Below are 144,179 nucleotides of genomic sequence, written 5' to 3' on the forward strand. Positions count from 1 at the left end.
ATGCAGCTGCTTGCTTGCCACCCCTGCCCCCAAATGGGATGGGGGAGAGAACTGAAAACTGTGTGGGGTAAAACTCTCATGGGTTAAGAATAGTTTAGTAGAACAGTAAAGGAAGAGAAAATAATAATAGAATATACAAAAGCAGTGATACACAACGCATTTGCTTACCACCTGTAGCACTGATAAACTGTTTGGCCCTGAGCAGTGATATTTGCCCCCTGACCAACTCCAGTTTATATACTGAGCATCATCTCATGTGGTGAGGAACACCCCTTTGGCCAGCTCGGGTCAGCTGTCCTGGCTGTACTCCCTCTCAGCTTCTTGTGCATCTGGTAGAGCATGGGAAGCTGAAAAAAATGTCCTTGACTACCCAGCAACAAGGAAAACATCAGTGTGTTGTCCCTATTCTTCTCACATTAAATCCAAAATGTGGCTACTAGAAAGAAAATTAACTTTATCCTAGCCAAAACCAGGACATCCCTATAAATGGCTGCTTGGAGCGTATTAAGGGGAAAAGGCTTCCTTCAATAAATCTGCATACTTTCAGAAATAATAATGTGAACTCTTGTTGCTAGATGTATTGGAAAACAAGGTGTCAGGTCCATGATAGCTGATTCAGTTGCCTTGTAGTGTATTAGAGCTGCTTTCTTGTTTCTTATTTTTTATTCCGCTTGTAGTTTTTTATTTGTCTCTTATATTCACTTTCTGATTCCTGAGAGTTTGCTTGTGTCATCTTTGCAAGATAACCTCTGAAATGGTGGTTTAGAAACTTTTTTTAATGAAAGGTGAGATTTTCATGTCGGTTTTGGTTTTAGTAAATGGGATCTAAAGAAATTTATGAACAGTAATAAGATTAATGATAAAAGAAAACCATTTTAATGTTCTTGACTTCATAGGAGCATAGATGGAGACTTACTGGTTTGCCTAAACCAATCTCTGTTTCTGAATTTGAGTGTCATAAAACCTTTTCGCAAATGTGTAAAGTGACATATCTAAACTATTTAGATGTTTCTTCCCAGGTCTTCTTGCTACACACCTGTTTATATTGTTGCTCTTCCAGTGACTGAACACATTCTTCTCAACATGAACATTTTTTGTTGCAGAATTACTACTGATTTGCTGAAACTCAGGTATATTGCTCACTTTTATAAAATAAAAGGAATGGGTTTGTTTCTGCTGTATACATGAAATTTCTGGTGTTTAACCATTTGGAAAACCTGGTATCTGGTCTACACAGTGCAATAAAAACAATATCAAGTCACTGTGGAAGACAAATACAGGACAGTTATGCATGGCAAGTTGTGAAAGGGGGTAATAACTTGTAAATACTAAATGAAAGGTTTTCAAACCCAGGAAATGGGTACCCGCCAGCAGAGAGGAGGGAAGAGATGATGCATCTTCAAAAATATTATCTCCATATTCCCCCTTTCATTATAAAATTAATGGTGGGGGGCAATATAGTTTAATTATGTTGGTTATATTTTAACTATGCTATTTGCATAGGTTTGTGAGAAGCATTCTATATGCTTTTTGCCAATTTCACACTGCTGAATCTGGGTCTTCTCACGCCAACTGTGAGGGGAAAAAAGAACCAAAGGCACCTCAAGAAATGTTCTTTCAGCTGTATGTATGTAGTGAAGTTAGGTTTCACTAAAATCTAAGATGGTTATTTTTTTTTTTTCCAGAAACTTTTCTGTATTTAAACATTCATATTAGCCAGCGTTTCTTTCCTGGCCATGCTGAAGACTTCTGACCACTCTTGCTTGTGTCTCCTAGTTTTTCCCTGCTTTGTCCCCTTCTGAGTGCTGCATTTCAGGAAAGGTATGGTTCAGCCTTATGGTTGAGATCTAGATGCTGAGCAGAGTGGCAGAACCTTTCCATGTGTCTTATGAACTGGACTCTCACATGGAAGTCTGAGTATAAGGATTATTGTGCTGTAGCAGAGTAGGAAATGCTGAATTATGCTTTGTGATCCACCCTGTAGTCTCCAAATTATTTCTTGCAGAATTTTTGCCTCACCTCCTGTTTTCCACACTGTATCTGTGCAACCAGGTATCCCAGTAAGTTGCAGGTTTACTACTGAATTAATTTTTTTCCCCACTTCTCCAGGTTTACCAAAACTCTCTCTTTTTTCTAATGCTATCATTCAACATACACCTGAAAACTACTCCAAGGGATTACAGACAAACATAAAAGGAGGTGTTGATGTATTCTATGCTTGCCAGGCAGCACTAATGACTTTGAGAGACATGACAGTCATTGCTTCCTATCTAGAAGGCCTGCAATTATGTTCTAGATGAGAATTTAATTTGGTTGGGCAAGATATATTGTTGGTAGATCTAAAGGAACTTCTGTTATTCTCTTAATTTCCTTCCCCGGCAGATTAATTATTTACCATATAATTTTTCTATTGATCTAAATCATGTCTAGAAACCTATATGTTGTTTGACATATCCTTTGCCACCCTACCTCCTCCCTTTTTAGAGGCAGCCACTAAGTTTGCGTCTTCCAGGTTTCTGGTACAGCAACCATTCCCTGTTAGCTCTCGAAGAATAACCATTTGAGCTTCTGATTTTAGTTTAGCCCAGTCTTTAAGTGTCCTATGACAAAGACAAGGCGAGAGTATTTAACTTAAGTATTCTCTTACTAATTCTGCCTCTGTTCTACAAGATAGGTAATCCCTGTCACTGGTGTCACTGTACCAGCAGCCTGCTCACAGCTGACTTTTGTCAAATGCTGATGCAAAGATGGTGTTAAACGCTTTGGCCTCCTTGGCACGAGATCAGTCAGCTGATTCATAATTTGAAGTCATCACTCATGTTTTTCTTAATCCTAGTCAGACTTTTTTAAGCACATGTTGCTAGGTGCTCAAAAAGCTCCTGCAGAGAGCTGCAGTAAGGAAGATGCCCAGGCAGGCAGAACTAATGACTGATGCAGGTCAAGCTGTCAATGACAGAGAACTTGCAAAGAAAAAAAGGAAATGAAAATGGAAGGGTTCATTGGTTGAGCCATGAATGGTAGAGCCTATGCTGAAAGGGATTTAAAAGTAGGAGTGAAGAAAATGTTATTAGTTTACTGAAATGTAAAAACAGAAGAATGAGCAGTGATGCCAAAAGGCTGAGCATTTAGATTTGTGTACTGTATTTGAGAGAAGTCCAGTGACACAGAAATTGCAGGATGAAATCAAAAGTGTTTCAGTATGGCTCATAACAAACGGGGATACTAATTAGGAGTTTCTTAACTTGCGCATTGACCAGCTGAAATGACTTGCATTTGAGAGTTTTAGAAGAGCTGGCTGAATGAGTCTCTGGCATACTGATTTCTTCCCCAAATAGCTATTGGAAACTGTGGAACGGATTAAGAGATTTGAGTTAAAACGTAACACTGGAGCAGCGTTTTTAGAAAGATAAGTTGTAGTCAGATTCTGGGAAAGATACTGGAACAATGAATATGAAACCTGGTAAAGATTAACTCAGAGCCACACAACAGTGCAATAGTGTAAAATACATCCCACTAAACAAAAACTTTCTGGGAGGTGTGCTTCCTGTAAAATATCTCAATTATGTCATAAGCTGTTTAAATTAGAAATTAGAATGACTCAGTTTAGCAGAAGATACTGAGTGTATTAAAACTACATGACTGACAGGGCTCAAAACGTAATTGTGATAGGGACAGAGTTTCTAGAAAAGTTTGGAAAAGTTTAGTTCTTCACCCAACTCTGATTACTTTTAACAGCACCCTTGGAGTAAGCAAAAACTAGCCAACAAACTTACTGAACCTCAGTATCTGCTATGTCTGTAACTCTAAAGGCTAATGTCATCCTTAAATTTCTGAACTGAAGAATTTCAGGCAGTATCAACAAAACCTATGCTTGCTCTGTGTTTCACACAGGAGATGCTTTTATGGCACTTTCCAGTTAGTCCAATACAGAAACTGCAGGAGATCCATCTGGGAATAATTAAGAGAGCAGAAAACTGCTTGTAGTGGGACACAGGGAGACAAACCCTTCCTGAAGAGTCAAACAGAAGGATGAGAGCTGACTAGACTGCAGCTCATGAGTATCTCCCAGGTAAAAGGAAATGAGGTTGAAAAAAACTTCTTACTGATTTTGAAAAGCATTTAACTTGTTATAGGTAGTAGAAGCCAGGCCATTTCAACTGGGAGGATAAAACAAGAGAGCACTTACAAATAGTTGTGACAGATTCTTGCCAAGAATTATCTAAAAGGCACTAGAAAACTCACCTGTGATAGGATGTTTTATTGGCTTCTATCTATGGATTTATGACAACTGTATCTATTAAGACTTTTTAAACGGAGCGTTTTCAGTGAAAGTGAACTGTCAGTTTGAGAAAAGGATGAAGAGTGACATGGGGAGAAAGCTTGAAGGGAGAGCCTGGGATGGCTCTGTGGGAGAAGGGAAGAGGACAGGTGAAGGATTTAAAGGATGGTAAAGAGCTGGCACTTTATCAGCAGACTCCTGCCGGACAAAAACTGGTTAGGGAACAATACCTGTGTTGTCAGAAGGCAGACAAAAACATGGGAGCCCTTCTGTTTCACTGAAGGGGAGGGAGCCCCGTGGCAATGCCTGGAGAGCTCTGTGCTTCCTCCCTGCTTGGGTACAACCCCAAACTGCTGGAAATCCCACTTGCTTCTCTGGGACTCCAGAAGAGACATGTTAAAGACTCCCCAGAATGGCAGAACTAACTCTTTTGAAAGATACTTTTAGGGACATCTTCTAAAACATGAAGATTAAAATTAACTCAGCTTCCATAGGGAAAAAACCAAAGATAAATTCCAAGAGAAAAATAACCTGAAACCAATTTACAAGGCATGGAATATTTTGATCACTTGGAACAGTACTTCATGGTTCTCTCTTTCTTTTTTCTTGTTCTCCATCTTCTTCCTCTTTGTGACATTTCCACATCACAAAAGGGGTATTTCACATACCCTTTTCTGTTTGAAGCTAATAGGAACTAAACAGCTTTGTTGTTTATGGACAAAAAATCTCAGCTAGAAAGTGAAAGTCATCCCACGTAAGTGTGAGACAAGAACATGTGTTAGCCTCTGAGCTTGGTACTAGTCCCGCTTTGATTCTGATATTGCCAGTAACACTGCGTGCTTCATGCCAGGAGTCGAGCAGTACAACTTCCAACCTCCGTACTTTCATCTCAATACTTCATAATCTCTGTTATTTTTTAAAGAAATTTAGGAATTTTGACGTAAATTACTTATTTATTAATCTCTTGGGAGATTAATTCTCTCATTTATTTGCCAGGTTTCCTGGAAAAAGAATTGAAAATTCCCATGCAGAATAGATAGTTCAGAGTTGCCTTTCTGTTTTCATTATTTTAGGTTAGATGGCAGGGATATTGGGTGTTCTCTTGTAAAAATCAGTTTAAGAAAATATTCAGCATTTTTAATGTGAACTACCTTTTAATTTGAATATAACCTCCTGTTTAAGTTGCATGCATTCAGACTGCAAAGATTACTATTTCCATCAAAAAGCATCTGTTCACAGGCATCTTCTCTTCTGGAACATTTTTAGGAGACAAAACTACAGAACATAAACAGAGAAATGAAAAGTAAATTAAAAATGTAAACAATAATATTTAGGTACAAGGTAAAAGCCATGTTAATAATGCGAACACTGAGTTAATTCAGCTTGTTGGAGAACTCTGCTGCAGTCATTTATGTGCCTGTAACTATGGAAATAAGCCAGCACCCTGCATTAAGCCGAATCATGAGTATCCAGTCAATGAGGGACCTAAAAACTTAGGTTCTTTACTGTGTTCAGGGCAAATCATGGTTTATTTAAGTAGGACACTGACTCCCAGTTGTTGTCTTGCCTTTAATGTTGCTACAAACTATGAATGTCCTTTAATTTTTCTGACAATGCACTGATTTTCTCTAATGTTTTTCTGAGGCTCAGATGCATTACACAACACAGCTTGAAAGACTTTTAATAAAGCATACGTCTGGACAACCAGAAGAAGCTCCATGCAATCAGTGTTTCGAAATGTGGAGGTTTCAGGAAAAGCTTTGACATTCATGCTGGTTTTGAGCTGAATTGTAGTGATAACAGCAATTGGTGCTGTGATTTCAAAATCTTGCTGGTTTTATTGAAAACTGGTGTCAGTTGGGACTTGGGAAAATCCCACTAGTGATCATTTAGTACAATGAAAATAAACTTTGCTGATGGTGGAAAGTGTCTGACACTGACTGACGTAGAAGCCTTTAATGTTAATTGGGAAGGGGCAGGAGGTCCTGTTTTCAGTTTCATGATTTGCACAGATGTCCTGTAGGACTCTCACAGCAAAACTTCCACTTGGGTCTTTGACAACTTGAGCGCAGTGTTCACCTCAACATGCTTGTTGTTCGCTTCTGATGTAAGGCACGTCTGGGACTCTGCTGTCCTTGTCTCAGAGTTGGTGACACAATTCAGGGAGAAAACCTGCTGAGCCTGTCAGGCTGGCCAAGATTTTGGGCCGTACTGGCCTAACATGCTCCGCTATTTGAAAAATGTAATTGGAGGTTTTAGCTGCATTCCCAAAGCCTCTCTGTCTGAAAAGACAAACAGTTTTTAACGTTGTTCTTTCCTTTGGCTGCTGCACTTACGTTGTCTGTAGAACATATCATATAAAATTAATATGTCAACAACTCCCATAGCTTGAGAAAACACTTTTGCTGCAACTGCTCTGAAGCACAGGGTAGATGTAGATCTCTAATAAACTTGCTGGAGACAGAGATGCAGAGGTTTTAGCACTTTTTGAACTTTGAATTTTAATACTGTTGAAAGATAACGTGGGTCTTTGGAGCAGCTCCTTTGTCACTAGTACGGAAAACAGAAAAACTACTTACAAGTGTCTCAGATTCCATATTGCTAAATGGCATTTTCAGGTATTTGAAATCTATAGCAATGTAAATTAAGAGTAACTTGGAATCAGTGACTATGTAAGGGTATTTATGTAGTCCCTAGTCTTGGCTTTGTGAAAAATTTAAGTACCCACCCTGGTTAGTGGTGATGCTGCTCAATATTAATTTTGTGCATGCAGACGTGGGGTGCTGAACTCTTTGAATGTGTGTATTGTGATCAAACTCCCTGCTAGTTTAAATTATCTCGGGTTCCTCATTACTGTTAATTTGCACCAAGATGGAATAGTCCTTCTTGTTTTAATTCTGATGGCTACTGAAACCTGAGGGTTAAGAGTCTGGAGAAGGTTAAAGCATTTTCTTACCAAAGCAACCTGCAATTAAATTAAATCTATTTCTCCACAGAAGTAAATGACTTGGAATATAGTAGTTGCAGTTTTCTCCTATTTTTTTTCCTCAGTTAAATGATGCGTGTTATAACAAATTATACACTACAGTGTAATGAAGAGAAATGTCCCTTAATATGGACAGACAAGGTCATTATGGAGAACAGGTACTTCATGCAAAGTATGCAGCACATAGACACGGAAGAAAAAGACCAAGCACAGAGATGGCTTTGGGGGAAAAGGGGGATGACTATCCAACTCCTTGTCTGTATGTGAATCACTTGTACTGCTACAATACCTCATACTGAACAATATCTCTATTTACGAGCCTATAAGTATTTCCAGGAGCAGATCTACTTGAGAAGCGAATGTTAGGCCCCATGCCAAATTGGTCTTGGAGCGGTTCCCCGAAACAAAATAAATTTCAAGGCAAAGGGGAAAAAGGTGAACTTCACCAGCACTTTCAATGGGTTGCTGTAATCTCATGGCTGTTGAGGAGGCAACTCGTGAGCAGCTCAGTGGTCTGGGCAGTGGGGGTGTGGTGGGTAGGTGGAGGCTGTCCCAGATGTCTCCAAGACCTGAGTTGTTCCATGTCACACTCTCATGGAACTTATGATCCATCCCTGACTTGGAGGGAGCTAAGGGAGACTTGGTTATGGTTGTGCACTGGCAATATTGATGATGGCCTTGGGTTGGTTAAGGTTTTAGAGTACCTAGTCGTATAGTAGTATCTCTGGGACTGGGATTTCAATTGCCAAGAAATTGTAATTACCCACTAAAAATTGAAAGCTCCAGCAATACTGCACGATTCTTTTAAAGGATGCAATGATCAATAACTTATCTATTTATCAAAGTTTTCTGCTCCCAGAAAAGGTCATTTTTTTCAGCAAGAGTTTGGCATTTAATATTGCAGCAACTGAAGAACTTTGGATTTTTGCAGTTTTACAATGATTTGTCACCTTCTTTTAAGTGACAAGTGTCCACAGGGTTAATGGGTGCAGTGGCTTTGTTAAAAATCAGGAATTTAAGAATAACTGGTTTAAAACAAACACTTTTCAAGATCTTCATTAAAGTAAATTAGTCTTTGGTGAATAAAAACAAAGCCCAAATCTATTTGCCTGGGTAAGGGTTAAATCAACATTTAGTGCTGGTATTAGAAGAGAGTTCATTGCTTTGGTTTTATTCTAACCTAAGTTTTCATTTAGACTCTGTTAGGAGGAAATTCACTGCTATACAGAAAGCCAGTACAGCCTTGAGCATCACCCACGCAAACCCTCTAGAAGTAGCTGCCAGAGATTAAGAGATTTCGGAGCTGCATCTCCATTGGCGTTTTTGTTCCTAAAATTGAAAAACAAAACAAAACATCCCTTGGCTCTTTTTAAAACTCAAAGTTCTGCAGTGGGCATGTTACACTGTCTCTAAATAAATATTTGTGGAGTGACTGAATGTTAACTACGAGGCATTTAGGCATTGGTATCAGCTTCAGTATTGCAAAAATCTTCAATCACAGCTTCCCATCTCTCTGGCCATTCATCCAGCACACAGTGCTTTTGCTCATGTTTGTGTTGCTGCTCTTCCTCCTCTGTGACAATAACTGTTTCTTGGGGACAGGATGTAATGAGCATTAAAAACATCACCACAAAATTTGTTTTTTAAAATCTACCCAGGGGAACAATTTCCCTTCCCATCTAGTACATGTTACTGTTGGTTTTGCTAGCTTTGGGTAAAACACACCTCTGGTGATCCTGCACCCATGTTTCCTTCTAAGAGATTCTATCAAGGAGCAGAAAGAGGCTGCAGACATCTTCTGCCCAACACTAGCACTGACAGCTGGTCTGAGTAATGTGGAGGGTGAAGTAAACAGGTTAAAATGTAATAGGAGGTAATAATTAATATTATATCCGTATGGTGCCAAACTTCCAGAAACATTGCAAAAGAATTTCTCAAAATTAAGGGAAGGCCAGATCTGCTTCACATTAAATTGGACTATTATTGCATTATATAACCAAAAAATCATACAGCAACAGACTACATTCCTAGATTTAGATCACTCCTGTTCAGTAGTTTTTTAAATACACTGGAGTCTCACGTGTGCCCTAAGTCTTTAAGCTTCCGAGTTGTTGCCCTGGCTGCCCAGCAGTTGTTTGCATTCTAGATGATGAATCGGGGTACTGCTTAGCAAACGTGTTCAGCCTTTATTCTTCAGGGGGCAGTTTAACAAAAAACAAAACAAAGAAAGAAAAAAACCCAAACCAAACCAAAAGTAACTGTGAAACATACTATTTCTAAATAATAAGCTATTGAAGACCCAGGGAATAACCCAGAACAAAAGCCATCTTCATTTAACAATCTGGTTTGCATCTGCTTTCTCCTCGGTTTCTTGGTTGAACTTTCCCAAAATTTCAAAATGATAGTTCCCAGTATCATCACAGGAGTGTTTCTGTGTACTTACTCATCATTGGTTTTCTTTCTAAACCCATTCTATTGCAACACATTGCTATGGTAATTAGACTTTCTTTGTTTTACCACCTTTTTATCCTTGGGTTAGGCCTAAGACATCCTCAGTATGTAATTTTGAAAAAGGTTAAAAGATAAGCTGAGTAATTTTAAGCCTTTTAATATTTACAGGTACATTCCCAAGATTTTGGCCATCCTGTGGGGTTTTTTTTACCATTGGAGTGTGATGTCTGAAACGTCTGGAATGTGTCTGTAAGTAATCAATGCCTCAAAACGCCAGAGCTTATCTGTGAGCCTTGCTCAAAGGTGTGCACTCAGTATTTGGAAGCTCTCAAAGACATATTAAGGTATTCCCTCAAAATGACATTTTGAACTGGCTGGTCCAGTATTGCCTATAGAGTGTGTATTGCTTCTGCCTAGGGTAACGGGAGGAGTGCTGTTGTAAGTTGTTCTTAATACCTGTTCTTGTATAAGAGAATATACAGAATATATAGTACGTGACATATATTCTTGTATAAGAATTCTCTCTCTAGCATGAAATTGGAGCACTAGGCAAAGGAACCCTAAAGACTCCATGGGTATGCTAGCTGAGGTGCTGTTCCTTGCCCTGGCAAGCGGTTGCTGCCCCTGTGGGGAAAGGGCATAGCTACTGCTTTTTCAGAAAGTACAGTTATGCTAAGACACAGACCCACCCCTGTAATTATGAAAGAAGGTGTGAGCGTGAGTGACTGGTTGCATAGGAACAGTACTACTTTTTTTTTTTCCTAATTGCACCACAGTTCAGGCATTTTTGTTACATCTCCACCTTGAGTAGTCCACACTTTCTCCCATGGGCCTTTTGTGTTTTATCCAGCTTATACATGTCACTTTTTCCCTGCTAACAAATAAACCAAAAGTTTGATATTTTTCTGTCTTCTATCACATGTGATAAAAGTTCTGTGGCTGTAACTTACTTATTCTGGTGTAAATAAGTGAAGAATCCTGCCTCTTTCCTTCAAAGGATCGGCTGTGTTGCAGTAACAAGGCTGTCCTTTCTCCCTTTCCCATAATGTCATTATTTGTTATTACAAGCATAGACTTTTTTCTGTCATACTTTTTGCAGTATTGAGGGTCTGGAAAATGAAACCAAATAGGGATTATTAATGACTCTGAAACACTTAATCCTGTCAACAATCTGTTTTTACTAGCTGCTTTTAATATTAATAATAATGCCTTTGCAAGCGATGCAGTATCCATGTATTCTTCTGACTACTCCAGAGCAGTAATTGCTGAACAGTGTTGAACTTCTGTGTGTTTTACCAACATTCTTCAATCAGTGCAGGCCAGCAGCACACACACATAAACCAGGCTACAAGAATCGCTTTCACTTTGCCCCTCAATAGCTATGCCCATCAAACTGGTGTGAGTGCTGATTTGGATGGTTGATTACATAGATACGCATATTCTGAGAAAACAGTAGTAGCCTAACTGGTCTGAAATCAGAGGTGTGTTTCAGATTTCAGAACAAATGGCAGCAATCGGGAGCTTGCCCGCTGCTTCTCTGGGTGATGGGGTGTTCCTGCCTGGCAGCATCAGAAGGGTGAACTGAGCACCAGGCGCCCAGTTGCCTAATTTCTCAATGTAGTTTAAACTTGAGGGTGAGTTGAAAAAATTGCTCACATCCTACCATTTTATTTTTGTAAGTCTTCTGTTGGTTGACTTATTTTTTCCTTTTTTACCCTAGAGCCTAGTCCAAACTCAGTTAACATAAACTGTAGGCTTGAAGGGCCCTTCAAGAACCCATCTGCTATCCCAGCAGACATTAATGACTCTTTTCAAGTATCTCACCTGAAGGTTGCTTTTAGGATATCAAAAACTTTCTGTTCCTGTAACATCTCTAGAATAATTCACATAGGAGCAATGTGGGTCATCTCCTGTAATTTCCAGAACAGAGTGGATGACAAAACCACTTATGTTTTCTATGACCACTAGAAGTAGGGAAGCCTATTATATTGACTTGGCTGGAAACTTTGCAGGTGGATAGCAACAGAAGCAAACCCCTTCTAAAGTCAGCTCCTGAAGTTTCACAAGTACTTTTCCCCTTCCATGAGCTTTTTTCCTTGAATTATACCTACTAAACTACGTGTAATACATAGAAAATGAGTAATATGAGAATATGAAACAGAAAGAGCCCTTATGATGGTGATAGTAATTAAGAGGACAAACTGTGCTTACTGTCAGTTCGAGGTTTTTCTTGGCTTTCCTGGCAGTTGCCATCTCCTGCAGATTAAATAATGCATGTTTGTAGAGCAAATGCATTCATGCTGTGGCTCCTATCAAACCTGAGTAGTCCAAGATTAGAGAAAGTCCACTTTAGGGTGGATACTGCCATTAATAAATATTGACTGAACATAAAGGAGATCAAAGCAGTAATGAGGTGCATTTGAGAAAAAAATTGTGTGATTCTCTCTACTGTTCTCCATCAAGGAAAAAAGCTTTCTGCATCCTTGTAGGTGCCATGGGGTCCCTTATTGTCGCAGAATATGTCAAGTAGAACGATGGCGCTGTTAAAGATATATTTGATCTTTCTCTCCCTGAATAATCATGGTAAAGAGGGGTAACAACTCAAGTAAGCTCCAGAAGACAGGCCATTTGTTTTCCTCAGGGTCAAGATGGGGAGCTCGGTTGCCAGAAATAATAGTATAGACAACTTCAGGAGGAAGCTGTCAGAATCATTCTGTCTTGCTTCACCTTACTGATGCAGCAGCGAGATTTGCTGGGCACTGATCTGCGTTGAAGGCCCACCAGTCTGTCGCCACAGAGAAGGACAGGTGGTGGTTCTTCAGTGGCACTTAGATGTGAATTCTCCTGTTGTGAAAGCATCTTCAGGCCTCATTGGTCAAGAGAGCAAGAGGTTTTGATTGTTTATCAACTACACTATATCGATGGAGGCAGAGCCAACAAGTTAGGCCAATGGGCTAGACCTAAAGTATTTGAAATTTACTGAGTGGTTTAGATTTAGCCGATTTGAATGCTTTTCTTGTCTGATTTCTGAAGGCAAGTTGTTTATCCAAGTGAAGTGCTTTAAGATACAGCAAGGAGCATTGACATCAGCAGAGATCAATGAAGGACGAAGAGGTCTATTTAATCTAGGAAATGAGTGACTTGGCTCTTTGATCCTATTGCATTCTCTTATTCCCAGAAGGTTAAATTTAGTCCTGCATACACAAATTCCCTTTGACTAAGTTTACTTAGGTTTTAAATGTTTGTGGGTTTCTTTTGTTTAGGTTCTCTGATATAACAAGAAAAATCCCCAACTGTTACCACATAATTAGGCTGTTGCTGTGTAAGCATGTGTAGCTCTTTCTAGATTTGAGAGCAGAATGTACAAATTCAAACACAAATGCATTTCTTTAAACATTCCTACTTTATAAAAGAAAAAATCTTCTGACCCATTGTACACAAACCAGCCTACAACACAGTACAGGGAAATTGCTCAGATTTGAATAACCAAGAAATAAATCTAGTTTGGCTCATTCTGCCTGCAGTACTTCAATTTTCCACAAGTAAAGGAAACCCGGTGCAGTTTAATGCAAAGGTGTATGTTTTGGTTTGAGAATGTAAAAATGTAAAGTAAGCCTTAGAAAACATAAGAATAAGACTGCAGTTTCTACTGTGATGAAAGACAATCTGAGAAAAAGTCTTGTAATCCCTTGTCTAGCAAGATTAGTTGCTTTGGTGTAAAATACATAAAAATCAAAGGCAGGGTTTTTTTGTGTGTTTGTTCTGTTTGTTTTATTACTGCCATCGATCTTATCTGGAGCAAACCATCGAAGGTGCTAGCATACGATGAACGTTGGCGCTTCTTGCCATGCTTCACTGTGTGTCGACAACCAGGAGGTTTAAAAGTGCATGAGCTGAAATACACAGAAGGATGTAGAAAATAAAATTGAAAAACCAGGGCGAGGAAGAAAATCCCATCAGGGACTCAGAATTGCAGTCCCTCTGCTCTTTTCCACGTCCCGCTAACTCTGACCGCTACTGCCCTCCCTTCCCTCGGTCCCTCGGCACTGAAACCCGCAGGGGACAGCTGCAACGCATACTCCCAAAGCCAGTACTGTCGTTACTGTGAGCGCCTGTCGTGCAAGACGTTTGCTTAGTATTATTTTCACATTTTTAATGTATTTTTTAAAACAACCCTCCCCTGCCTCGGGCTGCGTTGGGTACCCCAAGCAGCCACAGGCAGGGCCGCCTCCCTGGTTTCTGAGCAGGGAGCTACAGGGAGGCGCTCCGGGTCCGCGGGTGCTACCGCGATCGCTCCGCGGCCGCGGGGCAGGTGCCGCGGCGCCCCCCACCCCTAAGCCCGCACCGGCCAGGCGCGCTCGGGGTTACCGGGATAAAAACACCTTGTGGGAAAAACAGAAATAAGTTGAACAACTAACAGGAACAGCAAATCGGCGGCGGGAGGAGGGCGAGGAGTCCCGGTGTCCGCGGGTGTGTGCCCCCGCCGGAGCCGGCGCGGTGCCGGTGGGGCGGGGGCGGCCGCGCTGACCCCCCGCGACTCGGCCGGGCAGGCCGGTGCCGGGGGCGGGGAGGCCGGGGCGCGGCGGCGGCGCCCCGTCGGCCCCCATTGGCGGGCGCAGCGGTGGTGGCGGGGCCGGGCCGTGCCGGGCCGGGTCCAGGGCGGAGGGGCCGGCCCTGCCCCCGCGGCCGTCGGCGGCCCAAGGTTTAAAGTGAGAACTTTCTGCGGGCGGCGCCGAGCCGCACAGCCCGCCGCCGCGCCGCTCCTGCCCCGCACCGCAGCAGTCGCCGCCACCTCCCCCGGGCGGGCCGTACAATCCTCGGCAGTGTCCTGAGACTGTACGCCCGCCTCGGGGGCGACCCGGCAGAACCGGACTCCGACCCCCGGCCGCCCGCTCGCCGCCCGCGGAGCCGCCGCGTCCCGCGGGCAGGTGCTGAGCCCGCCCCAGCCCGCTCGGCCCGAGAGGCGGCGCAGGAGCCGGCAGCCGCCGCGATGACAGCTGACAAGGAGAAGAAAAGGTGAGGGGGCCTCGGGCGAGGCTCCGGGCTGCTCGGGACGCTTCGTCCTCCTCCGGCTCTCCCCTTTCACCGCAGCAGCGGTGTCCCGCGTGGGGCCGCGGCGGGACGCCCCGCGGGCAGCGGTCGGGGACAGCACTGCTGGCGGGACGGCGCGGCCTCGCCTCCCACCGCCCTGCTCCTTTGCGAGGGCTCCGGACCCGGAGCCTTTGCGGGTGCCAGCAGCGGCTGCGACGAGAGTTACTTAGCCCAGCCCAGGCTGGAGCTGGCGGGGAGAGGGGCCGGGGAGCAGCGCTGGGCTCCTCCGGGGCAGCCCCCGCTCCTCCGCCGGGGGCAGAGCGACGTCCCGGCTGAGCCGAGCCGGGGAGCGCCTGCCCGGGGAGCTGCCCCCGCCGGGCGTCACCGCTGCGGGAACCGGCCCCTGCTCCGGCCGACACGTCCCGAGCGGCCGCCGCCAGCCGGAGCGAAGGCGGCCGCCCGGCTCCGGCTGTGGCTGTGCCCGGCGGGGGCTGCAGGCGGGCGGGCAGGTGCACCTGGCGGGCACGGCCGGGGCGGGCGGCTTGGTCCGCCGCTCCTGCAGGGTGGCTTTAATGCACCCGTGGCAGGCTCGTTCTCTTGCTATCAATTAGGAGCTAGTTATTAGGAAATTATTTTTTAGTTGAGGACGGGGTTTTTAAAGGACGCACTCCTAGCAAAACATGTTTCACAATTAAAGTGGTCTGGACGTAATTGACAGGCCATGTAAGCACTTACTAATTGTTTAAAACTAACATATTTCGACACATCCTCGCTCCAGCCCAAGCACCTGGCCGCATTATGCGTGGGGACTTGCATCCGTGAAGTTCCTCAACTGACAGCAAGTTTTCCTGGAGGCTGAGAGCTTGAGGAGCGCCTCACAGAGCACTGCTGTTTGAGGAGGATGTAAAGCTAGACATTTCCATATTGCCGTAATGAACCTTCCAAAGGGAATAAAAGTAACTTACTGATTTTTTTTTCTGTAGTTGCATCGAAGAGTTTATTTTTGTGTTGGTTCTTGAGATTGAACGGCAGAATAAAACTCATGGTCCCTAACACAGGGGTTACAGGTGGAGATTAGGAAAATAAGTATCTAGCCATGGCTTCAAGCCTATACAATTCCTGTGGGTGAGTGAGGGGGCTGACATGGTGAAGGCTGAGCAAGTGAGTAAAGGTCCACGAAGACTCCTAACAGTGTGTTTTATACAGCAGGCAGTCACAAGGTTGAGTCTATTATTGGCTCAGGTTGCTGTTCTGACTATAGATTGTGTTCATAAATGGTGTGATTTACAGACTAAGAATTTTATCTTGTTATTTGCCATGTATACTTTCCAATTGATGATGCACTGAACTTTAAACACTGGGTTTTGGTGTGTATAATAGCTCCTTTTTTATTGAGTCACTCTGTGACGATGTAGTAGGGGAAGTATTGTAGTATAAACCCTACTTTTTACATGGAGCTAGCCTCAGTTTATCAAGCATTAATATATTAAGATTAAACAATTACCTCAAGTGTATTTTGTTCTAGGTATCATTCTTCTGTGCAGGGTATAAAATATGGGTACTTTTGGTGTCCTTGTGTGTTGAACAAGAGAGTAAAAAATCATAGTACTATACAAGGTAGTTATAAAATTCTGTTATAGTGGTTTATAGAGATGAGAATGAAATAGTGTACAATTGAAAATACACTGCATTCATTGTATAACCTCTTTTTAATGAGGCACTCTTAATTTCTCCAGTTTTAACACAGTGAGGGATTAAGCACTGTCTAATGTTGGAGGACAGCACGCTGAAGTGCTTTGTGGAAATACTTTTCAGATACAACATAGAAACTTCACAGGACTAAAGTTTCAATGCTAATCCCAACTCTGTCACTGATTTTATGTAAATATTGTGACAATTTTCTGTCTCTCTCAAAAGGAGGCTAATTGTTATCTGGCTCATGGGATTGATCAGTAAATTAATGTTTGTGGAGGAACCGGGACAGTATCAGCTGAGGGATTTAAGGCGGCTTGTTTGCGCCTCCCTGTTTGTGTGCATATGTATGTCCCTACTGGGGATGTAGGCTACTTAGCCTATTGAAGCAAGGCTTTTTTGTTTGTGTTTTTTGTTTTCCTTTTCGAATTTTCCATTACTGCTATAGAACAGATTTATTGCCCTGAGTTCAACAGTTGTTGTATTATTTGCTTGATCTCCATCCAGATATGCAGCTAGGAACTCTAACCTGACTTACTAATAGCATTTATAAATCAATTTCAGGGAGAAAAGGTGGTGGGGGAAATCTGGTTTACCAGATTTGCAGGCAGCTCTGGAACATATGTTTAGAGAAGCAGTTCTCTTACTGTCAAACAGATGCTCTATGGAAGATAATCTTTGATTCTTTTAATGGTCCATTTAAGTTGAAGAGCATCCTCAGGTTCTCATTTGAAGCTCTCTCTGTCAATAGAAAAGAGCAGTTACTTCCTTTGGAACAAACATTCTAGCACTTTCAATAGGCTGATTTCCCACATTTGAAGTTAGTCCAAGATACTGAGTTGAGATTACTGTCATTATTATTTTAACTTAATTTAGAAAATAAATCTTAATTATCTACAGAGTCTTAAATATGAAGTGTGATGTTTCCTAGAATGCCAGTAATTAGTAATTGCAAAAAGGAGAAGTAAAAGGGTAGAACGCATTTTAGAAAAATAATAAAAGCTAAGGAAAAAATATCTGTGATCATTGTGCAGTGTGATGACAATTAGCAGACAGGCCTCAGGTTAATTAGGACAGTCTTGTAGAATATCTCTGTGTGTTTTTTAATTATTTAGTCATGTGGTTTTGAATTACTTGAGGGACATATTTTATTAAGAATGGATGTTGTGTTAAATGGACTGTCCTGGATGGACGACATGTATTTGAGAAAATTTGAAACCAGACTCAGGACAAATCAGGTACCGCTGAGTGGGATGCATCATTTGGCTTCTTCTTTTCAGTTGTGTTGTTCTGGGATTTTTGTGTTTGTTTTCCAGTTGTATGAAAAATAAACCAATTTTGCAGCTCAGGGAGATTCTGTACTAGTTGTCCCTCTATATTTACGTGGTACTGTTTTGTGATCCTAGGGGTGTAATGCTATATAAATCTGTTTAACTTTGTCTGATGCAGATACTAAACGAACAGTATTCCTCCCAGTTATTGACTAGATAACTAACTGCTTTCAAATGCCCTTTCACTGTGGGCTTTATTAATGCCTCTAATGAGGCAATTTGTGCCTCAATTTTCACTGACCTTTACTTCAGGAGAGTGATTCTGCCAAGCTGAGGTCACTCCTGGCTGCTCCTCCTCTGGATGAGGAAATGGTCCTGACAGCACCGCTCTCCAGAGCTCAGGTAGTCACTGGCTCTTAATGGATGTAATTCGGATGCCAGGAAATGTGAGCATTTCGATGTGCCAAGGTGTTAAACTGCAGGTTTCAGGAAACATACAGGCTCTGTTTTGTTCTACCCAGTATGCTTTCTGTGTTGAGGTATGTCACTGTTGTCAGGTGTTCTACCTTGTGCCTGTTGTTCTGTGATGGTGGTGAGTCCATCCACTTGCCAACATAGGTTGTTCTTTATATTCTTGGAAACCTCATTTTTTTGTACTTCAGCTGATGGAGCTTTGAATACTTTCCTTCACAGACTAATAAAAAAATTGTTCAAGTTTTGTTATTGCTTAACATCTCCCTCTGTACAGACCATGTGTTTAATTTACTACTGTTTGCTTCTATGTTAACATCTGCCCTTTTATTTTTCTTATGTAGAGTTATCAAAAGGAAATGTAGTCTCCTGAATTCATGATGAACAATCTGTTGAAATAGCCTCTTTGGCACATGTTTATGGTACGTTAACTTAGGTTTCAGCACCAGAAACGCAGGCACTTCATAGCCTGCAAGTCTTACTGAGTGACTCTGGCCAGTCCTACTCATCATACTTTGATTTCTCCTTGTCTGGCTCCTGCATTCACCTTGCTGTATTTCTACAGGTGTGGAAAGGATTTTCCTACCAGAGGGTGGCCCAAGGGCACACGAATGAGGAATGACAGGCTGTACACATGCCTCCATGTGTCCCTTTGCCTGCAGTGGCACGTAGCAGAGGTTGGGCTGAGCTCTGACTTGGCATCCTGGCCTACTTGGGAAAGATTTGACTTCTGCTGCCCAACTGCTATGGGTTCACCTCTATAGACCCAAAGCGTTTGTGCAGAATGAGGGCTGCATGGGTTTTGCCGTGGGAGCAGTGTGTGATGTGAGGGCTTCCCCGTGTGGCGTGTACCACCCTCTTGAAGGGATCTGGGCTTCTGGGGGTTTGTGCTTTGCAGCAATGCCGTGAGGGCTGGCTCTGCTCGTCCTTAGTGCTTAGCCCAAGAGCAAGTTAGAGATCTAACACCCCTTGGCCTACAGCACCTTTCTGTGTCACATTCTTTTCACTTAATCCTCTGATGTCAGTTGTCTTCTGTCACGTTTTGTCCTGCATAGGTCATTGGGAACGTCTTGCATATTGGAGGTACTCTGCTAGTAGCAGTTTTGGGACTATGCTGCTAATTTAGGAGACCCATAATGAGTATCAAAAATTGATCTATCTGCCTTTCTATAATGCTTTTTATTATAGTGGATTCATAAACATTGAGTATTGTTGGTTTTAGGTTCCAAGTAGGAGCCACTGTTAGGTGTGGTGAGGGCAGAATTCTTGAAGTATTGAATGTTTTGCTATTATTTTCAAATGGATAACATTCTTAAAACTGAGAATTAGGATAACCATTAGAGTAAGGAAATGAGCAATACAAAGGCAGTTTGTATTTTAAACTAATTTTGATATACAGAATGGTTTTATTCCTCTAAAGCTATTTGAGAAATGCTGTTCTGTTAATCACTCCAATATTCATTGTGTCATGTGTATCTTAGAGATTATAAATACTTTTACTCCTAGTAAATGGCACGAAGTTCACTGAACCCTTTTCCTAAATTAAGAGAAAGTGCAAGTATGGTTATTATGCAGCTGCCAATTTTTTTTTTTCATTTATCATTCTTGTGCTCCATTTGCTTAAAAGGCAATATAATAAAGTAGTTATCGGCTGAGGATGAGATCTTGGGTGTTTGTATAAGAAAAAATAACTACTTTCTTAAATTTAAAAGGCTGCTTTTTATGGGGACTCTTTCTGAATTATGTAAAATGGAAAACTGTATTTTACTGTGCATTTGGAAAGTCAATTAATGAAGTACAGTAGGCCAACTGGCTGATAAATAACTAATGATGCAAAGTAACTCTCATTTAATTATGCTTTTTGCTTCTTGAGCTCAAATCTAATGATGATTTTGGTTCTTTACTCTGTAACTTTATTTAGGTCTAGAAAATTTAGCTGAAACAAAATCTGCCATAATAAGTCTTGATTAAATGAGCATATTTAGGTCTTAAAACAGTTAGAATTGTAATTTAATTTACTTGACTGTTATTCCAAAGAGTTTGGAAGTTGGATATCTATTGTGCTTCTCTGTCCATTGCCTTACACGACACAGCAAATATTCAATATTTAATTCTATAGAAATTCATCAAATGTTTTGCCAGACAACAAGTAAATTTTCTTTAGTTGAATTTCTATGTCTGGCCTACAGTCAAAGAGGTGCCCTGGTCTTGACCCTTCCTCTGTGTGCGAGTATCTGGAATCAGCGGTTTTCTTTGATTACGGGAATGTTTAGGGTGTTCCCTCCAAAAAGATTGACTGAAAAATTCAGAAACTTTACAAATGCTTTATGTTAGCTTGTGGGTGTGCGATTAATACTGGCTTATTGCAGCTTTATGAACAAGTTCTGTGCATCTTCAGCAGGAGGAAAAAACTACTTTCTTATTTTGCTTCTGCTCTCAAGTGGGACAAAACCAGGATAATACAGCTCCCAAGCATTTTTCATTCGTAATGCACATATGTTGAAACATCCCCTGTGTCACAAATACTTCTTCATTCTGCAGTGTATGTATTCATACAGTGATCTGCTTTCAAGCAAACGTTAAGTAACATGTTTTAATTTCAAGTATTTGTGGAGTATCTGTAGAACCAAACTGACTGTTTTCCAAAAAGTTCTCAACAACTTGTTTGTGTTTCCAACAAGATACAGGGGAATAAACACCTCTAAAAATGTGTCTTGCCCATGCCTGGCTCCTCCTCCAGCCCCTAGTTCTGGAGGCCTGCCCCCAAATCCCAGCTGTAACCTATGTGAGTAAAAACCCCAGGCCAGGTTGCAGGCAGGCTGTAAAGCAGGACTGTGATGAAGAGAACAACTGGGCTGTGGCCACTTACAGGATTTGGCTCAGATTTTTTTTTTTTATTTTTTTTATTTTTATAATAACATCAGTAAGCTTAAAGAGTTATTGCCTCACTGTGATCTTAAGATAATTCACAGCGACTAATACATCTCAACTATTTTTTGCCAACTAGGTGTAGTGGTGATTAGGTCACCTTTTGCTCTATGAACACAGTGCTCATTTGGCAGTGTACCAGGATGGAAGGTGAGGTGAACAGAATGATGACTCCCCAACGAGTATCTGCTTCGATCCTTCAGATCTGTAAAATGAAGGATGTATTTGTGAAATAGGTGGTGGGCAGGTGATGCTATTTCTTATTAATCTGGACTGGTGTCACACTCACCTTAAGTTTCTTTGAATTGGAAAAAAAAAAAAAAGAAAAAACCAAAAAAGAAAAAAAAGCTGGGCACTCAGACGCACTTTTCCACTGTGGGGAGGTTGCACCAATGATCAAGATATCCTGAGAGATGCTGTTTCTCACCTTCCCCACTGCCGTACCCACCACCAGTTTAACATCTTAGCTGTCTTGTTGCTTTTGCGTGGAGGCTGCCCCTGGAAGCCAGAGCCGTAGTGGTTGGGGACATGGAGTGATGGTGCATGTCTGGCTTTGGGTCCCATGCTTTAGTGGGTTACCCTACTCTTTTATATATATATTTTTTTAATATCTATATATATATATATATTTTTTTTTTTTTTTGACAGAAAAGCTGTGAGTACTGAGTCCTACATAGGCTGTGTTGTCTGCCTCAACTTTTTTTTTTTCCACAAATCACTCCTTCCATGTTGCTTTTGCCTCCTTCTTTGTGGCCTTGGCAGAACAGAAAGCTGGAGCACTGCAGCATCCCTTTATATTTGGATATGAATAATCACATGCATTCAACTACTTTTACAAATGATGTTTTGGAGTTGGAGAGTGTGAGCAGTCTGACCCTCTCTTTTTGTTTCAGGAAACTGTGTTATCTAAGGAGAGGCTAAAATCAGAAGGCATATGGGGAGGGTCGTGTGTTTGTTGCTCGGGGTTTTTTGTGTGCGCCTTTTTTATTTATTTATTTTTTTTTAGATCGAGCAACTCTCCTAATGGATGAATCATTTGGGTGTAACTTATGGCACTTGATAGCAAGCAGTCTGTCTGAAGGTATATGTGTAATGAGATTACCAGGATCATTTAGAAATTATTTGGATCTACTGAAACGTGAAGTTAATCTATTGTAAATATTTGTTACTCATTATCTAATATATCAAAATACATTTGGTTATAGTTGGGCAAATTAAGGTAAGATATAAGGTACAAGTTTTGAACAATGAGTTACTGAGCACTGGAGGAGATGCGGATGCAGTTGGTGGAGTGGATCTTTTCTATAAAAATTAATATTTTCTTAGACAATAATTTTCCAGCACAAGGGAAACAAGAGCTGGTGAATGAAAAGGTGGGACTGAGAAGTTGGCAAAACATTTGGAGAGTGCTGAAACATTTTAGATTTGCCTTCATTTTAATAAAATTTCTGAATTCCTGTGTTGCACTATATTGTGAGTCTAAACCTGGATGTTTTAAATTTCATTTGAATGACACTTAAGTAATCTTTAATCTGCTTTTAATTTCAAGATTCTTTCTTTTTCTTTTTCTGATGTTTGACTCAGTTGTTTTGGTTTTGTTGGGGTTTTGTGTGTGTGTGTTTTGTTGTTGTTGTTTTTTTGGTTGATTGGTTGGTTTTTTGTTAGTTTGGGATTTTTTTTTTTTTTTCTTCCAGATATTCTTTGTTTTATTGAAAACCATGAGACACATACATGAATCTGGTTTAGTGGCTTGACCTGAATCAAGTTCCTGTCTTCCCTTCAGGAAGAGTCTTTATCTGCTAAACCAAAACATTAGGTATTCCTTTTACACTACTCGTGAAGCCTTCATCACTTGAACAGTCCTAGTCTTTCAAAAACTGCAATTGCTTAAACAAGTTACCCAGCCTGCCTAGAATACTTGGTTGGTTTTGGATTGGGTTAGGCAGGAATTGTGACTCGTGATGACAAAGGTCTTTGCTGGCTATTGTTATATGAACAGCTTTTTAAAGACAGTAGTATAATTGAAAACATAGCATTAAAGGCCCTCTCCACCCCCTGGCCCACGTTACTGGCTCCTGGTATGACAAACAAGAAAGTCGAAATGTGAGAGAGATTAAAACAGCATGTTGCAGAACTTCTAACTTTGTTGTTCTTGAAGTACTGATAATTTCAGAGTTGTGTTCTTGAAAACCTGCCTACATATGATGAGAGATAGAAATGTTTGCCTTTCCCAAGAAAGCTATTGCTTTAAGAAACAGATATAAGAATATCTTGAAATATAGTCATCCCAGGTGATATCCACCTTTGGCCTAGTACATGTGTTTTCTTTAGGTAGTCATCTTCTGAGTCCCTTAGTATATAATATTTAATACACATAAGGTGATTTCCTTAATGGGTTCAGTTTAAGAAGCCAATACAATGGCCTGAATAAGTTGCATGAAATCTAAAATATCTGCCCTATCGCTCTTCTTTTATTGAAAGGGAAAGCTATTGCCAATTTGTAGTTTCAGAGGCCTAATGAACTTTAAAAATCTTAGCACTGGAAAAAATCCACCAAGACCTGAAATTTTTAGTGCTAATCATCTAATAGCGTTCAAAAATTACTGTATAGTATTTTTCCTTTAAGATATATTCACAAGCTTGTAAGATAAATATTTGCTCAAGTAATAAGCTGAAGGAAGTATGAAGTGGGATGGTTATTAGGCCGTTTGTATAAAGGTAGTGGAAATCGCTTTAGAGAACATTCCTTGTATTTTGTTTCAGCTATTAGCATATCTAAGGTCTTTACTGCCATAAAAAGGTACTTAAACTCGTGGTATCACAGTTGTCGTTCGCACTTGCATTTGTATGATAAACTACAAAGCAACCCTATTTAGTCATTGTGTTTGGGACATTCTCCTGGCCGGTGTTGGTCTTTCAGCCCTGTCCATTCATTCACAATTGTATCACCCTCTCTGCCAGTAAATTCTTGGTGTTATTGAGTACTTGCTGTCACAATACTTCAAAGATCTTTGTGACTTTTACAAACACTCAAAAGAAAAAAAAAAAGAAACACCTCTCTCTGTATTTCTACATTTGTAAGTGGGGAATATTGCTAGGAATGTGCCAAACTTTCAGCTGTCATGCAATTTGTATGCAAAATTTTTGCAAATACCAGAATATCTTCTGAGATTGCATGTGTCGTTGTGCCTGGTTAGAGTTTTATATGCCATTATGATGAAATAATATACTCGTCAGCTGATGGCAATGACAGTATCTTCAGACTCTTAGGCAGTTATGGAGAGTATTGACTTAAAGCCAATATGAAGCTTGCTTAAAACAAAAATGTTTTTTGAATGATCTATGGATTGGCAGTATCATACATTCATGTGTGAAAATAAATTCAACCTTCAGTGGCTTTATCATGCCACGACTCCTGAGGCAGTATTGCTCTGGAATACAAGCCCAGTGACCAATTATAGCTTTACTCCACTCCAGGATTTTTAGTTAGAACTCAGTTGCCTCCAAGTGTATTTCATAACCTGTGAGAGAAGACTGGAAATTGGTGGAAACCCATCTGGTAGTTTTCCTGTAGAGCTTTTACCAGGGGATTCTTCTGGGAAATCTTTTGCTCAGTTCTCTGAAGAGGAAAGCCTTTGGGAAGGGGTGAACCTTTGGAAATGGCCTCTGCTTGTTGCCCTCAGCAGGAGGGAAGAACTGTTTTTGGAGGAGCAGTGGGGCTTTGCTTACTGCTGGCTCTAGCTGTCCCTGGATTTTTCCATCCCTCCTTACAGGGAACTTCTGTCACAAAGGAAATCCATGACGAATTTAGCTCTTGGTTTACTTCTTCCAGTGTATCCCCATATTGACCCAGGCAACCTGTTTCCCATCACCCTGTAAGCTGACTCATGTGCATCGGGGAATGCAGAGAGTTGGAATTGCCCAACTTCTGCATGAGATGGGTGACGTTCGCTGGCAGAAGAGGAGACCAATAATACCCCATCTAGCCAAGATGCCTGGTCTTAACACATTAGCATTACTAACATTTTTAAGAAAAGGTAGATATTGGGGGGCAGGGGGGCAGCGGTGATCCCCTTTACTGCTTAACACAGCACTTTTACATGTGTGATTGGGAGGCAGATTTCTCATTTGAATGATGGAATGTAGCGTGGTTCAGCTGTGGGTGGGCTGTTTATGTGTGACAGCTGTAAGATTATCAGTTACTGTTAATAATTCCAGTTCTTGGTTTTTCCCCTGAAAATTATTTGAAGGATGTGTTTATTGCCATTACTAATCAGAGGGATGTTTTTGTGGGAACATCCTTTCTGTGCTCAAGTTGTCTTAACACTGCTACTGGCTTTTACATAACAGCAAAGCCGTATTTGTGTTCCCAATGATTCACAAAAGGGGACTATCCCGTTCACTTAGGCATGTGCTGGCTTGAAAATGGAATAGAAGCAAGTGCAGATATCTTGAGGGAAACTTAATGCTGGTGTTTCGAAACACCCATTATGTCCCACTTAAGAAAAACAAATCCCCCAACTCTACTTTTGTTTGTTAATCGCGCGACTGGCCTGAACAAAGCCTCTTTGGCATGGGGACCTGGGCCAAAGTGCAGTGAGGCTGAATAAACCCATTTCTTGGATTCTGTCTCTTGAGCTTGTTCGCCGCTCTCAGCAGAGCTGGCTGCGAAAGCCGCGTCTGGCTGCTGACCTGGCTGCTGAAGAGCAGCTTCAGCAAGTGGCTCTGGCCTCAGAAGCTGTGTCTCCCATCGCCTTTCCCCTCCACGCCCTCTCCGAAGGCTCTGCTCACCCGGCCCCCGCTCTTTGTCCTGCTGGGGACCGGGGATATTGGGTTGGTAGTGTAGCCTGGGCAGGGCAGCTGATCTCCATCATTATCCTCTCTCCCTGGGCTGGAAAACTGGGATGGTAGTATATCCTTCCTTCCACCCTTTGTGTGTCCTATTTATTTAGACTGTAAACTTTTTAAAGCAGGGACTTTCCTATTTGTATGCCCAACACAATGCTGTAGTGATGTTGGCAAGAAGCTTGTGTGATAAACCTAACTTGAAAATGCTTAAACAGGGGTTTGTCAAATGGAAGGAGTTTGGTTCTCTCTCGCTCTTCCTACATCGCCTGGTTAGTTGCTTTCTTTACTGCACCATTCCATATAATCCCTCAATATGTAGGTTACACCCACATGCTGACGGGTGGACCTAACAGCTTCATTTCCTTCGCCTTTGAATTTGGCCTTCCTGTTGTATAAGATCCATATGCAATTTGGAAGCTTCAAGCAATTGAGGAGATAGGGCAGTGGTGGCAAGGGATTGCAATGCCCAGAAGGTGTCTGGGAGATGGCAAACCCTTTATTCTTTCAGACTTCATCACAAAGCAGCCAAGTGAGCAACCTGTCGGGCAACAAGAGTGAAAAAGGAGGGTTTGACCATCACACCAAAACCAGTCCTTTCTGCAGATGGGGAGTTCAGTCATGTTTCAGCCAGCAATCGTTTGCTCTGGGTTTCTTTGAGCTGAGAGCTGTGAGAAAGGAAAGCCGTGCTGAATTACAGGGTTAATCTGACGTGGGTTTCGAGGTTAGGTTGTTAAAGCTCCTTCATATAGACCACATGGACTGAAGCCTGTGGGTCTTCATTCGTGTTAAGGTTTCTCCTGCATATGGGAGGCAGGGCAGGCCTGAAGAGGGAGCAGGCATATTCTCCAGTGTAAAGAAAAGATACCGAGAAAAGCCTGACATTTTATACAGGCTTTTATTGGCAGCTTTGCATACTGTATACACAGGCCCTGAAGGAGATAATGCGAGCAGCTGTGTTATCTGTATAGCACTGCTCCTTTCCCTTTGCCTGCCAAATCTTAAGACAACATTCCCCACCCCCCAAACCTAAACGCCACCATAAACATGGTGTAACTAAACCGAATTCCAGCTTCTCTAGAGGCAAGCATGAAGCAATGAACCAGCACTATTGCTTACTGACTGTTTTAAAAACTTATTTTAAAGAAGGTGGATGACAGCAAATAGCGTTTATTCAAAAAAGCAGTGACTTTTCAGTGCTCTTGCAGCCCAGGGAATAAAATGAGCAGGGAGCAAAGTCTGCATTGCAGGTCACAGGAAGGATTTCAGGTTCAGTGGTGGCTGATGTAGAGCAGAGGTCCACCTGAAGACAGAGCTGAAAGAGGAAGGGTGTCTGCAGCCTGACCTGTTAAAACCTTTAAGAGCTAATTATCTCAACATGAAGTCATTCTAGAGCATTCTTTTGGAGGGAGTCGATATGACGAATGCAGTGCGAGCATAAAATGATTTTGTTATATTGCATTTTGAGTAGGTTACAGCCGTGGAGTGAGCCTAGTGAGTCATTTGTACATTGACCTCTGTGCTCTTGTTGGTCAGGTTTCTTAGTTTCAGTTTGTACCTTACTTAACAGATTGAGTGCTCAGGCTTTTGTACCAAAATAAATTCAGCTCCAACACCTTTGAAGTCTGATAATATGTCTAGAACTTCGCTTAAAATGAAGCTCAGTTCCTGCCTGAGACCTCTGGGTACTGCTTTGTGAAAATACCTTTGAAGAAATTGTGATATAAACTGTGTGTAGTGTGAACCTTCATTCCTCTAAAAGGGAATTTAATGATGATTCCACTTGGGCTCTACTTCTGCTAGCTGGTGGATTAAGCAAATAAAATTGTCAGATAATTAGTATGAGGAAAGCAGAGCAAGCATCTGTTCTTATACCGTTCTTTGTCTAGGAAGTCAGTTCTGATTTACAAAGTTGTAAGAAGGAAATATTTGGTGGGCAAATCTGTTTCAGTACATTTCATTTTGAGGGTATTTCATTTGCTTACATACCAGGAGATGTTGTAGAACATAAGGTGAAGCTGTGGAATGTGAAAGTACTCTACTGAAGGAAAATAAAGTGAAGACCTCAACCTAGAGATATACTGGCTATTAAGAGTCAGAACATCTCCTCTTCCACCCAGAGAAAGGGAATGCTGTTTTGCTTGTGGTGGTAGGTGTATTAGGTGTATTATAGTTTTTGCAGCTGACTGTGAGTTGCATACAGGATGTTCAGAGAAGGATTTTGTCTGGGTGAGTGTTGCCTTTAAACTACTGGGAAATGCAGTCATCAAAAGAAATGTTAATGGAAGAGGTACTTACAACAGAAGATGAGGCGATGATTAGAAGAGCTGTCATCTTTTAGCTTGTTTTCTTAAAGAGTTAAGGTTTACACTGTTAGGGTATGTCTTTGTCTACATTCCTGACAGAGCCATAAAGATCTCAGGGATATTAAATGCCTGGGAATAGGTGTTCAGAAACAGTGCTGTGATGGCTTCGGGGAAAGGCTGCAGCACAAACGCATTCCCCTGTAGAGACCAGAGACTTTGTAACTGGGAGATATTTGCCTTGATATTTGGTAGAAATAAATAGAGATAAAAATCTTTTCTTTACTCTGGGCATTTCTGAGTGTTTTCGTGTGGTTAAACCTTACAGGTTTTGGATAGGAATTGCTGTCTTCAACTAGAGAAACAACTGGACTTCTAACCAGCTAGAACTCTAGATCCAGATGTAGAAAGGTCTGTTTTGGTTGGAGAGGTCCAACTGCGTGTGCATTTGGTGTTGGTTGTCAGGTTCATGATTAATTTTGGGTATTGTTATGCCGTTGGTAACAATGAAGGCAGTCACCATGCACATTTTCACTTTCCTGTGTTGCTGCTGTGCTCACTTAATTATTTTTGCAAAAGTGGTAGCTTATGGGAACCTTTTTGTGTGTGAACCATGGGGAAGACGGGAATCTCTTGTTAAGAGTTGCGTATGTTTGTCGTTCCCATAAGCGATTGTAATGATTAAAACTTCTAAAATTGGTTTGTTAGCGTTGGCAGTCAGTATCTGCTGGAGATCTATTATACTTCTCAGAATTGCTTCCCCCAGTCAAGGCAGTACTACTGTTTGTTTTTTGTTTGTATTATGTATTTGCTGGAAGGAGAGCACTATTGTGTGTTTTTTGAGGGTGATTACAAACATAAAATAGATTCTCTTGAGAATGCTTTGTATACTCTCATCACAATTGGTAATTGTTTTGTGTTGTGTAAGACTTTGCATGCTGCACTTCTTGTTTGGCAGCGTGTATGTGTGTGTGAACCTCAAAATGGATTCCCACCTCCAGCCTTTTATCATTGATGTTTTAAAGGTGAATCCTAGAACAAAGCATTAGGCTTCTCTGAACTCACGTATTGCTGCATGATGAACATTTGTCAGATTAAGGCAAATTTTTTCAGCCATTTTGGAAACAATGTTTGCTGCATTTTAGTGGATGTCTTCTACAAGTAGAACCTGGATGAGATAGTTCTCGAAACTTTCTGCATGGAAGTGGACTAAAATAGCATAGTTGTGTGCAAGGTGGGTGTCACCTTTTTGCACCAAGTCTACTTGCAGTGGTCATTCCAAAATGCCAAGGGAAGAGGAATCCATAGCCCTCATATATCCTATTAGCAGAGTGCCTGGAGGTAGATGGGCAAGATGCATGGAAAAAATGAGGCTTCTGCCAAACGTTTTCTTTGTAGGTCATTTATTGTAGTTGAAATTACAGGGAGCATTAGAACAAGCGGTCTATTAGCAAAGCCATGAAAACAAACCATTTGCCACTTCTAACAAACGTTGGACAAAAATATGCTCCAAATTTTAAAAATAAGTGAAGACTTGGCAAAAAATAAGACCCAGGTTTATCTGCATTTCATCAGGTACATGGCGTCCTGGACTGTAGCCCACTGGCAAAAACATGGGGAGTGTTATCCTTTGCAGCACTGGGAATGTTCTCTGCTGAATTTGGCGCCAATGACCGAGCTTTGCTTGTTAGCTGAAGTTCACACAGACTCCTTGCCAGGCCTGCCCAGAATGCTGTCTCCTCTGACTTCCTGTGGTCTTGCATAATATTTCCTTGCTTCTTGTATAACTGCGGCTCGATCTGGTCACTGCCCAGCTGACACGGTTGACTTTTTTAAGAGGCCAGTCCTGCAAACGTGAGGCCAAGCCACGTCGGTGGCAGGGGCGTCCCGGCGGTGACGTCGATGGAAGAGCCCTCCCACGGGGAAACTGCCGGCGATAGGGCCGTGCGGCGATGCCGATGTACCTGAAGGCAGTAAAGTTGACTGCTGCGGCCTCGTGACGAGATAAGCGCGAGGCACGGCTTCGGATTGACTGCGCCTTTGAAATACTCGCCGCTGTTGCTCTAATTTCTGTGACAAACATAGGTGTTAATTAAGGAGCGGGGGGAGGCAGCACGGCAGGCAGTGTGCCCATTAATGAACACATTTTTGGAGCACCATGGAATTCTCATTGTTGCTAGTAGTCACTCAGTTAAAAGTCCTTACCTTTGCCTGGAAAATGTGCTCCAGGTATCCAGAGTATTAATTTGAAGATAAGGATAGCAAGTGAAGGCATTTAAGAAAACAGGCTTTTCATTCCGCTGTTTTTTTCAGTGCTTCCCCAAAAGTTGTTTCGACAATTGTCTGCTGCCAAAATATGCATTGATTTTGCATTACTGTTGAAGCAAGCGTATTTATTAATATTTTATGAGGCTGGATCATTTGTATATGTGTTTTGAAAGTGAATTTCATGTGTCATATAACTGACTATTTTTCTAATAGTAGTGTTTGTGCATGCTCTGTAATTACAGAGCTTTGTCAGTAACTTATTTTCAAAAGGGCACTCATCTAACATGATGCTTTCTAGGACCCCCTTTTAAATGCAGTTTTCAAGACATTTCTCATGTGCTTTGGTAACCCCATTCCTGGCATGGTTTTGAAAAGCTGAAGAGTAGAGATTACAAAATAGTTGCTTCAGTATGTTTGTAAACTTACTCAACAGACTGTGCTGATTTGTGTGTTATAGTTCTCAGATCTTGTATGATTTTCCAGTTAAATGCTATCTGCTGTGAAGAAACAGAAGAGTAATTTTAGTGGAAAGCATTAGAATTGACTTAGTCATCAGTTGTGCGAGGTTTTGTTTAAATCATCTCAAACCGTCATCTCTTCCATGAATCCAGGTCACCCATTTGTCATAGTAACTTTGACATCAAAAAGTTCATGCTGCTTACACATGACTTCTTGCAACACTGTCTATTAATCTCATTAATTTAATGGAAAATACACTTCTACTGGTTAATGTCTCTTATGAGGCAGCTATTCTGGTCATTTAAAAGTGGTTTATTACCTTATATTCTTAGGTCAACATTTTAATGACTATAGTCTAGCTAATATAATGCTTGGAGAATTGTCAAAGTAATATAGTGGTGATACTACTGACGTCTAGCAGATCATTTTATAGTATGGTGAATATCAACCCTTCTGGGGAGTGTGTATTAAATGTACTGTATTTTTGGCAGATGGATGCAAAGCCAGAGTTCTTAGTATGACTTGACCACACAGCTCTAGCATCATGGATGCCAAATAAACTAGGTTCACCTCAAAATGTTTTTGCCAGGGATGGAGAAGCCGCTTTATGTGCCACTACCAAGCTTGCTCCTCACGAATGGGTTCGGGATCCTGGATAAGCTATACAAATATGATCTGCAGGGTAGAAGTAGATTGGTGCTGCGTTGGTCCTAAGATTAATGAAGAAATATAAGAATTACAAAAGGTGTTGGGTTGAGCATCACATAGCCAGCTAGAGAACACAGTTCACAGTCAATAGAGATTTCCCCCCTAGATAGAAGAAATTAGGGAGAAATTTTAGGGCCTGACAGTCTGTTTCTTTTTAAAAGTATTTGTCTCTCCAGTCTAAATCATCTGAGCAGTTTTAAAAGATTTCAGAAAAAAAAGATATTTTGGCTGATAAAGTCACAGAGCTGGAGATTTACTTGGCATATAGACTAAAGAGCTTTAGAAACTCTTGTTCAAAATAGATGGGACTGAGCCTTAGTGCACGTATCGGCAATGTTAGAGAGGCACACGGGCTCTCTCAAGCCAAATGGTAGCCAAGTGTTGGAGAGGTCCACAACCACGTGGGCATGTTCTTTCTGCTTTTCTTTTTTCTTTGGTTATTTAGAAATGTGCAAATGGACGCTGCAGAAAATTTAAGGGTTTAATACTCAGCTGAACAGGCAGACACCCTCTGCATTCAGTGGGGGTTTTGTCTGAATAAACAGCTTGGGACTGTGCTTGTATACATCTCTAAAGATGGATCTCGGTCAAGTAAACAAGCGTGGAGCTGTATGCAGTAATCTACTTTCGAAGCTGGGGAACACCCTGCGTCGCTGTTGTGCCTGGGTCCGTGGCCACATCTCGAGCTTCATGCGAGCCCAAGTTAAGGACAATGATGGCTGGTTTCCGTGCGTCTTGCCGTGGGAGTGGAGCGATGGGTATCTGCGAGGGGTACAGCAGCCTCCGTCACTTGGGTTTTGGTGCAGTGAGATACCGCTCTCCTTGGAAGGACGTGTTGGGGCAGATACACGCTTGCAGAAGGACTGTGCTCACAGATAAAGGCAGAAGGGAGCAGCTTGCCTAACGCTGGGTGTTTTCAGCCCTGCGTACCTGCCCCTTCCTGAAGCTGAAGATCTTGCTCAGTGTTCCTCGGGCTGAACGTTTACAGGAGCAAGAAAAAACTTCTTATCTAAGGAAGAGACTGTGTAGAGACTAACTGGAAACAGGGTTATGTTTATGGTGCCAAAGAGCAGTAGAGCATTTTTCATGAACTGTGTTCTGCAGCTGGCAAACTGGGCAGCATCAGTAAACCTCTTCATGGTGGTGTACAGAGAGGAATGGAACATACCCCTTGCTTTATTTAGATACTCTCATATGGGTACTGCAGTTGAGAAAGAGTTGCTGATATTTATTTTCTTCTTAGCATTTTAGTTGTTTTTTTAAATGTATTTTATTTTTTTATTAAACTTGCCCATAGGCCGTAGTCTGTCAGCAGGAAAAGCCAAACTTAAAACATCACCACAAAATGCACTGTGTCTCATGCAATATTGTGACTTGTATGCCGTAATTAGGGAGCTATGCACATGGGGGAATGCTGTAGGTGTGTAATAACAATTTTATTGTATACCATAAAATCCAGTCTCGTTAAGTTCTGAGGAGCTCAGGAGTTTTGGAAGAGCTTCTCCTACTGTCTGAAGTGGTAATACAGTACACAGCTTCTTAGAGGATAGGTCTAATAACAACAATTAGTATGTTTGTATGTTTAAATATGCTTTAAAAGCTTACATGGATGTGGTTTGAAAAAATAAAATGAAAGAGCTGTAAAATTGACATTAAAACCCAGCATATGCTGTGATGAGGAAGTCTTAGCCATACTTCAAAAAATAGAGATCTGAAAAGCTCTCTGGTCATCAGATCTGCCAGTTCAAGCAGAAGTGAATAGTAAATGTTACCGTTGTTTATGGTGCACTGGTTTTCATTTGCATTTTTTTGAATCATTAGCGAATGATGTGGGGTGGGGTTGAAATAAAAGTTATGAAAATGCACCTTTTGAAATGTCAAGAAAAAAGTCCCAGAAAGAACAATGACATCTCACACAGTTTGCACACTTCATTTTCTCTAAACAGAAAAAAGAAAAAAAGAAAAAAAAAAAATATATATATATATCTATCTGTTGCCTTTAATAAGTAAGGACGGGAACAGTTTTGAAACAAAGGCGAAGAAAAGCTTAATACAATGGGATCTTTAACAGAACACAAGAGGTATGCTCTTCTGTTTCTGGTGCAAGTGCTCCTGCAGGCTTGGTGGGGTTGTCTTTTGAGTGAGGGTGGTATCCCAGCCACCAGTGCTGCATGGGGACTGGGAAGCGATGAGTGGACTCTGGCCTTCCTGCAGAGTCAGCATGAATTCCTCCAGAGGAGACAGGACCATGAGCTGGGAAGAAAGCTGAAGAGCAGTTTCAGCTGGCCTACCACAGCATGTAGTTTCAAAGGGTTTTGCTGAAGCTTGGGTGTATGCTAGACTTCACTCATCAAAAGCATCTGTAGCCTCTAGAGGTTTGACTGAGCTGACTTTCTTGGAGCTGGTGCTCAGGTGGAGGTCTGCAGACAATCATGAGGAGGCTGGGAGGACATTTTGGGGAAGCATCACTCTGCTTTCTGTGTCCTTCTCTAGGTGTCTGCTGGCTGAAATGGGCTGATGGGAAGATTCTGGGCTGAATCAACCTCTCACGTGGCCTACCAGGGCTATTCCTGTTTACCCCCTGTAGACAAGGATACCCCAAGGAAAGGGTTGAAGAAGAGGCAAACCAGCTTTAATTTCACTCTATCCAGATGGTCAAAAAACCCTCTCCTGCTGATTTCAGTGGCCATACATGCTTTTTGAGCAGACATCCTCATCATTGTGTATCTATACTTAATATGTATATAAATAAACTTTTAGACGAATGGTTAATAAGGACTCTTAAGAAATAAGTATTTTTGTTGTTTCAACTTTGCTTGTTTTGCAGGAAAATAAACATTGCCACTAGCAACCATAATTATTCCATACTAGTCATTCCACCTTTTCTCCAAATGCAATGCATTTTTTTTCCACAGCAAAGCACATTTTACATACCCTTAGCACAACTCTAGCCTTAGCCTAACACTGGGGGGATTACAGAGATAAGATACTAGCCATGGCTAGCATCATCTGATAAGCTGGAGCATCAGTAGGGTGCAGAGTTATAGCCTTGGAAGGCAGAGAAAACAGCATTTAGGGCTGTTTTTGAGTCTTGCTTTAGGGATTGAATAGGAATATGAACAAACAGATTTTTGCAAGAATTATGGGGACCCTGCTGTTAATTTTTGCAGTAATTATTGAACTGCTTTCTTGTTGCTTAAAAATTGGTGCCCTCATTTATTTGTAACTATTCAACCAATGGAGCGAAATACTTGGTAACAAATTGCCACATGGGGAAATAGTAACACAGTCTATTTCAAGCAACATTTGAATACTGGAAACATAGGTAAAATGGGAGGTGAAGGTTAATGATTTAATAAGGTACCCAGGACTGTGCCTTATGTTTGGAAGGCAGTAATTTGCATTTGCTTCCTGTAGGGTGACTTTACTGAGGAACTGAGGACATTTAGCATATGCTGATGCTGAGACTCTTCTATACATCTGTTGTTACTTGGAAAGTGTAAAGGCTGTGGTGGAGGCTTGTAAGATGCCGGAGGAGGAGGAGTGAGGCACTGACAGATAGGAGAGCGCTGGTGTAGGCAGGGAAAGATGAGGAGAGGAGATGGTTTTGTGTGCTCCAAAAAGCTGGGGGGGCACCAGGGTAGTTAATGCAGGCAAACAGGCTCTGTTTAGGAGAGTGATGTTTATGTGCTAGATAGAATTGCATATCCAGCAAATAGCCTTAAATATATTTTGTGGTTACCACAACTTATGTACAAAGCAAAACCATAATTACAATGCTGTTCTTGTTTTTGAAACATCGTCGCGTGCCAAACAAGTTCTGGATATTTGTAGGGCACGGTAATGTCAAAGATCCCCTCAGCGTGAAAAGGATGGGTTTACAGGTACTGGCTATATTCACAAAACCAACTGAAGCTTAATTCTCATTCCCATCTTATTGTGAAGACTTTAACCTTCCAGTGTTTGGCTTCTGCAGCACCCCTGTGCCCACAGCAAATGTTGCGGGGGGTGGGTGGCTGGAGATGAGGCAGCTGGCGGAGCAAAAGACTTGTGTTCTCAGGCCCTTTGACTCTTCCCTGATCCTGGTCAGGCTCTGCAGTGTGTGCACTGGCATCATCAGTGTCCCTTTTTTCTTCCCCAATGCTGTATGAACAGCTTGGCGCAGAAAAATCTCATTAAATTGGATCTGCTGGTGATAACAATGTCTTGTGAAACTCAGTAGTTTCTCTTTGCCTTTTCGATTGTGCTGGTAGCTCTTTCTGGAACAATCTCCAGTAGACTGGCTGTTTTATTTTTTATAACTGTTTCAAAAAGTTCAAGCAAAAGTTGTGTGGTGGTGGTCATGGGTTTTTTTGGTCATTGTTTTTTATTTTATTTTATTTTATTTTATTTTATTGGTCAATCAGAGACGGTTTTAGAAGAACGAGTCCTAACTGCAGTTGGAATTATGATTTCCTAGACAGTTCAGCATGCTCATTCAACAGCCCTCCCTCTCCTACCAACGTCCCTGCTGTTGTTTTAAGATAAATTATAGACATGGAATAGCACACAGGTCAGATGCCTGGCGTAAAAGCCAAGGGCTTCAGCACTGGCAGAAGGGCCAAGCTCCCACCGACTCCACATCCCCAGGATTCCTCCAGGTTAGCCGAAGGGTATTGGACTTGCTCCTCCAGTCCAGCTTGCAGAGCTCACAATCTCAGATTACTCAAATTATTTGTTGGGCCTCTGGTCAAAACAAAAAACAAGCAAACAAAACAGTGAGAACCCCAAGTCCCTTTGTAACGCTTAATAATAGATCGGTAGTTGTTTAAATACATTGGGGAAAAAATATTTATGACAAAATGCCTGAATGTTTGCAGTGAAGGATTTGTTCTGTCATCCTTTCACAGCACGTTTTAAAGAGCATAAGAAACACTAACTTTTGCAGTTATAAGTAAAGAAACTAATTGAAAATGTGCTTTTGCCTGCCCTGCTTATGCCCTGTTCAATACTGCTGGAACTGTATGGGATGTAAATGGCCACAGCACTTTTGCTGTTACAGAAAAACTAAGTTTGGGGAACTTCTAGTGTTTGTTATGCACAGTGAACCTCTGGGAAAGCTTCAACCCTTGACCTCTGTAGTGGGTTATGACAGGGAAGAATCGTAAGAGCTTGATTTAGACCCATCTGTGGAAAGCTGGTTAAAAATATTTAACTACCATGTTCTTCCTCCTCCCCCTTTTCAGTAAAGGTCCTCTTAAAATACACTCTCTGTGGCTTCATTTTTATCATTACTTTGGGAGCCCCATAGCCAAGCGTGCTTGTAAGGAAATGATTAAATTAAATTCATGTTTGTGTTTTGAAATTGCCTTGGTTGTAGTCCAAGAAGTATTTTCTTGCTCTTCCAAATTTCCATGTCCTTTAATATTAATCTATTTTCCTAAATGTGACCTGCCCCAGCAGTAAAATTTGTTGGTAATTGGTCATGTAATGGTTGCTGAAGGGACATAAAAACTAAACTAAATTTATCTCAGGCTTTTAAAAAACTTATTCTAAGAAAAATAAAGTTTTTATTAGAAAATGAAATGGCATTTGACTGTATCAGTAGGTAATTTGTCAGAAAACTGAATAGTCATTAAAGAGATTATGGTAGCAGAACTCTTTAATTTTGTTTTTGCAAAGTAGAATATTCTTTCTTTGAAATACTTTGTCACTAGCTTTTAATTTTGCATTATATGTTAATAAATGTTTATGCTTGGGTTGTAGTGGCAATTTCAGACTGAACAACCAGTAATGACATTATTTGTTGCCTTTGAGAAAGAACTCTTTTATGTGGTCTGTATATAACAAATTAAAACTGTCCCAAATGTCTAGAATTAAATAATCTTTTTATTTTTTTTAAATGATAGCACAGGCAGTCTTCGAAGCAAGCCACAACATCTGACTCTCAGTTCAGACTTTGACATTCTGTTGCTAATACAGCTTTTTTTGTTAAGAAAAGGTGAAAGGATATTTCATGCAAGAACAGAAGTGACTTTATTACCAGCTATTACTAATGACTATTAGTTGCATTTTTAGAGCAGTCGATAATGTTTTGTTCTTTTTCTTGCAAAATTGTGTGTCATCAAAGCTATTACACTAATGCTTACGTGGAAAGGCCACCATTTGCCCACAGTAGATATGTAGTTACATTACTTTCTATAAATAAGGTAATTATTTTAGATGAAAGTTATAAAGCAATCTGTTTACTGAAGTAGAATAGCCAAAAAAAAGGGATGCAGAGGAGCATTGGAACAATCTAACATTCTCCAAGGGTTCTTTATGCATATTTAGTATTTTAATCAAACACAACTTCTCTGTGGTTTTGTGGTCTTAAGAAAACTGGAAGGAAGGAAAGTGCTATTTCGCTGTTCAGCTGACTGAAATGTAGCAATTTCCTTGTTTAAAATATTGATTCTCCCTGATTGCCCTGAAATGTTTTTGGAGGCAGATAGAAATGAATGGGGGAAAGATATAAAATATGAAAATATGAAAATTTCCATTAACTGTGTGGAGAGGATAAAAGCATTAGCATGCACTCTGTTCTCCTTCAGAAACACATATTGGTTAGATACAGAGGTTTCAGTACCACGTATGATGAAAATGTGATCTAAGAGCTTTAATTTAGCTTCATCTGTCAGTGTTAATGGACAGAGCAAGTGCTGGAGCTGCTGTAAAACAAATCTGTTTTCCTTTTGTCTGCTGTGCCAGATAATGAAATAAAAGCTAAATTATAACTGATAAAAGTAATTTGCAGAAAAGAAATGATAAAAATATAACAGCAGAGCTTGCCATTAGCAGTTTAAATGGATAATGTTTGTTAGTGCTCATAACCTACTTCTGCACTTCTGTCCTCTGGTTTAGATTGTCTTCTCCTCCTTCCCATGCTAGCAAAGGCCTTTTCAGTCAGTTGAGGCTTAAAGCAATAAAATTATGGGTATGCTAAATGCTGGCAGGGGTAACTTTCTGAGGGATAACTGCTATTTTTTTCCTTTTTCTGCATTACAATATTGTCAAATGAAAGCACATAAACAGTTTGAAGTGTTGTTATCAGTATAATTTTATCCATCCTAAATTGAGGAATGTATCTGCTGATGATGAAAACTGAGAAAATGGTTTATCTTATTGCGGCACTGGTAACTCTAGTAAACTTATCACAAGTTACACAATATTTGCTGTGAAAGCCTTAGTCCTTGGAGTAATGTGCTTAAGTGAGACTCATACTTTCTTTCTGTCTTCCTGTATGTCTGTCTCTTTTTTTTTGGCTGTAAGATAGAGAAGTTTGAAGTCACGTCCCAGTCCACAAAAACTCAGAAATGGGAAGGCAGATGTGCAGACCTCTGAATCTTGTGCGTCTGTGAGTGTGCACAATGATTCTAATATGTGCACCTATAAATATACACACATGCATTTAAATCTTATAATTTCCCTGTAAACCAGCCTTATCTCTCTTGAAATTGAGTCACCGTTTTTTAAATGCTTGGAATTTAGATTACTTTTATGACGGGAAGCCAGCATCCAGAGTAAAACATTAGCCACGGGGTACTTGAAGGATGATTGGTTTCTTGCAAGAACTGGACATGCTCATTGTTACCTTTCTAGTTTGTACAGGTATTTCTTTAAAGACATTCAGTTGTGAATGACTGACTTGGGAACAACTGTTCAACTCTAGCTGCAGTACTTAGAAGTATTCTATGTTTGCAGCCTGGACGCTGCTGTACCGGGCTTGCCAGTTTGCAAATGTCAAGGACAGTTCCCCTCTCACTTTCCTAAATGGCTTGCTCTGATCATCCTTCAAAAAACCTGCCCTTTCTCCAGCACTCCTTCTCCAGCTATTGCTGCCAATTGCTGCTTTGCTGTGTGGCTGCAGCGCCTGTAATCCCCACAAAGCCTGGGCCTTGTTGGTCCAAGCAATCCGGGAAGGCACACGAACCTCCCTCTCCTTGCTCCAGAAAATAAGACAAGGGCATCTGGAAAGCTGGGAAAACTTTTCACGAGTGTGGTGGTGCAGAGTATCAGCTGCAGCCCATGGTCTTGCTGCCACTCCTCAGACATAGGTGCAGGCTTATTATGATGTCAAAGCTACTATTGTTTTAATATTTTATTGTGCATTAATATATTGATTTTTCATGTATAACGCAGGAGAAATACATGTGTGAACTCTCTAAAGCACTTTTATCTGACAAAAACCTTTGCATTAATCCTGTAAGTGATATGGATCTGCATTGTTCTGAAGTGCTTTACTGTTGTGGCTGAGTGCTGTTGTTATAAATTTTGCTTCTGTACTATGTCCGTTCTGTGTGTCACACTTTATTCCCCCTGCAGATTCAAAGGATTTAGGGAAAAAAAAGGTGCTATTAAAAATGTGTTTATAGCAGAACAGACAATGAAGTTCATATTTTTTCCAATACTGTTCAGATAGTGAAAGTTGCCTTTAAAGAGGCATTTAGTGGCATAATAATTAGATATCAGTATAATGGAATAATAATAATGCCATGTTGGAAGAAAACCTCCATTTCAGTTTACTGATGTAAACCTGAATTTATGGCAGCAGCCTGAAAGCGTGGTGGCAGAGGTCTGCTTGCCCTTGTAGCTTTGCATCTGTACTCAAGGCTTTAGCAGGCAGGATATGATGTACAAGCTGATTCTTTTCATGAAGTGTTAAAGGCAACTTCAGTGAAGCAAAACTTTGATGAGTAACATCAAAGCTGTATCACCATAGGATAGCAAAGCAGTCTGGTGCGTTGGCCCCATCTTTACATACTGGTTGACATCAGAGAACAAATAAAAGTAGCAAAACCTAAGCCAGAGTGTGAACTCCAATGTACAAGTAGGGGAGCCTCTGTGGTACATGTTTGTGATCTTGTAGGTATGAATGGGGGTTGGACAAAACAGTTTTGCTGCTGTTTTGTTTTGTTCCCTGATGACAGGGTGAAATAGAGGGTTAGACCACAAAACTACTGAAAACAGCAGCGTGAAACATTGAAAGCCGTAGAGAAACAGTGTCTCTGCTGAAAACTCAGTGTAAAATACATATGGAAATACACACTATGGCAGAATTAAATCCTGAGGATGGCTGGTGTTAGACTAAGCTCGTGTTTGAACTTTGCATCCGTCTTCTGGGAGGAGGCTGCAAGTGCTTGACACCTCCTGGGCTGCGGTGTGAGTGTCAGAAGCACACTAGAAAATTAGCTGGTTTAGGTAGTATAAGTGAGCAGTCAGACCAGAGATAAAGCATGTAAGACCTGAGCTGTTTGGACAGACAGCTGTGGAAATGTTTATTCAGGCCAAAACTGGAAGAGACAGTGCAAAAGGATTTTCAGTAAATGAAATTGTCTCTGCTTCCAGAGAGAGTTGTCTTCATCAGGAGAGCATGTAGCTTTCTGAAGAGGGCTGGCACTCACTAAGCAGTAGTCATGGGAGCTTCCCAAGGAGGAGGATGATGCAGGGTTATGGTTGTAGAATGCGGAAAAAACAGTTGAGAGAAAATAGATCCCGATATAAGGTTTATTCCAGATTTTTTTTTTGATGTCTGAGTTGTATATGCACAGATGTAGTCGTGTATATTTATATGAAGGTACTGCTTAATAGCAGGTGTATTTTTATCCTTTCTATTAAGCTTTTATGCAGTAACTTTTCCTCTTTACAGTCTCCTTCCGGGAATGAGAAGTGGCTCCTTTAACACCATTTCTGATCTACTGAGTTTTGAAAAATCAGGCTGATGGGCAGGCTGGACCCTTTTATTCTTAAAAGTGTTTTTTCCTGGAGTTAAACAGAATTAATCTTTGTCCTTCTGGATGTTCTGAAAGCTTGGTTAATTAAGATGATCAGTCCTTGCATAAGTGGGACTTAACAGAGTCCAGATGTTCCTGTATTTCAGCCACACTTGTACCTTTTACCCTGTGTGAAGTAAGACTCTTGGAGTGAAAAGTTCTCCACTTCTTTATCTAGTTCTAGGTCTGCACTTGGAAATATTTTCCATGCTCTTGAAGTCTTTCTACACCCATGGGATATTTTTTTGGTTGTCTGCTTTCCCTTTCCTCTCCCTAAATCTGCTGACGGCACTCCCAAATCTTTCTCCCATTTTCTGAATTGTGTTATCTGCTTCCTCCAGAGATGGTTTGATAAAATCTGGTTTCCAGTTCTCTCCATGCTTTGGGCCTCTGTGGTAAAGAGCATCATTTAATTAAGGTCTTTTAGTGGTCCTTCTTGCTTTCCTTAAAGTGGTATCCATTTCAAGTGCTCCTCAAGAATTTTATTATGTTTTTCTATAATGAAGTACAATTGTATTGAGACATTGGAAATTTTATATCATAAACTAGCTAGACATTCAATCTTTCTCGACCTATGAAATTATGTGAAATTTTCATTGCTTTTTGTACACAGACTTGTAGAAAGAGTTACTTTTTCCAAGCAGACCCCTTGTTTTGTTTAAACTTCACCCAAAACTTTGTTTCCACCTACTTTCTTTTTTAAAATCTTTAAGCTCCTCTCTTGGGGACCAAGTAACAGCACTTATATGGAAATCTGGATGTTCCTTCCCATGCCAAACAGTGACTGCCTACTAGTAGCTGGTCTGGTGTAAGGAGTGTGAAACGTCTTGAGAGAATCTAAAGGCAAAATATTTCCTGTTTATTGGCATTAATACAAGACAAGAAAACATAAAGTAAAACTTCTTTTGAAGACCTGTGTTCTGATCTCATATCCTTGCAAATCAGGATAACTCCATTTAAGTTAATGTAGCAATGTGAGAATTGTTCCCAGGGACAGGTGTGATGTGGTCCCCTGAGAGGGGGGGAACTTGTGGAGACTTTCTAGTAGTTGCAGGCTGGTCCTTTATCCTGGACTCTGTTATGTCCCCACTGTGCCTTCATCCTTTGTACCACAAGTCCCATTGTTCTCAGGTGTTTTTTGCTGTCCATCATATGCTTGGGTTCCCTCTCTGTGTGTGGAGGTGAGTGTTGATACTGTATCCCTGAGTTGGAGTCTGACAGGGTAGGGACAACCTGCTCCCCACTTCAAAGTTGCTTTCTTAGTAATGTTGTTGCTGTTTTAATTTTAATTCTGAAACGAGGAAGTGAGGAGTTTAACATTTCAGGATGATAATTTAAATAGCTGCAGCTCCCATAACACAGGAAAGACGTGTTTTTGAGACTGGGGCTGCAAAGCTGTTTTGAGTCGAGCCTAAATCAGAGAGTGTTCTCCATGGGTTGAGTCCATCCCATGTCAGCTCTGGGGAGGGGGCACACAGCAGCAGCTTTGCAGGGGCTGCCTGGAGCCACCCGTTGGCTTGTACTGTCCAGAGCAACTCGTCTGTAGAAGTGTTCATGCCAGGCAAAGTTGTGTGAGGGTGAGTACTAGTGAAACGTGTCATTTTAAAAAGCACCTAAGTAGTGATTTGCTGTGACTGGTGCATATGTAATGCAGAAGGAGAAACTATTCACCAGAGTAGAAACAAACTATTTTCTGGGAACTGGCCTGGGGGCGTGAGGGTGTTTGTGTGCGTGGTTTTTCTCCCCCAAACCCCCATGGCTTATCTTGCTTGTTTCTCTGTCTTTCCTTTCCCCTCTGGCCAGACTCCAGTTTGTAATTCTGCATTCTTTGCTACTCAGCCTGAAGTTTTCTCATGTTAAGTGTTTGTTTTGAATTTGCACCTTGCTTCTGCACAGAACATGTCAGCGATGAAAGACCTGCTGGTTAGGAGCTTTTTCAGCATATAAAATGGAGCCTCAAAGTCAAGTGGTGTTGGCTTGGCACGCCTATGTGCCCAAAATATCTTCAGACCTATAAAAATAGGCAGTAAGAAATGAATTCTTATGGAGGGAAAATAAAATCTGTGCAAATATTTTGACAGTGAAGGTGACTGACCAGTAGAGCAACCTACTAAATGATACAGTGGGTTGGTTCTCCATCCCTGAAAGTTGCTTAAATTGACCAGACTGTTATTTTAAAGAAATGCTCAGATTCAAACTGCATTAATTCAAGTGAATCTTGCAACCTCTCATCTACAGGTTAGACAAGTTGTTGGAATTCTTCTTCCTTTCTGAGCTGATGAGGTTTGATTCCATCATTCATCCTTCTCCCAGAGCTGTTAGTAAGCCAGAGCTTCGGGGAAATATGTCTTCATTCAGGATTTTAATAAAACATGCTATAACTTCATAGCAAATAAAATCCCTGCATCTGCAGCGGCATGGACCTACACCCTACCTTCACTCCAGTTTGAAACTTAATTGAAAATACAGTAGATCGGTGGACTTTTCTATTTCTTGTCACACTGTGGGTCAGTTTTACTCATGTTTTCAGAAGGTTTTTTCCCAGCTTTTGTTGGTTAAAGCTAAACAACCTCTTCTCAGCTGTGGTAAACATTTATTGGTAGATGATAAAATTTCATTTAGTATCATTGATGAAAAATGACCTGTTTGATTCTTAGTCCGTGATTTGAGATATTGGACCTATCTAAGTGGAGAAACTGTGGTTGAAATGTTCACCCATGCGGGTTTCTTAACTTAATAACTATTGTTCTTTTAGACTATTGTTCTTTTAGAGTCTTTGCAGATTTTTTTCCCAATGTTTTCAAGCTTTTTTCGAAAGATTAGTGCAAGGGTAAACAGAAATTGGTGAAAGTCCATTACATATATGAGGAAATTATAATAAGAATGAGGAGGAAGGTTGATATTGGTGATTGTTATGTACAATGATGAATAAGATTTTGTTTTTAATTTGAAAAGAAAATAAATAGGATGTACTTGAAGTTTAGTCCTCTAAGGCTTATTATTTTTTAAGTGTACTATTGATTAAAAACTATGTTGAATCAAAGTCAAATCATATTTGTACAGTTTAGATTGACTCCATTAGGTGTGCTGTGCATTGCTCTTTAATGATTACTGTTGTTTTCCATACGCATTGCATTATAAAGGTTTCTTAGTCTTAAATGTATTTTATAGTAGCATATGGCTGTTCCAGTAAAAGAGTTAAATATTTATTCATGTTCTGTATTCTGTATGAAAGGACTTTTCTCAAGACTTTTTTTTTTCTGTCTATAAAGGGATAAAAATCTTTTTGTAACTACTCTTGGCCATAGCAGCACGTTTTGTACAAATGTAGCTAACTCTACTGGCATGCAAGCACAATTTGTAAGAACAGGTTAGCGCAAGAAGCAAAGTTACCTCTGGGGTTCAGCTTGTATCAATGCGGGTACGTGATGCTCTCTCTGTGCAAGTCTCATTCCTCTGCTGTGCTAGCATTTGGGGTAGGGTCGTGGTACGATTGTTTCTCAGTGTACCTCATCTTTGGCCTCTGTATCATCCCATTTGTGATTTCTAATAACAAAATCATCAGTTTTGGCAGTAAGTGTAGCTTCTTTTTTTTTTTTTTTTTTCCTTTTCTTTCTGCTTCTCCTAAGAGAGCAGTCATTTTTGGAACAATCACGCAGTTCTGTTGATTAAGTTATTTAACTTAGGAAAGGAGAAGAATAATAGAAATTGCAAGAACCACTGTAAGGAGGCTTAAGGTGTGTTTACAAAGCGGTGTTGGGAGTTATTGAGACTCTTGGCTCCAAACGGATGAGAGCACCTTCACCCCTGTCTTGGGAAGTACCATCTGTTTTGTGTAACTCTTGTGACCCCTTATGCCTTGTTTGCTTAACTTTTATGAGAATAAAAGCTGCAGCAGGAATTATGGCAAAATACTGATACAATAAGTCATAGTTCTGAAGTAAAGAACAAAAAATATGAAGAAATGTGACAATGTGAATGTACCTTTCTATACACACTGAATGCTTCCTAGCTTTGCTGCTTCCCATTTATCATAGTCTTTTATAACGATAGAGCAAGAAACACCAAAAGAGAAAGACTGCATCCAGTTATTCACTTTGTATTACAACACAGACTGCCCTTGTATCAGTTCCCTTTGAAAGTTTGTGTTTAGCGAGCAATTACTCAGAAGAGCTAGCGGCCATTTCCCAACAGAACCAAGCCTTAATTTTTAAAATATTTGAAATACTGCAGTTTAGTGTGGAGAGGCCACAGTTGTTTCTCCTCAAGTACTGGAGTTCAGACGTCCCTCTGGCTTCTGCGGTGGGTGCCGAGAGGCCACACAGCAGCGAGAGGCTCCGCAGGGCTTTGCCGGGTGTGTGAGGTGGACAGAGAAAGGCACTGATTGCCCCCAGGTTACATCACTCCAGGCTCTGATTTTTAGCTGTTAATTTAGAGGAATTGCCTAACTTTCTTAAAGTGACTGCGGGTTTTCTGGCCAGGTAGCCCAAGTAGCATGACCCTTTGCTTCAATCCTTTTCCCCTGTAGTAAGAGAATACCATTTACCCTAGCTCAAGCTACTAATCTTTGGTTTTTATCAACTTAAACTAGTGACAGACTTGAATACTAATGAGAGATAAAAATCGCAGCATGCAAAGTTATCACTATTCCAGTTTACCTGATGACTTAATTGAGAGATAGACAATTAAAGAGCTACTGTATAAAAGAGCAGCCCCCGAAAAGAAAGTAGGATCTAAGAATAAGCTGCATCCCAGGATGTTTGTACAGACAAAACTCACATCCCAGAGGGCAAAAAAATGTAGCCTGGCTCTCAGGGTCTGCACTTGATCGTTGTTGCAGGAAGTGGAGGAAACTGTGTTACATGGAATGATCAAAATTTAGAGCGTCTGTATTGTTATTCTCAAGAATTATTATTCCCTGCTTGCCAAAGAAATGGCTGTTTTAATCTGTCTTTCTTGTCATCCATCTTCTTATTGTGAATGGCTTCAAGTCGCCAAGAGACAGAGAGGGAGAAACCATTAATTTCCATCATAACCGAGTGCACATTAAAATGATTAAGGTCCAAAAAGTAAAGAAGGGTCAGCATTATTTCATAAAGATTTTATTGCAAGAGCTGTTTTCTTAACTTTATTATTAAAAAATTTGACACTTTGGAAGGAAAAGGCTCATTAGCAGGCAATGGCGCAAAGTAATTTTGATGATCACTCTGAGCATTCTCTAAAGGTTATTTTCATTTTGAGCTGCTGTGTGGCACCATGAAGTGGCTGAATTCCCTTTGTTATATGCTCAGCAATCTTTTATATGCTGAACTTGGGAGGAAGGGTGCTGTAGGGGGCATCATTACAGAGCATCCCAGAGCCCTAGGAGACAAACCACCTCTTTTTGTGTTCCCCAGGATGGGAGGGTTCACCTGCTTGATCTTTGCTCTGTCAATAACCAGCTGACTGTGATGGAGACAAGCCTGTATGAGAGCTGGGCCTCCATACCTTCCAAGACTGGCCTCCAGTCTTCAACCCTCCGCTGATTTCAGAGACCTCTTTCATTAGGAATTGGCTTTATTGCTCCTTTTCTGTCTTGCAGAGGTTTTAAATATTTTATTAGTTCTAGCTACTGTTTTAATTGGTGGAATTAGGAAATGGAAAACACCAACGCACAGCTGAAATGCATTCTGGAGGGCTTTTCATTTATATAGCAATCTTTAAAATTCTGGCAATATGTTTACTTTATGATCCCTATAAATGCTCACTGTCGTTTTTTTACCAGCCAATACTGTTTTAAATTTTGATTTCTCTGGAAATAAAGATGTCTCATTGAGTCTGCTTGCATGGAAAGCCTGAATATGCATGAGAGGTGATCGGGGAGGTTTTGGTGGATGCCTGCAGAACTCTTCCAGGGTTCTGTTTGGTGAAGATTTCTGCGACATTATGACTTGCTGATCTTTTTTCACGGGTTGGAAAACTTAAAATATATTGAAGGGTGGGCTGTTTATTTTCTCTGTGTTGTTTTTATGTACTGAAATATTGTAGTGAAAATAGCTGGGTGGGGTGTAATTAATGTTTTCAAAGACCTTCCTTTGAAAGAGTCTTTTTTCCAGCCCTTGGTGGTCACCACCCATTTTCCTGTGCTGTACGCGCCTCTCTCATTGTTCCTGCCCACAAAGGCCCCTTGTGTGAACCTGTCAGCAAATGTGTCAGTGCAACGAGATAAATGTCTTGGGACATTGGTCTGAGCCTGCTGAAGCACCAGGGATTTCACCCACAGATGTCAGTGGGTATTGCCCAGGATGCAAAACAACATAGGATCATAAAACTCGGGATTTGTCAACAATTTTCAGCATGACTCTCTCAGCCGTTTACGGTTGGGCATGGTTGGGGCTGAAGCATAGGTATGCGTAACACTGATAGCAGAATCAGGTGATGGTGGTGTTTGTCCCTTGGGCTTGAAATAAAGTTTAATTGAAAAATTGTCCTCATTTAGCTGCAGTTGTGACATCTTGATAAATAATGCTGGTTGTGGTTTGGTATGGGCTGGGATGTGGTCAATGCCCCATCTGAAAAATGAGGCCGATTTTGACTTTAACTTCTGCCTGCCCTGTTTCCCCCTGGCCTGTGAATTGCACTTCGTTCACCTTTAGCTTTAGCCCGCTGGTGAACAGATAAAGCACATCCTTTGGTATGTGTTTTTTAGAGTGGGTAAATAGTTGGGTTATCTGAAAACAGATCTTAGCAATACCTGCTGAGCTTCTAAGCAGCAATATGTATGGACCTCTAGATTAGCTGTCAAAATTGACTGATTACAAGTAATGCCACAAGATAAGGATCTGTAATCTCTCAAACACAAATCACTGATAGAGATCTCAGGTTGTGCATTGTCATAACCTTATCCCCACTGCTCTGGTGTGATTCCAGCTCTAGCTGTGCTGCAGGGACTCTTGAATACGTAAGTAGAAACTATGGAGAAAAGCAGAATGGTACCTTTATCACCCCTCAAAAATTTGCTGGTTTGAAAACAAGCTCGGTTTTGGCCAAGGTTGAAACAGTTCTTTCTGTAGTATTGTTCGGTGGGTTTGGTGACAGGCTTTTTTAGTCTGTGGGTTATCGCTGAAGCTTGCCATATCTTGGCTGGTATCAAAGAGCAGATTGTCATGGGGAAGGAATCCGTGATCCTGTATCTTAATGGAGCAGAGCAGTGCAAAGCCAGTCTGGGGAGGGAAGACTTTAGATGACTTTGTGCTCCTCTGATTGAGATTTGACCGTGTGCAGGGCTGCTTGTTTCTCTCCAGATTTCCTTATTATTTGAGGTGTTTCACTGACCTGTTTTAAGCGTGTGCTGCAACAGCTGTACAAGGGTGATCCAGAGCTGTCCTGACCCTTTCTATGACCAACACTGGGGCTTGCTGTCCTCTGAGGTACCAGGCTTCTGTTGGCGTGGCGACTGCAGGATGGGCTGTGCTCAACAGCATCGTAAAATAATCCGAGGCCAGATTAATGGCTGCTGAAATCCTAATACTTATCTTTCTGGTTCAAGGTACTCATAAAGCTAGAAAAAAAATGGTAGAACATAAATCCTGCAGACATTGTTTTGCTTACTGTGATTACATTTATCAGACTCTAGTGACATATTGTGAACCTAAATGGTTTAGAAAAATAGAAATGCTTCTGCAGCCTCAGTAAGGTCTTCAACATTGGACTCCCAAAGTACTATTTAGTTGCTGTGACAACTTCAATATTTACAATGATACTTTAAATTGCAGGTGGAAAGTCTTTTTTATTTTAGTAGCTGCATTAAGTGCAGCTAGTGGTATAAAAAAAAAAAGGATGCTAGTTTTAAAACTGTATAGGTGCAATTATTTTTGTTTCAGCACCATTATTTTTTTCAGAAATAAATGCTAGGAACGTTCATGAAAATAAATAAAATACAGATCCAGCACAGCTTAATTATTAAGACTAAGGGTACCATCAGAACTTCACATACTGGAGAAGTTACGGTCTTGCATGTGGTTTTAAAGTTTGTATGGAATTTATCCTGTTTAAAGGGCTTCTCCATTGAAGAAAACATTCCTGGCTGTGTTACTGTCAGCTGTGGTGGTCCTAGGGTGACATGGATTTAATGAATCATAAATATGCTCAAAGACACCAAAGGTTTGGTATTCACTTAGGCCTCATCTCTTGATACTCTAATCCTGCTAGCCAAGTCCCTTTATGCCAAGCATCCTTGAAAAGGCCTAATGAGAATGGAAATTAGTTCATTGCCCTTTACACGAACTCTTTGCTTGCCTGTCCCTGAGACACTCCTCTAGCCTTTGGTTTCAGACTTGGAGGAAAAAATTGCATCACATATTGATATGGCAGGTGCCAAGCTTTACTGAACTAGCAGAGATTTTTTTTTTATTTAGTGGGTATGTACAGAAGCACAAGAAATTCCCCAGTCAAACCAAGGAGTTGGTGGTGACTTACTGTAAGTTAGGGCAGCTTGAAAGGAAGGGTGGAAGGTATTTCATTTCCTTATTTTTGTAATAGCCCTTTCTGTTAGTAGCTTTTCTTGTTACCTTCGAACTCTCATTTCCTCTATTAACAAATTCCATGTTTTGGCATCGTTTGTATTTGTTTTGTCGTGTACTGGGTACCGTATCCCAACGTGCAGCAACACTGCTTTAGCAGTTAACAGCCATGAACACTCCACATATTTTCAACCCTTTTTTTTTCCTATCAGTCCAAAAATAACTGTATCCTTCCCCTTTCTATCATTCTTGCTGGTGTGCTGAACCTGGGCATCTGGTCTCTTCTCAGCCTTTAGAAAGAATTATTTTCACTGGAAAGAGGTATAAGGAGGGATCAGTATGGCACCGTGCATGGGTTTCATTCACAGCTTTCATAGTTTGGCCTGAGTTCTGGGGAGTGAGTAAATTGCTGTTTGTAGCACTTTTTATTTACTGATGGTCACTTTTATTACTTTAATGGACGGGGCTTTCAAAAGCACAGCGTGCCATCCAGAATAAACTGCTTGTCAGGTAGAATGGTTTCGCATACTTTTTGAAGGAATTTTAAGGCTAAGTAAGCATGACCACTGGCTGCTTGGTTTCTGTGCAAGCAAACTGTCAAGCGGTGTGGTTGCGAGGTAGCTGTGGAGTGCCTCACAGTCAGCGAAACTCCTTTTGAGATATTATGCTGGTTTAAATCATCTAGGGATTTGCCAAGCAGAAGGTAAAGCAAAATATAAACACACAGCAAAAAATGCATTTCCTAGATTGAAATAAATCTTTGTTGTTATCTAAGATAGTGCTGCTTGTTAAAATATCTTTATTGAGTTTTTATTGGTTTGAATTGGAAAATATTTTTATGCTAAGCGATCAGTTTTTTCATTTATTTGTATTGTAAAATATTTTCTTTGGATCCCTAGAATGTATGTTTCTTGTTCTGCAAGTTAGCATTTGAAGCTCTAACTCTAAACCATTTGAAGTGAGCGTTTACTACAGAAATTTCATATGACGGCTTAATTAACTGTGGATTCTCGACCTTTAAAGTGCTGGAGCTAGAAACATTTAAGAACCAGCCATTGGATATAAAGTAATACACTTGTTGTTTTACTAGCTTGCATACATGGCAGTTTGAAGCAAAGTCCAAGGGTCACCAAAATCACGAAGTAAACTGAAGCAAGTCAATCTGAACTATGTATTTCAGAGTGTTATACAAAAGTGTCACACAGTATATATGTATGACTGAAGGTTACTGGGTTACATACAAGGTATTTTTATGCAAGGTGCGGATTACGATTTCTCTAAGAGCTTCTGTGATCTGGAGCCTACAAGGTGGAAGTGTAATTCAGTGCAGTTACTGTGCTGCCTAGTCTTAAACAAGCAAGTCTGTGTGAACGCAACCAAAGTATCAACCCACATGGACTTGTTGAGAACAGTGAAACGCTGAGCAGAAGACTGCTATCTCGGCAAGTACCCTCCATCATCTTAAAGGAGGCCACTGATGTCCTTGACCGAAGGGAGGATCGATGAAGCTGACCACCCGGCACCGTTGTTGGCTGAGTGGGTACCAAGGGCTTTGAGGGGGTGATGGCATGTGGGAAGGACCAGGGAGATGTATGGGTAGAGGTGGTGAGCAGGGATTACTGACAGAGATGAAGTACTGGTGGGACTGGGACTGCAGACAGCAAGTGTGGTCACAGCCAGTGGAAACAGTACCAAAATGTCAGGTCAGTCCTTCTCTGCTGAGCTGAGAAGCCTTTCATGGGTATCTAATGTGACTTCAGAGCAGTGAGTGATGCTTTACATCTGCGTATAAGCTCCTGTGCCAGGGGCGGTGTGTTTGCCCCAGGGTTGGAGGGGCTAGTCCCCGCTGTGTCTGGGTCACAGGTCCCTTCCCTGGGTGCCTGGGCAAAGCAGCAGCAGCAGCGCAGACCCCGGCCTGGGTTGTCTGCCCTAGCATTTCTCGCAGCTGCTGGAGTCTGAGGCTGTCACAGCAGTGAGCACCAGGGAGACAACCCCTAAGATGACATGATAGTTTTGCAAGGTTGTTTGAGCCAGATCAGCTATGTGGGGCTTCAGGTTTTGCCAATAAATTGCTGTGCCTGGAGGTTTCAGTCATGCAGTAAGAGAGGCTTTGGGAAGCCAGATTACGATCTTCTCCCCTGGTCTGCAAGACCTTGGTCTGCAGGCATTCCTGCCGATTTCAGTGAAGCTATGTTGCAAGGGGTTGTCAGAGATGAGCAAGGGGTTAGGAATCTGGCTCCCAGGATCCATGCAGGGCATTCCTACACCCCTTTGGATGATTCCAGCAGGTGGGATTGTGTGCTCTGTTCCCATATGTGAGTGTACCCCTGGGACTGGTTTTGTTGTTTGGGTTCTTGGGAGAAGCAGGGAGAGCTTTTGTTCCTGGAAATTTGGGAGTTTCACCTGAGAGGGCAAAGACTTGCCAGTTGTTTGTCATCTTTGCTCACATGCATCGGCCTGTAAATTCTATTTTCAGAGCACAAACTAAACATGGCCAGGAGGAAGTGGGAAATCATGTAAACAGCCATCCTGGGGGTACAGTGCCATACTTGTGTTGTGTTGCAGGGAGCTGCCTGCACCGCGTTAGCTCTTCCACTCCCTATGGCTTGTACGTGTGAACGCCACAGCCCTGGAGCTGGCGTCATCTGGCAGCCCTGGGAGAGTCCTTGCTGGGAAGCAGCACCCACCTTTTCCTTCTCCTCCAGCCTCTCCACCACCCCCTGCCCAGTCCAGTCCTGCGTGGAGTTCCCAGGGCCCTTCCTCAGCTCAGCCACCCTGTTTCTTAGTGGAGATTTGAGCATTTCCATGCCTTCCTTGTTGTTCTATCGGGAGTGGTCATGCTACAATTGCAACATGAGGGAGGTACGTGATCAAGCAGGGTCTTATCCTGCCAGATCCTGGGACTCCTTAAGGAACAAGTGTTGGGGAGCCCCCGGGAGGCTTCTCCCCCCGTACCTCTGGGCCTTAAACCGGCATATGGTGGATCCGTTTGTGATGCCTTTCTCCTCCGTCTCCCCTCTGCATTTTGAAAAATCTGACACGGGTTTGGGTGAGTGAGGTTTTTGCTTCTGCTTGAGGCACTTCCTCCAAGCAGCGAGGCACACATATGCTTATGCTCTTTTTTTTTTTTTTCCCCCACATAAGTGGGTGGTTTATGATTCATAAATTAGCTAGAGCCTAGGCCTTTTGTCTATTGCCCTAATGATGTGTGAAGAGGATTTGGTGTCAGCCTTTCTTCCTGGCCTTCAAACAGGCAGGTTGCTGTGACAACATCGTTGAGTCACATTTTCACTCTCTAGCTGTGGGTAGTCCATCCTTGCCCCGGGTAAAATGCTGACCTCACACGTAAATTGGGGTAACTGCTGAGACAGTTAATGGCCTGCCGTCTGCAGACTGAAACTGTGAAAATACAAATACTGCTTCTTGCGGGATTCTGTCAGTTGACTGCAATTTTTGGAGGCTTTTGCAACCAGGTCAAGTAAGCACAGAATGACCATCTTTGACGCAGAATGACGATCTTTGACACGGGTGTCCCTGGGAGGGACAGCAAGCAAGCGCAGATATCTGTCTGCTGGGGAAGATGGGGAAGCTGCATGGGGCAAGTGGTGTGGGGCATGGGGGTGTTTGGGCCTCTGAGGGCTTGTGCTGGACTGGCTACAACAACAATGTGGGTGAAGGATGTGCTGGATGGGGAAAGATGGGGAGGAAAATTGAGGTGCAGGGAGTTAGAGGGTGGGGAAATGCTTAACGATCAAATTGTTTGTTTGTTTAAAATGATAATGGGTGAGCAAGAAAGTCTTTTGAAAGCCACCAGGCAGGCTGATTCCTCTCCTTGTTTTCTGATGTCATGTGGTGTGTAATGAACAACTATGTCTGTCTGCAGAAAAGACTGAGCACGGCAGTCAGAATCAATGTTGAAGAAAAGCATCTGCAGCACAGAGGAAAAAAATCGTTCGCTGGTCATAGCATTAGTTATTATTATAGAAACCTTGAGCAACCCATGGTTAATAAAACCAGCTTGTCTCATTAGCCACACTTGAAAATTGTATTTACAGAGGTTAGCAGAACTAAATATTTTTCTTTGTGGCTGGAGTGGCGTCATGAGAGACCCTGTCGTATACAACCCATTTTTACTGCATGAATTGCAACACGGCTTTGCCCTTGGTTCCCAAAGTTTTGTGTATAAATAAGGAGGGATTGGATCTTATTTTGCCCGAGTTGGTTCTAATGTGAAAATTGTGGGCTCTAGATTTAGAGCATAGCTCAAACATTTATGGTTCGAGTTAAATTTCCCAAGTGGCAACTGGAAATTCTTGCAATATTGCCATGTAGCTTTTCTTCTGTTTGGTTTTGTTTCTGCTCTTTTATTTTGTTGGTAGAATTAGAAACTGAGAAGACATATTCCCAGTCTAGCGTGTTTATAGGCACAGTGTAGACACATTTTTCTTTAGAGAGCAAGACAAACTACTGAAGGATGCATAGGTGTGAATATTTCACATGGCTCTCCCATTCCCAGCACCTGCCCTCAGAGGACACAGGGCGTTTTCTGTTGTACCTTCCCGGACAGCTGTACAAAGGGACTTTTTTTTACGTGGATGTGGTGTGACTCTTACTTGGCAAGGAGAAAAGTACGGAGTTAGTGTCACCTTGTGAGTATCTGGTCTTTTAGATTCAAAGTTGAGTGGGTGGGTGTTGCTGCAGCGATGCCCCTGAAGTCATTATCAAAGTTGGATCCTGCCGTTATACACTGAAATGTGCGTAGGTCTCCTCCTGTACATGTCTCCCGCAACAGATGCCACGTTAGCAAATATTCACCTCAGGCAAAATAGTTGTGTAAGAGGTTTGCTGGGGGGCTGATCACAGATCTTGAGAAGATACTGTGAGCATTTATGAGGGAGCCCCCTTGCCCTGTTAGCACACACCCACTGGTGAGCACCTGTCTGATCCCTACACATAGGCCTAGTTTCAGTGTTTTGCAACACAAGGATCTACTGATGTGCTGTGAGCACATTCCTGCTTTGGGTGATGATGTTGAATGCTCAGCCTTGCCTGGGCCCCAGCAAACACCTTACTGTAACTTTACTCTAAGCATTTAACAAACACCCTGGCTATTTTTCCTCTTTTCTAATTTTCAAAACTACATGTGGCTTCAATGTTAGAGCCTTTTGCAGGCAGTCTGCTTCTTCTAGAGATGGTCATCTTCTTTAGAATACTTTACTATGTATTAATACTCTTTTTCTATTTCATGCAATTTTACATGAGAGCAGTCATTATTGGAACACTTTCTAGGATTAAGTGAAGCAATTCATATTTATTTTCCTCATAATATTCACATAACAGAATATATTTATTGAAATACCCTGTTTTGATAGAATATTTTTTTATTGATGCATTTTTAGTTTATAGACTCATTATTTTATAGTGACATTGGAAAAAGCACATTATAAGCTGCTGCATTTTTAGGTAGCCCTGCGAACAGAAAGCTGCTGCTCGTGATTCTGGAAATGAATGTGCTGCCACAACAGCAAAAACAGTGGGGCTGATCTACTCCACACCCTGTTTTGTGCTCCTTCAAGCTGCGCTATTTGCATCAGTACACTCGTACAGGACCCTGCCTGAGAATAGATATATTCTGTATTGGTGTGACCAAGATGCAAACCTCAGCTTGTGCAAGGAAAGGAAACTGGTAGTATCAGCAGAGCTACATGGGGTTGAAATAGCTGTTATTTTTGAATGGATTCAGGTTCTTCATGTTTTGAAATAAGAATTGTACTTTATAAAAGCAGCTTAGACTCTGTGAAGTTCCCTCTTAAACTGTCCTACCCCAGATCTATTATAAATGTATCCCTTGTGTTTCTCACATGTTAAATTTAGCTTTATGTCCCTCAGTGGTTTAATTTTGCATACTTGCTTCATAAAATGTCTTCCCCTTTGTTATTTCCTGCTCCTCTGTTCTCTGTGGAGTTTGAAGGAGGCTGGCTCTATCAGTCGTGTTATTTTGCTCAAGAAGGAATCTGTTTTCATAGACAATGGGGAAATGGTGATTTAATTAGAATAGTTTCTACAAAGGAAGGGTTTCTTGCAAGCAACAGTATTTTCTTTCCCATTTTATATCCTTAATGGTCAAGGAAAGGTGGCTTTCCAGACTACTGTTGGATTAAGAGCTGAGGCAGTTGCATACAAACACTGTTTGATACCCTTTTATTACTTTTATTTTAATGCAGAGTACAGCCATTGAAACTCTACAACACTGAAATATCTGTGACACAGCCGCATGCACTGTAATTGTTCTAACTGTAAAATGGATTGTCACTTCAGCCCAGAGTATTTTTAGATTGAACAAATGAAAATTTTTATTTTTAACATTTCCTGAATTCTAGGAAAAACGTTTTACTATTTCATTTTGAATCCATCACTTAAGGCAGATCTTGACCTTGTTACATTCAACAGGGATTTGAGGTGTAGAATCTGAGCCCTTTCCAGCTGTGGCAGTCCTCTCCTAATTCCCATTTTTAAAGGAACAAATAGATATTAAACCTAGTCAATTGATTTAAACCAGCTGACAGAAGGAATTCATTACTGAGAAGATTTACTGTTGTAAATGCCTCTCTCAGGTCATGAATTGCATTTGAAGAAATGCTTTTTCCTTTCTCTCCTTTACCTATCAGGAGCAGTTCCGAACGGAGGAAGGAGAAATCAAGAGATGCAGCAAGATGCAGAAGAAGCAAGGAGACCGAAGTCTTCTATGAACTGGCACATGAGCTGCCCCTGCCCCACAACATCAGTTCCCACCTGGACAAGGCGTCCATAATGCGCCTGGCAATCAGTTTTCTGCGCACTCACAAGCTTCTGTCTTCAGGTAAGATCTGGCTAAAATAAGATGTCAGTTGCCTCTAAAAGAAAACCTCTCAAAACTCTTGAATGTGGTTTATAAGCTTTTAAGAGTTTAATCAGAATTCAGATGTGTGTCTCAAGCTTCCATGCTGAAACAAGTAAATTTTGATTTGGCACGGCAAGCGTGTTTGTGCCAGCACATTCAAAAGGCAGCTAGGAAGTTCTGAAGATCCAATACTTTGTTTGAGAGGACTAATTGTGCTATATGCTGACAATGAGTAGTAGGTAGATTGTTTATGGTGAGGCAGATTAAGACAGCTAAAGCAAACAACTTTTACATACGCGATGTGAGTGGATTCTATGTAATCAGAATCTTGCTCATGTTGGACTAGTAGGGAATGTGAAGCAGCATCATTTTCATGGCCTGTGAAAATGGTTAAAATTCACATATTCTTATTTCCACCGATATTTGAATAAGCACTTTGATGGAAATCTGTGGTTTGAGTAGCCTGTAAGATCAATAAAAACAACTGATATTTCTGGGGCAACTTTCACACAGTGACCAATAAGCGACAAGAATACATTCACAAAACAATGCCTGCATTGTTTGCGAAAGGTAAACCCAAAATTTCATCTTTTCCTTCTTTAATGGCAAAACTCCCAATAAGGTCATGATTGCACTTCCTCTCTTTAGAAATGTTGAGTCATACCATAACAATTACTTTAATAAATGTTATTAGGAAGTATCTAATTTTGTGGATGAGTATGCTGCTGGTTTGTTGTTGGTTAGTCTGAAAGATACAACAAATTCAATTCTGTTTCTGTGTGCTTTGTAATTTTAGTAGCTTTTCTGGCTTCTGCTAAGACTATTGTATATAATGTGGGTATTCTTTTCATCTTAGCTTATAGAATGTCATTTAGCATTTGCTCCTGTGAGAAGTTTATTTGCTGAACAGTCTTTGGAAATCCTCTCTAATTTCATAATGTAATTAATACTTGAAGAAGATGCATAAATAGCTGAGTGTTCTTAAATATGCCATACACCAAGCCAATTTGTTAGTAACTTTCTCCTAAAAACACAGCTTCAGCTTTTAAAGTATTTATATGGCATAAACTAGAGACTGGCACAGTGCAGGAAAAGCAAACTTCAGAAGGGCCGTAAGAGAATATGAAAAACATGTGTGTGTGTGAAACTTGACATGAGAGAGTTTTATGCTGTCATCATTAGAAAAGTACGTTTGCTTACCTGGGAACTGCTAAGATTAAAGTGAACTTTTCAAATACATGTACATTTCTTGATGAGGAAAAAATCTACAGATAAAACATTTGTTTTAGTGCTTCTGTAGTGTTAAGGCTTAGGCTCATATCATTTGATAGTGATGACAACTCAATATATGTAATATTCATATATACACGTATGATTTTCCTGTGACGGTGTTTGAAAAACAATGTGATTCATGTAACTGATGTACATTTTCCTGAAGTACCACCAGTACCCAGTGGTTAGAAAGGAATCTGGAAATGAAATGTTACAGTAGTAACAGGCTGTGATTTCATATTTTGGGCTTTCTCTGTGTTAGTTATTTGCATAACCTTAAATCTGATGCACTTCCCCAGTCTAAATATTAACTTGGAGTAAGTCCTCTCATCAAAATTTCTGTTGTTGATCAAATGCATTTTTGTCCATGGCTGCATCCTTTAGTTACGGGAGATGTAGAGAAGGGTTTCAAAATCCTCAATGTTTCTATTCTGAGGAACTGAACTTAAGGTACTTTAAAGGGACTGATTTTCTGGAAGAGTTGGGTATTATTTTCTGATAGTGAGAAAGAGCTGAAATGAAAGAACTCAAGCCAGAGAACCTCATCTGTGATTTATATTATTCTGATTATAGATAACATTTAAATTAGATTTTATATCTCGTGGGCTTCTCAATAATGTCAGTCTTTATAAGGACACACTGGAACGCTGCCCGATTTAATTCAAAGCACTAGGTTTTCAATACAGCTTTAGGCTCACAGATGAAGAGGTTTGCTGCCCATCACATTTTTATGAGAATGTGGAGCAAAATGGAAACTGGGTTTGTGGTGCATGTCTACCCCCCATTCTTGCTTTTGCTCTGCACCCTTTCTGAGCCCCAGGCAAAGCTGTCCCCGTTTCACATGCATGTTTAGCAGGCTGGAATTTGGCCATCAATTCAGTATTGCCTTTGAGGAGCCCGATTCGACTGACAGGGAGCACAGGGTTACTGTGTCATCTCTGACAGGTGAGTTTGGAAATGGGGAAGTAGAGGACTGCACTGTGCATGAAAAGCAAATGCTTGCCCCAGCCCACAGACCCCCTCTTTGCTTTGTGTTATCTTCATGGAAATAGTTTTGATTATTTGGACTAGATGCTCAGTGTAAATGGGAGTTAAGTGAGAGTATTTTTTTCTGTTGCTAATTAGGACATTAAAATAACATTTACTGCATTTATATATATATACACACAACGTCACTAAAATAAGTTTGCAGTGCGGCTTCAAAAGATACTAGAGGAAAAAACTACTGCTTGATTAGCATTTTTCTTATTTATTATTTATTCTATCAATACCTACCAGTACACTAGATTTTACTTTATGTTACTGTTTGTGGGCACAATTCTCAAACGTGGACACATCTTGTCGTTCCGCAGCAGTTTTCCCTGGAGCAGAGAGCACCAGGCCCTTCCCAGGACTGCATCCTTGTCTTTCTGCAAGCTGATGCTCCAGGTGGGATTTCAGAAATGCCTGTAGGCAACGTGCCAGCCTCAGTCCGCTGGCATTGAGTGTCCCATGCCCCTTCCTATTATTCCCTGTCTCTTGGAATAGGGCTTTTCACTTGTGTAACTTGGGCTGTTTCACTAGCTGTGTCTGCATAATGATTATTTATCTGTCTGGAAGCCAAGACCTAGGGAAATCTATGCCCACATTCTTCCAGCAGGTGAATGGCAGAGCCCATGAATTGGAGACCACATTGAGAGCTCTCCTGCTACGTGCCTCTGAAAATCCCAGCTCCTGGATTGCAGGGTGCATGTCTCCTGCAGGCGTTGCAGGACCCGAGCTTGGCCGTTGTGTCTGATCGTAATAGGAAATAGCTGGTTGTATATCTCAGAGTTCAAAAGGGTAAAAAATACCAGGTTTTGCTTTATAAAAGTTGCTGCTTTACTTAGTAACACGTTTCCCTTTGATTTTCACAGTAGGCAATTCTGTGTGGGAATGTTCGAGAGGAAGCCTTTAACATTTAGAAATGCAGGCTGTTCGTCTGACGGCCTGATTGAGATTAGTATCACAGGAAGCAAACTGAAACAATAGCTTTATAATACTGTTTCCATGTTGTGCACAGAACAGTACACAGTATAATTGGAATGCTAAGTAGAAATATCATTTAATTATGATCATCTTAAATATTTTTCAAGATGTCTCCTAATTCTGTTGGCATAATACATTTTTGCCATCGTCACATTCAAATGTTTGGGATAAACTTAGACCTGATCTTTGTTCATTTCAAGTAAAGGTTTTGATCACATAAAGTTGCTGCTGAAAATAAATGGATGGTTATCAGTAGTGGAGCTTTTGGATTTGGGATCTTATGTCCTTTAGTGTGGTCAGAAAAACTGATAGCAGTGCTTGTCCACTGCTATTCTCTCATATAGCTAGTAAATCAGTCTAATGCTTTGTGAGAGGTTAATAGATGGTAAAAGAGAAATAACTGGTTTTTGCTAAAAAATGGCTTTGTTAACACCTGACATCGTGATAGTTGCTAAGGCTGTCTTAGCTGCTCTCTTTTTGTCTGAATAGGAGGAAAATAATCCACTTTAAGAAGACTGTTTGGGCATTAGCAGGCAGTGCCAATAATATAAGCGTTTATTTGGACCACGCTGGTGCCAAAGACATTACAGGAACCAGAACTCTTTGGTACCAGAGAGTTCTGTGTGCCACGACTACAGGCTTTTTAGTCAGGCTGATCAGGCAAACACAATTTCATCAGCTCGCTTTATTCCCATCCCAATTGTGTGGCCAACCGGGTGTCTTTTCTGTGTGGAGATCCAGCAAAGGAAACTGGATGGGAGTTGCTCCTGGGCAGGCAGACAGCAGGAGAAATGGGGAGGGAACAGGGAAGCAGACGGGAAGTTGTTTGGGAGAAGGGAGGCCACGAGGAAGCCAGTGTGAAGTTGTTTCAAGGGAGGGAGACAACAGAGCCGGAAAGCCAGCAGGGAGCAGAAGGGAAAAAATAGCTTTTTCTCTGGGCTTTTAAGAGAGAGGACAAACCGTAGGGAGAAGTGATGTGGGCATTGTTTTTGAATGTCTGGACATGCTGCGTGTCATCTCAGACCATTGTGGCATAAAACAGTGCTTTAAAAATAGCATGTCTACTTGGTTTGCTTTCATTAAATTGGAAAAACAGTTTTGAGCCAACCATGCTGCTAGGAATGGGAGTGGAGCTGGGTGCTGAGTGCTTCAAATGCTTGAAAGGATGTCTCTTTTCTGGGAAGGTGCACCAGAAGTTCCCAAAAGGCTCAGGGAGCCTGGTCTGATGGGGTCCCATGTCCCACTATTCAACACCGATGACTGCAGGACCTGAAGCAGCTTCCTGGGAGCAGCATCTGTATGATTTGGCTAGATACAAACTCTGCAATCAAAATAACACTAACAAAAAGTGTTTTCTTTATCAAAGTTGCTTGTGCACTTGGAGATAAGAGCCCTTCAGGAAGCTTCAAGCTTAAGAGTAGCTTTTTCTTGATGTATCTAAATTGAAAGCTTTTATTGAACACATTGAAAATATCCCCTTGAACAGGATGTACTGCCCTGTCAAGAAAGAAAAAAAAAAAAAAAAGAATCAGTCTCTTTCCTTTGATGCCAAACAAGAAACCAGGAAGAGACGTCTGTCTCAAAGCTGCTCTCTCTTATGCAGGATGGAGCTGCTGTTAGATCTTCCCTAACTTGTGCCTACAGTATCAGGCAGTTTTTACAACCCTCCTCAGGAGTGGCAGCTGTAGCCTGGTTTCTGTTATGGACAATATCCAAGGAATTTTCTGGTACTTGTAGGATCTGGGATTAGAGACAAAGCCATGAAAATTCTGTGGAGGTTACAATGTGACCTCCAGTAAAAAACTTTTTTGTCATCCTCTACCTCTGAACTGACCAGAAAGGCCCCTTAGAGTCAGATCAAAGGTGTTGAGAGGAGTAGAGGCTGCTTGCTAGGAGGTTGTTTGTACCTGCGCAATTATTTCTTGTAAGGAGAGCCTGACTTTTTGAGACTTCAGACTTGTTCCAAGAGGTTGGACTGAAGGAAATGAGCAAGCATCTACGGAAAAAGTGTTCTTAAACTTGGGAACAGTGCACATCCTGACAGTGGGAATTAATCAAAGCTTGTTTACAAGAGCTATTTTTAGCATAAAAGGTTATCATAAACACTGCAATAAGCATTTGCCATTACAGTTCAAAGTTTCTTGTTGATGAATAAATTGTACTTTGGTGGTTTTCAAATTTTTCAAAATAGAGCTGATTAAAAAAAAGTGTTTATCAAAACTTGATGAAGGCTGAGACATGGATTGAAAAATACTTGGTCAAAATTTCATGCGGACCAAGAAACACTGCCTTGGGTCAGTATGAACAGTGGATGACCCATCAAACTGGGGCATGGGACATGGTTGCTGTGTTCCTGGTTCTGCTGTAGCTCTGATAGTCACCCTAGGGAGGCAACTGCACTTTTCTGTGGCTCTCTGATGTGTTTCAAAATCTCTCGATCTCAGCTAGGCAGGGATTCTCCCTCCTTTATACGCTTCCCAGGGCTACATGAGCACAGTCTTGGCTGGGATCCATAAATGTAACTATAATATGAACAATAATATTACAGTATTCATTCTGCTGAGTGTGCTATTAATTTATAGTTAAACTGGTGCATTTGCAGTCCAGTCTCCTTGCTGCACTATCATGGTACCTGAACTGAGGTACTCCCATTAGTAGAGGTGGAAAAGATGCAGGAAAAACGCCTACTTATTTCAAAATTTAGTTAGCAGCTATATTGAAAAGCAGTGCTGATGATCAAACCTCTACCTAAAAGTCAGGGTAGACTGAGTCCATGGTTACCTTTCCTTAAGACCTGGAATATTCTGGCAAGTCCACATGGGGTGCTACTGCCTGGATAAAGTGACCTCAGACCTACTGGAAACTAAGTTCTGGTCCCACCTCCTCATGCCAACCTCCTGCTTCCATTTGGGCCTGGCTTTCTCAAATGTTTTCCATCTGAAGCTGAAATTTCTTTTGCTAAAGTGAAAGACGATAGGGATTTCTGGGAGCAGCTTGCAGTAGCAATGGTTTTATTTGTTTTTCTTCTGCAAAATAGATTCTTTCTAAAGCAAAATGGATTTCTGCTAGTGGCAGTAACTGAATTGCTTCTGATGTATCAGTCTCCTGATGTGTATATATCCTCTGTGTATTAGTAGCTAGTGATTTTCACAGGAGAAAAGGGATCAAGCTATAATGCTGTAACTGCAACCATATGAGGGACAGTTATTTATTATTTATATTACTATAATTTATACTAAGTTACCTGATATGGGGCATACTAGGGCCACCGCAGTGATGTCCAGCATATTTATTGCTGTGGGACTAAGGATCTTCAGGTAGTAATACACTTCAGGGGTTTAGCACAGATGACACCTTCTGAGACTATATGTTTGCAACTACCACAAAGAACCCGGACACAGCAGAAGACGCGAGCACCTCTGGTGCACCCCCCCAGTGCCTGGTTTTCCCTGGACAGGCTGCTGGGAATGCCCAGGCAAGGAAGAGATGGTGGCAGCCGCTCAGTGGCCCCTGGAGGTACTTGTCACCTGCCTGATGATGCCCATGGTTTCACCACTCTGTCTTTAAGACGTGAGCATCCCCTGCTAAACAGCCCTAGAAACCCGTGTCTGCCAGCTCCCCTTGCCTGCAGCGGCCAAGGCTGCTAAGGGAGAAGGGAGGGGATACGGTGGGGTTGTTTGAGTTATCAGGGAAGCTGGAGGGTGTCTGCAAAACACCTTGGTCGTGCTTTTGGGTTACATGAGTGGGGGCGCACAGCAGCACAAACTCTCTTCCCGCCTCCCTCCCAGTCCACATCACAGATGCCTGCAGCTGGACAAAGGTAATTTTAATAAAAAAGTTGAACCCTGATCCCACAAACCCTGTAACCACGTGCTTTGAAGCTGACTATATCTTTAAGTGCTGTGCTCAGCTAGGACATGAAGGGTTTGGACCTGCAGCCCTGGTGTGAGTGATCCTATGTACTCTCTGTGCGTTTGGATAAGTAATATAATTTATATATATGGAAAAGCAAACTTAATCATCTGATAATACAAGTAAAGTGTTTGTCTTTCACTGTTGGAGGCATTTAAGAATACAAATGCTTTGAATAGCCTTCCTGCCTTTCAATAGTCATGTTTTGTTAATGCAAACTTAATGAGCTGGGAAAAAAAAAATGGAAAGGAGGGTCTGGGGTTAGAGCTGAAAAGTCATTTTTTTCTCTGAACCCACACTTGGCTGATTGTCTTGGGCTATAGCCATGATCCCTGCTGAATAAACTATTTGTTTGCTTCCGGAAAAGTGAAAAAAGACCCTTGACATTCTTTACACAGCAGAAACAAGCTTGGGAGCAGATGGTCACTTGCCTTTTTTTTTTTTCTTCCCTAAATGTCATTATGGTCAAAGTGCATACTATTCAAATATATTATTGTGTATTTTCTGTATTTTAAACGCTAGCCCTGATGTAATTTCCTGAAGTCGGTTGCTTTGTGCTGGGGAGGAACTGGCCCCTGCATGCGCAGTTAGAATTGCAGTGCAGGGACACAAAACGATAAATCCCCAGCCTGCGCCAGCCACCCCCAGAGAGCATCTTCTCTTCCCTGTTACCAAACGGTCCTGCTGAGAAGCAAAGGGTGATAAACCAGGTGTTCCCAATGGCTCTGTGGCAGAGTCCATTTGTACCATTGTTTGCAGGGCATGTAGTAGGCTGCTGCCAGAGATGGGTGTTGAGTAGCGGGAGGAGGATGCAGAAGCAGTAGAAGCATCATTTTTGTCACCACTCGTCTGTTCCAAACAGCAGCTTGGTGGGCTCTGCATTGCAAGTGCTCATCTCTCTACATCTGCTCGCTGTCCATCCTCAGGCACTAGCAGCTGCAGTTGTAGGAGGTATATAGATTGAACTCTTCCTTTAATCGTAACTCATTAATACTTCAAAGTAAAAACTGCATTAGTTTGGCTCAGCCTCGTCCCTATCCAAAAAAATAACCAAAACCAAACCACTTCTAGTAATGTTTTACAAAACAATACCCAATTCTTGCTTCTAGACTTCTTCCAGAATGAGTATTTCTACAAGAAACATGAGGGGAAATGATGAACGTGCTGATTCAGGGAGGAAAAGAATAAAAATGAAATACTTTTCTCAAGTGCTAACAGTATGTGTACGAGAGAACAAAAACTGTATGCTGAAATTGCAACATTAAACCAACATAAAAGAGCAACTTCTCCAATAAACTCTTCTAAGAGTCCCACTGTTGTTACGAATACGGCTGATGCAATTGCAGCTGGAGCCTCTGGCCAGCAGAATCAGTGGTGGGCCCAGGCTGGAGCCCTTGGTGCCACCAGAGAGGGGCACAGGGAGCAGCATCACTGCAGCTCTCCTCACATAATCCTGCTGCCTCGGGCTGCGGAGGACGTTTGATCTAGATGAGGCTTACCCTTGCCCTTGTATCTTCAGCAGTGTATGGCTGGAGTTGGTTATTCCTTATTCTAAGACAATAAGGTTGGGAGTTCTTGTTCATTTGCTTTTTTGCCCCCAATTCAGAGCCTTACCACTACACATAATTGCGAAGACTGATCACTAATGTGCAGGCTCACTGACAAAACTATAAAGATAAGCTCTCTACAGCATGACTGAGGTACACAGAGCAGACACGATATCTGTAAATAGTTTTGTACAAAAATAATCCCAGAAGTTTAGTATAAAACATGTCAGGAAATTAATGGGCTGGCTCCTACACAGAAATTTTTCGATACTAGTCATCTACAAATTGTGTACTGCAGGCTTCTTATTCATGAAGCTGAAACATGCTTGAAAGTGTAGAAGAGAAGGCAGGAGTGCTGAGTGGACACTTGGGTGACCAGCATTAGGAGGAGCAGTGTCTCCCTCCCTCCCTGCCCCCTTACTGCCTCCCATTGCAGGAGGTAAGTGATGTGGAGCACATCCAACGTGGGCATCGCGGTGCCATCAGTTGCCTCTACAACACAGCCAAAAGGCAACAGGAAAACAGGTAACCAAAAAAAAAATAACTGTCTTAATAAATATTCTAGCACGTCAGCGTAACAGTGGCACATCTTCTCCCAAAATGACAAGATGCACTGAGCTGATGAATCTGCACAGGCAAACGTAAGGGATGGAAGTGGGGCTTGAGGCTCTCCTGCTTGCAGGGCAGAAGTGTAGGTGGGTGATGAAGCTTGACAGAGATTGGTGGAGTGGCACGTAGGGAGTTTTGACGTCTGCAGGTGAAAAAGTGGATGTCGATGGGATGGATCTGTGTTTTTGCCAGGAATACTGAGGTTAATGGGAGGAAAGAGAGATTCCCCTGAAAGGGATTCAAGAATGTGTTGTTTCCACTTTTTCTACTAAAGGTAGCGTTAACAGATCTCTCCATACTGAGTGGAGAGGTCTGTTTAGACATGCTTCATAGAAAAAGTATTTAAACTTCTTGGAAAACTTGACCTGATGAAAATATCTTTTTTTAGACATTTGTTAGGAATGCACAAATTTACTTCTATAAGATTTGTCCTATATTTCGTGCCTGTTAGGAAATATAAAAGTTACACATGGCCAATAGAATGCACACAAAGAAGATGCTCTTCAGTGTCTGGTTATAGAGGTGTTATGCTTGCACTGAAAAAGGCTGACTGGGGTGCTGAAGACTTCAGATGCTTTTTTTCTTTTTGTTTTCTCAGTATGTGCTGACAATGAGAATGAACTAGAGGCAGACCAACAGATGGACAACTTGTACCTGAAAGCTTTGGAGGGATTTATTGCCGTGGTGACACAGGATGGAGACATGATCTTTTTGTCAGAGAATGTCAACAAATACATGGGTCTTACCCAGGTAACTTGTTCCTTAACACTTTCCTGTCTTTGTAATACAATTCCTAGAAAAAACTCCTCTGCCTAAATACAGAAAAACAGCTGTGTGTCACTGCAAAAAAGACTGGAAATAAAATGTCTTATTTCTCAGGCAGGTACCCTAACACCAGACAACAGTGGGGGGTTTTCCCTCTCCCTTTCTATCAAAATTGTAGTGTCTTTGGTGACTGCAAACTTGCCTTCCTAGCTATTACCATGGAGAGGAGAATGGGTGTTTATTCACTTTATGCCTTGGACTATGTGACAGAGGTGATAGAGCTGCTCTTTTAGGTCTCCCCCCTTTTCTGCTTTTTGGGTTGGTGGTTTTCTCCTTCTGTGTTGAAAATAACCACTGGTGTTGACTGTTAACTGCATTGTGCAAATCCAAAGATAGGGAATTATTCTGGGAAGAAGATGAGAAGTTATGCATAGGATACACAAAGGGAGGGTCACAAGATTTGTGCCTGTGAGCATCCTGTCAATGCGCTTAGTTCTAGTGACCAGTTTCATCTGAATAGGTGGTATTTAAAACCAGATAAAAACTATTAGTTGTTTTTGTTTGGCTAAATGTAGTTCTTCTGCACAGGTGGAATTAACTGGACACAGCATTTTTGACTTCACTCATCCATGTGACCACGAAGAAATTCGAGAGAATCTGAGTCTGAAAAATGGTAATAATGAAACTAGCAAAGAACCACTGTTTGCTTTTTAAATAAGCTAATGAAGTCATTGGCTGGTAGTAGAGATCTGTTAGTCCGTGGTAAAGAGAATTTTCATTCCTAGAGTAATCATTAACTGTTATTCAGTAATTTGCAGATTTGTTTTGTTTTGCCAAATATTGCTTATGTATGATAGCACTGAGAACTGTTTGTTTAGTGTTTTCCTTTCATCAAGTGAAGACAAGCATAATGTTTTCACTTGTCACACTTGCAAAGATTTATGTGCTGCAAGCTAAAACATACGTTTAAATGCACAAAGTCCATTTAAGTTCCACTTAAAGTTTTAGGTCTGAGCTCTACAAACCGCTCTTCAACGGTCCATGCATCTTTGATGGTCTCTGCAGGTAAACTATCTGAGAATTAGTCTGTTATTTCCATTGAATCCTTCATGCTTATAAACAGAAAAATCAAGAAGCAAAACTGAGAAAACTCGTTTGCCATTTTCCCTATACAGGTCCAGGCTTTGGAAAGAAGAGCAAAGAGATGTCAACTGAGCGTGACTTCTTCATGAGGATGAAATGCACCGTTACCAACAGAGGCAGAACTGTTAACCTCAAGTCTGCCACGTGGAAGGTACCTTATTTTAGCCATAATAAGTGGTTTTGATATAAAAAGACATTTTGACATGTAAAGAAAGTACATTCTTAAGTTTGTTTCTCATTCAGAAATCGTTATTTCAGGTTTTGCACTGCACTGGACAAGTTAAAGTGTATAACACTTGCCCTCCTCACACTCTGTGTGGGTATAAAGAGCCTCTTCTCACCTGCCTTATAATAATGTGTGAGCCTATTCAGCATCCTTCAAACATCGATATCCCCCTGGACAGCAAGACCTTCCTGAGTCGCCATAGCATGGACATGAAATTTACCTATTGTGATGACAGGTAAGCTCCACTGATTATTCCTTTCCATGGTTGTTCCTATCTTCTTGAACAAAACAAGCAGTCCTTCCAAATGTCTGCTTGTGTGGACCTGGTAAGCAAGGACGAGAAGTACAGTGTATTACCAAGACAACTATTCAAAGGCTCACTTAGTCCATCTCAAATCTCAGTCTGGGCAAAATGCTAGTCCTGTTATGTTTCCTCCTGAGTGAGGAATTCAAGTTCACAGGCAGAAGATGAGGCAACTTAGAGCCATAAGCATTAGCTTCTTGTGTTTTAACAAACTGAAGAGTACACGGCATTTCTGTTCTCGTTTTTTATAGAATGTCTCAAACAACATGCCTTATGGACCTTAGTCAAGGACTGTTTTACGGTTGGTTTGGCCCAGGATGCTGTTATTGGTTAGCTGGAAAGTACTTTATGCTCTAGATTAACTGAGAATTGCTAAGGCATCCAGAGCATCTGCCGCTCTGAAATGGGGTTTTAGCCTCTTGCTCAATGAAAAGCAAACAACCTTTGCTGGTTATCTGTCTGCTTCTTTTAGTGGCAAAATGAAGGGGAAGGGAAAATCTTGGGTCAAGCAAGGGGCTGTGTCCTCTGCTCCCCATACTTTACTCTTGAGTGGAAAATATTGAGATCCCCCCAGTGTCCACCTGCCTGATTTCCCCTGGGATCTCCATGGCATTTTGTGCCATCCATCTCTTTTCCATGTCTCTACATATTGTGGTAGCCATTTTCCCTGCATGTGAGTGAGCCAGAGATCCCTTCTCATGAACTGTCCCACTGTTTCCCCAGAAAGTCCTGTCTGTACTACTGTGGGTTTGGTGTTTGTTTGGGGCTTTTTTTAAAGTTTATGAGGTCATCCTTGAATTTAATATAAAGTTTTCTGTCTAATGAAACTGGTCTCCTGAAATTCAGAAATGCTAGCAACCACTGAGGTCTTTAGGGTTATCAGTGGGATTATATGTATGCTTGCATTTTATGCAAAAGCTCACAGGATCGAGATCTTGGTTATTTTTTTTTATCCTTTGAAGATGATTTAAAATTTGTGCTAAGCAAGAGTATTATTTTAAGCAATGTGATGAAGCAACCACATAAACTAGCAGTGTTAGCAGCTGTGGATGAAAGCAAGATTACAAGTGTGAAACTTGTGACTGACCTTCTTCTGACCTCTCTGAGAATGTAGCAGCGAGTTTTGTAACTAAAAGTGTCTTCTGATGTAACCACAAGAAAATAGACTTATTTTTCTTAATACTTTCGGGATGAAAAAATTGAGATATCAATATGATTTTGCTGTTGGGGGGGAAGCAACAATATGGTAGTGACTCATTGTTAAAAGCAATGTACCTCTGAATTACTGGGGCCATTCAGAGACAGACTAGAGGAGGGTAACAGAGCATTTTGCTGTGTTGCAACATTCACATGTCTCTGCCAGGTTTAATGCATAAGTAATAATAAATGAGAATTAGAGAGACTGATACTGTCCCATTAAAGATACACATGCTTATTTTAAAAAGAATGACATTATGCCCTGCCTTTACTAGAGGGAGTAGATTTACAGGGAAAACTTATCATATGGCAGTGAAATACAACAGCTTCCTCTGGAGGCTGTAACTTGTAAGGAATTTCAGAGATTTTTCTTTAAAACCAGGGAACAAAATATCACATCTTTTACTAAATAGTTTTGGTTGGATGTTTCCTTCATGTTTTATTGAGATTATGATAAAGTTGTAAAAAGCCAGCCAGGCTGGACAAGGAGGAGACCTCACAAACCTTTCAGGTTCTTCCCAGCAGATCCTCTTGGCTCTTGGTTCCATCCTAGAGGGATGTTGATTTCTCTCTGACAGACGACACATCACTAGACACATAAAAATGCAAAACACTCAGCTGTTCTTATCAAATTCAGTGCTGCTAGACAAATGGCATCGAAGGAGCAGCTTATGCCAAGAATGTAAATCCAGACTGCGGAGTGGAGGAGGAAAAGCAGCATGTGCCAGTCAGATGCCTAAACCCTTTTCAACCTGCTCTGGCCTTTCTGCAGCAACACAGCAGGGCTGACACAGCTTGTTTATTAGATGTCCTGCCCCACTGCAGGGGGCTTGGGCCTTTGAACATCCCTTCCAACCCAAACTGTTCTAGGATTCTAGTCTATGATTCTATGATCATTTCTCTGTAAAAGAGTGTGTCTTTGCAGACCAGGGCTGATATCATTGAGGGCAGCGTGCCTCCTCTAGCCGGCTTCTGCAGCGATCCGAGTATCCCCTTTGCAGTTCAACTGGTGTGGACAGGTCTGCTTCCAGGGAGCATTGGGTTTTTGGTTTTGAAGAGTTCAGTTTGAAGAAACTCTAGGATTTCTGAGGAAGTACCTTAGTGGCATGCTGGACCTTACTAATGGAAGCAATATGCCTTTAGTGTGAAGCTTAAGTGGGTACAAAGGAGAGCTGCCCTTGTACATGAAGTTGAAATTTATCCTTGAGGAAAATGAGGATCGTATCTGTTGTCTCCGTCGGAAAACTCATGATTGCTGCAAAATATAGGCCTTTTACACTTCATAACAAAAACTAGTTGGCTGACATGGAGTGCCTTGATTCTTTTGGCTTTTCCTCAGGAGGGTACAGGACAGATGCAGTATAAGGCTGGCAAGACTGGCCGTACCTCATTTAAAATGTGTGAGATGCTGGCTCATACATTTTGCCTTCCAAAACCAGTTTTTTATATATGGGCCCATGACTTGCCAGTGATTAGGTAGGATATGTTTGTATTCTTAAAATGGCTTTCACAAGGTGATGAGGCTGTAAAGAAAGGTTTGTGAGATATAAATAATAAAAAGACGTTGTTTTGTTAAATGCCTGCTTCAGCCATTTCCCTTGCTCCACTTACCTTGGCTAAGTGATTTACAGGAAGGATTATTTTAGCTGTAATACGGAAATGCTGATCAGTGGTACAATTCAGTAATCCAAGTGAGGATTTAGTTCAGCTACACAATGTTTTGTGTCAGGGAGGATCACCAGTGAGGCTGTTTTATTCAGAAAAAAAGGTCAAGTCTTTGTACAAAGGCAATTTTGCTACCCTGGTGGCATAGCTGATGCTCAGTGTATCTTCCTGTGCAGGGCCGTGGGGGCAATAGGTAGATAGAAATAGTGTCAGTATGTTTCTGTGGTGGAAAAATCCACAAAACAAAAGTGAAAAGTGTATCTGAATTTGATAGAATACCCCAAAGCTACTTCTGGTGCTCCAGCACATCCAGTCTTAGCCTTTATGGTTTATGCCTACCAGAGGAAAACCATATGCTGTGTTTTGGAGGGGACCAGGGTTTAGAAAGCAGGGAGGGTAAGGTGGCATTGTAGGTGGTGTTGGCTTTTCACCTTCATCCCTGCGATCTCTCTGGGGTGCTGGGAGGGGAAAGGGAAGAGCTCTTTGCCTGTAATTACTGTGGGTAGCATGTGTGGGGGGAGAGAAGGGTAAGGAAACAAATCTATCCTGCACGGGGTGAGATATGCAGGCGGCAACTGCGGGGGCTGTGTCAGAAACCAGTTCCCTGGCACCAGCACACTGGAAAGTGTATGTTCTCCATTACTTTGGAGGCATGGCTGGCTTTGGGGAATTGTATGTTCCTGGTTACAAGGAACCCGATTAGCTGTACTCGTTTTTGCTTTTTTTCAATTGGAACATTTTAATGGAAGAGTTGAAGAAGAAGAAGGAGTGATGGAGGATGCATGATGGTTCAGAACAGGATGGTGCAGGAAGATGCAATGCCAATGGTGTTGGTTGCAATTAAGTTTCCCCTAATATGAGTGTACGTTTGGGATCCAGGCTGTGCCTGACTGAGAGGAAACTGAGTTCTATTGTGCTTCCAGTTATGTTCCTTTAAAACAAACAAATCTGCAGGCACAGAACCTGGTATGAAGATTTAAGTCAGTTTCCCATTTGACTTATTTGGGGAATATTTTAAAATTAGGTGAGAATGCAAATAAGCATTTGAAAGGAGCTCCTGTCCCTCCATCCCTGCTCAGAGGCAAAATGCAGTATGGAGACAACAGTGAAGTGATAATATGTGAAGCCAAAGATCCATATTTGGCAAAACTGGCTTTTGATATATGTCATATTTAAAAAAACATTACCAACTTCTTTTGTTAATAATGAAACTTGGATTTAGATAGACCAAATGAGTAGGAGAGAGAGAATTTTGGTGAAGTTTTTAATGTACCCATCTATTTTATTTTGCCTAGCAGGTCTGATACATGTGACCAGGCCAACTGTCCTTCTAAGGAATGGACAAGGGTCCCAGGATTTTGCATTTTGTTTTTTCATTGGCCTGGGTTAATGTAGAAGCAGCCATGAATAGTTTTGAGAGGAAATGTGTGTCCTTGGCAGGACTGCCGTGCTGCCCTGTTGCTTGCTCTAGCAGGCTGGCAGAGTGATTTAGCACAGGTGTAGTGGCTGTATTGGGCTTTATTTTTTTTTTCTCCTTTTTTAATTTTTACTCATTCTGCTTTAAGTATAGCTTTGTTTGTTTGTTCCCGTCAAGACCAATTTAACTTCAATAACTTGGTTAACAGTTTGAATACAAAAAGACTTTGTTAAGAGATCCACACCCTCACACACACAGTCCACACACAGCCAGATGAATATACACCCAAATATTTTTTTTATGCGCAGTCAACATTACAGCAGCCTTTCACAAAGAGCATGACTTCTCAGTCCTGATGGTTCTTATGATACTATTTTAACTCAAGAAATGGTATACAATAAAAAGCTTTGTGCTCCTATAAAGAGACAGAAAAGCACAATTTTAAGAATAACCAAAGCACTTGAAATAGCTCATCTCGTAGGAGATGTAGCCTTGGAAGCAGTGAGTTTTGTTTGATTTGCCATGTCTCAAAGAGATAAAGTAGGGCAAAGTTGTACAAATCTAGAAATAGGATTCAAATTACTTGTTTCTCTGTTTTGTACCCTAAGTACAAAACTTTGCCTTTACTCCACATCCTAAGAAATGGGCGTGTTAAGAGAAACTGAAGCAGTGCTCAAAAAGCATATAAATAGCGGTAGCTGGAACAGATCTGCTACTGCAGAGGGCTGCTGCCCACCTCTTGCTGAGATTTTGACCTCAGTAAATCATGGTGACATGTTTAGCTCAGAAAACTGAAGGGCCAGTCTGGCAATATTGGATTCCCCCAAAGGTATTTGTGTTTTCAGAAATGAGTGGTTAACGGGCGAATAAACAGCCTCTTAGCCCACCTGTCTTCAACAAAAATGATTATTATCCAATTAGCACCAATTTAGCTTTTACAAATGTGAAGGTAACACAAAGCCTACCGTGGCAGGAATGCCATCCAAAACCACCATACAGTTTGTTTTCCAATTTTGTCATTCCACAGCTTGCACAAAGAGCAATTTTCTGTCTGGTGTCTAAGCAAAAGTAGAAGACTTGTGTTGTGGACTAAGGTTTTGTAAATGACTCTTCGGTCCCACAGGGCATATGTATTTCTGTTACTCTCTTAGTTATGTACTCCTCATCCTCATAGCTCCATAGGATGCTTTTTCCTTTGCACGTGGACCTCTGTGCATTCACCTGGCATTTCATGTTGCTAAGAGGCTCCTCCGGAAAGCAGGCGGGGTTTGGAGGGTGCACCTCACTTGATGAACCTCAAAGCGATGCTCATGTGAGGTCAGTGCAGGGACCTTTGCTGAAGCCCTCGCAGCCTCCTGGCCCAGGTGCTCTTCGGGCTCTCAGCTGGGGCCAGGTCTTCCACAAACACCTCAGAAGAGTCACAGGACGGTTATGATGGAGACAGGAATAGCTGCCCTGCATTTGGCTAATCTGATTTCCAGCCCTGCACCACCTGCAGCCCACCAGATTTTTTTTAGCTTTTCAGGGTCAGTAACATCAGAGGAGGACTAAAGGAGGGTGTGATCTACCAGTTCACGCACCCCAACTAATACTGTTAACAATTCTTGTTTGTTATAAAATAGTGGTATTCAAAAATTTATCTAGGAAACACTGTCAGCCAGTTTTACGGATTTTTTTAGGATGGGACAAAGAAACATTCTATATTAGAAAAAAAAAAATAACTCCCAGGACTGTTTAAAGAGAAATGTAATTAATCTGAATAGTTGCAATAGATTAACAGATCAGTTGACAAGGTCATAGAGGCTGCTTAGCCTTTTTATATTTTTTCTTAGTAACTATTTTAAAACAATTACTCTTGGTTAGTATTTCACTGTTAGCAGGCATGAGTTTAGAATTTGGTCAATGTTGTGGGGTTTGTGGGTATTTCTTTGATATCCTTTTCTGTTTTTTAATATACTTTTCAGTTGGTTGTAGTAAAAAGATACCAGCCCACCACTTGCTAACTTTCATCCAAGATTATATTAGATCTAATTAAATTTAACATTGTCACAGCAGGATTGCACCATAAGTTGTTCTGTGCCATGGAATGACAAGAAGAGAATTTTATAGTGAGTGTGCTCATTATGAACAGCGAGGAACAACTTGAGAGGGGTCTTACGGGATCATAATAGACAATTTAGCATAGAGTTTGCAGTTTCTATATGATGAGTTAAGTGTCCCTCAGCCTGCTGTAACACACATTTTTTGCTTGCTCGGTTCCACTGTTGACATCCAGGAAGGCAGTAACGTGGTTCTGGATTTGCAGTGGTGCTGCTTGGTACTTGATGCTGCTTTTTTTTGGTTTTGTTTTGGTTTTTTTTCTTCCATTATTTTTATTTCCTCTTCCTTCTCCCAGCTGAACCCTCACTTGGCTCTCAGGTCCCAATGACTGGATTAAGAGTAAATCCTCAACTTCCTGGATTTTAAAAGCTTTCCCCTTGTGACATGCTCCAAACTAACCGGGATGGTTTCATGGCACTATGCCATTATATAGCCAAAGGCCATAGTTTCTGTTTTTAAAGACTGTATATTTACACTAGCCCTGGCAAAAGCCTCTGGCCACTTACACCAGTGTCCCAGCTGACTGCATACAGGCCAGCAGCAGCTGTATTTTGGGAGCCTTACTTTTATTAGGGCTCCTTCTGTACTTTTTGTTTTCTGCTGATGACCAACTCATTATTAGAACTTCAGCTTTTGTTAGCAAAGAAAAAGCAATTGTGGTTTCAGAGAAAAGTTACAGATTTGACTGAGGCGCAGTTTAGAAGCTCAGAAGCTTGTCAGTGAAGAGAGTCAAAAAAGCAACTCTTTTTGAAACCTGATTCAAAAATTTCCCCTTCAGTCTAACTGTAAGCATAAATAAAACTGTAAACATAAACAGGAGAGTAAGTCTTCAGGGGGAACCCAGTAAAACCCGCTACAGTCTTTGGTCAACTAAACCATTAAAACCCAGGTTCGTTCCATGGAAATCAGGACAAAGAGCAGTTTCCAGAGTGACAGAACGAAGGCGTCCCGGGGGTATGAGCTATTACAGTTCTGTGGAGGCGAGGGAAAAGCTGACTCAACGCCTTGGCCTTCAAACCATACACAAAATAGTTCCATCTTCTGTGTCTTCCCTTGCTGGAGGGGGATCTGGGAGATGAATACCATGCTCTTGCTCTGTTTGTTTTACAGTATTTACATGTCTGTCTTGTAAAGACACGCTTGTGTTTGGAGGGCTGGGCCAAGGCTTTCCTTCCAGGGAGTACACAAACTGGAGGATGCGTCTCTTAAAAGCAGCAACGGCACTAATGAAATGTGGTGGGGGCAGATAAAGCCTTTCCAAGGGAGTTAGTCACCAGGCACTACCACTGACGGCAGTGACGTGCTGCAAGATGTGACCATTCCTTGCAAACCACCTGGCTTTTGAGGGTTTATGAAAGCTTAGCAGTTGGTTTGCAGTTGTTTCTGTTACTGCTCTGTGCTACATTACAGTTTGTTATTTCAGTTTAAAAGCTAGGAAAAGGCATCCAGGAGTGTTGTTGACTTGGAAAATAGGCATGTTTTCTTATTTTCCCAGAAGACACGATATTTTAAATTTTGAATTATTTTTTTACTAACCTGGTTTCCTGTGAAGTTGTATGCAACGGTATTTCAGATTGAATTTAGGAAAAAAGAACTCTTTTCCTCCACCCCCTCATCAGAGAAAATAATCAGTTTGACCTATTTTCATTCCTTCAAAAACCTGTGAGAATTCTTGTCTTGCCTGAGTACTCAGAAAGGCTCTGAAAAAATCTAGTTTTTGAGATCATAGCTTTCTTTGTGTAAAATCCTACTTAGTTTGTGGATTAGTTACCCAAGTAACCTAATCGATGTGCTTACATTCTCATATAATTGAGAAACACTAAGTAGAAGAGCTGTTTTTTTTCTTTTAACTGTCCTTAATTTCTCACCTTGCATTTTTATTTTATTAAGGAGTGATTTAACCCTTTTATGTGTATTTTTTTAAAATGTACGCATACTTTTAAACTTGATGGTGCCAACCACTAGCCCCATCATATGCATTTGAATTTGAATGATGGTAGTTAGGAGTTTCTGTATGTAGTGGACAACTTGAGAACTTTGTCAGCAATGGTTTTCCAGTTGAGACCTTCCATAAGAGATACTGTGCGATAGGCCTGGGAAAAGATGCAACACATGTAATGACATCCCTAGGAATTTTTATTCCAGTAGTAGTAAAAGGCAATTTATTCTGAACGTGATCAGAAGTGTTCTCCAGCCTCTAAGGTGTTCCAAAATTCAGAATTTCTTATATTGTTGTTTTAATTCTGTTAGTCTAAGGACTACAGCTGAAAGCTGACTTACACATGTAAGCATAAGGCTAAGGCAACCTGAATTTAAAATATTTGGTTTTTAAGAATTACAGAGTTGATTGGATACCATCCAGAGGAGCTGCTGGGCCGTTCGGCTTATGAGTTCTACCATGCCTTGGACTCGGAGAGTATGACCAAGAGTCACCAGAACTGTAAGTGACATTCTTATTTTTCTTCATAGTTTGCACATAAAGCACAGCTTGACATTACCTCAATAAGTAGCTGAAAATACAAATGCACCTTCTGTGAAGATATTCTCCGAGAACAGTATTTACACTTGGAAAGAAAACTTGCAGGCTACTGTGCTTGTCTACCTCAAACCTGCTGCTGATCTTTACAGGGTCTGATTTTTGTCACGATTAAAACTAAACTTGGATGGTAGAGAGGATTAGTCACTGTCTCTCTAAGGGATAATACAAGGATCAGCTGAAAATCTGGAAAGCTGAGTTGGGCAGTAGTAGCTTGTTGAGAAGTGTCTTTACTGGAAGAGCAGCTGTAAAGGGTAATAGGAAGAGCTTATTGCAGTGTATTTTTGAATGTCTTTCTTCTGCTACCAAATAACAGCTATCTTCCCTACCCAAAGCAGACGTGTGAGGAGACATGCATTATACAAATAATATATACTGCTAGGAACAGCTTCTTCTTGTTACTCTTATGCCTATGTAAACTGTTTTTAATGTAAAGTACCCAAATTATTCCAGGAGCAGAGATGAGATCCACAATCTGCTCCCTCTCTTCAGCAGGCCATACAGTTACACTTCCTCTCTCTCTTACATAAGGTGTCTTAAGATTATTGGATTTCAGTCTTCAGTCTCTGTCCTCAGAGTTGGCGCTATGGCTGGAGACAGCATGGTGCACTAATGTACAAATGACATTTCCTACCCTGGGCTGTTACAGCCACTGAATTAGTGTATGGGAGAGTTCTCAGAGACACGTCACTAAAATGTCTGCTGCTACTCTTTTTATAAAAACAAAGCAAAGCTCCTAGACTATGGTCCACAAGCTAAAAGAAAAAAAAAAAAAAAAAAACGCTTTGTAGTTACTATGGTCAAGGTCTCAGTCCTCAAGAAAAAGCCCATGACGTAGGTCAGGTCTGTAGGGAATTGTCCACCAAACAGACTTACAGAGAGTATTTCTGTACTTCCCAGAGAAAAGTAGCAGCAAAGAATAACTGTCTGACCTTAAGAGGAAAAGAGAATATGTGTTAGATCTAATGGCAATGATTCAGGACAGCTTTGAGTCGAAATGTTAATTGAAAGAATGCTTGGCAGTGATTAAAGTTGTGTGCTGTAAAATAGTGTTGGTATGAATCATCTTGTTTCCAGAGCTGCTTAAAAAAAAAAAAAAAAGAAAGAAATCACACTATATTTGTAGAGAGTTTTTCTGGGAATGTATTTGTTAAAATTGTTTCTCAGGTAATGTGTTCATGCTTTTAACAGTGAAAAGGAATTTGTGACACTCATAGATATAGGCTGTCCATACCCTATGCTGGGCTATCGAGGGTCATCCTGAGAAACCAGTGGGTGTGCTGTAGTGTTGCTTTTAAATCATTGTGTTGCATTTCTAAGAATGAGACAACACCGGGGAGGGAATTAAATGAGAGCTGGCAGTCTCTTTGGTAACAGGAATGAGTGAGCCCTTGTTGGTTATCCCTATCCAGTTAATTAAATGAGAGCACTGAAGTGGTACTTGTCCAAGTAAAGATTTCTGGAGAGCTTCTGGGACCCATGTTGACCACGCACTGATGGAGGTTTCTCCTCACTCTAGCAAATTCTATTCACCTCACATAGTGCAGAGTTTATGTCTAGATGCCACTTGTGCCTACTGAAAAGAGCCATGTCCTACAAGTTTTTGCTGTTGGGCATGAGGACTGACAGAGAAGCAGAATGAAGGTAGGGGAAAGCTTAGAGGGGTGAGTTATACCAGCAAAAATGCTCAAGGCACTGTGCATTGCACAGGTTACAAATATTTAGGATCAAACTGTTCCATAGTGTTTATCATAGCACAGGATCAGCATGGATGATCTTTACTGTCGGAAGCACAGGACCAAAATCTGTGCTAAATGCTGTTGCCCACAATAGAACCATCAGTTTACATCTCCATCAAACTCGACCCCTTTAGTTTTTCTAAAATAAATACTTCCCATGTCTTCTGGGACAGTCCGGCTTCTCACCAACTCGGAGAACAAACACATAGGTGAAGTGGCAGCAAGCTGTGACTTGAGAAAACACATAAGCTGTCCAAATAGGATTTCATAACGTGTGCCATTGAGATGTTGTCTAATGCATGGGGTAACCAAGCAGGTATATAGCTTATACACAACTTACTAGTTCTCCCTAGCATCTAGCTATGCAGAACTTATTAGTCGTTCCTGGCCATGTTCATTTTATACATGGAAATATCCACCTCAAAATTAATGTTCAGCACACTTGTATTTATTGAACAATAATTTTTATTAGAAATTTTCTATCTATAGAGTATATATTAATGCAATAATACAGTCATCAATTCTGACAGTGCCAACCATTTAGTGTTGTAAAGATGCATAGGAAATAGAGGAAGGAGACTAAAGTTTGAAGGGAGGGAGTGAAACCTCAAAAATTAGTCTCTTGGATAGCAGCAGAAGTCCTTCCCTTTCCTTCCTTCTAATTTAGTGATAGATCATGCTTATTGTAGTTTGGCTGTACTGCAGTTAGTTGCTCTTTTTTTTTTTTTTTCTCCTGAGGTGAAATGACAGCCTTACATAGAAGCAAGCCACAATAGTGTTTGTGTTCTTGGCTGGAAGTATAGTTGCATATAGAGTACAAAAGTCTTAATCAGTCATCATCAAATGGAAGATTAGAATGTGTTTAGCAGTAGTTAGCATACCCAGTTTTTCACATGTTGTGCAAGGTGAAAATCTCTGTCTTGTTACCTAAATCTACACAAAAGATTGACCACAGAGCTATATTTTCCAATGCAGTGATTAAATGGAAGTGATTATAGATTATTAGGGTCAGGTCTTGTTGCCATTAAAGCCAATAGGAATTTTGCTGTTGACATCAGTGAATATGCAGAAGCTCAACAAGCCTTCCAAGTAAATCATAGTTCTTAAATGTCTCACAGCAGTTAAAAAAAACAAAATTTGTGTTCAGTTAAATTCATCCCTGCCTTCCCCCTTTCTCCACTCAAAGATAAGGAATATAATTTGGAGCCTGTTTCACTGAGATGTTACTACTTCTATAAAGATACAGGTAATGTGTACTTTAAAAAAAAAAAAAGAGAGAAGTGAGAAGTTCACTCTGAACGCAGAACCTTAAATGTAGCGTTGATAGCAAAGTCAATAGTTGCGAGTGTATTAGTAATTTATGAGATTACCCCATGGAGGGATTCTGCTGTACTTTATTATATCAGAACATGACATGCTTTGAATAATAATAATAAAAAAGATTAAAGCAGTAAAAAGCTTCTTTGTAATGCAACAGGCGCCTACACTGTGACTCTTATTGATGAGCTGATGATTAGGAAGCAGTGTAATTATGTTTCACAAGCAGAGCAGAACAGTCCAGTCACTAAAACACTTTGAAATGAAAGCCTTTTGATTTTGTTCCACCAGAAGTATTTAATCAATAAAAGTAATGTTCTACTTTGTCTAAATAAATTAAATGAAGGATGATTAAATACTCCTAGGCAGAAAACAAACAAACTCCAGAGACAGAAGGATAAACACAGCAACAATTATCTGCAGAACAGTTGTTGCATTTCACAGGCCTGGATTTGTACATTTGTATGGTGGTGATGTAGGAGAGACTGACAATAAATAGCTTCTGTTAATGGCCACATTCACAAGGAATTTTTCTGTACAAAACCTGCAGAATCAAGTTTCCAGCCTTACTGAGTCAAATTGCATAACTGTTAGGGCATTAGTTCGATGACATACTGTCTTCAGGCGTAAAAGCTGTTTAAAAGACAAGATTGCCAATGTGGTCAAAAGTTTAGTTGAGCCAGTTCCCACTTTTGCTACTCAGTGCAACTATGTCTGCTTACAAATACAGACCCTTATTAGTGCCAGCACTGCTTGTGTACTCCAGCCCTAATTTTATTGCCATCAACAATATTTTTCCTCAACTGACAACTGTGAATTGAATGACAATATTCATTGCTTTTAGGAATGGGTTTACAACAGATAAGATGTCATAAAACTTCACATCTCAGTAGTTCAAAGCTCCATACTGAAAACTCGTTCTCTTCAAATATTACAAAATATTTAGGAGGGGGCATTTCAACCTTTCAATACCTAGATGAAGCTTTAAACCCGAGTTGTATTACTGTCAGTTTATGGCTTAAAAAACAAAGGCCAGTTCAAAAACACATTTTGAGTTAAATAAACATTATTTGATTTATCACATGGGTCTTGGTTCCTTCTCAGCAGCTAATTTCAAGCTATTGCAGAGGAACGGCTCAGTTCCAGCAGACAGAGAAGTACAGTAGTTCAGCTTTATTTTTCTCATAGGCAAAACAGTCCCATTTACTGTTCTTAATTTTGATACTTTTGTAAGAGTGACATTTCTTCTTGTTGATATCACCAGCTCCTCACTCTAAGGTATAAAAAGAGGTATAGATTCAAACCATGAGATTTTAAAATTTTTTTTTGTGAGAATAGCTTTTAAATCATCTGAGTCTCAGGCTTATCCATCACCTAAATAAGGAATCTATTAAACAGTTTCCTGAATAAATTCACTTTTCTACAGATCAACTTAGGAGCCCAAACTGAAGCACTTCTAGGAGAGGAACTCTCACAGAACATGCCGTCAGCAGGCATTATTTTGAGGATCTTATATTAAATTTTTAAAAAATCTCACAGTCTGATGCAAATACTCAGACCATCTCAAGAATTCAAATTTCCAATCTGGAGAGGCAACCTCAAATGAACAGCCCCTTTTATATTTCAAATGGCTGAATCTTCACAAAGTTAAGCATCCTTGCTAATAAATGCCTTAATATGGTTTTGCATAATGCAAACTCAGAAGTGGGTTTATTTAAAACAAGCATTATATATTGTGTGTTCCTGTCCTGCTGCATTATTTATCTCTCTCTGCCCCCTTTTCTCAGTGTGTACAAAAGGTCAAGTAGTGACGGGGCAGTACCGAATGCTCGCCAAGCATGGTGGATACGTATGGCTGGAGACTCAGGGGACGGTGATTTACAACACTCGCAACCTGCAGCCTCAGTGTATCGTTTGTGTCAACTACGTGCTGAGGTAAGTCCTGTGGGACACAAAAACATGCATGTATTTATGTGTTGGAAGAAAGGCAATAATCAGAGGAACTTTTGAAGGGTCTATTTATTCAGTGTTGTTATTCTGAAATCAGTTTAGTCATGTTTGTTCAGTCTTGTTTACTGCTGTTAGACTTCGATGAAAAATGCGGCATGCCTGTTCCCATACACGCTGTTGAAATACACCACAGCCTTTCTCTTGTGCAGAATGGCTGCTGTGCTGATTCACCAGAGTATAAAGCCTGCACTGATTTTATTGTGTAACACAACTGCTAATATGTTTTGTTTTTCTAATTCTGTGACAGAAAGAAAAAATTAAGTAGTGATTGTCTCTTTTGTTGCTAAGAGAAGCTGTTTTCTGCTTCAAAAATCAGAACCAATCAGGAGTTTTGCCTCTGTTTGGCAAAACCCAAGTATTTTTGGTCCTAGATGGGGCTAAAATAGGAAATACTTATTTAAGTGATAGTCTGGGTCAGTATAACCTCAACTACATCCCTTTACAAAGCACAGCAACAAAGCCCAGAGTATTCCCACAGAAATCCTGACCACACTCTCTGCGTCATCTGAGCTGGTGGTGCTCAGCAACGCTGGAACGGTGCCTCGCCTGGCGGGAGCCCGGCTTGCCACCGAGTGGCCAAAATGCTCCTATGGGCCCCAGCTTTAGGGAGTTTATGCTGCAAAATACCTAAAACCCATTTTCTTGTCAGTGAAATTGAGAAGAACGACATCGTGTTCTCCATGGACCAAACAGAATCACTCTTCAAGCCTCACCTGCTGACGATGAGCACCGCCTATGAGAGTGGCATCCCCAGCACAGAGAAGAGTGACTTCTTGTTTACTAAGTTAAAGGAGGAACCAGAGGAACTTGCTCAGCTGGCACCAACACCCGGCGATGCCATTATTTCCCTGGATTTTGGTTAGTATTTGTATAAATAATTTTTGTGTAACAAAGAACCACGTATGAGCTTCCATTTAGGAGCTTAACAGACAAGGTCTGTTTGCTGTGTGTGCAAATCAGGAGTAATGGCTGTAAGAGCCCATGTGCTCACACCAGTGGAAAATTTCTGTGAATGAGAGCAGAATCAGGCTTTCTTGCTGACTAAACAACATGCATTAAGTCTATGCCAACTTATTGTCATGGCAACTAGGAACAGTGTTTACTTTCAATGAATAGCTGCAATTATATCATAACACAGCACAACCTAAAAGTGTCTATTAATACTGTTAGACCTCCATGCAGGGACACAGAAGTTTGAGGAAGCCCCTGCCTTTACCACTGCTGTTTTGACACCAAACAAAGCGTGGCCAGCGGAAGGGAAAAGCCATGCTGCTCAAGGTGAAACACTGACAATACCGTCCTTTACAATGCCTCAGATTGCACCTGGCAGCAGTACTCCAAGCGCAAGCAGCAATAGTAGCTGTTCCACGGTAAGAGGAGCTTTTTTTTTAAAAAAAAATGCATGCTGTGTTTTGTATGTAAGTCCCATCAATATATGTAGATGATGTTTTCATGCTGGCAGTCTCATTGCTTATTAACAAGGCCCAGTCTATCTATGTCCTTCCTGTACTGCATTTATCTTAAGCATCAATAGCAAAAACATCAAATTGGACCTGCATCCTCTCTCTGCATTGCAATCCTCATTTTCTAGTAGCTGTCCCACAGTAATTACTATAACCTATAAAAATAACCAGTAGAAGAACATGCTACCACCTTTCATGGAGTGAGTCTTAAATAAAAATCCAATGTAAAATGGTGTGGCACTAGAAGCATTACCCCAGACCCATATGGCCTCTTTCTGTTTGTTAACTGGAAGCTGTAGGCTCCAGTCCAGAAACTTTATGCAACTGAGGCTTGAAAGCAGCTCCATGGAGTTCCTCACTGAAAGAATTAATGTGCTTTCAGGGCATTGCCCCCAAGAGTGGGAGCCACTCTTAGCCAGCTTTTGACTAGACGATGTCCAATTTTAATTTTAGTAAAGACACTGAGGTGGTTCTAAGCATCTCCCTTCTTGGCACAAGTATTTAATAGTGTACATCTCATGGTGCTGCTCCCAGTTGCCAAAACAAACAAATAAATAAACCAAACCAAACAACAACAACAAAAACCCACCACCACCAACAAAACACACGAAACATTTAAACTAAGATGACAACCAGGTTCCTGTATTGAGTGCCTTTGTTAATCAGTATAACTGTCAAATTTTGTAGTGACAAGTAATCATTGTTGGAGAAAAGCATAGGATAGAAATGGACAGTTTGGGTTCTGAGGACACTATATATACAGCCTGGTATCACAGGAAGGATCTGTTACTGAATAGCAAAGGATAAACTGTATGATGCTAAGCCAATACTGTGGTTGTCTTGCTGCTTATACCAAATTCTTATTTCTGTGCAGCCAAGCAGCCCAGGAGATTATTACAATTCTGTGGATGAAGATTTTAAGATTGAGGTGATTGAAAAACTCTTTGCCATGGACACAGAATCAAAAAATCAGTGCAACTCCCAGGTAAGGAACTACTCTCTCTTCCAAAAGCCATAAAAATCAGTCCGCTGCTAGCAGATAGTACAGATATCTGCTGTATGTGCAGGTGTAGTAACATACATGCGAACTGCATTTGCACATGTACACCAAAACTTTGATGCACAACACTAACAAAAATACACACTTTCAAAAGCTGGGGTGTAAGTTGCTACCCGTAACTCTCTGAAGAAAGTGTCTTAGGGTGTCACTGTGCTGGCACTGCTAAGAAGAAAGAAGCAGCAGAGCGCTTTCACGATTTGGAAGCTTCTGTAGACTGGATAAAGAATATAAGCAGCAGCATTTTTTTTTTTTAAATCTGGCCTAATGACTAGCAAGTAAACATCCTTTCTAGAACAAAATATAAATAAACTAATTCTTGCAAAACTTCAACGTGACAAAGAAATGCCCCTCATAGTACATGCCTCCTTTAACTACAAAATGAAAACTGTCATTTTGGATATATTCCTCTTGGAGGATTTCAGAGAAATGTGACAATTACTTGCACATGAAGTAACATAAAGTGCCAGTCTTCTGCACTCTAACCAGGGTGTGTGTATAGAAAATTCCTCTATAAATAACTTTCTTAATTCTCCACTATTGTAGCATTACAGTAAGTGAATAGAAAGCAGAGGCTTGATTTAGCCCACTAATTTTAGGTAGTGAATTGAAATGCCTTTGTTAAGAGCTTGTATTTCTCAATAGTTAAGAGAAAGGAGCAGGCATTGCTGACTGGAAGCTCAGACCTTACACTCAGGTCCTTCAGTTAATCCCATAGAAAGTCTGGGGGGACTGGAGCCCAGATGAAGTGCTTCAATTTGCCAGTCCAGTTTGCAGATTGAGTAAGATACAGGTAGGCTGTAGTCGATATCCTGAAGAAATTTAAGTTTTGACATAGAAACAGGACTAAGAGCAATAAAAAGAGTGGACAGATAGGAGGAAGATGTGGATCAAGATCAAACTCCTTGCAAGACTTGACATGTGCAAGCTTCAGTTTTGTCAGACTCAGCATCTGCTTGCTCAGGTGTGTCCCACCACATCAGCAGGTTTGCCTGGTGAGAAAAATGAGTGTTAGAAGAGTGTCCCTGTCATGAGCTGACTAGTGGCCCAACATTCATTTCATCCTCTCTTCAGCTCTGGTCAAACGCCAAGAGAAATGAATTTAAATATGACTAGTTCTCCATGGAAATAAAAAGTACAGATTTAAGTGCAATGGAGTTCTTCCAACTACACTTTTTTAAACTTTTGCATTTTTAGATGCATTTTTTTTTTCATGTAGCTGGATTATGAGAAAGCTGTATTTTCTATTTTAGCATGAAAAAGACTGAGGTTGAACTACATACTACATGTAGAGTTCTGGCAGACATGTTATTCAAAGCTCAATGAAAAACAAGATCTAGTTCTAATCACAGTGGTGCTGCAGGCTGCATGCAAGCTCCTTTGGCAAATACTGCTTATCTGAGAGGGTTTTTTTTTTCTTTTTTTGTCATATTTTGCTGATGATGATATGATGTACATGTATGCTAGTCATAGAAATAAGACATCTTTAAATAGGTGCTGGCCAGTTTCATGTAGGTAAATTGGGCATACAGTGATTTTTTCAGCTTCACATCTACTAGTATTTCATATCACACTAACTGCCACAACTATTACTAACTTTTAGTTTCTTCATCAACTTTACTTTTATGCAGACTGACTTCAATGAACTGGACCTTGAAACCTTGGCTCCTTACATTCCTATGGATGGAGAAGATTTCCAGCTCAGCCCAATCTGCCAAGAAGAACGTCCTCTCTCTGAAAGTGCACAAAATACCCAGCAGAGTCTAAGTAGCATGAGTTCCATCTTCCAACCCCTTGCTTCTGCTTCACAGAATCAGTTTCCCCCAGAGAAATATTGCCCACAGATATCAAATAAAAACATGAACCCTGGTCACGGGTCCCTGTCATCAGTGTTCTTCAACAATGTGAGTAGGTCATCGCTGCCACCATACCATCATCAAGCCAGCACTCCCCTGTCTTCGATGGGAGGAAGACCAAACACCCAGTGGCCACCTGATCCCCCATTAGAATATGTTCCTGCTAAATGGAGACTCATGGATAAATACTCAGGATCCCTATCGAGTTCCCCTTCAGGGCCACCAATACATTCTCACAGCATGCCCATATATAAAAAAAGGTAAGCGTTTTGGGGGGTATAACTATGTATTTTACTCAGAAAAGAATTTTGGGGGTAGGGAGGAGTCATGCTATTGAAAAGTTTTCTCAATTCAGCTGGAATAATTGTTGTGATGAGCATCAGATTGCACTTTTGGGGAAATTAGTGTGGTGCTCTCCCAGTGGCAGTCATCCTAGGGGAAGCAGAAGGATGCTAATTTTTTTTGGTGCTCATAAGGATGCATGGATGGATTTCCTGCTGGTCAGGTAAAGATAATGACCCAAGTAATTTTGGGAAGCCTGCTTGACTTTATGCAGTTATAAACAAATTCTGAAAAGGCTTACTGGTCCAGCAGTAAGCTAGGACCCATGCATAATTTCTTATTTTACACCAATTTTTTGCACAACAGAAAACAGGGGAAAAGGAGGGATAAAAGAACATTTACTGTGGCACATGTAAATATTACATCTAAGATTTGAAATTACAGGGACTTCTTTTCTACAGCCCTTTTTTGCCTCAATCACTTTCTTACACATGTGAACAGCATGAGATGAGATGTAGGGCAGAGGCTACAGTCCTAGAAGTTTCCTCTCGTAGCTACAAGTTTCTCTGTAGCTCTTGGGTAGCATGCAGTGTGGGTCTTCTGTGTTGGTCATGCTAAAACATTGAGGACATATGTGAAATAGCAATGGTCATTTTAAACCATGAAGCTCTGCAGTTTACCTGCAGTTTGCTTTCTGGGTTTTCTTCTTGTTGACAGAAATACTGAATGTGTCTGAATGTGCATCTGGAAAGAGGGAGTTTGTCCCCAAACAGCAACCCTGTGTGTTCATGTTTAGGATGCAAAGGGACAGGTGTGGCTCTCAAAATCCTATCCTTAAAAATCACATGACTTTATTTTCCATGGCATTTCTAATTCTGTCTGGAGATTCCTAGAGGCTTTTTATGCCAGACTTTCATTAGTCGTTGATCCCAAAAGTAAAAAGTTTCCAAAGTTTGTAGGATGACTAACAAAAGGAAATAAAAACATCTGTTTGAGGTCTGTCTGCTGTCCTGTGTCAGACACCTTGAATAAAAGAAGGATCTGTATAAAAGATGGTTTAGATTTGCCTCCCTGCTCACTCACCCAGAGGTCTTTTCTCCACAGGCCCCTGGATGCCTTTGGGCAACGAGGCATAGATATAAACCCGGCGAGAATTGCACTGTCTAACAGTTTGAAACTGAAGCGACAACTGGATTATGAAGAACAGGCATTGCAACAGCTGAGTGGGGTAATCATAAGAAATGCATCCCCTTCGCAACTTTGAACTCACCGTGGTCATTGGTGTAATTATTTGTTTTACTTTTCTTCACATTCTAGGGAGATCCATCTGTCATAAACCCATCTCACCTAATGTGGAAGAGAATGAAGTTTCTCAAAGGGGAAAACTGTTCCTTGGTTACAGAAAAGAAGGCTCTCAGCACAAGTATTCTTACTGGTAAGACAAAAGAAAGTGGTTTTGCAATGTTAAGTATTGAAACAAATTTTAAGACAGGTTGAACAGAAACAGAAACTCCTTCAAAAAGAAGTGTAAATAACCTCATTCAATATTACATTAAGCCAAAATTAAGGATTAGGTATCAATAAGAACTGAACAATTTAAGGTACGTTTGATAGCTACAAGGTAGATGGTTTCAGGTATGTTCACAACCTTGCTTTGGAGGTATTAGAGATCACCATAGTGGAGATAGGTTTGCACCTCATGCTGATCCAAGGTGAGACGTCTCAGAGCTAGAACTAACTTTCTCTCTACTATATGTGTTTCCTTACACAAGTGTACCTGCCATGCTGCTTCTAGAGCTAGTGCTGTTTCTGGACTTCCTTTGTGACAAGGTGTGGGTATGCCCACACTGCGTGACCATGACGCGGAGGATTGCGTTGAATTAGTCTTATCTACTATAATTGTTACACTGGTTTAATTTAACTTTTTTTTTTTTTTTTTCCCTGCAATGTAAATCAGATGAATTTGTCTGTAACTCAAGAGGTTTGAGCCAAACAATGAATCAACTGCAGCAACAGCAGCAGCAGCAACAACCACCACCCACCTGTGGAAGTCCTGGTGAGAATTTGAAAACAGGAGCGTTTCCCCCTTCGTTTTACAGTTCCCAGTATCAGGACTATGGTGTCCAGACAGCTCATAAAACGTCAGGTAAGAGCTGTCAAATACAAAAATTGGAAAATGTTGGTATTACATTCCAGTACTGATTCCATGAAAGAAAACACTTGGAAAAAATAGAGAGGAGGTTGATAAACCAAGAATCAAATATGTATTGCTTCATAGAATGAAAAATTAGTTTTGTTGTTTAGTGTGAAACTTTAATGTTTACATTTGTAATATATGATGAAAAATTATTTTTGCCCTTCATTTCAATTAAACTTAATACATTTTAGCTTGGAGGTCCAGTCATCCTCTGTCCGTACTCATGTCTTGTGATGTAGAATTGATTAAATTGTACTAAACAACTTCACTGCAGCATTGATATGGGAGGTTCATAGGTTAGAGTCTGAACACGTGCCTTCTAAAAGTTAAAATAAGTAACTAAAGGAGACAAATATATGTCCTTTTTAACATATAAGGGGAGTGGGTGTCAATTAGAAACTGTGTTGTTTACTACAGCTTTCCTCATCTGCACCAATATCATTTTTCTGAGAACAATTAAATTGGGGGTGGAGGTGAAAAACTGCAGCTGTCCGTGTGACCCGCTTGCAAATCTTCAATGCAGAGGTTTGCTCTGAAACTGTAACTGCTGGTGGTTTGAGGCATATTGACAAAAACACAAAATGAAATGGTAACTGGTGTAAACAAAAGAGAGAGGAGAGGAAAGAAGTTCTGCCTCTGGTCTCAGCACCATGACTGACTTCACTCATCTTTTCCAGGTATGACCAGTCGGCTGCTGGGACCCTCTTTTGAACCCTACTTGTTGCCCGAGTTGACGAGATATGACTGTGAGGTGAACGTCCCCGTTTTGGGCAGCTCTACGCTTCTGCAGGGCAGTGAACTGCTCAGAGCACTGGACCAGGCAACCTGAGCGATCCTGCAATATTCCGTGGCCTATACTGTTCAAAAACAGCTTCAGTTTTTAAATATATTTTTGCAAGTAGACAATTTCTAATACCAATACACTTTTACAGGATTTTACTTAGATATTGAACCTGTCCACATTACCAAATAGTGGCCTTTTGAAGTTACTCACTTTATTATTCTTATTAAAGAAATACATCTACTGTATTTTCTCTATTGCAATTAAAGTGTTGTTTAGAGAGTTTGATTACCCTCCCCTTATCTCATTACCTGTAATTTATACTCTGAAATTTTCTTGAAATTTCATGCTAATAAAAAGCTGTGGTATAAATGCCTCATCATGGGATATTTTGGCTGCAGTTCAGCAAAGATTTATTTTTATTGCCAAAGATTGAATGAAACAAATTTGATCTCCAACCACAGTTTTTTGTTGATCTGCCAAACTGAAATCCTTTGAGTCTTTCCGCTTTCCAGCATTTATCGTATTGTAACTTTCGTAACTTTTGGAAATGTATACTAAAGAAAAATCCCAGCCTTCCACCTCCCCCGCTCCCCTTCATTTTTATACACTTTGTTGAAAGAAATGTGAATGGTGAACTGCAATGTTTATGGGTATCTGTGAAAGTTGCACATTGTGAGCTTTTTTTCCCCTCAGAAGCAAGCGCCACATTCTCAGCTGCCTTACCCTGGCTTATCGCTGCAGCTAAGGGACTCCCACAGATTTACCCCAGTGGAGGATTTAGACCTGTGTTTTCGTTTGTGTTGGGGTTTCTTGTTTTGTTCTTTGTTGTTTCCTTTATTTTTTACACAAAACAGATTTTTTAAAAAAATTTTATTCTGGGTCAGTTTTTAATCATCTCTTGGTACTTTTACTATATCTAGGACACAACAACTTTAAGAGCTGTTTCTGCTAGAACTAGTAGTCTTTGTTATGGTATTGCTGATATTTCAGGAATCTGACCAGCAGCCAGTACTAACACCTCTGATTAATGTTACCCTTTTTCATTTTATATGCTAGCTAGCAGTATAATTGCAATATTGAATCGTTAAAACTAAAAGTTAAAGTAGTATTTCCCACCATATTAGGCTAACTCAGTTATAAGTAGACAAAAGGAATTAAGGATTGTGTAGTGAGATTAATAGCTGGCAGGCAGGTCTCTACGATTTTTACTTGCCTTACATTAATCAGCAGCTGAAATGTCATTAAAAGGCAGCCAGACTTTTTTAGAGCTCCTTTCTAAATATTGTTAGTTGTCATGCACATATTTTTAAAAATAAGGCTTTGAATGCTTTCAAAAGCAAAGGGATTTGAAAGTTAAATTGCAACATATTTAAACAGCAAAAAATATAAAGTCATAAAAGGCAGGTGAGCAGTTCTGACTTGAAAATACATAGACCTAGATATATGTTGGGATAGATCATTTTGTTTCCTCCACTGGTATAAATCATCATAGCTTCATTGAAGAAAATGGAACAGTGGCACTGTACAAAAGGTAAAAATCTGGCCCAGAACCTTAGAACAAAGGTGTGTTATTTTGAGACTTCTGATTCTGCTGAAGCCTGGTTTATAAAATTGCTTTAAATCAATGCACTGACACCTGCAGACAGGGAGCCTTGGGTTCACAGAGCACTTCAGAGTTCGCTGTGTTAAGTGAGTCTTAACCACATGTACTTAGAAAAGCTGAAGATCTTTTGTTATTGGTACATAATGTAAAAAATGATAGTCCCTATTGTAGGCAATCTTTCAAGAATTTATTACCAAAAATCATCTACTCCTAAAGTGAAGCTACTACTGTGTGGAAAAAATATATTGTAAGCATCAAAAATCTGATGAAAATTGGCAAGCCAGATTTGACAAATTTGCAGTGGCAAGGAGTTAAATGCTTCAAGACACTTGAATACTGCTCTTCTGTTTCTTATTTGTGTAGTTTCAGCATTAAAAAATGTTATACCCTAACAGTTTACTAAAACACTCTGAAAAAAATATTCCATGTCTTAATATTAATCATACTTTTTATCATAATTATTTCATAATCTATATTGCTGAATTCTTATTGACAATATTATAACTGTATGGGAACTTTTAACTTGATAAGGAAATGTATTTTGACACTGATACCTTATTAAAGTATACTGATCTTAAATTCTTTGTGACTCGTTTGCTATGAATTTGTTATTTGTTGTATCATTGTAAAACAAAAGTATTTATTAAATTATTTATAGAAAATAAAGGTTTCCATTGATCTTTGAAGAACAAAAGAACAAACAAACGTTACCCATATTTGAGAGCTGGGAAGTATCATGCCGAAGGTCCGTACCATCAACCTTTTCACAGAGTTTATCCAGCTTTCCTCAAAGGGTGAATTAATGCCCTGCAGACCACCCTTCTGAAACATGTCCTGGGTTTCAGACCGCTGCTTCCATTTGTATTTCTGTCTGAGGAGCTGAGGGTGCCTCTTGCAATGCTACTCTTTGAAGAATGAAAAAAGAAAATTAAGTTGACAAAGCGACATTTTAGAGGCTGAACTGCCACAGTTCCCCACTTCAGTTTTTGTGGCAGTAACAAGAGCTGTCATGTTCTGGCAGTCCTGACAAGCCTGTGAATGATGGGCTTTCCTCGAGCCAAGCCTCTGCTTTACCCACCCAGTCCTTCATCCCAATGCTGCTCTTAAACACTTCAATCCTTTTCCCTACAGAAATTGCCAGTTTTGCCTGTATAATGACACTGATCATGCTGTAGGAGTACAGACACATTAAGAAATTCGTTTCCAAACATGCACTTAAATTCAGATGGGCCTGTGTGGAAGCTGTTGGTGCTTGATCCTTTTAAGAGCTGCCTTTGACACATCCAGTGCCCTACAGACACCCTTGAGCTTCACAAACAACAGTGAATCTTCTGAATAACCTGCATAAGTAGGCTATCATCGCTGCCTTGGAGAGATGGGATCTTTAGAGCAGGCTTCTAAATCTGTTGTAATTAACAGTAATCCCACAACACCCAGCAGTGAAGAGCCAATGGTGGTGTGTCTGTTACTCTCCCTGTTAAAGCATCCTGTTGATCTTTGGGGGCACTTGGACCAAGACTGGCTCAGCATGTCAGACCCTCATCTGACTGAACGTGGGGAAAAAAAAAGCCAGTGTCTTAGAGATATTAACCTGTTCAGATCCATTTCTGTCTTAAAAGTTGTAATCACTAACAGCTAACATAAAACAGTGCTGCCAGGCATTCTTTTTTGGGGGTGTACGAATACACCTTATTGCTAGCGTGCTCATTCTGAAGAGCTTCCAGCATTCACCACTCCCGTATTGAAGCAGCTTAAGGAACATAGCCTTGATCTTGTCTTCCCCTCCACTTCCTACTACAGCTAAACACTTCTGTTGGCTGAGGTTTTAGTGTTTTTCGCTTACATGTGTGAATGTCTTGGACAGCTAACCTGTGATATCGCAATTTATGTACCCAAAAGACCCAAACCCTGGCTGGAAAGATAACACACAGATTGCATCAATAGTCCGAGTTTTGTTTTGCTGAACAGGGACTTAATTACAGCTTTTTTAAAACTTCCCCTCATCCCCCAGTAGGCCAGCAGAAGTACTTAAAATTAAGTGTACATCAGATTTCACTGCTTAAAAGCATAATTTCTTGGCATCAGATCTTGTATCTCTAACAGCATAGCATGATCAGTTGAACTATGTTGTTCAAGACTCACTACATTCTGCTGAAAAATTGGGCAGTTTTACCAAGCTCTCATGCCATGGGCTGGTCTCAGTCTCTGCCTGATTTTCAGAGGTCTGCCATCTTTTTCAAATGATCAAGCCAACGTTTTTCCTAGACCATAGATTTCATGCAGGTAAGATCACACTGTTTATCAAATAAACGACTACAACAAAGTACTACAGGAAATTCTCAAGATCCCCATATGTAATGTAATTACTAATAAAACTTAAAAAAACCCCAGATAACTTGGAGCAAAGTCCAACTATCTTTTCAGTTGAGACACCAGCTCCTAAGCACAATACCGAGACCTGTGGAAAGCAGGTGATTCATCACATTGGTTTGCAACAGGAGCACAGGAACACACTCTCACAACTGCTCTGGTTCTAGGTGAAGGTTTCATCTGTTCCTTCTCCCTGAGGTAGTTTACAAAGCTATTCACAGACATGCCAGATATATAAATATATATATGGGGTTTTTTTTAAGAACTACAGTGCAGAACTGGAAATATTCACCTACATTTAAATAAACAGCATTTTTCTCCCCTTCCAACTCTTATTTTATAGGCTTCCCAAGAGATGAAGGAACAATTTTGAAGAAGAATGAAAATCCTCAACAATATTTTCTTAGGATTACAAAAGGTGTCACATGTCCCTCTTCTGCTCCCTTAAGCGCAAGCCAATGCGCAACACAAGGGCCGCCTTTAGGTTCTCTGGGGCTGAGGGAGCCCTCTGAGCTCACCCTTGCCCAAGGGGAAAGCAAGCAGGGATTCCTCCTCCCCCAAGCTCTGTTTGTTGTTGTTGCTTTCCTTAGTCAGCTGAAGCTACAAAAGCACATGCATGAACCTGGCTTTCAAAGCCCACCTGCAAGCCAGCTGCACCATCTGCTTCTGCTGCCTCTGACACAGAATCAAGGAATGGTTGGGGTTGGAAGGGACCTCTGGAGATCATCTAGTTCAGGAGTATCAAATTCATTTTCACGGGGGGTCACATCAGCCTTGCAGTTGCCTTCAAAGGGCCGAATGTAATTTCAGGACTGTATTAATGTGACTACTCCTACATTTACACAGTCCTAAAATTACATTCTGCCATTTGAAAGCAACCATGAGGCTGATGTGGCCCCTGGTGAAAATGAGTTTGACACCCCTGATCTAGTCCAACCCACCTGCTAAAGCAGGTTCACCCAGAGCAGGCTGCACAGGAATGTGTCCAGGCAAGTCTAGGATGTCTCCAGAGAAGGAGACTCCACAACCTCTCTGGGCAGCCTGTTCCAGGGCTCTGGCACCCTCAGAGTAAAGAAGTTTTTCCTCATATTCAGACGGAACCTCCTATGGTTCAGTCTGTGCCCATTGCTCCTCATCCTATCATTGGGCACACTGAAAGGAGTCTGGTCCCATCCTCTCGACATCTACCCTTGAGACATTTATAAACATTGATGAGATCCCCTCTCAGCCTTCTCTTCTCCAGGCTTCTCTCAGTCTCTCCTCATAAGAAAGGTGCTCTAGGCCCCTAACATCTTCATAGCCCACTGCTGGACTCCCTCCAGTAATTCCTTGTCCTTCTTAAACTGGGGTTCCCAGAACTGGACACAGTATTCCAGATGTGGCCTCACCAGGTCTGAGTAGAGTGGGAGGATCACCTCCCCCAGCCTGCTGGTCACTCTTTTCCTAATGCACCCCAGGAGATCCTTGGCCTTCTTGGCCACAAGGACACATTGTTGACCCACGGTCAACCTGTTGTCAACCAGAACTCCCAAGTCCGTCTCTGCAGTGCTGCTTTCCAGCAGGTCCACCACTGACCTGTACCGGTGCCTGTGGTTGTTCCTCCCACGGTGCAGGACCCTACACTTGCCCTTGCTGAACTTCATTAGGAACATCATAGGCACCTGGAGGCAGCAGCAGCTGCGTCAGCCCCTCCTCTGCTTTCCGCTGTAGTAATTGCTGCATCAGAACCTCAGGGGCTGGTAGGATTGCTTAGACTTGAGTCGCTTCTCAAAAAGCCCAACTCCACTTACCTTCATTGAAAAAAGAAGAAAAGTAAGCAACCCCCTAGAATCCACACTTGAAAAGTCTGTGTTTAGGTCTTGGAATTGCAGACAGCCCTGGCAAGCTAGATCCTCAAAGGCACCAGAAATAGAAAACAAGAGTGAACTCCTCCCAAGTGTACTTTTTAAAATTAAGTGATTTTTAAGTTAATGATTTGGAGCCTGACCATTGGTTTTTGAAGGACTGGCACTGGCTGGGTTTTGCAAGAAAAAAGCATTGTACCAACAGCTCTAGTGACTGAAGCTCTGTCTCCCACAGCACTGGCAAAGGCAAACTGGCAGCACAGTCTCTTGTGGCAGAAGTAACCTATCTGAAGCATTACCTCCTCCAGGCATATGGGTGTCACCCTCCCGCACGTAGTTCCAGAAGGACCACAGGTCCTAGATAAACCACAGCAACACAGGACCAGCAGTTTGATGGCTTGTTCATCCATCAAACATGGAAAGTCTTCCAGTCTCTCAATACTTCTTGGCTGCAGCAAGCAACCTGTATTTCTTAGACTTGATAACTGGTCTTTTCTCTAACTTCGATCCCATTTCTTCCTCTACATTCCAGTCCTTCCCTAGGTCTGCGATTTCATCATTCTGGTTTCTGCCTCCTGCTGCCTTCCCCCTCCCCAGCTCACCTTCCCCTCTTGACAACCCTGTTCCAACCTGCCCTATCTCTACATGCTCATTCAATACAGACAGCAGTTCTTAGCATGGATTTTGGGACTTACAGAATAGATTCTCTCTGGTCATGCCCTTGCCTTGGCTGCCTGTTTGATACAACTATCAAGCCAGATGCCCAGCCTCTTTTGCCCATACCCTCAGCTTCTGTGGGTCATGATCTGAGCTCATGTTGAAGATTCCAAACCCCATACCCACTCTAGGTTCTGGGCATGACAGACCACAATCCCTGCCATGACGATGCCAGCAGATTCAGTGCTCCAAGTGCACCCCCCCTGAGAGCTGCAACGCTGCCACAAATTCATTTCAGACATTTTCCTCAGCTATTACATGGCTGTTTACATTTGCTGCTCAAGCAAGCAATGGTGGGGGTATGGATGAAAAAGGTTCTGCTGGCTCACAGACAGTGTTGTCTTATCATCCCCCGACACTGTACTTCGAGGAAAATCCTAACAGATTTCAGAAGTAAATGTAGTTTTTCCTGCAGTTTTGGAGATGAGAGCAGAGTTGAGCAATTTCCTCAGATGGGTGAATTCTGTCTGTGAAGCCAGGACAATTTCCCAGCCATAAGAGGAGCAGTATGGTTTTGCTTTTTTAGCACCATAGACCTAACACTAGTGGGAAGAGAATCCATATTTGTGGTTCCCCAAACCTTCTCCCCATACAAATAATTTTGTGGTCAAGACAAAAATTAAGCCTGAGATAAAGAGAGGCACACACACTTGTTAGAGCACTTCCAGATGCTTCTATGTGCTTGACGGACACCAACAAGCTTGCTTAGGATGTGATTTCCAAGTCCAGCTGTACCCTCTGGTAGTTTTAGCCCTGGGAAATCCTTATGCACTAACCCCAGAGTTCGGCTGTTCAGAACTTGGAGAACCCTGAGGTTCCCCAGAGAAGAGTATTCCAGAAGTGATTGGATAACACCCTCAGACACACAGTGTGAATTTTGGGCTTGTTCTATGCAGGGACGGGAGTTGGACTCAGTGATTCCTTCCAGCTCAGGACATTCTGTGATTCTATGGCCAACAGGGATTTCTCTGTCCAGTTATAACCCTTAACTCAGGAAAAATCAAAAGCAAACTAAAACCCACTCCTTCATCCACCAGAGAGAGCGACAGTAAAGAGATCACAATACCACTTCAGTACAGCTTTCCAGAATTAAACTCTTTCTAAAGACATTGACAGAGGTGCATTTTCCCAGTTACAACTGTTTATGCGACTGAATTTTATTATAGATTCTCTAGTGAAAAAAAATAAACAGCAGCTTGATATTCTTGCTCTTTTTTTTCTCAAGATGTTGGTAAAGGCCAAATTTGAGACAGAAGGGGAAAGCAAAAATCCAAAAGAAACCCCACAATTGCAAAACAACAGAGCAAAGCCCACTGCTCCCTTGCATTATTTTTTAGCAGAATTTGCTAGACCTTCTAAGCAGCAAACCACAAAATTTGCCTCATACGCTGAGCCGTATGATAAATACAAATATATATCTATTTAATTTAGCCCCTCCTCCACACAGGAGCACCAGGACAGTGTTACACTGGATCAAATGAAGCATAAAATGGATGTCGTCACCGTCCATTTTTAGATACGGCGCATGACATCTATTGGCTTTTTTCCTGGAAGAGCCAGCAATACTAATTGTGTCTATTGCCTCACTGCTAACACAGATAGTGCTGTCCTTAACTGCAGCCCCTAAAACAGAGCTAATGGGAAGCAAAGAAAGGAAACTTACTGGGAAAGCTGGTTACTCTCCATTATTTTAATTGTAGCTGCAAACATCAAGATGAGCTTTTCTGTACCTTGCTCAACTACAGAGATGCTTGTATTTTTAGCGCATTTACACCTTTTAACACAGCTTGCGGTTCACAACTTCATCTCTTTTAGGGCCAGTCTAATCACTACAGAGATCTCAAAGATAAAGGAGACACTGAATACTTTAGTTTTTGGTCAACCTTCCTCTTCCCTATCAAAACTTCTCTTCTACAGAAAAGATTCTGTTTAATGATACGCGACACCTTGAACAACCATGTGCTGGTTTTGCTCTTATCTAGCACCACATTCTGCCTTCCCCAGATCCACAGCAAGCAAAGCCTGTGCAAAGCCACCCAAGCACTCTGTGAAGTGCAGACAAATCCCTGGCTTTTGCAGCCATCAATTATATCTTAATATACTGAATAAACACTTAAACTCGTGCTTTCATTTTAAGTGTGTCTTCTCCAACCTCCCTCTTTACATGTCCTCCCTCCCCCCATGCAAAAGCAAAACCAAAGCATCTTTAGACATAAAATGAAAGTCATTAAAATACTTGTCTGGGTAACTGGCAGAGGAACCAGGAATCAATGAAATATCTGGAACTCATTTAAGTTCATTGGAAAGACAAGGAATGTTCAAGTCAACAGTGCTCTACTTTCTGCAACACAGTCCCTACTGGGAAGGGTTTGTTTGCACTGAGGTTTTGTATTAGAAACACACACATACACACTTAGCTAAATATGATTTTGTTTATCCAGGATTTCTTCTGACTTGTTCAGTGCATAAATTCCACAAGCCTCTGCTGAAAATTATAAACAGGGTGAAAAGTGCCTGTGCTCAATGCTTAAGAACTGAACAGTCGCCTCTGAACAGCAGCTCGCTGTGCTAGGCATATGCAAAAAACTCATCCTGAAACCCACTCAAAATGGGTCCTCTTCAAAACCTACCAGGAGAATGCTTTCCCCAGTGGGTATATTTAGAGTGGATCCCAAATGAGCCACCTCAGAGAGTGGGAAAGACTTCCGCTGTCTCCTGCTGAGCCATTCCCCAGGACATTTCCAAGAAAACAGAAAGCACCGATCCTCTTTCCTCCCCTTCCCTTTGCCACACATTGTGTCTCCTTTCCATGAGAATCTCCCAAAGAGTATTCTGATTATTACACACAAAATTGTGTGTCCTGACTCATGCCAAGGAAATAAATCCCACATGTCTTCAAAGCCTACACTACATACTGGTTGCTGAGGGGTGCCCATTTCCAAGCTCCTGAAAACTGGGTCCTCTGCAGTGTATGGCAGGAGCTCGTGGTGCCCATAGGGCACTCCTGACCTCAGCGTGGAAGCACCCAGCTGATGCAGGACACGCCGCAGCTCTGCACAGCAGTCGTGGCTGCTCCTCGGGTCTTGGGACAGCAGTGCAGTGGCCGAACAAGCTGTTCATTGCGTGTGCTGTCCCCCGGCATAGGTCACCTATATGAAACCCGTTTACTTAGGTTTAACATAGAAAACACACAATCCACTGACATATGGAATCATAGAATCATTTTGGTTGGAAAAGACCTTCAAGAGCGAGTCCAGGCTTAAGCTAACTCTGGCACTAAACCATGCCCTTAGTAACCTCATCTATATGTCTTTTAAACACCTCTAGGGATGGTGATGCCACCACTTCCCTGGGCAACCTGTTTCAATGCCTCACAACCCTTTTTGTGATTAAATGTTTCCTAATATTCAATCTGAACCTCCCCTAGTGCAACTTGAGGCCATTTCTTCTCATCCTATTGCTTGTTAACTGGGAGAAGAGACCAACAGCCTCCGTGCTACAGCCTCCTTTTAGGTGGTTGTAGAGAGCGATAAGGTCTCCCCTCAGCCTCCTTTTCTCCAGGATCAAGAGGGTAAACAAGCCTGGCAACATGTCACTTCCATGGTTCATGGAAATACTTTGTGACAGTGCACCATCCATGGTAAAAGCCACTCAGCAGGAAATTGCCCCAGGAAGCTTTCTAAAAGCCATACTATCCACTTTCACACTAGACTCCCACGCTTCACTGTCTGAAGGGCACTCACTATGCTACAGCTAATGTCCTACTCTACTCTTCCCAGTAAGCCAAACCATAATGGCAGCACCTTGCTAGGATCAAAAGCAGCATTGCAGGGTCCCCCAAGCACACTTGTGCTGAGCAGCCCTCACCCACAACTGGTAATTTCACAGCAATCGGGTACTTCCCCAATTTGCTGCACCCCACAGCTATACCCTTCCTTTTCTCACTACCAAGATGCTGAATTCTTCTCCTGAGTGAATATCTCCATCTCACTTTTTCACGACAGCCAAACAGCATTTAGAAATCCTTTTCCAGATGCTCTTATTGGAAATGCAAACCACACAATTGCAAAAGGAGTTATGGGATCTTATCTGTACCACCGTGAGTCATACTTGAAAGTGACATTTGCAGCAGCACTGAAATGTACATGCAAATTATTTTTTCACTTTTTTTAAAGTGAGCTACAGAAGAACAAGGACCTGGATAGTCATGCAGTCATGTGCAGCATAATGCAGTTGGACAAGCCCAGCTTTGACTGTATGAGACACATGTAGAACTACACTGGTCCATACCCAAAGAAATACAGGCTTGTGGGACTAAGCTCTGTTAATAAAACTAGGCATTCAAAACTGAATTTTAAAGATAATGTAGTAGCTCTATAGCTAACGCTAGATGGAAGACTGTTGCACCTGTGCCACACAGCACCAATAACTGGACTAATGCTGAAAGAATAAACTCTCTTTCCTTCAGGATCTCCAGTCAAGCTCCAACCAAACAGGTATTTTTATAATAACCAACGAAACAGGACAGAGTGTGCCTGAAGGCAAAAGTCAGCAGGATACAGAGAGGCCTTTTTGAAAATAATGCTGACAATTCTCTCAAATTTTAAAAAGGACACAAGTAGACTTTCATCAGTTTCTATGCAATTATTATGTGCTGCAGCCCAACATTTCTTTCTACTGAAAATTTATAGAATCATAGAATCATTTAGGCTGGAAAAGATCTTTAAGATCATTGAGTCCAACCATAAACCTAACACTCCCAAGTCCACCTCTAAACCATGTCCCTAAGAACCTCATCTGTATGTCTTTTAAACACCTCCAGGGATGGTGACTCCACCACTTCGCTGTGCAACCTGTTTCAAGGCCTGACAACCCTTTCCATGAAGAATTTTTTGCCAATATCCAATATAAACCTCCCCTGGTGCAATTTAAGGCCATTTCCTCTCATCCTGTCACTTGTTACTTGGGAGAAGAGACCAACACCCTCCATGCTACAACCTCCTTTCAGGTAGTTGTAGACAGTGATAAGGTCTCCCCTCAGCCTCCTTTTCTCCAGGCTGAACAGCCCCAGTTCCCCCAGCTGCTCCTCATCAGACTTGTGCTCCAGACCCTTCACCAGCTTCATTGCCCTCTCTGAACTCTATCCAGCACCTCAATGTCCCTCCTGTAGTGAGGGGCCCAAAACTGAACACAGGTGGGGCCTTACCAGCATCAAGTACAGGCAACAAAGATGATTAAGGGAGTGGAGCACCTCCCTTATGAAGAAAGGCTGAGGGAGCTGGGTCTCTTTAGTTTGGAGGAGACTGAGGTTTTTTATAAATTTATAAATTTATAAACATATTAATGTTTATAAATATGTAAAGGGTGAGTGCCACGAGGATGGAGCCAGGCTCTTCTCGGTGGCAAACAATGATAGGACAAGGGGTAATGGGATCAAGCTGGAACACAAGAGGTTCCACTTAAATTTGAGAAAAAACTTCTTCTCAGTAAGGGTGACAGACACTGGAACAGGCTGCCCAGGGAGGTTGTGGAGTCTCCTTCTCTGGAGACATTCAAAACCCGCCTGGACATGTTCCTGTGCGACCTCACCTAGGTGTTCCTGCTCCAGCAGGGGGATTGGACTAGCTGATCTTCCGAGGTCCCTTCCAGTCCCAAACATACTGTGATACTGTGACAATCACTTCGCTAGTCCTAGATTTGTTACATCTTCAGATTTTTCTGCTCTATTTAGGGGGAAAAAAAAAAAAAGAAAAAAAAAATCATCTGACAAGCTCATTTGGATCTTTTTGCTTCTTAGTGTCTCCCCTTAGTAGCTACAGCAACGTAATTTACAGAACAAGCTATTTTGAAAACTTAACTTTTTAAACAGTTCAGAGAAGACAGCTGTCATACTTCCATTTCCAAGCAGCAGTTTGTGTAGATTTTAGTACAATCAATTCATGTCTATGTCATGTTTCATTTTCATGCTTCATTTTACAAGCCCACTAATCAGACTAATGAGGTTGAATGTGAAGAAATCCCTTTGTTTCAAGCTGAACAGCCTCTGAAACCACAGTTATAATGGTCTTTCTTTGCTTATTCAATTCCTGTTTGCAAGTAATAGCAAAAGAATGGCATTAGAGAATTTTTCTGCTAAACCTTGAAGGCAGAAAGCCATCTTATTACAACATCTCCTGTAACTCACAGGAGCTGGGGCTGTATGTCGATGTAAGGGAGTCACAATCCCTTCCACTTTGTAAGCATGCTTAAATGGAAATGATATCTTAGTAACTGCTTTGGTAGGGTCAAAAATACATTCCATATGTTTCAAATCAGTGGCTTAAGACAGTCCGGCAAGTGAATGCCTATCTGCAGGCAGCAGGGAGTTTGTGCAGTGCTGACCATGCTCCTGAATGAAGGAGCCAATTCCCCCCACGTCCGTGTACAACATTTCTAGGTCCTGGGTAGGGACCGGGACCTTCCTGGTTCCTTAACCTGCCTACACCGTGAGCCACACACACATAGATAATCCATGTCAGGAGACAGGAGCTAGAAGTGGACATGGAAATTCCCACTTGGTGATTCGTTACAGAGCCATCCCAGGATGCAATACAAACCTGCCAGTGCTCCTCCGAGCTTTTTTTTCACGAGTCAATAGCAGCACAGAGAGACGCACAAAGAGACTTAGAAGGGAATACATGCAATTACGGGATGGACCCACAAAAGACAACAGTCAACGCCCACACAACTCCGATAAACTTGAAATCATAATCTTGAAGTGTTCCTGAGGTTTTGGTTTGGTGAAGTTTTTTTTTGTGTGTGTGTGTTTCGTTTGTTCGTTTATCATTATTATTATATCACAACTCCCCATTCCACCCTTGCTTTGGAAACCAAATAGTAGTCAGCATGTAACAGTAATCAGAGAAAGATTTGTTTCTGATCCTCTAAACATTTGAAGCAGCAGCCCAAACCATCCGCTGAAGAAGTGACAAGAACACTGCAGAATTAGGAGGCCACAGGGCGCTCTGCCATGAAGGTTACTATTGGTGTCTCTAGACCTGCCCAGCATGAATGCACAAGGTTCAACCATGGTTCAGAGCTGTCTAAAAGAAGCTGGATATACCTTTAAAAGGGCATGGAGATGGGGAGGGATTGAGGTTATCATTTGAGACTGTAGCAGGTTGATACCACAACAAGCACAGAGCCATGGCTTAAGTCTGGGTGAAGGATGGCTCCCATTTGAAGGACAATGCATATATATAGGCAAAATCCAGGCAACCCATTTCCTCCTAAAGCCATAAGCTAAACATGAGAAATATGTTCCTTCTACAATTCATCCCAGGGTATGACAAAAGCTTTAAGTGCTTCACACATCACCTGTAACATCCTGAGGTGGGAGCCAGCAGAGCTTTAGACAATTGGAGGTACCAAGTCACTAAACCTCCTGTCCCCAACCAGTCCATGGAGATGGTGTGAAGATTTATTATGCCACAGCAGGGGCCAACACTACCTCATAGGGGCTTTGCCTGGTTAACATTCATCACTTTTCTAGGGGAAATGAGGAGCGTCACCAGGGAAAAGACAGAAAAAAGACTCTGAAAAAAGACACACACCACATAGTAGCACCCTCCATATCAGGCAGATCTTGGCTGCAGAAATAGACATGGGAGGATCAGGGCAGGGCACATGGTGGGTCACAGGACCAGGCTCGTGGTTACCACCACAGCACATATGCATGACTGTTAGCTGGTACCTACATCCACCCACAGAAACCAGACATTTGAAAGGGCTTTTGTTTTTCTGCTTCATAGGAGATAAACCTGAGCCACTCCTCAGCAGTAGCGTGGCAGGTAAATAACTGGGAACTGATGGATCTGAAGAGTTTTGCACAGAAAAAACATTTTTGCTTTCAACTATCTCAAGTGATCCTCTGATGTTTAATTAGGAATAATTAAAGAACAAATGAAAAGCCTGAATCCTTTCATGAACACTTCATAGGAATATACTAGTTATTTCAAAGGGGATCTTGGTTCCAGAGTGGCAGGCTCCCTTTGCACAGGAGCTGAGGAAAAGCAAACTAATCTGTTAAAGAAGCAGAGCAAGAAGGTGTCAGATTTCTTCCAAAACAGAGATAATTTTGACAACAAACTAGTTGGTAAGCTTAAACAAGATGACTAATGATAGACAGCAATCCTCCACAATCAGCCTCAAGACACGGGTGTTACTAAAAATCAACACGTAGCTTTACCGAACTCTTTAAACACTGTACTGCCTCCGAGCCATGGGAAAAGAAAAAACTGCCAGAGCAGCTTGGTTTTGGCATAGAAAGAGAGAGTTAATTGAGTAATTGGGTTATTCCCAAAGTGTGCTGCTTCAGAAGCCCCATTATACCTGCTGCACAATAGGTGGGATCCATTTTCTTCCAGCAACGCTTACGTCAAATGTTAATTCAAGACTATATCACGTTCAACAAATACTCCCCTAAGTCAAACTACCTTCTGCCAAAAGAGAGGTAAGTCAGGTCACTGGGAGCACTGCAAGGGGAAGATCATGAGCTATAGCTCATGAAAAGCAGGTGATATGGCAACACACGTTCAAGCAAGGTTGAAGGTGGAAGATGGGTATCATTTGGAGTCATCGGGGATATGGAAGGAGCAAAGGAAAAGGAAGATTGTGCTCCTCAAAGAGAGGGAGCACAGCCCTTTTCCATTCTACTACACCTCCCAACTTCTCTCTCATTTTTGGCACAATTTGTGTTTCACCCCTCTAGAGGCGTGTGTCCCAACCTGAAGAATGTCCCCTCTGTGCTGCCAGCTGCAGCCCTGCGCTTGGCGGAGCTGAAGGCCCTCACCACCTTGCAAACATCCCTCAGGCACACTCATCCTCCCGTATGGAGTACGGAGGGAGGATGGGACAGAGTCTTGTGACTTCCGCGCAGCTGCAAGGGCAGCGAGCCACACGCAATGGTAAATCGGCAGACACGTCGCCTCTCGGCAGATGTAAAAACAGCCCGTAGAGACTTTCCTGTGCAAGGGTGCAGCTGGTACCGGGGTGCCCTCGCCTCCTGCCCCCACCACGCCAGCTGCAGGGCGCAGCTGGGCCTCCTCCGGCCAGGGGCACCGGCACGCACTGGCACGGGAGGGAGGGCACAGCAGAGAGGGCCAAAAAGCAGCAGGGAGAGAGCAGAGAAATGAACAGCACCCCTGCCACAACACTGCAGCTCTTCTTTGACAGCCCCTGCCCCAGGAAGCCACAGGGACTTGCCTCCTCCTCCACGGCCACAGGAGCCTGCTGGCTGCACCAAGGGGCACCAGGCAAGAGGCAGGAGCACCAGTTTCAGCAGAAGGATCAAGAAATGAAGACCATGCCAGCCAATACCAAAGAGCAGCTTTTGCCTCATTTTAGCACCAGAGGTCTGCAGATCTTCTGAGGCTGCTCAGGAAGGTCCTGAAGGTTAGATCTGCTGCTACATTTGAAAATTTAGAGCATGTGTTACATGGGGGACAGCAGGTTTCTGACTGCTGACCAGGGGTAGGAAGGAAGGAAGTAGTCTCTTGTAGCCAAAGACAGAGGAACCACAGATGTGGAAAGGAGGATGGGGGCAGCACCCCTTTCTTCCTCGCCTCACTTAGATTTGAAGCTCTCTAGTGCAGGAATTTTCTCTCCCTGCAGGTTTTTGAAGTACCTCCAAGGACAGAAGCTTAAAGCCATCTGTGGCTCTCCAGAAATTCCCACAGGTATAAACAATATGAAGCAAGAAAGCGGAATTTGAGTCACAGGATGACAATGCAGAGGAGGTATTTAAGTCAGCCTCTGCCTCTAAGCACTTACCACTCACCAGTAATGCTTTCACACTATTGCTGTGCACTTCTTTTAGGCTTAGCAAAGCTTTACATCAGCATTACATATGAACCCTCTAGGCAATATTTGGTTACCTCTTCATACCCAGGCCATGTTCCCTTCCATCAAAAACACCAGCATGTCACAGTAAACAATCAATAAGCATACAGATTCAAGAACTTCCTAACTAGAGACAAAAGCATCACAGCTTCACGACAACCCTTTTCCCCTGCATTCCCAAGGACAGATCGCAGCACTCTCCGTATTTGATGGAGAAACGCTTCTTGTCTTTGGCATTTGTGTCATTGTAGCTAAGCAATCACTGACAGCTAGGGTCCCACATTCTAATCATAAATAGTGGCAGCAGTGGTTCCACAAGCGTCAGTTAACATGTAAGAATTTAAATCACACAAACCACAGCGTGACACCCTGACCGCTCTGGATGCCACAAGGTCCAGAGCAGTTTGTAGACCCCTCTCGTAGCAAGCTAACAGGCCTGTCCCTGTGAAGTTAAAATGCTGAATTTCAGCTAGAGCTCTTACAGTTGTTCCTTCACCATCTCCCAGCCCAGCTGCTATTCTTGTAGTTTTTAAATACTCTGGAGGAACTACCATGTCATTCCGAAGGGAGTTCAGCTGCACAAAATGAGCAAAGACAAACAAAACTAAGTAAAGTGCCTCAATTCCATTTCAAAACTAAGCCATACCTTGCTTGGACAAGCAAAACCATTTGCAGAACAAATGATAATCTACAGCCCACCAGCAGGAAATGTCACATTATTGTTATGGGTACTTTGCATGCTTAACCCTTGCCATCTCATTTGCTCTTCTCCTCCATTTCCTCAGATGACACAGTCTGATCTCAGTGTGGACACTTTCTGAATTCATCAGAAACATGTGAAAGAAGGGGAGCCTATTTCACTGATCTAAATGTAGAACGGGGACCTTAAAACTGCCCTGAACTGTAAGGGGTCCAGTTGTTAACAGGCATAGGAAAGCAAGAAATAAGATACTGTATTACTCTAGGATTCTGCTATTGTTTAATAAAAATGTTAAAGTTAATTCCACAAATTTTTCAAAATTCTGTGAAGTTGTCAAGAAATGCTATGGTGTATCATGAAGGCCACGCACATAGAAATAGAAGAAAAGTCCCACTGAAAGTCCCAAACTACCATCTCACCCCTCATTTGCTTTGGTTCTAAAAGGATGGGTTTAAAGGCACACTATTTATGAAGCAGAAAATATATATGGTTATACAATTTAATAGCTATAATGGGGGCCAGGGGGGTAGAAATACATGTTCCCCCAGACACATACACATTTCAGGCAAGATTTCAGACCTGAAGGTTGGCATATCCCAAAGTAAGTTAGGGGGGGAAATAGAGCTTAACATAAAAATGTTATTAAACAGAGTGATATAGTTTAACAACAACAATAAAAGAGGAACATCACAATATTATCTGATTTGCTCTTGGAGGTTTTTTCTACATGTTCTCACCCTTCATAATTGTTCCAGTGGAACACACAGCAACAATTTATATATATTTTGCTCTGCTCTACAATCTTTCCTCAACATAAAAACTATTTTTTTTTTCTTGAGGTGTTCCTAAAGGAAACATTAGCATCAGCAGATTTGATCATAGACAAAGTCTCCCCAATGGTTAGACAATATTTATGCTTATAACAAAAAAACCATAACAGACTAAACCCTCCGGGATGAGTAAGCAGAAAAGAACATCTAGACTAGCGCCAGCATCGTGCCATATGTTTCTTCATTAAAACAACTGTGCAACATTCAGTCAAAAAGCTGAACTTGCTTTATGCTTCTCCTGTAAGCAATGGGTAAAACAACCTTAATTTTCTACACTGCTGCACTTTAGCAATATTCTTTCGAATAACAGCAAACCACGGGCAAACTAATTCTGCCATCCTGCTAGAATCCCTGAAACAGCTTAGCCCTGACAAGGTTTTAATGGGGCCTTCTCAGATGTATGCATATTTTCTCATATGCATTTACCTAAGAAAAGTGAAGCAATAAAGCACACAAATACCTGCTTATGTAAGCTCATTCATGTGCAAACATGTGCATGAATAACAAAAGCTGAGACTTGGGATCTCATTCAAAGGTATTTTCAGTGAAAATGTTGTGACTTAGTGCAAACAAGATCTTAAAACCAAAGGTTCTAGGTGCTGGCATTTAAAACTTTCACATTGAGAAATCAGTCTTGGTCATCATAACACACAGTTGGGTCAACATAGGCCTTTTCAAGGTAAATCTCTGGTATCAAGTGTTTTGCATGTATAAATGCTGACAATTCGGTCAAGGAAATATCAGACATGCCTAAAGCTAAATTATATTTAATTCAGTTACAGATACACCACACTGTATGTAAAGCTTGTCCATGTTCAGTTTGGTATTTGTTAAAAAACAAATATATATCTCCTTCTTCTCTGTGCTATTCGGCTTTCCTATACACTCTGCAGAAAAGATGCATTTCATGGACAGAGTGAGTTGTTCACCCTTCTCAGAGATGACAAAACACAAATGAATTCTCGTCTGGAGACTGAATTATCTGTGCAAATGTACAATTAAGCCAGTATAGCCTGCTTGAGCATACTTATAGATAAAACCCCATCCCATTGAGAACATTTGCAAGCATGGTATAAAATGCAAAGAAAATAAAAACTCATTACGTTTTCCTATCCATAAGACAAGTTGTTAAAACTGGTTTCTGAAGCCAATAGAGAGAACAGAGGACTAAAGCTCCTTCAAAACATTTCCCTGCATTGTCCACTTATCTACGGGAAACTCATAAAATCCTCATTGTGATAGCAAGTGATCATCATTGCAACTGCTCCCACAGTTGCTGAGATACCTTCTGGGCTGTTTATGAAGAGGAGTCAGAGGAATTACATCAGTACATAAGGGTTCAAGAAGCATTACACCAAAGATTACCATGCATCTCCCCTCCACTGTGCTAGTAGTAAAGTAGCTATAGCCTTCCACTGTAACCTTGAATTTCCTTTCCTTACAAAACTTGCTAGAAAAGAAATCCCAAGTGACTGAATTTTGAGTACCAGTTGTGGAAGAAAAGCCTCTAGGTCATATTCCCACAATGCAGAGCTAGACTGTTTGAAACAGATCCAGATGCCTCTCCTAATAGCCCTTTTTGATGAGCAGAAATTACTGACTAATGATGCCCATGAGGTATTTTTCTACCCTCTGCAGAGCTGCCATAGTTTCCAAGATTCTCCATTATCCACTGCTGATGTACATTTCTATCATCATAGCATATTGTTGCACCTTATATTTAATGTAATTCCCTCTCAATTTTATGCCCTCTTTCCCTAAAAAAGATGCCAAGAATGACTCCATCACACCATGAAACAACGAACTTTGCCAACAGGTTGATAGCAGCTGCTGCTGAACATCTGTCTTAACCTATTGCCAGAAGCATAATTGTTACTCACAATGCTCAGCTGCCCAAGGTGCTGACAAGAGTCACAATTTCTGGTATGCTCCTTTTTCCTCCATGTAATGGACAGCAATTATCAGAGATCAACTAGACACTAGAAAAAACCCTCCCTTCTAGACCCAAGGGGTAAGAGCTGTCTTCTCAAGATATAACTTCATATACATTTTGAGCACAGTATACATTAAAAAAAGAAATACATATATAAAAATTGGTCTTTGAATGCCAGTCTATCTCCTGGTTCTCTCTTTGAGCAGTGACAACAAGTAGATTATTGTTCAGGGCTACTCAGAGCCACCACTGAACTGCCCCGAGGAAGAGCCTGCCTTTGATCTTGGTGATAAGTCCGGAGTCCTGATAAAACACACACAGTAACAAAGAAAGAAGATGAAAGATCTTTGGACTACCAAATTTATTGTTAATTTTGCCTGTTTGGTTTCATTCTCTTATCCTTTGCATACCAGACAAAACCAAGATGAGACCTCCCTGATACCTTGAATTTTGCATGTCCCACACAGGACTGACTGCACAAGTCCCGGGTTTTTTGACAGCATACTAGGGCAGATATTCCTCCAAAAATCAGAATGAAGGCTTCTTCTGTTTGGAGTGTGAGAGTGTGAACGGTCCTCAGTATAATGTTTGATATGGTTTAGATCATCACCACAGCTGAAAGTAAGTTTATGACAGAGAAATAGTCTGGAAAGGGAAAGGGGTAAGTGAACTTCTAAGATTGCTAAGAAACTGCTGGATAAGCAATAACTTTGTGTTACGGAGTTTAACATTTATTGGCAAATAAGCAAGCCAGAAATTATTCCCCTCTGTCACATGGCTTCCTGTCCAGTAAGCAGGTTTCCATCCAAGTTCTTCACATCTTTTTTGAACATGAGCTCTTTGTCAAAAGTGATCCTATCACCCAGGCTAGATGTCAATCACAGTTCATGGCCAAAGGCACGCCTGTCTTGTATTGAATTAACATACCTTGTCTCCATAAACTGCCCTTCTTTTTATTCATTAGGTCATCTACATAACCTTGTAATTGGGGACAAAGGGATGCAAAAGCACTGCTAGAGCTGTTCCTTTACATCCTTCCTGCCCCCTCCCCCTGCCCTAATCAACTCTCTCCCATGTAGACTGTGAAAAATAAGCTCTAGTGCAGAGTTGAGACCTACTAGCCCAATTTTGAAACTGTATTTTTTTTTTTTAATCAAGTATGAACATTAACTTCCTCTTTTAAATCTATGAGGTTTTGCAAGATTGAAGTATTCACCTCCTCTGGTTTTGGTTCTGTTGAAGATTTTTCAGTCTTGAAATCACAGGCTGTAACCAGGGTTTGCTAAGAATGGGGAAAGAGATGCCTGAGAGAGATGTGGTTCACTCCTATGCCCACTGGGGATTCTCATATCTTAAAAGGTATTTCAACACTATAAAATACTTGAATTAGTCTATTCTTTTGTTTACTGATCCTAGACTGTCTTCATACGCAATGTCTTTTTCTAAGTATAAATTTCACCAAACCATTGTGGAAACTTCATTAGTAATTGCATCTTTGCCATAAGCACAGAAGAACTGAGCAAAAGATTTATTCAGTTCTGGTCAGAGAAGCATTCAAGCAATTTTTTTTATTGCATTTCATTCAGAGCTAAAGTATAAGCTTAAATATAAAGTGTTGCAATGCAGACTTCTGTCTGTGAGACTGAAATTTATCCCTTACACCAACATGGACCTCCAAGGTAGCTTAGAGAAGAAATTACACAGACCCTTTTTGTCTTAATTTCTCTGAGTAAAGTGAAAATAAGCATTGGTCATTAGTGAATATGACAAAGTATTTAGAGACTAAAATCCTCAATGTAATATTCCTCATTAAAAAGTGTAGCAAGGTTCTTCCATCTTCAGTATTCACAGTGAACCTTTAAAGGCCATGAACTTGAAGAGTACATTGTTAAACTCATCTCCTGAATGCAGCTGTCATGGTGGAATAAGAAAAATACTTCTTAAGCTGTTTTTATTGTGCATATGTACAGGACATAGGTGAATACCTATGTGACTTTGTATTGCTTTAAACACAAAAGAAGTGTGGATAGGAGAACCACACCCAGATTCCAGTTTACAAGCAACTCCTGTAACCCTTTTCCAAGTCAAGTGTTTCAGAGTGCTGTCTCTTCACCTATTTATTGGTGGGGTGTGTGTGTGGGAGGGGCTTGGGGGGGTTGTTTGTTTTAATTTTCCAAACATGCAGCCCATCTCATGGAAGTTCAGTATTTTAGATGTGAAAAAAAAATCCAGAAGACAAATATTTTACTGGGCAATGCCAACAAAATAGCAGCTCGACAGGACCAAGGACATCAGATACTGATCTTGTAAATCTATGGCTTTCAATTCTGCCTCTGATTGCGGAATAGCGTGGATTCAGTAGAGCACAAAGGTATTTTCTTGTGTCAACAGAACCACAGCAATGTTCAAATACTTTTTGTACTTTGGCTTTAGTATCTTATGATACATCTGTTGCTTTTAGTAGTCATGTCTCAATCCTGATTCACATTCAGTGAACCAGGTGAACTCGGTTCACATCTGTGCAGATGGCCACATTCAGGCTCACTGGATGTCTCATACACCTACAACGTCATCCACCCCAGGCCTCTCAGCTCATGTATGTTGCTTAAGGGAGCTGTATTGTGCACCTTGAAACAAAATATCTTCTTTCTTCCAGAAGGCCAAATCAGCCCTTTCACCGTTTATATTGACTTTTCATCAACAGCTGTTCAGTGCTCAGTTACTTGGTGAGAAGGGCAGGAAGGACAGAGTGAGTGACACCAGGGGAGGAGAGAGTGGAAAAGAGAACATGGCAAGTGAAAAAGGAGTGCTGGGGTCTGCAACATCACTGGCGTGTGCTCCAATCTCACATGAAAAATACCATCTCTTTTCTTCCAGTCAGTTGAGCCCAGGACTTCTGTTATGCTTGCTGACAACCTGCATGCAAACTCCAGAAGTTTGTGCTAGGTTTCACACTTGATAAGAGATCTGTACTGGAGAGACCGGAATAGGTAGATGACCAAAGGCATCGACAGGCTATACAAGAGCTTACAGAAAAACACAGCACAGATACTAACTCAGCAATAACAGCTCTGCACAGGCTTCATGTAAGTCCTCATAAGATGGACATGTATTTAGAAACTAAAGGCTTTAGTTTAGTCCTCTACAACTGACGTATGCATGCTCTTCAAGTTCTGTACTTCACATCAACACATCTTTTGGTAAAGCTGCCTTGAGACAGGTGCAGTGCAATTGCCACAGATTAGTGTTTTCTGGTACAGCCAACCTCAAAGCCTCCCTCAAGCTGTTGACAAGAACTTTGTGTCTCTAGGATATAAATAAGGGCTCTGCTACTCATATACTCAAGAGTTCCAGAAGAGACACCCAACATTCAAACTCCATCCCACACATATTCCTGTAGAGAACAAGACATTACACCTCTTTGGGCAAAGTTTAATACAATGCAAATCTTCCTCGTCCTCATGCTACTGTTGACCTGGAAGAGTCACCCACCTTGCTCCACATTTGAGTCAGGGCATGAGCAGTGGGGACAACCATGACATTTAGACTAGAGCACCAGACTCAGGTAGCAAAATGCCATTGATACAAGTTTTGAGAAGCTGTTTCCTCACACATGGAATAGCATGAGGCTATACAAGATGAGCAACAGTGATGTCTACCTCCTCTCCAAATTGTCTCCTGAAGGAAGAGGTTTTAAAGCTGATATAAGAACAAAAGACCATGTTGAAATGCAGGCAAATTAAGTCTTTTCACTTCCTGCAAGACTTCTTACTAGCTAGAGAAGGTGGCTTGCTCCTCTTTGGGGAATGGCTTGGATGTCACTGCATCTGTTGTGGCTTTATTCAATACTGTGCTGAGCAGCAGAGATTTGTGCAGCCTTTTGCCATGCAAATACCTTTTTTCCCCACCTCTCATTTACCTGGATCAATCCTGTTTCTAGCCCATGATACAAATTCTGATAACTTTGTTTCCACTGTTACTTACCACTAGCAAAACATCTGCCGTCATTGATGTAAATACAGCACAAAATATTATTTATTTTTTCCTTTACTAAAATGTAGATCCCACACCTTCCAGAATACTTTCCCCAATCAAATATGTTAATAAACTTGTGACATGGCAGAAGCACAGCAGAAGAAGCTGTCATAGTATTAAGTTACCCTTCTGCCCCTTTCTCTACAGTTTCGCCTTCAGCTATACCATTAAAATATAGGTAATCATGACTGGGCAGATCTGTGTGGGTGCTTTGCAACTTCAAGCAAAGACCACATGTAGGGTATGGAGAATCCAGAGAAGCAAACATGTTACTTTAGTCTCCAAGGAATATTCAGAAGATACCTACCTTAGGCATATTTTCCACCTTAGGTAAATAATACAGTTATCAGTTTCGAAAAGTACTTAAATATACTGAAATCTTAAAAAATAAATAGGTAAGCAAACCAAGTTTATACAAATCAGAATGTTTATACAAGTTAAGGAAGAAATAGTTAAGAGAATGAAAATGATTGCTTACTAAAAGAATAAAACAAAACTTTAGACTTACGAAAGCAGTTGTGTAATAAATGGTTATCCTACACACAGATGTCAGTGGGTGACCAAGCAGGTAGGAAGAACCACAGATTACTTGACTACGAGGCAAGATTTTCTCATATCTTCTCATATTTTCTCATAAGGATGTTTCTCATCCTTATCTTTTAAGATTGCTTGCCAGCCAAGGAGGATGTGTTCTAAAGCCAGGCAGTCCAAGCAACATGTTGAAAGCTAAGAAGAAATTTGTAGCAGAACAAACTGAACTCAGTCCCTTAGTCACTGAATTACCACTCCTTACCCACATTATTAGACACTTGCAACTTAAAATTTCTTTTATGACAGTATAAAGAAAAAAAATCAGCTAGTGTACGAGCAGAGTTTAGGTGTCTGCTGCAGTGTTACTGTGCTTGGGTTTGTACACCAAGGGAAATGGTTCATAATGAAAGATTGCAAGAGCTTTCTTCTCTGTCTCTGGAACATTACAGAACTGCTGCTTGCATGCTCCCAGCTTGCAAGTAAGAAGCACCAGGTAGAAGCATTAAAATCTACTGATTTGGCACTTAAGTCTAGCTTTCATATTTTCTAACTAATTTTACCTCACCATCAATTTTCCACCATGATACTGAAAGGAGTAGTAGGACAGTTACAATCCTAAGGGAAACACGCAGAAAATTCTATCTGCTATACGGTTTCAAATACGTGGACAGCAGCACAAGCTGACTAACCAATTAAAATGTTTGCACCACAGATGCAGGTTTGGGCACACTGTAGGCCAGCTACAACCATTTGCAGGCAGAGACCAGACAGAGATGAAGGCACCTCACCATGTCAGAAGGCATCTTGGAAAACAAACAAACAAAAAATCTTGCTCTTTCTGTTGCCTTGCCCTGCTGGGGACAACTGAAGGTAAGCACAGTAAGAAGCCTTCGAATCAGATGATTAACTTATCTTTTTCCATTCACTGGACAGAATCACCTATATCTTGTTTGCTGCTGAAAGACAGGCCCTGCTATGCAGGCACAGTGGACCTAAACTCTGAGAAGCGCTGCCTCTGGTGTAGACAGGCAGATGTGCTTCCTGCCCCGAAAAGGATAGAATGCTGCAGAAGGCTGTAAGGGATTTTTCCTTGAACAACCTTAGGAAGTAGATTTCAAAGAGAAGAGTCACTATGCTCAGGTCCAGATGCAGTTACATGCTCCACAAACATGTTTTGATGATTTAAAATTAGGTACAGTGGCAAGATAGCACCAACCAACCTGAAGGTAATTTCTATCATCTAGAAGTCATGACTGTAGGAAAAAAAAAAAAAAAAAAAAAGGTGTAAAATTGTTACCTGTGCAAACATTTGACAAGCAAGCACATCAATATCAAGGGTGTAAAATGCTTTGGATCACAGTTAAGGATGAATCACCAAGGTTCCCCTGCCTACAGAAATCTGTGATGCAGAAAGCCAATAGATTTTTACTCAGCTGCTACAGAGCTTTGAGATGGGCTATATACACACTTAGATACCCAATTATATATCTGATAAAGTAAGTAGTATAGAAGAGAGACCCTCCTTATTAAAGTTGAAAACTACTCCAAAGATTTTTTTTTTTTTGGTATGTGCATGCTCTCTCTGAACAATGAGGAAGAAAAGTCCTAGCCCTAAAAAACTAAACCCAGGTGATGCCTCACATAAGACACGTAGAGCCGAAGGCAATCTAAGCAATAACTTAAACAATAACTTCAGATATTTCTCTGTGTTTTCAGGAGCTTTATTTTAGCAGTATGTAGAAAGTATTTGGAAGCTGTGACCTGAAACCTGAAAGAGCACAGAAGTTCACAATGAATGCTGACATCTGCTTGACCCCACACCTCTATTTCTGTTCTTACTACAGTTATGACTATCACTGATTTTAGCCAGTGTCACAACCTTTCATACTAATTCTAGAACACAGAAAACTTCAACTTCTCGCAGTAAGCACAGGAAGCAGCAGGAAAAATTGAAGGGAAAAAGAGAAAAGAACAACAAAAAAAAAAATCTGTCTTTCTGTATTTAATTATCAGCAAGACCTGTCTTTAACCCAAACACTATGGTTAATAGGTTTCCTGTAGCCATCATGTGATTAGACAGCTCTTGCACCTGTTAGCATATTTAGGCATATATCTGTGCTAACGGCCAGTGTCTCTTTCTAAATAAGCCACGACTACATTTTAAATTGCTTAAGTCAACTTCCTCAAGCAACCACAAAGTGAGAGGTTCTCGTGGGAAAAAAAGAAAAGAAAAAAGTGCTAGGCATCAGTTTTCAGTTCAGAAAAACCTCAATTAAACCTACAAATTATTTTATCAGAAGAAGGGAAAAAAAATAGAAACTACCTGATCAAAATACAGAATAATAAATATAGAGTGGAATAACAGGGTCACAGGTGAAAAAATATCCTTATGTTTTACCTTTGCTTTGAAGTGCTGTTGCCTTACCCAGATTATCACAGATAACAAGTTCTCCAGGGTAAACATGGTAGAATTAGTCTACAACTGCACAGAACAATGTATAATAGCTAATTCCTGTTTGGGGAGACGACAGAAGGCTTCTGGCTCAAGGCATCTCACAGAGTAGCTCTACCTGCTCTTTTATGTGTTTGCACCTGGAAAAAAATCTCAGTAAAAAAAAAAAAAAAAAAAAAAAAAAAAAAGGCTTGTTTGGTTTTTTTTTTTTTTTTTAAGAAACAGCAGAGTGGTTTACTGTATTCCTCCTTTCCCTTGCATCTGAAAGTGGTACCATTAACAAAGTTTTCTCCTTCCAGATTGCATTTCAGGGCCAAATTTTGTCACCCTAACTTACACTGCTTCCCAAATAACTCATTTTGGCCTGATCCTCATCTCCAGGCGTCCCTTTTTCAGAGCTCCTTGAAGAGGCAGAGCTGGATTGCAGCAAGCAGGCTCCTTGCCCACACGGCACCCCCAGCTCCATTCCCACCAAAGGTATGGGGAGGTGACTGTCCCGACGTGGGTTTCACTTAAAGACTCCTTCCATTATCAGTCACATGAAGGTCTATTGACTGCAATTGGCTTTTGTACATCCTGATACACACAGGCGTGCAAAGTGTCATTGGGCAAGGTCCTCCTCAGTTACCAGTGAGTCACTGTGACAATGACAAAATGCATTCATTTGAAACCATTGGTACAGTGACATGGAACCTGCTTTATTTAAGTGCATTTTGCCAGCATCATTCATGCTCTCGTGGAATGGGAATGAATGGGAAGGATACTCCAATGTAAAATACCACAACACTGGCAGTACCAGTTCAACTGTATTTGCAGGTTGCATAAAACACACTGCTCTGGAACAGCTAAGACTATGCAAGTTTTTTAGTATGGACAAGACCTAAGAGTGTCCAATTCTGGTTCACAGGCAAGTAATCCCTGTGTATTTCCACACTGAGCTCTCGTAGGAGCTCTGACCAGCCACAGCCCTGCACTCAGACTGCTCAAACTGGAGCAAGTGCTTCATGAAAGTCTTCGTGAAAGGCTGCTCTGTGCTAAACACGCAACCACCACCCAGCATCACATGGAAGAGAAAGACTCACAATTTGTGCCTTTCTTCCAGCTTGCTTTTGTAATTTGCAAAAGAAGCCATCTCTGCAAAAGCTGAGGGTGGAGACCAGACTTGTTTTCAGGTCTGACATTCACCCAGGCTGACAAAAAGTTTGGTAACTTGTAGAAGAATTTGGTAACTAGATGATACAGGAGTGGAAGAGGGAACCTGCTAGCTTACACCTTGCTACAGAGAACAGCCTGACAAATAACTAGCGGAATACGCAGCCTAACCAGCCACAAGGACAAAACTGGGAGTTTGTTACCAACATCATCATCGTCAGATAAAGCCCTTCGATTTTTTGTGCAGAAATTGCGTTAACCTTCATAAATGCCTCCTATCTCATCTTCCCATGAAGCTATTAACTTCTGTATATCATTATTGCCTCTATAACATGCTAGTGACAACCAAGATGTGGTTGTATTGCCTCAGGGTTTATTGCTTGATTTCTGTTTTTGAAGTTGCTGTATCTGCTTTGCGTACTAATTATGGTTTTGTACTTACAGTTTGAAGAATGATATTTTAAAAAAAATAGCAAGCAAGAGATAACTCACTAATATGGAAAAGTAGCTATGTTGTTTTGCCTTATGTTTTGCTATATGTTTTTGACAAGGATGACGTATGCATTTCTCAGGTGTTAAGCATATTGGGTGGCCACAAATTAGCCAGATACAGATGAGTTTTCCTGCTTACTCACATTTTCCCTAGCCATTTATGAAGTTACAAAGGAAACCTCAGGAGTGTTAGGTTATGTGATGATAAAATTCATCTGCACACATCCAAATGAGCACAGAGATATAGCAGCAGGAGGAGAAACACAAATAATACTCTGTTCTGGCTACTCCCAAGCCCATCACAGGGGTCATCAGCCCACCACAGCCCAATCTCCACAAACCCAGAGAAGCACAGAGGTACAAGGGCAGGCAGGAACCCAAAATTAAGGACTCAGAAGAAGGGACAGGGACACCCTGTTTGGGCCCCTCCTAGGACTGTCCCAGCAGGGCCTCAGCCCCAGTGTCCAGGCATGAAACTCATCAAGATGGGTCAAAACTAGAACACTGTTTAGATGGAACAGGGGTACTGCCAGGGGGCATGGGACACATCATGGGATGTGGGGGAAGAACATTTTGGGATTGCACAAGACTTTCTATGGGATGTTTAGGGAAGGCACCAGAAGTGGGAAAAGGGATGAATATAGGTGATTTGGGGACAAACAAGAGAGAGGTAAAGGGATATAGAAGGCTGGTCACATGTAACCGGTTGGCTGTTTGGGACACTTGTCTGGCCTCACCCTACCCAAGTTTCTTAGTAATTTCTAGCTCTTTTTTCTGGGTGAGGGACTCTATTCATTATACATGCATGTGTATGGGGGTCTGAGTGCAGCTACTGGAGTCAGACCAGGGGTGGAAGGGCACATGTGTCCATGGAGTGAGTACAGGTGTGAGAGTGAATGCGTAACTGCTGGCAAAGAGTGAGCTGACCCAGCTAGTGAGGAGGTGAGCCAGTCTGGGAGCCAGGGGTGTCTGTAGGGGCAAGAACATGGGGCAGTAGGCCACTGGAGACCCATGCCAAACAAACAAAAACCCCAAACAACAACAACAACCAAAAAAAAGACCCAAACAAACCCCACAACACACCAAACAAACAAATTTCCTCCACTTCTTGCTAGACGACCCCTGTACTGCTCAGCCATAGAGGAGAGCAGGATGTTTTGCTACTATCTGGGAATATATGATCAGTTTCACTGCTGACTGGACCTGAGGATGCAGCAGTCTCACCTATCTCAGGTCGCTGGTGATGTATTTTCCTCTACTAAAGTACTCTCTTCTGAACTATTATTGCTTGCACATAAATTGCTGTCACTACTCTATACCACAAGTATGTTTCGTAATTTACTCTAATCATCAAGAGAGACCTATATGCAACAAATTGTTTTAGCACCCTATCTTCTCAAGTCCAGTCTAACTTCTAAATTAAAAAAAATAAAAAGGCAATTTAACTGGGGAAAAAGTAACTTAACAGTCATGAAAGAAAGAACCACCTATTTTTCACAGGAAAGAGCAGATGTGTTTGCAGTTCACAGACAAATCCCTCACTGGGATCATGATATACCTCCCCACCTCTTGTTTATCCACCATCAGATGTTAAGGCCCAGTGCCCTTCAGAGACAAGGAGAAGTAGTGATTCAACACCAAACACAGTCAGAGAAAACTCTGCCTGAGGAGCGTGCAGGCTGTATAAACAGGAAAGGCAAGGCAGGCAGGGAGAGGCAGAGTGCTTTTCCCCAGGTCATACACCAGGTCCTTGACAGAGCCAGAAATAGAGCTCTGGCTTCCTGAGCCCCTCCATCCCACAGCACACCTGGGCTCCACGTGGTTACACCGCAGACGTCGCTCTCGTGGAGACACACTGCTTCAGACACAGGGGCATCTGGAGAAGGAAGCAGCAGAAACCTCACAGGAGCAGCACCTATACTCTTTTCAGGAACTGCAAGTTCAGCAGAAAGAATGGGGCCAGAAGGAATTACACAGCAATGGCAATATTTTAATATTCTTCACTCCAACTTGGTTGTCTGCCCTTTTCCGGATAGGATTTAAGGGATTTGTTTTTGCATTATAAATTCATGGTTTCTCCTTCCATGAAAAAGGCTATTTTTATCACTGGATAACATCACCATGGAATCTAGTTATACAGTTACTAAGAAAAACTCCCATTTAAAACACTAATTAAACAGAAAACACAGCTCGAGAAGAAAACACTCTGCTAGACAAACACCAAACCAAATATATAGCACTATTCATCAGGCATTGGAACACGCTGCCCAGGGCAGTGATGGAGTCACCATCCCTGGAGGCGTTTAAAAGGCATTTAGACAAGGTTCTTAGGGACATGGTTTAGCGCTAGAGTTAGGTTATGGTTGGACTTGATGATTCTGAGGGTCTCTTCCAACTGAAAGGATTCTATGAGTGTATCCTCCTGCCTCTGAACAGTGGAAGCATTTCACCCTGGAAGTGATTCTTAATTAAGCAACTGATTCAAAGTACAGAAATATTCACTCTCTACATATTCAGTGTGATGACAAGTGCAGTATCTGAAGCAAATGCTGGGGTCCCAAGCCTGTTAACCCACAAGCAAAATTAATCTGATGAGAATCAGATCTGAATTTGCTCTTCTGGGCCCTTTTCTACTAGACGCAGGGCAGCGCTTGGCTTTGTTAAGCAACTCACAAAATCAGAGTTGCAGGTGGTGGTGTCTCATTCAAGAGCAGCATCTGCGTCATTCCCACCCAGGAGCATACGTATTCTGTGCTCTATTTCATACCCCCGGGCCTGTTTGGCTCGGTTAATGCAATAATAAGTAGGTGGTTTGGTTTCAGTTTTCTTATTTTTACTATAGCAGAAGGATTTAGAGGAGCATTTGAATTGTAACCTAAGGAAATTATATATACAGTTTGTTCTTAAGCCTCTGGGCTGCTGCTTCCTCCGGAAGGAGCACACCTCAGGTCTGCAAGATATCCCTACCTCTCTTCCAGGTCTAAGCTAATTAGATATATGTTACTTAGCAGTCACACGCTGTTACCTCTCTTTGCAGTAACATTCATTCAAGTACCAAAAAGTGTAACATCTGTGAGTGCACCCTGCCTTGGTGTATACACCACCACCACCACATCAGTGTCGCTAGGAGCATCCCCTGCCTCATGCAACCCTGCACTGCTCTGCTTCTGCCCCTGCCTCCAGCCCTGCTCCTTACCACCCCACCGCTGAAACAAATCCACCTGTAAAGCACCGAGTCCCTGGAGGAGGGATGCCTGGGAGCAGACCATGCCCCCACCCACTTCCCATGGCATCTCAGCCCCTTCATCCTCAAGGCTGAAGCTCTCACAAGGCTCATAGTACAAGTGGCATAGCCCACTCTACAGCCTCCTGAGGAGCGCAGGGTGGGGGTGAGAGGACACCAAAGCACAACTCTGCCCAGCTGGAGTGTGCCACCAGCTGTGCTGGGTGGGCTGCTGCCCAGGGAAGACAGGGATGGCTCCTCTCATGCCAGCTCTGCTCCTGCTCCTCCCCAGAAGTTAGCTCCCTGCACACCACAAGGTAACACATTTTTTAGAAGTCCCTATTTTGAGATGCTTTACTTGGCAAAATGACAGACATCATCCACCTGGACTTCTGCAAAGCATTTGACTCTGTCAAATGAAGTGTACAAGATGAGGTTGGATGGGGCTTTGAGCAACCTGGTCTAGTGGAAGGTGTCCCTGCCCATGCCAATGGGGTTGGAACTACATGATCTTTAAGATCCCTTCCAACCCAAACCATTCTATGGTGATTCTGTGAAAATCTTGTCATTCTCAAACATGAGGCTACATTGGGGCTGAAGCACAAAGGGCCAAATGCTGTATGATGATGCACACACAGCCTGAAGAAAACCAAAGTGAATTAATAACACTACACCTGGGCAGTTAGTGCACATGCTGCCTATTACCAGGAGGCTGTGAGCCAAGTGCCATTAACCTCCAAGGCAGATTGTTATTGGACCATAACACCCAACCTGTCATGTCTCATTGTTTCATTAACACAGTTCTGGAAAACCTCTAATAAAGTCAGGGAAACTGTTGCCTCAAAATTAGCAGAGATTACCAGATTTTCCACGTGGATAGTGAAGAGAAGAAAAGGAAGTTTATTACAATAATTTTAAGGGCATTAGAGATAACTGTGATAATTTTCCTTCTGATCTAAAGCCCACTGAAGGCGGTAAACAGGCTCCTACTCTTTTCTTCTGAAACAGTGATTTTATTATTATAAATATGATTCTCCCCCACTCATTTATTAAATTAAATTAGAAGTTGCCCAGCCCAGAAGAAACCTGTAATGCATGTACCAAAATATTTGCATGGCTAACAAGCTCTGTCTTTGAATCTTCATGAAAGGCATATAATTGTGTTTAATGCAATTTATTTGTCATTAAAGAAATAAGCTTTGATCCAAACATCTTTGCACCAGAGATCCAAAGAAACTAGAACTCCAGATCTATTTTAAAGCAATGTGCATTTAACATTCATTCCTTTCCTTACTTGATTAGGAAATTTATTTCCTAGTAGATTATAGAAATATAACAAAAAAGTTATATTTATGTAACTTCATTAATGTCTCATGACGTATAGCTGCACTAGTTTACTATTGGATATATATATATATATGCACACTTTTGAAAGAAGGGAAATCCTCATCTAATTTAAACCAAAAATTTTAGGGACAAAAACTATTGAACACTCCACCACTCTGGAATTCTTAGACAGTACCTAACCAACTCAGTTTCCAGTCTTTCAATGGGTGTCAAATGCCAGCTGAAAAAATAAACACATTTAACTGAGAAAGAAAGAGAAGGAGAGTTTTAAGAAAAACTTTAATGGAAACTCTTCATGAATTACTTCAATGACCGTGGCAGCTCATCTCCATTTAAGTAACTCTCTGCAACATACTTCTATCCACAAGGCAGGAATAAGCTACCTGGGTTTTGTTTTGCTTATCCTTTTTGTTTGTTTGGGGGTTTTGTGGTTTTTTGTTGTTTGTTTGCGGGTTTGTTTGTTTGGGTTTTTTGTTTGGTTGGTTTTTGTTTGTTTTTGTGTGTGCGTTGGGTTTTTTGTTTGTTTATCTAATCAAGACACCACCAAAACGAACGCTCCAGAATGTGATCAGTTAAAAAAAAAAATTCTCTCTAATAGAAAAGTTTGTGGTTTCTTCCTCTGCCAAATGCCTCCAGGAAACTTTCTGTGGGAGTTGGGATATTCATCTCCCAGAATCTGGCCCCTAGTGAGGAATTGCAGCATGCCAAGCCAAGAAAGGGGGGAGATGGTAAAAAAGGGAAGCAACTTCTACATCGATTGTGAACTCATCCAGATCATCTAATTTCCTATTACATGCGTGAAATATTTCTTTGAAGGGAGGAAAGTTTAGAAATTGCATTTGCTTAAAAAGAAAACCTTTAAAGACTGTATTAATTTGACTTTCAAGCCTGTTCTCATCTGTGTGGAAATTGGTGCTGATGGTATTTAAAAAAATCACAACACTCAGTGGATGGGACCATCTTTCAGCCATACCAGCCTCTGCAGCCTAGCTTAGCCTGTTTCCAGCACTAGCAAACACCAGATGCTTGGGGAAAAAAAAAACAAACCAAGACTAGTGCGAGCATGTGGTAACATCTGACCAGATCATTCTGCCTGGGTCAACACAATTCACAGGTCTCCTGTGAGACTCTAAACCCAGAACACTTGAGCCCACATGAAGTTCTAGCACCTCCAGCCTGTGCCAGACAGCTTAGATGACATTACAAGCCACCACCCCCTGCTTTAAACCCCAAACCCACTAAAAATTTCCATGTCCCCCAGATCTCATATAGCAAACAACTAATTTCTTTTTTCTATTTTCCTTCCCTGTGGCATCAAAAGGCTTTTGCCCTTCCTTTCTCAATGGCTTATATCCCAAGAAAGGGAGTCGCAAGCATTTCTGCTGCTGCACAGAAGCTCTTTAGTGCCTCTGACAACCACCACTCCTCTGATGTGAATCTTCTCTAACTGTAATCTACTTTCTCTGATGTAGAACTCCCCTTAGCCCTTGTCTCTGTTAGCTTTTAACTACTTATCCCATAGTGTGAAGCCTCAATGCAGGCAACAGCAGAACCAAACGTTCTTCCAAAAGAACAGTAGTGAGGAAAGTATCTGGATTTTGCACTTGCCCATTGCTCACAGTCTGGCAGACAAACACATTCTTAAGAAAAAAAAAAATTAAAACAAGGGAAACAACAGAAAAGAATACACCAAACAAAACCCAGGTTTTCATTCTAAGTAATATAATCTGAGTAAAGGTAAATCAGATTTGTTACCTAATGAATATTTAAAAAAAAAAAGACAGTCCTAGAACAGACTCACTGATATAAACAGCTTAGTTAAATAAAATTTCTAATTGTATCATGCTAACTTGAATACTTATTCATATGAAGATCCTTTTATTCCAACCAGACTGACACAGAAGTTTTCATGCTGTAAAAACAAAGCTACTTTAGGGTGCCCACACAGTAGAAACAGTTCAGTCCCACTCAATTTGTCCATAGAATACCCTTGTTAATTTAGCCCTATCTTAAAGAGATCTGAAATATAGTTGTGAGGCTCCTAAGTGCAAAAGATCCGTTCTGGAAAGTCTGTTTTTCTTTTTTCTTTTCTTTTTTTTTTTTTTAACTAACCACCAGCACATGCCTTTGAGAGTGTCCCAGGAGATAAGCTTGAGTTTCTGTCCCAAAATGGAAGGACAGAATTAGCTGCTTCTTCAGACATTTTCCACTTCTTTCCTTAGATTCATTGAGCTCTCCAGGGAGAAGACTACAGAAGTAGATGAGGAAATCACATGTATAAGGATGTGACGGGGGGAGCTGAGGGGATGGAAACACCAGGGTATGGACCTCATTGTCCTGTGGTGGTCGCTGGCCGGATCTCACAGGAGGATCTACAGGCTGGTTGTTGCCATTGGACCCAGCAGTGGCTCAGGAAAAACTGCGTCTGTGAAGCTGTAGAGTCCAGGTAGGAAAGTAAAATACAGCTCTGCCAGAACCACATTGGTAAGCAGAGAGTGCTAGCTCCACAGGGTCTGAATTATGACACAGGAACATCTTCAGGTCCTCCCGTTTTAACCCAAAAACGAAGCAAACACTGGAGAAGTCAGGAAACCTCGCTTATAACTGGAGCATACAGGTCCAGGCCTTTAGTACAGTCTTGAGGAACAAGACTTTTAAAAGCTGTGGAAGCCCAGCCACAGATGCAGAGATGAAACATTCATAGCATGCATTCTAATAATTTATGTTTATACAGCTTAAGAAAAAAAACTAACTAAAACTAATTCCTTTTTGTGTGGGAATCTGCTCTGGTTTAACTCAAAGGTCATTTTTAAGTCTGTGTGCATTTACAGTGTTAGACAAATATTTGTCAAATATACAGGCTGCTGGTCTGAAAGATAAAGGTTATAGGGGAGGAGGGGAGAGAAAAACACCCCAAGCAATGCAGAACACCAAACAGTGAACCTTAAGGAAAATCGTCCCTCTGCCAGAGAGGAACACATTCCTGCTAGCAGAGACTGCCACCTTTTGGGGAACAGCTTCAGAGGCCAAGCAGAAAAGAGGATGCCCCACCTTTCCCACAAATTCCCAGGCTTGCGTCTGTATTTTTCTACACATCGAGAGAGTCAAATGGTTTTAACTTCTCAGCTAACTTCCAGTATAGTGGGGCGGGGCGGGGGGGAGGAAAAAAGAATATATACAATTGGATCTTTGCTCTTTTTTTCCCCCTCTCTGTTTCTTAAAAAGCAAAATATATTTTTACAGTCTGGTCATCTTGTCTGCTGCTACTATTTTTGAATGCTAGCCAATTTCAATCAGATTTTTACACAGCGGAAATCTCTCTGATAACAACATCCCAACTCACTTCCTGAGAATTAGCAGCTGAGAAGATAAGCTATACTCAAATTCGTGCCTCATTTGGGGAGCGCAAAGAGAAACTTCACCATGATGCTTCTTGGCTGGCAGCAGCCCATGACCCAGCATGGATGTGTCTCTCCACAGCTCCTTGCAAACAGCCTTTCCTACCTCAGACCCTGTGCTAACCCCAGACTCAGGTGGATGGGACAAGCAGAGCTCATTGTAGTAGGTAAACCAGGAGGAAAATTGTTCGTAGGTCAACTGGATTCAAACATCATCAGCTCTGCTCCTCTTTCGGCATCTTGTCTCACCGATACACAGGGACAGAGGCTACAATGAGGGAGAAAACTAAATTATTCCCACTCTTTGGAAGTGTTTTGCCTATATCATGTGTGAAACATGATTGTAAAAGATACTGGCTTAGGATATTCCAGTGTGTTTCACCTCAAGTCTGATATAAAAATAGTTCGTCAGATTAAAAACAAGCAAAAAACCCTATACCTCAACAAGAAAAACTGAGCTCTTGCTAAAAAAATAAAATGAACAAACAAAAAACCCACACCACACAAAACCACAAACAAAAACCCACCACCCCCCAGAAAAAAAACAACAAACAAAAAACCAAACAACTCAACACCCCAGCAAACACAAACCACAAACAACACAACACACAAAAAACACACAATCTTTTTACTGACACTGGATCTCCCTCACTTGCTCTCTTGGATGGGGAACACTGCAGTTCCAAATCACGACAGAAACCTTCTGTACAGCCCCTGAAGGCAGTGAAGCCAAGGGGTACATTTCACTGGAGCCAGCTCATCACTGGCCAACTAAACTACCTTCCAACCCTGTAAGATGCTGTCTTCTGTCACCATGAAGGAGGCTCTGAAGACATTACTCTTCAGGAGGTCAAAAGCACCTACATGTTGCCCTTGCACTGCAAAAGGAAACAAGGCAAAGGACCGCCCTTCGATGTGTCTCCCAGAGCAGTCTTTCACTCCACACAGCTGCTGTCCCTATTAGATTGCTGCTTCCTTGTCCTCCGTATTCATGTGAAATTGGATCTTGATGTGGAGGAACAGTGGAGACTGAGATGTTAATAACCCCAAAGAGAGTTACTGGGGCTGTGAATGAAAAATGACACCCAGAGGGAGGAGCAACTAATGTCACACAAGAGGTTCAGTGCTGGAAGGGCGAGAGTAAAAAAAGTTATTTGGACAGTATGTGAAATTTTGCTTGACGGGGCCATGCCTCCTCCTTCCTTCCTTCTCAGCTTATTTGAGGAGCAGGAACATGTCAAGTTGCATAGGACACTGGAAAAAGAAGGACTTTGATAGAGCTATATCAGACCCAGCGTCTCAGTAGGGTAGATGCTAAAAGATATGCTAGTCTTCCTGTGCTGCTGGTTTTCCCCTCAAGCAAGAAAGGGGAGACAAAAGAATAAGTTTAGCCTTATGCCTCACCTGAAATGTGCTGACAAATTAGAAGCCACAACCCTAGGCTCTAAAAACATCAGAACAACAGATATCTCTATATAAATCACTGCAGGCTGTCCTAATCTTTAAAATGCAGTGAGGTATGTTAAACACTATAGATAACTGACTAGCTAGTAATTTCCATTTTCTGTGCTGAGATACCATAGTAGCTACAAGCAACTGAATCACACACAAAATAAAAACCCAAGCGAAGTCTTGCAGCAGCAATTCTAGACTGGATTCAATCAGAACAACACTTGTTACAATTCTGATGTTAGCCAAGAGGTGGGAGAACAATTGATCTTAAAAGATTTATTCCACTTTAGCTTAAAGTCTAAAACATCTTAGAGTAGCATGCTCTTAAAGCTCCTGCCATAAGAGCAACTACAAATTCAGCACCTCTGAATTAAGGATTGAGGTCGTAACTATTTTCACCCCCTGCAGGCTGTGGAAAGAACATGCTTCCACCACCACAGGAGAACATTCTCCAACATCAGCTTGTGCAAAGAGAACCAAGGACAGGCATTTTCTGATCTTGACAGGCAGAAGGATTGTTCACTGTACAGGAAGAACACAGAAGATATAATAACTTATTTCATTCCTATCAGAGACAGAAATTCAGAATACCCCTTTTTTTAATTGGACATCTTCAAAGGATGGTACAACTTTGGTAAGCCAACAAGAGTTAGTGAATTAATTTCCTTGTTCTCCTGGGAAAACTAAAAGCATTTTCTCCATTGGAATTGCTGTAGCAGAATCTAAAACAGATACCAATTCAGTTAGCTGAAGAACACTGTTGGAACCATGTGAGTCAAAGGTTTGCCTGAATCCTTGTCCAGCCCAGACACTGACCCAAGATCCCAATTTCACAGCATTCCATTAACAAATGACATATAACATGACCCCAGAGAAGCCAGAAGGTAATTTAACCCTTTGCAGTTCTCAAACCAAAGGTAGGTAGGCTCACTCCAAGAAGATACCCCTGAAAACCAGTTTAAGCTATCATACTCTTACCGAGCTGCCTACAGCACTGCTCTGGATTGCCTCCTTTCTGCAGGCCTGCCTGCCTTCCATCTGTTGGTCTACTTTCAATGTCAAGGGCATATTTGGCTTGGCTAGGAACATGGATCAGGGCAAGAAACTCTCCCTCTGACCTCATGATATTCTATGAAATGGGGGGGAGGAAGAATAATAATCAGGTTCCATGGGAGCATTTCATAAAATAAAATGCATAAGCTCCCAAGACAGCAGACATGTTCAAATATGTTTTTCTCCTTAAAACAAACAAGCAGCTCCTCACCAAAGACTATCAAGACAGACTTTAATGGCAAGATAAGAGAGTGTTCCATGAACGAACCACACCAAGTTTGTCACCTTAAATCACCTGGGAGAATTTTTTAAACTTGACAGATGAATAAAATAAACATCTGCTGTCCTAAGTACCAGAATGAGGCTGGATAAACAGGTCTACCAGCCTAACTTGCCAGTCTAGCTAAATCTAAACAAACATTTCAGCATTACTTTAGCCAAAGATAACTTTTAATCCATATGCCTTCTTTTTGACCTGCTCAGATTACTAAAAATATGTTACTTTCAACCTTAAGTAGAATAAAATTCAAAATCATATCATCAGCTGGGAGATTTATGACACTGCATACTAGTGCAGGGCAAGATTTCTGAGGTACTTGGGTGCTGAAATCCCTCCAAAAATTCAATGAGGTTTGGTCACCTACATCCCTTTGGTGGCTTGGAACTCTACCCTTGCTATATTTAAAGCAAATGTTTTCAAATGTTATTTTATTTCTAGTATTCCACCAACCTCCTTTGTTTCTAAAAGGTGGGAGGGGGAAGAAAAAAAACTACCTAGACAACAGCTGCCTACCCTGGGGTGAACATGGCAGCAAGTGCCTTGAATTACTTTGAAATTTGCTGGCTTTACCTCCAAAATGAGAACCAACATTTTTAAAAGAGGCGTTAAAACAAGCGTGAGCTAGAAAGCAAAGACGCAAGGGTGACTAGTTGGAAACCCCTCTGTGCCCTGTGCAAAAAGTGGTATCTCCAAGAGAGGGCAGCCTTGCACTAGGGATGATTTACAGAGGGAATTATTGTTACACCTGTTTTCTGCCCCGTTTGACCGTACATATCTAAGCAGCTCGGTGTTTCAATAGCACCGTCCACCAAAAAAAACCAGCTGGATACATGTCAAAACTTACAAGTGAGCCCCCTGCAAGCTTCAAAGAGGAGGGAAATGCTATTTCCCCTTTACAAATAATACAACATAAAGAGATAGCATTCTGCACACGGATCTAGTTCAACAAAACAGTACACTGTTAAGTAAATGCTCATCTTCAAATACACCATAAATTCTACAGCCATCAACAACACTTCTTCTTGCTTCTGAGTTAGATCAAGATCAGAGGCAACCACACAGACTCTGCAAGACCAAATACTAGCACAGCAAAAATAATAATTAAAATATTTGCAGTTTATATAACAAAGGTTCTTCTGGTCTTAAAAACAAAAAGAAAACACAAACAACACACTAATAAACAAAACACAATGCAACACCAAAACCAAAAACATACCAGCCAACTAGACTAAACCAGTCCCGCTCGCTGCTTTTCCTTCTGAGTTTTTACTACCTAAATAATTAGGGATAGAAAATTGTTCCAGACCAGGGTCTGCTCTACCTGTCTTCAAATCCCTAATAAAGGCCATTTGGAAAAGTCAGTCCCAAAATTCAGCCCAGCAGCTTCTTTCTTTGCCAGTGAGCAGACTAGCTTCTAGAAAGACGCAAAACTTTTCACTAATTCCCACTGCTTCCAACCCCTCAATGCTTTAGACCCATCATTTTGACAATGGTACTTCCAGCCTAAGCAGCAGCTGACTGATGGCGGTTGCCCTGGACAAATACCACATTTTGGGTGGTTTCACTCAGAAGACAACCTGGTTGGAAACCACCCAAGTCCTACAAGCCATTTATCTCTACTTACACCAAAGCTAATGGTAGAGACACCAGCTGACATGCAGGAAGCAGCACCCAGAGCTCTGAAGACCAGGGCAGCAGTACTTGTATTGGAGCCATGCAGAGCAGTAGTGCACTGGGGACAGATGCAGACTGTCCTTCACAAGCACTGGAGAAACACCAAACTCAGGATGGAGGAATAGCTGTGGGCATCGTACTACTTCAAATTATCTAAGTAACAAGATCCTTATTCATGTACATGAATTTTCTCCTAAGTCCATTTTTCTCCTTAGCCCAGGTGCACATCATCACATTCAATAGCTGTGATATTCGTCTGCTTTCACCTCACAGATGGCAAAGACCACAGACCTGTTCACCCAAGTCAGAGAATCCAGTGAATCCTGTTTCTTCAACCAAAATCACCCTCTGCATCTTAGAGATGCACCTCATCCTTTTTCTTTATATCTCTCTTCCAAGCATTCACACGAAGCCATCTTTGTTGATGCCTGTGAACAATTTCATTTAAGTCCAAATTCATTAATTTCACTTGTCACACACTCATTTTTTTTTTTTTCTCCAGTAAGATTAACCCACACGGATATCAGAAGTTCCACAACAGCAATAAGACTTTCGAAGGCAGAAAAAAAAAATAATGTCAGGAAAAAGAGAAAAAGATGTCTTAGTGGAAATTAAAATTGTTTACTGTGATTAGGCTGCAGAAGAAAGCAAACAAGAACCTATTTTCTTACTGCCCTCACTGAAGTACTCAAAAATCCCACTAACGTTCCACCAGCTTCTGCTGCCAACAGAAGAACACCATGGAAAACACCAAACAACTCAGATCAAAGTTGCTGCCCAGTGAACATACCTGGAAAGGTTTATGGCTGGAATGAGACTTTTACAGCTGTACTGTCCCATTGGCCTCTACTCTTCAGTTCTTCTGCAAGCAAGAACAGCTAACCCAGCTACCACTGAGGTTAACAGAATGATTTTCACTGGTTTCAGTGAAAGTTGGACGAGGCTGCAGCAGAGAAGCTATCTACGTGGTAAGGTCCTTGGACAAAAGCATCAAAGCAGGCTTTTAAAATTCTATTCACAACAATAAAGCAACAACATTTATCAATAGCCCTTGGCTATTAAGAAGCCAGATGACCATTTCAGTAAGACCCATCTAAGGCTGGGTATTTCAAATAGTTTGAAAGAAGCAGTGTTTATGAAGAACTAAGCAACTACAGTTCCCAAGCTCCAAACAATAAAAAGGGAGTCTCAAAAGTGCAGAGTTAATTAACCTAACCACAGCACCACCAACACCTTATTTTTTAAAGAAAAGCCAAGATAAAGGGATAATTCAAGAATATTACTATAATTCAGGCCAAATGGTTTGGGTCTTTGGAAAGAAAATGCAAGATGCACTGGGATTTAGGGTGTGAGGCTCCTCTAAGGAGGCTGAGGCCATACCTGGCTGCAATCAGTGGCATCCCAGGTGCAAATGCTTACCCAGCCAGGCCTCATCTCCCACCATTGTAAGGGAAGAACCATCTATTTGCATACAAAACTATACACTTCTTACACCCTAGTTTTGTACATCAGGGAGTCATCCCCCCAACTGTGATGCAACTAGGAGCCTACCTCATTCCACAAGATTTACAAAGCAGTTAACAAAGCTGAAGGCAGCAGGCAGGACTTCAAACATCTCTAGCAGAGCTTATCCTAATCTAAAAAGGCATATCAGACCACCCAAAAGTCTATTCTCCCCACTTTTCCCAAACCCAGAGTACATACAGCATGCCTAGAAGTTGGCTGCTTGTGATTGCTAACAAGCATGGTACTGTACTTTAAACCAGTCACAAAAAGACTTGGAGCAAAAGCATCTGATCTAGTGCAACAGCAACCCTTCATACAACTAGCAGCACTGCACCTAACTCTTTGCCACAGACAAATTTCTCCTTAAAACCAGGGGAGACAGGAGTCCCACCATCTGCCTTTATTGACCTCCTCTTTCCCCACCTGTGCCAGCCAAGCTCAGAGTGGCTGGGAACACACCTGAGCATGCAGGTACTGCCAAGCAGCTGGGACACTGCTGTGGTCCAGCAAAAACAACTTATTTTTCTCCTCCTATCCCACCTTACCCCTCATAACTGCAACTTGCAGATTATTCTTCACAAATGATTACAGGTTTTTTAATCTGAGTAATGCTTCTTCTGAGATTGCACAGGTGCAAATAAGTAAAATTAGTATCATACTTGTCACAGGATATAAACCGACCCCTAACAGCCCAATTCCTCTTGCAGAAGGGCTCATATCACTCACCCCTGCCTTGTATTGAAGCTCTCCGAGGTTTCTTTGTCCCTTGCTCCCAGGGCTGGCCACTGATGTCCCTTGGGCTGCCACTCCCCGTGCTCTCAACCTGCCCCAAAGAGCAGCCTGCTCTGCCCTGGGGCGGCTGCAGCTCCCGGCACGGGGTCGCGGAGCCGCTGCTCCCCGGGCAGCCGCGGCTGCGAGTCCCGGGACACCCCCGGGTCACCCGGGGCTCGCTGACAAGCCAAGGGAGCTGCTGCATCAGACACACGTTGAAAAGGGCGTGCTGGCCCGGTCCCGCCCTCTCGCAACGCCAACAGGCTCCGGCTCGGTGGGGCTTTGCTCGGCTGGAAGCAAAGGGTCGCACTGATGCGCTTAAACGCTTTCAGCTGGGGCTCGTTTGACCTGCTGCGCTGCGTAGAGTTGGGAGTGCAAATAGTGGGCGATTTTCTGGCAAGATCTTCGTGTTTGCTGCACTGCCCTTTACCTCCTCTCATCTCTTTTGCATTCTACCGTAGGAAAAAAAAAAAAAGAAGAGGGGGAGGAGGAGGAAGGTTTCCACTGGGTTTGTTAAGCCTGTGTATAGATAGAAGCTCAACTTGGGCTCAAAAGGCCAATCTGAGGTCTGAAGGCACCAATTAACTGAAAAGAGCCTCTGTAAACTTTTTGCAACAAAGCTGAGCTTACAGCCTTCTAAAAACCCCCACTTTCAAGTTTAGAAAAATTTCTGGCTAGAGGGCCCCAGAATGAAGTTGTTAAACGAGAAACAAGTTTCGGTTATCTGCTGGGTTGGCGTTGTCCTTTCACTTGCAAGTTTGTGCTTTCATTTGGTTCAGCCAGCCTCCCTCTGGGAGAATGAGAAACGCTGTGAAATATAGCCTTGACTAGTAGGGGAATTATAAAACCTGCTTTGCCAAGATCAGTAATTTCCTACTCAGATAGTCATAAATCTCAAGTTAGCTGCCAAAACCCATGGGAATGATGATATTTTCTCAGTTGTTAATTTGGGGTTCTTCATAGTGGCTTCTGAAACTTTAGAATAGCTTTATGCTACAACCTTGAGGGTTAAAAGCTCTTTTTACTTGCTGTGGTTAACTCTTGAAATCAAACCCTCTGTAAAATATTGCCTACTTTTAGGCTTAAAATAGCTGAAACCACCAAGTTTCCTGTGGTTTCACATGAAACCATAGGCTTTGTGGTGAGTGTGCCTACTGCTGTAAAGTAAGGGTGTAGGGCACAGCCAGGCAACCTATAGGGTGTATTTGACACCTCAGTGAAGGGCAAGAGCTGATCAAAACTCAGAAGGACCTGAAAGCAGTTAGGGAGGAGCTTGGATTTTTTTGTTCTTTGCTGTATTGCTACTTCTCATGGATTTATCAACAATTATTTTCAACAATTTTTTGAGCTGCAGCTCCCAGAGGCTAGGCAGCTATGCAGAAATTGCCACAAACAAACACATAAAACCAAACAAACCCAAACCCAAGCTCTTAGCAATGTGGGAATAAATATAAAAACATAGCATAGGTACCCTGAATGGCTCAGAGAGCACTTATCAGGGAATGGCTAACCTATTTTTCTCCTTGAATTTATGATTTGGGGATATTTGTGTGTTTGGAATATGTGTGTATGGTGACTATTTAGTATTATCTCCTGTATACAGTGAATAAAATGCAAAAGACCACCAACTCCTTCTGACCCTCCCTAAAAGTTAGTATTGAATGAGTATCAAAACTAATCCTTCTGTGCAGACTCTGTATTCTGGAACTTGCAGGGGTCTGACATCTCTGACCAAGTCTAGCTGCCATTTGAATTAGCAATGTTAAATGCAGGTTGATATAATCTTTCCTGTGGATTACAACCCAAGAGCTACAAACAATAAAGAGAAGTATTTGAAGTTGCTTGTGCTATTGGAAACCATGTTTATATACATGTTATCTGCTTACATACGTTATCTACGGTAAGTGTTTACAGATTCAGCAGAAAGCAAAAAACAGGCTTCTCTCAGCTGTCCAGGTGGCATTCTTATGATTTCAGTGAGAGAAAAACACAGATTTGAAAGCAGTTTATTTACAGGGCTTACTCTTAAGTCATGTAAAAAAATAAAAGCTGAATCACTACTTTCCACAAAAGTCCCAAAGGGACTGAGTGAGCCTGGGATTTCAGTGAGAACTAGTGGTAATTTTTTCTGGAGAAAGAGGAACGGCTGCCAGGATGAAGTTTTTATTCAACTACTTAGTTTTGGTTGATCTAGTTATCTAAATCTGCATATGTAGATCATACCTATAGCCAGCAACCTCACTTTACCTGGTTAAACTTCCTTTCAGGAAGATTATGTCATCGTTAATTTCAATCCTCTGCAGATTTTTACGTAAATGTCCAGTGGACCCTCCTTGTAACCTTCCACCGCTTCCAAAATGCAGAGGCTGTGGAAATGCAAGAGGACCTTGCACTCCGCACTCGTTCTGCACTGTCAGGAAACTACCCAGTCACTACCCCTGGATCTGAGATACTCGTTTCTCTGTTGCCTTGATCCAGCCAGCCTCGTACGTGGCATTGGTTTTGGAACCACGTTGCCCCTTGGGTGCCCAAAGATTATCATCACGACTGAGGTCAGACTTACCACAGACACATGATAACATGAGTAGGGTTAGACTACACTCATTTCACCCTGACCTGAATGTTTCTTTTGTTTCTTTTTTCATATCCAGCCTGACTATCAAATATTCTTTAGGTTTTTTTCCTGTTAAAAACACAATGAAAAGAGAAGGCAGACTGAGACAAGACTTAAATAAAACAGAGTAAGATGTGCATGGGGACATATGGGAGAGTTATGCTCTGATTCTAACAACACTAGAAGGCTGATAAGATTGCACTTACTCTAACCTGACATACCATATGTTAGATGACTCTTCACCTTTTCTCTGCTGGAAATATCCTGTATTGTATGACTGAAAGAATAGAAAAGTAGTCTAGTCACATCCTCACTAGACAAAATGTCTTTTTATTGGGGCTACATTTGATATCATTCCTTATCAGTGTGAATACTTCAGAAAACACAATCATAAAGAACGCTTGCTGGTCTATTGCTGATAGGAACTGTGTGTAACTACAGAGGATGGTGCGGGACAGACAGAGGCAGAGACAGCCCTAGTCCAAAGTGAGGTGTCTGCTCAGTGCATGGCACTGAACACATAACAGGATATTAAATTCTTTTGAGCACATTCCTCCAAGCTAAAGAATCCACCTCTGAAACCTCTCTGAGATAATTTATTGTAAGCAAGCCCCAGTCACCGTGTTAATCCAAGGAGGTGAGATAAAACAGAGAGAACACATTCCAAAATTATTTCTTACTGCATACAACTTTATTTGTAGAGATGAATGCCCCTGAATGATGTCAAACACATTGATGAGACAGCATGAAGTCAAATGATGTAATGTAGTCACAATTTTCTTGAGGAAACCAGTTAGTTTTCCATAATTAGGCTGTTGTGCATATACAAGAGCTGAAATCCTGCGTGTATGATTGGTGTAGTGAGGAAAAGTTAATAAAAAGCAGTGAAAACAGGGGCAAAAAGTGTACAACATGCTGCCTTTTTTAAGAACGTTTTTTCTTATTTTTGTAAGCCTGGAACATATTTTCGAAAATTAAAAAGAGCACAACAGCAAAACAGAACAGGTAATGGGCTTGCAGACAGTAGAGCAGCAGCTCCTTTATGGTGTAAACAACGTGAATAATGATGAAGCAGTATAGGAACAAGGCATACTGGTTTGTGGGCCGGAGTAGGTCTTGGAGTGCTTGGCTGAGCTGTGGAAAAAGGAGAAGATATGCATTATGTCACATGGTGATGTTCCACTCCCACCCAGGCCCTGTGCTTCTCTGAGCACACTACTCCTCTGGCATACTTGGTTCATATGAAGTTGACATGAGATAAAGCAGCACATGAACTGAATGCGAATCAGCTACACTGTGTTAAGTGATAGGTGTCGCATTCCCAGCCACATCCGTAACACAGGCTAGGTTTTCTCTCACTAAAATTAAGGTGAGTGACCTCATAATTACTGCAAGAATGAATATGCAGGTTCTCAAAGCAATTCGTGTGAAGTAGGTGCACACCCAGGGTAAGGCTTTTATGTATCTATCTCTACATCTGTGGCACAAACTGTTGCCTGTGTTTTCTCACTGCATGGTCTTTTTCATACATTTACACACACTCATAGACAAACATTCAAGTTTTAATTTAAAAAGACAATTCAGTAGTTCATTTTCTTAGTCCAGATGCATGTCAGTCATTTAGCCAAATATATATTGGACCTGATTCTCATCTGTTTTTCTCTGACATAACTTAATTGATTTCATGGGAATGGTATTTACTTCACATAATTGTGAGAGCCTACCCAGGCCTATGAATTAGCTATATGGAAAAAAAAATAACATATGCATATGAAAAACTTCAGGGCTTCTGTGGTGCTTAGCCGGGTGCCGTTATTGTGCATGATCTGAGCTCATATGTACAACCACCACACAAATGCTACAAATACTGTGTAAAACACATCCTTCTACCCTGTCCTGATTTAGAGTACAGAACATGGAAGAGAAGATAAACATGCAGGTCCCATTAAAACACTGATGATTTAGATTCAGACACTCTTCTTACTCTCTCAGTCCAGTGATAAATTGTGTTAAATTGGAAGAGAGTCAGGCCCACAGACAGCCAGTGTGATCAGGAGGAGCCCAGACAACCAAGATTTGCAGCTGTCTCATTTGCTAAACTCTGCCAAATAGAATGGTCTATTCTAGGCTGGACTGCTGTCAACAACAGACTCCTATGCCTGAACATATTATTACTTCAGCTGCTTCTACAAAACACAGGCTTGCAAAATCTGACTAATTGCCAAAAAAATTTGTGTTACTTTGGTAGATTCTGCAATCCACTCATTTGTTCATGTATTTGTTATCTGAGTCACTCAACAGTTTCCAAGCCAGGAAATGGATCCCACTGTCAAAGCAGCAAGCAGATCAAATTGGTGCTCAGAGAAAGTTTGGGGGGAAAATAAGGCAAACAAAAATAAATTATTGGACACTTACATCACGAATTTAATTTGTGAGTTAACTTTTCTTCAATATATTTTATAGCAATGAATGTTACCATAGTTCAACTCCATTCTCCTTAAGTAAGTATGCGTACAAGCTATAAAGATCACCTAGTCAAGTCTAAGTCACAGTACTACTCAACACACAAAAGAACTAAACCTTACAAGTTGCTTAACATAGAATGCACATTTCAGTCTCTATTGTGTTCAGCCCTTTCTCCTTTCCCTACTTACCGATCTTTTTACTGCCTTTTGATGAATCTGCTCCATTCTCTCTTCATGAATCCTTTGCTTTTCATTGTCCTCATGTTCGTATTTCAGTTTCGCCAGCACAAAATCCCATCGCATCCTCTCAAGCTCAATATCGGCCGCTGTGTCCTGCTTGTCACAGAGCTGTTCCAGCTCCTCTGTGCTGCTGGATGCTTCTGACTGCAAAGCACTGGTTCCTCCCTTCATGTCCAAATGTGCCATGCTCTCTGAGATCAAAGATGATGTTGTCATGTCTCTGAAGGCTCCCTGCTATAAATTGGAGAGAGGGAGGATAAATTAATATTCAAACTTATAGATGAAAATAGATTATGTTCATGTAAAACCTGAAAATTTGTTCAAGTGATTATTCACATATTTGTATAACAACTCACTAATATCCATTATTTCCCTTTTAAAAAGTTTGTTCCTAGAGTTGGAAAAGAAATCTTCCATTGAATATTGTGTTACAAAATATGAAATATCCACTGCATACAAATTTTCCAATTTGAAAATTTAAAGAAATTTCTAAAAATATTATGGCATGGTTGATCTAAACCAGCCACTATGGCTCTTTTGACCAAATAGAAGGATTTAACATTCTGTGAACTTGATGTTAACCCATGAAATGGGAGGCATTGAGGTTCTTCACCTCTGAAAAGTAATTCAAATGTCTCATGATCCTTTCTTTCCTTTGCTCACTCAATTTCCTGGTTGATCTACATATTACATGATGCATTGCAGTTTTATATCTGGAAGAATTATATCTTCCACTTACCATCTTTTTACGCTGTTGCTTCTTGTTGTCATTATTCTGGGTTTCCTGTAAAGTAAGATGAATATGTTCCTGATTTTCCTCAAGCTCTTCCATAGTTGTTTGCAATGAATATTCTGATCCCTCTAGGTCACTGAGTCCTTCTAAATCTCCTGCTATTTCCTAGTGTTCAGCAAAGAGAGTTCCTTTGTCAACACGGGAGACCTCCACTGATGTTAAAGCGTCTCCTGGGATGTTCTGGAACGGAATGAGGATATCTATGTGCTGACAATGAAGCAGGTGACCCGTACATATGAAAAGGAGTGACTCTGAGAACAATGTGGGCACATGCACACAGGGCATACTGGAGCCTATATGAAAGTGGCCAGGGGCTTAACTCTCATTTATGTCCCATCATATTCCTTGTCTAGATATGAATCACTGGATATGGGTCTGTAGGTAGATCTTCTGAAAATCTCACTTGTAGGATTTTTAAAATGAGAATTTGTCAGCAGTTCCCTTTACAGTAACCCATGGAGTCAGCTAGGGGCCCCCAGGAAGTAAGAATAGTGTATCACACATCTTTAAAATGTAAAATAATCAATATCCTCCTGCAGGTCAAAGAAGGATGGCTTTTCTTCCACGGAAATAAAACTTGAGAGAAAATCTACCTTAGACTGGGGAGTTTCTTACTTCCTCCAGCATAGTCAGATCACAAGTTGTAGGGTATGTCTAGTCATTAGCTAAAAGTCAATACTATCCTTTTAACTGACTGGAGCTAGGCAGACATTTCAGTTTGTGAACCAAGAGCTTAACATCTTATTTCCAGACTCACAGTACTTGCTGCACTTCATAAAAGAGATATAAGGCATAGATTTCACATCTAAGAAAATATTTAGGGAAGCAAGATGACTGATTTGTTTGTTACTGGGTTTGAGGAAGAGGAGCAGAAGAGGAAGAAACTAAAGCAAGCTGATTATCATGGGTAACTGATGTCCAATGACAGGGCAGGTAGCAGGCTAAGCATAAGGCAACGGTCTCCTCATCACGGGATTTCCATACAGAAAACTTGTAAGCAGCTGTCCCAGTTCAAAGGCCAGAACATGGTGACCACAGAGGTTCTTCCCTTGGCTGACCTCAGAGCTGCCCAGTTGCCACAACAAACTGATGCTTGCTGTTGGCAAGGTCACACTCTGCCACATTCCTTGTTCGACTGCTGGGGCAGTATCCAGGTGCTTCAAGGGGGACTGAGCTTACCTTCTCCTCTGTCACAGACCATTTTACTTTGTCACTGTTTTCTGCCTTGTCAATACATCCATATATTGCAGTGAAGCTTTCTGTCAGAATGCGTGGACTCGCAGAGTGTCCCTGTGCCCAAGCACAGCTCTTTCTAGGAGTCAGGTTTATTGGAACAGAAAAAGCACCATGATAATAGCTATCCCATTTCAGTGTTCCTGGATAGTTTCTCTTCAAGGCGTTGCACTGAAACCCACTGAAGTAATTAGCCCAGGAAATTCAATACTATCCTCTATTCCCTACTGCAGACGTGCCAGTACTTCAGTTTCCCATCTATAAACTGGAATCCCTTGCAGAGACTGGTCATAAGCTCACAGTGACTGCATGATACAGTAAAGGATGTCCCTGTAATAAGGTAATGTGAGCCCTTTCAGAATCTTAAAGAAAGCTTTCTTCTTCTCTGTTATTCAGGAGTTGGGAGGAAAAATTTCTACGGTTACTAGTAGTCTGTATATAGCACCTTTCAGAAAAGGATTTATCAATTATATATTGTATCATGTAAGTAAACACAGGGACCTCAATTGCTTTTTTACCTGATCCATATATCATATACACTAGGGCTAAGTCAGTATATTTGCTCAGTAGGTGATGTGTGGAGAGCTGGATGACAGATTAAGTGAAAATAAGAAAGACTAATGAAGTTACTGAGACCACTTCCTATTGCATCATTCATCAAGTGTTTTGTCAGTTTATAGCTGGATTTTCAAATCCCAAGGCACACCAAAGAAAGAATGATATGCAAGGCTCTGGAATTCCATCATTAGTTTTGACTGACAATATTGAAGAGTTTTCAGTTGCATTTGGTGACAATGATCCAATTACCTAGTTAAACACAGGTCTTACTTATCAAATAATTAGAAAAAGAGCAAGAAGAGATGTAGGATATTTGTGTGTACATGTGTACTTGCATATTTACCTTATGCTTTCCAAAAGTAATGTGTATTTTCTAAGAAGACATTGAAATGGAGCTTTGGCAAACTTTGTGCTTTTATTGCAGTTCAGTTTCCTGAATTCCTGGCAGACAATGCAGACATCAGGATGCCTTAAATGCTTACTAATGATGTATTTCTTCAGATAGTCTCAAGGTATCCTCATGAATGAATGTATATCCCCATAAATCTTAAAAGAACTATAAAAAGGATTTTAATCTCTGTCCAGGGACCGGACATTGTAATACAGTTAGGAAATCCATCTAAGTTTTGCTGAATGACTAAATAGGCAAGTGGGAGGCATAGGACACTCTTTTGTAGGCACGAAATATGCAGTGAACCTCCTACAGTAACTAACTACTTGTGAAATCATTCATTCTCCATGTACCAAACTCCTATCAGTCTTTTGCAGACAGACTCATGACAGGTACTTCGGAGAGTTGTGAAGTTCTCAGCATCTCTCCTGCTCTTGTTCTTGATTTATTGTATTAAAATACTTGCCTTCACATTCAAATCAGAGAGGAAGCTAATGTCATTTTTCATTGCACCCGAAGAAGCAGAGGCTGCTAGTTCCATTTTCAAATGATGATCTCTTTTGGCCTGTTTTGCTTTCCTCTTATCTCTCCAAACTTGCTGTCAATTTGCCAGCAGAGCTGAAGTTAATGCACAGCAGGAAGGTATACTCTTGCCGTCATTTGCGCTGCAGTTATTGCTAGCTATTGCAAAATTTTACTTTCATTTCCTTCTTGATATGATTTTCCATAGTTGCAAGGAAACAGTAGGGTATGTAACAGTTGAGATAACTGTATATATTTAGAGAGTGAGGAACATTCACGACTGAGTAGGAAATCTCTTTTCACAGCGTATTTCAATATCTGAAGATAATTTCTCTGTAAAGCCTAGTGTGTTTCATATAGGCATCTATGTGGGAGGCCAAATTCAGATCAAGATGTTAATAATAAGTGACTCAGGTGATGCAAGTTCCTACATAATATTTAATAAATGAAAGGGTCAGCAAATGGACTTGTATGTAGACACCAGCTCTTTCAGTCCCCTCAGGTTAGACAACCTTCCAATATTCTGGGTCATAGTGCTGTTGTTTGGAAAAATGGGAGAAGGCTGGCAAAATACTTTCCTTAGACTGCAGCTTTTAGGCTGCCAGAGTAGTTAGGTAGTTTTCCATAGACCTCTCTTAGGAAATTAGTACCTCCTTTGTGACACACACACAGTATTTCCATAGATTCTTTATGCACTTGGGTTAATTTGTGAATTAATGATATCATAAGGGGAGTTATCTCCTTTTTACATACGGGGAATTGAGTCACTGGCTAATACACCCACATGGACATACCCACGCCTGATCTTCAGTCTTATATGTGCACCCATCCTTCTTTGCTCATATTTTCATCTTCCAAATAGTGCAGCACTAGACAGGATAAAATTTGTCTTAGAGAGGAAACAAGTATCACATTTTTCCTGCATATATCGCCTTTTGAAAACAGACATATTTATGAAGTTACTGATGCACAGTGGCAATCATACCAGAAAGAACAGCATGCACAGGAAAATCCCGAGTAGATACAAAAACTAACACATGCACAATCACTCTCATGTTTTGATTGCACTGGAGGTCTTCTGCATGCACTGGACAGTCAATCTGTGTATAGGGGCAACACCACTAGAACTTCCAGGACACCAAGCATGTAGAATTCCAGACAAATGGCCAAATTCCTCTTTTTCTGGTCAGACAAAACTTACGTGAAACAAAAGAGTACACGTTTCAGTGATTTCAAAATACATGTAACCCTTGTGAAATATAACGGTCAAAAAAATGATGATTGCCAACATTCCTAAGCTCTTTAAAGACTAAGCTGCCTCCTCTATATATTTTTTTATCAGTTCCAATGAACCCTTTTAAATTATCCTAGCTGACTGTGCTCCATTGTTCCTTTTAGTGAATTTTGATGACCACTTAGAGTATACATTTGAATTTCCTGAATATAAACACAAAACACATGGGCTGTACCCACACTGGATAACGAAGGCAATACTACTTAAGCTGTACTGAGATAAATTGGTCTAATTTTACTGCAAAACTCATTCTTTTGGTCTTTCTACAGCTTGCCTAATAAACTCAACATCTGTTCTCTGTCATCACTGGGATACTTCATTTTTGTGGGCTGATTTATTATGGTTTCTTTTCTTTGTGCACCAAGAAAAGAGCTCTTCCATTTTGTTAAAACAGTGCTAACCTACTCACCTGTAAGATTTAATTACCATATACAAACACACATGAATACATATATATCTAGATACAAAAATATTTTAATATATTTGTATGTAATTAAATATGAACAGGAAATATAAATATTTCTGTGACCCATTAGGGCAAATTAATTTTCTGAGTGA

General features: G+C 41.3%; 1 protein-coding gene across 4 annotated transcripts; it reads left to right on the forward strand.

The window, feature by feature from the left end:
• Window positions 1-14,378: 14,378 nt before the first annotated feature.
• Window positions 14,379-92,454, forward strand: EPAS1 (endothelial PAS domain protein 1). Of its 4 annotated transcripts, none has more exons than XM_082049202.1 (17): window positions 14,379-14,732; window positions 56,653-56,843; window positions 66,810-66,961; window positions 67,565-67,649; window positions 67,979-68,041; window positions 68,152-68,270; window positions 68,378-68,580; window positions 77,362-77,468; window positions 82,408-82,555; window positions 83,280-83,488; window positions 83,813-84,000; window positions 84,968-85,078; window positions 86,782-87,266; window positions 88,393-88,516; window positions 88,606-88,723; window positions 89,246-89,434; window positions 90,163-92,454. In XM_082049202.1, exons 1-17 carry the CDS (start codon window positions 14,707-14,709, stop codon window positions 90,312-90,314), a joined length of 2,670 nt encoding a protein of 889 aa, XP_081905328.1. In that variant the 5' UTR covers window positions 14,379-14,706; the 3' UTR covers window positions 90,315-92,454. The 4 variants fall into 4 exon arrangements, with proteins under 4 accessions (XP_081905328.1, XP_081905330.1, XP_081905327.1 ...); XM_082049201.1 differs by having other exon boundaries at window positions 14,380-14,732; window positions 83,801-84,000; XM_082049204.1 differs by lacking the exon at window positions 67,979-68,041.
• Window positions 92,455-144,179: the final 51,725 nt, after the last annotated feature.

Source organism: Streptopelia decaocto, assembly GCF_964273445.1.
Source record: "Streptopelia decaocto genome assembly, chromosome: 3".
NCBI lineage: Eukaryota > Metazoa > Chordata > Aves > Columbiformes > Columbidae > Streptopelia > Streptopelia decaocto.

Bases quoted from the DNA above. Each gene is read 5' to 3' on its own strand.
- EPAS1 (XM_082049201.1), top strand. From the start codon at position 14,707: ATGACAGCTGACAAGGAGAAGAAAAG. The intron at 67,650-67,978 runs GTAATAATGAAA...TTCCACTTAAAG, and splicing joins GAATCTGAGTCTGAAAAATG to TTTTAGGTCTGAGCTCTACA. The intron at 77,469-82,407 runs GTAAGTGACATT...CCCTTTTCTCAG, and splicing joins GACCAAGAGTCACCAGAACT to TGTGTACAAAAGGTCAAGTA.